General features: G+C 43.0%; 12 protein-coding genes across 16 annotated transcripts in view; 4 read left to right on the plus strand and 8 right to left on the minus strand.

The window, feature by feature from the left end:
- The window catches only part of LOC306785423 (transmembrane protein 150A), a 17,821-nt gene extending 7,851 nt beyond the window's left edge, over positions 1 to 9,970 (minus strand). The window contains exons 1-5 of the mRNA XM_079279792.1: positions 9,797 to 9,970; positions 9,071 to 9,307; positions 5,639 to 5,686; positions 5,120 to 5,206; positions 3,934 to 4,001 (exon numbers count right to left, since the gene is read on the minus strand). Of these exons, the coding sequence (XP_079135918.1) occupies positions 3,934 to 4,001; positions 5,120 to 5,206; positions 5,639 to 5,686; positions 9,071 to 9,135 (268 nt within the window). The 5' untranslated portion in view covers positions 9,136 to 9,307; positions 9,797 to 9,970. The remainder of the gene's footprint in view (positions 1 to 3,933; positions 4,002 to 5,119; positions 5,207 to 5,638; positions 5,687 to 9,070; positions 9,308 to 9,796) is intronic.
- A 903-nt stretch (positions 9,971 to 10,873) lies between these two features.
- ftr14l (finTRIM family, member 14-like) lies at positions 10,874 to 14,094 on the minus strand (the record flags this gene model as incomplete). The annotated part of the gene is made up of 7 exons (XM_079279990.1): positions 10,874 to 11,515; positions 11,913 to 12,049; positions 12,572 to 12,715; positions 12,842 to 13,001; positions 13,099 to 13,332; positions 13,473 to 13,568; positions 13,696 to 14,094. The coding sequence occupies 7 exons, from the start codon at positions 14,092 to 14,094 to the stop codon at positions 11,135 to 11,137; spliced, it is 1,551 nt and encodes a 516-aa protein (XP_079136116.1). The 3' UTR covers positions 10,874 to 11,134.
- A 1,943-nt stretch (positions 14,095 to 16,037) lies between these two features.
- LOC306785605 (uncharacterized protein) lies at positions 16,038 to 22,014 on the plus strand. Of its 2 annotated transcripts, none has more exons than XM_079280036.1 (2): positions 16,038 to 16,195; positions 18,535 to 22,014. In XM_079280036.1, exon 2 carries the CDS (start codon positions 18,655 to 18,657, stop codon positions 20,302 to 20,304), a length of 1,650 nt encoding a protein of 549 aa, XP_079136162.1. In that variant the 5' UTR covers positions 16,038 to 16,195; positions 18,535 to 18,654; the 3' UTR covers positions 20,305 to 22,014. The 2 variants fall into 2 exon arrangements, with proteins under 2 accessions (XP_079136162.1, XP_079136163.1); XM_079280037.1 differs by lacking the exon at positions 16,038 to 16,195 and adding an exon at positions 16,609 to 16,980.
- Positions 22,015 to 23,273: 1,259 nt separating this feature from the next.
- On the minus strand, positions 23,274 to 41,967 carry stox1 (storkhead box 1; the record flags this gene model as incomplete). The annotated part of the gene is made up of 4 exons (XM_079280030.1): positions 23,274 to 23,636; positions 24,328 to 27,016; positions 27,263 to 27,415; positions 41,637 to 41,967. The coding sequence occupies 4 exons, from the start codon at positions 41,965 to 41,967 to the stop codon at positions 23,483 to 23,485; spliced, it is 3,327 nt and encodes a 1,108-aa protein (XP_079136156.1). The 3' UTR covers positions 23,274 to 23,482.
- Positions 41,968 to 51,645: 9,678 nt separating this feature from the next.
- Positions 51,646 to 66,400, minus strand: ccar1 (cell division cycle and apoptosis regulator 1). Of its 2 annotated transcripts, none has more exons than XM_079279716.1 (26): positions 66,384 to 66,400; positions 65,034 to 65,195; positions 64,673 to 64,848; positions 64,404 to 64,547; positions 63,516 to 63,548; positions 62,896 to 63,092; positions 62,574 to 62,700; positions 62,314 to 62,427; positions 61,501 to 61,690; positions 61,212 to 61,356; positions 60,951 to 61,106; positions 60,591 to 60,816; positions 60,168 to 60,281; positions 59,720 to 59,886; positions 58,630 to 58,840; positions 57,362 to 57,445; positions 57,005 to 57,193; positions 56,723 to 56,914; positions 56,347 to 56,568; positions 56,124 to 56,253; positions 55,736 to 55,824; positions 54,938 to 55,078; positions 54,708 to 54,828; positions 54,362 to 54,544; positions 53,691 to 53,896; positions 51,646 to 52,637 (listed from the first exon to the last, which is right to left on the minus strand). In XM_079279716.1, the coding sequence occupies exons 2-26, from the start codon at positions 65,143 to 65,145 to the stop codon at positions 52,557 to 52,559; spliced, it is 3,750 nt and encodes a 1,249-aa protein (XP_079135842.1). In that variant the 5' UTR covers positions 65,146 to 65,195; positions 66,384 to 66,400; the 3' UTR covers positions 51,646 to 52,556. The 2 variants fall into 2 exon arrangements, with proteins under 2 accessions (XP_079135842.1, XP_079135841.1); XM_079279715.1 differs by having other exon boundaries at positions 60,951 to 61,130.
- Positions 66,401 to 66,726: 326 nt separating this feature from the next.
- On the minus strand, positions 66,727 to 71,019 carry LOC306785918 (NFU1 iron-sulfur cluster scaffold homolog, mitochondrial; the record flags this gene model as incomplete). Its single annotated transcript, XM_079280492.1, has 8 exons — positions 66,727 to 67,373; positions 67,675 to 67,849; positions 68,872 to 68,935; positions 69,024 to 69,135; positions 69,229 to 69,295; positions 70,019 to 70,154; positions 70,290 to 70,390; positions 70,910 to 71,019. The coding sequence occupies 8 exons, from the start codon at positions 71,017 to 71,019 to the stop codon at positions 67,305 to 67,307; spliced, it is 834 nt and encodes a 277-aa protein (XP_079136618.1). The 3' UTR covers positions 66,727 to 67,304.
- Positions 71,020 to 71,813: 794 nt separating this feature from the next.
- LOC306786218 (transmembrane protein 150A) lies at positions 71,814 to 75,661 on the plus strand. Its single transcript, XM_079280917.1, has 7 exons — positions 71,814 to 71,984; positions 73,128 to 73,175; positions 73,261 to 73,323; positions 73,406 to 73,473; positions 73,557 to 73,687; positions 74,321 to 74,498; positions 75,156 to 75,661. Exons 1-7 carry the CDS (start codon positions 71,920 to 71,922, stop codon positions 75,347 to 75,349), a joined length of 747 nt encoding a protein of 248 aa, XP_079137043.1. The 5' UTR covers positions 71,814 to 71,919; the 3' UTR covers positions 75,350 to 75,661.
- A 665-nt stretch (positions 75,662 to 76,326) lies between these two features.
- On the minus strand, positions 76,327 to 84,674 carry eif4e1c (eukaryotic translation initiation factor 4E family member 1c). Its single transcript, XM_079279912.1, has 7 exons — positions 84,647 to 84,674; positions 83,567 to 83,658; positions 78,615 to 78,710; positions 78,108 to 78,171; positions 77,858 to 77,971; positions 77,623 to 77,762; positions 76,327 to 77,498 (listed from the first exon to the last, which is right to left on the minus strand). The coding sequence occupies exons 1-7, from the start codon at positions 84,662 to 84,664 to the stop codon at positions 77,384 to 77,386; spliced, it is 639 nt and encodes a 212-aa protein (XP_079136038.1). The 5' UTR covers positions 84,665 to 84,674; the 3' UTR covers positions 76,327 to 77,383.
- Positions 84,675 to 86,581: 1,907 nt separating this feature from the next.
- Positions 86,582 to 111,374, minus strand: tet1 (tet methylcytosine dioxygenase 1; the record flags this gene model as incomplete). The annotated part of the gene is made up of 11 exons (XM_079280805.1): positions 86,582 to 89,878; positions 90,009 to 90,153; positions 90,323 to 90,499; positions 90,623 to 90,760; positions 90,910 to 90,999; positions 91,247 to 91,397; positions 91,489 to 91,697; positions 92,003 to 92,096; positions 92,535 to 92,625; positions 93,061 to 95,338; positions 109,416 to 111,374. The coding sequence occupies 11 exons, from the start codon at positions 111,372 to 111,374 to the stop codon at positions 88,830 to 88,832; spliced, it is 6,381 nt and encodes a 2,126-aa protein (XP_079136931.1). The 3' UTR covers positions 86,582 to 88,829.
- Positions 111,375 to 114,107: 2,733 nt separating this feature from the next.
- Positions 114,108 to 119,398, plus strand: slc25a16 (solute carrier family 25 member 16). The gene is made up of 10 exons (XM_079280903.1): positions 114,108 to 114,352; positions 114,557 to 114,685; positions 115,186 to 115,278; positions 115,376 to 115,509; positions 115,644 to 115,707; positions 116,137 to 116,258; positions 116,425 to 116,491; positions 116,623 to 116,785; positions 116,903 to 116,971; positions 118,104 to 119,398. The coding sequence occupies exons 2-10, from the start codon at positions 114,589 to 114,591 to the stop codon at positions 118,258 to 118,260; spliced, it is 966 nt and encodes a 321-aa protein (XP_079137029.1). The 5' UTR covers positions 114,108 to 114,352; positions 114,557 to 114,588; the 3' UTR covers positions 118,261 to 119,398.
- A 1,918-nt stretch (positions 119,399 to 121,316) lies between these two features.
- Positions 121,317 to 127,013, plus strand: alox5a (arachidonate 5-lipoxygenase a; the record flags this gene model as incomplete). Its single annotated transcript, XM_079280147.1, has 14 exons — positions 121,317 to 121,466; positions 122,430 to 122,628; positions 122,741 to 122,822; positions 122,910 to 123,032; positions 123,623 to 123,729; positions 123,860 to 124,032; positions 124,128 to 124,274; positions 124,364 to 124,567; positions 124,640 to 124,726; positions 124,988 to 125,166; positions 125,313 to 125,434; positions 125,712 to 125,812; positions 126,476 to 126,646; positions 126,778 to 127,013. 14 exons carry the CDS (start codon positions 121,317 to 121,319, stop codon positions 126,955 to 126,957), a joined length of 2,025 nt encoding a protein of 674 aa, XP_079136273.1. The 3' UTR covers positions 126,958 to 127,013.
- A 397-nt stretch (positions 127,014 to 127,410) lies between these two features.
- Positions 127,411 to 142,650, minus strand: part of marchf8 (membrane-associated ring finger (C3HC4) 8) — a 59,068-nt gene continuing 43,828 nt past the window's right edge. For all 3 annotated transcript variants that reach the window (XM_079280739.1, XM_079280740.1, XM_079280741.1), the window contains 4 exons: positions 140,495 to 140,574; positions 134,351 to 134,531; positions 133,376 to 133,511; positions 127,411 to 130,617 (listed from right to left, as the gene is read on the minus strand). In XM_079280739.1, coding sequence (XP_079136865.1) covers positions 130,313 to 130,617; positions 133,376 to 133,511; positions 134,351 to 134,531; positions 140,495 to 140,574 — 702 coding nt within the window. In that variant the 3' untranslated portion in view covers positions 127,411 to 130,312. The remainder of the gene's footprint in view (positions 130,618 to 133,375; positions 133,512 to 134,350; positions 134,532 to 140,494; positions 140,575 to 142,650) is intronic.

The raw sequence follows: 142,650 nt of genomic DNA on the forward strand, positions 1-142,650 counted from the left end.
CGCTAATTTGGTGGAGGGGGGGGGGTTGGTCTAAGTGCATAAGATTAAAAAAGGCAGAGGGAAACGAAGTACAGTGCATGGGACAGATGACTCCTGATGTGCTAATGGTCTGTGACTGGGGGTATTGTTGGTGCACCGCCGAGCTGACCCCCGCTTGGTTTCTCTTTGTTAGCTCCTCGCGGCTGGTGCTCGGCGAGGGCCGACTGGGCTCGGCGAAAGCGGAGCACAGGGGGCTGGTGGAAGCGAGGAGCCTGAGAGAATTAGAGGGGACGAGGAGCCCCCCGTGTCTCGACCCGAAGGAGATACAGTCTCACAGACTAAACTGTTGTCTTAAATCTGTCACCCTCTGTGCAAGAGACGGGCTTTAAGACCGTCTGTGCTGCCAAAAGAGAATATAAATAGAGGCCGTGGCCACGGAGAGGAAAGAAAAACGCCAGTGCCGAACTTAACAATGTCAGGCTTTGTCTCCACTAGTCAGGGTTTGGATACACTGCGGCCCGTCTGGCTCTGAGCCAGCGTCTCAATGAGGACACTGCTGTCACATGGTTAAATGTAAAATGTTGAGATGTGTTTTGAGTAGTTTCCTGTTTGTACAAAATGTTAAAGTTCATGACTTTCTTCTACTAACTGCCAAGAAGGGGCACTGGGTATAACTTGTATTATTAGTATTTAGTCAACTTTAACGACAATAAGTCTTACTGTAAGAATCATTAGCCTTTTTCATTGTGCTGTATTTTAGCATGGATGTTTGGAAAATAGTATTAATTGTGATCCCAGTACATTTTGCTGTGAATAAATCTAACATTTTGCAATTAATCAAGATTTAAAAAAATGACAACTCTAAATCTAATAGGGACCATACAAACATACAGATGTACTATACACAGGACGTGTATTCGATATCTTGTGAGTGAAAGCGCTCGTTTGTGTTTCTCTCGGTTCCCTCAGCACTAGAATCATGTTGGCAAAGAGATTTCAGTTACAATCATGGAAAAACAAACAGCCGCATCTCCAGGCTCAGAGACAATCTTGTCTTTCGTTTTTTTCCCTGTACCGGTATTCCTTTCTTTAAAATGGAGAACACACTGAAAGTCAACTCGTTTCATTCGATGATGGCATCTCGGGCTCCCTGCTGCAGACTGGCTGGCTGTGGGGTTTTCCCAATTTCAGTGAAATGACTCTCTCGTCATTACAAAAGAGCACTGAGCCTGCTGGCATTCAGCATGTTACACTGACATGATGTATGCTTAAAAACACGGAGGAACATTTCCAACCATTGCTCTCTATGAGGAAATCCTTCATGGTTAGCTTTGATGTTGTGCACTCTAAAAGGCACACGTGTGCTGCTTTCTGGCATATTTCTTTGAGGATGCATGTCATGCTGATGAGTCATAAAGGTTACATGTGACGGCCCGGAGGTTTAGCCCAGAGTTCTGGTTCAAACACACCAATGTGGCTCCTCCATGGAAGCCAGCTTGCAACTGTGGAAGCTAAGTCTGCTCCACAGCGAGGTAGGCCAGAGCACATGGCCCGCTGCTGATCACAGTGGACACGCTGCAATAATAAATCTACCAAAACTGGTTTACAATTAAAAGGAATTTAATCCCACTGATACAAGTACGATTACAGTGAAGTACACTACTTCTATGAAATATTACTTTGGACTGAAAACTCTTCCCTGATCCCAGGAGACACGTCTGTCCTAGGATCGTACGCTAACGAGAAGAGAAAAACACTTCCTATCCCCGCCCTCATATCCGTTCGAAACTCCTCCCCTTCTGTCTATCCCAATTCCTATTGGCTAACTTCCAGGAGTGTATTCTCCTGTCTGTCTCTCTGTCCCTGAGTTCTCCAACACATTCAATGACTGTCAGTTATTGCTTAATCCCTTCTATGATAAACATTCCATATAATAGATAAGACTTTGCAACTTTTGGCAAAAGCTACATGTCTCAAATTCTACTTCTAGCTACTAATCGTAAAACACTTTATGCTTATCTTAATTATGCATTTCCAAAACACTTATGATTATGACTAAATATGAATTCTTAATTATGAATCATTAAACACTTATTATAACTTCTAAACACAGTTCTACGCTCAAATTTCTTACACAACAACGTGGACAAACTGTAACGGATGTACAGCCCTGCTGTCACAAGCACAGGCTTGCTTTTTGCCTTCACACAGACGTGAGCGAACGGTGTTGAGTGCATTTTCCCACAAAAAGTCCCATCAGCCACACCACACCTCGCAGTTAAATAAACTGTTCTGTCCCCACAAGGAGATATGTTTCAACCCAAACACACTGGCTGCATTCTCTCCCACAGGAGGTATGCCGAGAAAGAATACAAGCTTTGTGTTTGAAACATTTTGTGTGTGTACACTGGCAGAGAGGTGGGAACTGGGATAGAAACGAGAAGTGCAATTATGAGGCAATATACAGTTCACTGAGACCATGTTATCCCTGAGCCAACTGTAGCAGGCACAAAGTGAGACATAAATCAATAGGCTAAGAAGCTAAGCACCGGCTATTTACAACAGCCCGTTGTATAGCTACATGCCACGTCTGCTTAACTTTTGTACAGCCATAACAACTAACAGGTATTAAACAAGCGCTGTGTTCAGACTACTTGGATGGTGAAGAACAAATAGACACCGACAAGGATGCAACAAATGCACGATTAAAGAAGAAGATTGAAGCCCTCGAACCACCTGCGGTGGTGGTCAAAGATCTATTCAGCCGAAGAGTTACAACAGGTTTACACCTAAATCAAGCCACACATGAACCGTCCTCCTGGTTGAGCAATGGAGTCAACAGTGGAGACAAGTAATCTCCAATATTGCGTTGCTTTTGTTTAGCTGTAACACCTGAGATGTCATAATGTTTGACAGCCACATTGTTCGGTTGCCACATAACGTCTCCTGAATTGATTTGTCTGCCGTTCAGCATGCTTAACTGTACAACCACAGTGCAGCGCTTAGCCGACATCGCTCTCTCAGACAAACACTTAAATGTACGCGAGGTCGACGGTCTGACCTGCTTTTATATTACGCGTGTTTTCCTTGTGCCTATGAAAATACACACTCACCATGTGCTCGAACATTTGTGTATAATTCTATATGAAACCATTTTTCCTCCCCTTTCGTTCCACACGTGAGCTTTTCACTGGCTCTTGGATGGTGTAGTTGTAGGTTTTTTCACGGGACAACAAAACTAACTGGAGTCTAAAGTTTTAACATCAGCAAGAGAGTAAAACACATTTAGTACCAGCTACAAATGAAACTAATATCTCCTGCTGATGTAGTTTGAGAAACAAACTTTGTTATAATTCATACCTTATGAAAGAAATTTAAAGTGACGCTTCCTTTATTTTTCATCAATGCTATTTTACTTCCTACACTGCTTTTTAATGTTTCAATGAATGTTTTTAAATCTTCTTTTGCCTTATGTTTTGATGCTTTTAATGGTTTTATGTGACGTTTTGTTGAAATGTGCGATACAAATAAACTTGCCTTGCTTATGTATTAATTTAAAGCATTTATTTGACAACAGTATTTTATATATTATATAGAACTGAAACAGAAGATTCATCAGCAAATATTCTGGTAGTTGATTAATATATTTATACAATATTTGCTCGTTTTCTTAAATTTTATAGACAAATTGATGAACAGAGAAAATAATCAGCAGATTAAAGGAAAATGAAAACAATAGTTAGTTGAAGTGCTAAACCTGTGACTTCTTAACTTAGATAAAAAATAAGTGAGATGGTGACATAGCTAGTGTGTGTTACAAAAACATACAAAACAACACTATGATTGGTCTTCACTAGAACATTCAGCACAATGTTAAACATCTACCGTATACAGGAATCAGCGCTGTATTTATTGAGGCTTCCACATCATTCAAACCTGTTTTTAATGTCTTACCCATGAACGAGCCTGTGCTGCAGATGAGGCTGAAGAAGCAGCTTTCTGGAGGAAGAGTCCCACATTTACTGAAACAAAGAGTACACAAAAACATGAATCAGAAAAACATTGTGAATACAGCAACAGCACCACTAATTCGCCTCCTACGTTGTGCAACATATCATTTCTGCTCATACAGTAAGGAAGTGTGGGGGGGGGAGCCACGTGTCCTTACATCCCATCATCGAGTCTTTGACTTTTCACCCACAGCGTACTCTCTTCTAGGAATGGGAAATGTTTGTAGGAGAGGAAGGCAGGAGACAGTCGACACAAGCCGTCTGTGCCTGAGCTTCTGCTGCCTACAAAGCCAAAGCCGCATCAGCTGACTGCAGTCACGGACACGCACATTCTTCAGCACATTGACGGAAATGTAGATAACTCTTTGATGTATTTAATATTTTTGATGGATGGTTATGTACATTTAGTCAGATATCAGTATTTATATGTTTGAATATACAGTAATATAGCTGAAGAATGTGCATCTCTTCGACCATCGCCACTGAACTGTAGATCAACAGCGGCACTGCATTGGTGAAGATTACCTTTGAAACATTTAGACATTTCTATTTCTGTTGAAGTTGCACAAATAGTTTGAGGGCTACTTAATATGTCTTATACGAACCCTGGGATTAACAACACACAACTGGCCTTTGATGTTCGGTGCTCAGTGGGAGTAAAAGCTCAACAAAAGAGCGGGAGTGTCTTGATTTCCTCCCAAATGTAAGCCGACGCCCCTCTCACTCTCTCTGTGTGTTTACATGGTGAAGTGCAGACCCATGCTTTGCCTCTGAACTGCCACGGTGGCAGGCAGGATATTTCAGCCCCAAGTTATTTTCAGCGTGTGTTATTTTCAGCGCACATGCGCGCGCGCACACACACACACACACACACACACACACACACACACACACACACACACACACACACACACACACACACACACACACACACACACACACACACACACACGCGCACACACGCGCACACGCGCGCACACGCGCGAGAACCGTCTCCTTCAAGCTCACTCGCTTTTTATCAACAATGTGCCGACAGAGGTCAAGTAAAACAATGCCGCAGTGTTCCTGTTGTTAATCTCCAGACACAAAGAGACAGAACAGAGAGGTAGGGCTGGGCGTTTCTCACTGACCTGATGAGAGGTACATTGTCTAGTGTGCAGCACAAGGTTGGCCCGCTCTGCAAAAACAGATCTTCTTCACATGACTGGTTATATAACCTGGAACATCAAACATGCACGCACACAAACAAACGTTAAGTTAATGTTAAAAGACACACACAGAGCAAAATCACATTTATTCTATGTTCAATCCTGCTGGGAAATCTCCAATTGCCAAAGTTTGGTTCAAAACCAAAACAAACCAACAGACATATTGCTGGTTATTATTATCACATGTGTTCTCAGAATGTCTGGGATAAATAACGAAATAGTAATATAATGTAAATGTCTAGGCAATGTATAGTCATAGAAATAGTTGGTTACTCATTGACGGGGCATGATTTAAGAACAATGATTGATGTTAAATCCCACTTTCGATCTCTGCTAATGCGCTGCAGTTTAGCGTTTGGTTTGTAGTGCAAGAGTTTGTGAGTGTGCACAGGAATCAACAGAGGCATCATACAGCAAAATGCAGGATGAATAGCAACATACCAGTTATCCACGGGGCAGACATGCTGATTGTAGAGCGCCATGGCATACCTGCAAGAGAGAGAGAGCAGGATGAGCCACACGGTTCATGTGATTTTAGGATTACAGTGTCATACAAAGAGACCTGATGAGTAATAATTCAGAATGATAACTGATTTTTAAATTACCACAATTGAAAATGCAGTTAACTCTCTATGTGCGGAGCTGGTTTTGAATTGGCCACTTAAATACCATCTGTTCATATGTCCTGCCGGTCTGACCTGCCGCGGAGTTGTACCTGTTTTGTTTTTTTGTCAGGTGACCTGACATTTGAATGTTTCTTCTCACTCTAAACACTCAGGACACAAAAGACCGGTTTGTGCCGGTCAAATTGGATTGTTACTGCGGTGCATTTGGTCGGGTCACTGACCAGCTTCATCCACAGAGAGGTCAATGACCAGAGGACCAACAGATCAGATACTGTATTCTGACAGCTCAAGACCCTTATTGTACTTCAGATGAAGACTTAGATACTCCTTTTATAGTCAACATGCTCCACAGCAACCATATAGAATTATGCATGATAGTTTTAGCACTAATTCTGGTTGGACATCTCCGGGGGGGGGGGGGGGGGAGCAAAGATAAACTCTGCAGGGAAAAGCTATTGTCATGTTATCCCCTCGTTGTTCACACAGAGAGTAAAGGCTGATCAAAGTAATACTTTTAACTGACAGAGAAAGATGAAGTCAGACACAGAGAGTATCTGTCCTGATTCGTGAAAGCAGCCGGAGTTCAGCGGGAGGTTAAGTACCAATTAGGAATGTTTTCCCGGGCCGATGGTATCCTCCTCACAAACTGGTCTTTAAAGGACAGAGACGTATAATAAACACACACACAGCTATCCAGGCGGCACTAACAAGCACAGACACGCGTGTCAATGCACGCATACAGGATTCATGATCAATCGGTAAGAATTTAAAGCTGAACATCCTAATTTGAGTTCACATCAGTGTGATAAAAATACAATATAGCACAGCTGTATAGAGTTATATCATCTCTGCGTGCTTCATACTAACTGGAAAAAAATCAGGGCAGGAAGTCACTTTCAATAATAATAACAATCCAATAAATATTGCAAATATGCGTTGACTGTTTCATAGCAAAGCTGCACAGTTTCAGACGCATGTTCAGCTCTGGTTGAAGGCAGCATCAAAGGAACAGGTGAGACAACATCCACTGAACGCTTTGGCTCAACTTAAAATGTTTTAATCCATTAAATACACAGATGCTTGCCATCAGTCATAGCTCGTGTTTAATATTCAATTTTGTGGTCTCATAAAATGTTATCTGGATGTATTGTATTGTTCACCACGAGGGATCTACCCCCAAAATGCTCATCTTCAAACGTGTGAGCCAGCAGGTTCCTTGCCCAACGCCACATGTGACTGGTGAAATGCATGTGTATTTACCGACTGCAGCAGACGTTTGGTTGACTGGTTGGCATTCGGGTGTGTGAATCCCCACGTGAGAGTCCTATGAACCAGATGGCAGACATGTAAAGAGCACTGCTTGTGCATAATGCAGGGAGGAAACCCACTGGGGTGAGGGGAATATGGCCGTCAGGTAGAAAGCTGCCAGAGCGCCGACACCAACATGACAAAAACATGTTGCTTAAAGCAACTGTAGAGAATAACCATGGGACTTCATCAGACTAAATACAGGAACAGAAACCGTGGCCAGATAAAGTTGTAATTTTCTACAACTCTTGAGGCCCATTTTTTTTTTTTTATATTTGGTCAGCTTCCAAAGCTAAATAGCAGCAGTGCAGCTCCGGGACATTTCTACATAAAGAGGTATTTTTTAGCAGTGTGTGAAACTAGACTAGTGCATTCTGTGCTTGGAGGAGTATATACGTCAGTAATAATAGGTCTGTTTACATAATTAGACCTCTATCAAAGCTCAGCAGTGGTTGTAAACTGTAATTGCATGCCTGAGGGCAATATAACGGTGGAACAGACCATATATATATATATATGTTTTTTTGTATTTAGGATTGAACAATGTGCATGACGGCCACCAGATGCTGAGGGAAAGATCTGCTGTCGTTCTCTATTACACCTCCCGATATTTACCTTACTCCCAGCCACTCACCCACAGTGAGAGAGGGAGTTACGCAACATGTCACATCCTTTGACATTCCACTAGTCTAGAAACAAGGCGCCCTTGTCAAGGTAACGGGAAGGAAATGTGTTTAAAGGGACCGAGAGAGTGAGCAGCATTCGGCATCTTAACTTTCTACCGCAGATACAAACGTCAAAATGAGGAAGAAATGTGCAACACCAGCACAAAATGTTCACGTGCACATTCTACAACACAAGCGTAGGTCTGAAGCAACATTAACAGCTAAGCCCTGAACACCTGAACTCCTGGTCGGACTGTGAAGCGGCCATGTTGACGAGCACTGATTGGTCGGCACAGTCTCAGCTTTGGCATCCAATTAAGACAGCGTACTCCCCACGGTACTGAGCATAGAGGTAGACTACCGCAATCTGGAAGTGGGCCATCTGTCTGTCTCCCCTTGGGGTTAGCATTCCTCCTCCCGCAGTAATAAAGCAGAGAGCTGTCAGCCCAAACATAGCCAGGAGGTAGTTACTCTTTCTGCTCCGGTACAGCTGCTCAGATACCATGCAGCAGATAATTAAGAGACTCTGTGAACCTGCACATCTCTCTTTTAAAAGTGATAATCCCGTATCCTTCCTGGAGAACGTTAATCCACATGCAAGCGCCATGGCTGCCAGGAATTCTGGGTAAATATGCAGTGTGCAACAGAGGCTCAGGTGTCAAAAGGATTTTTGACAGAATTTGTAAGAATGTGGCCTGGTTATCACTGTGTGTGTTCTACGTGAAAGAACATTTGCATAATATTGATATTGTCTGCTATGTGCATGGTGATATCTGATAATAACATACAGATGTTAGATTTGAATTGTATTCAAAACAAATTGGTCAATGGCTTTGCAGGCAGAACAAGTGTGTGAAATCCATTTTTATGGTTCTATTACGCAGTAAAAATGGATTTTATGGAGTACCCTAGAGGGGATTTGCTTCATCGTTGCAGCATTGCACATTGTTATGTCGACGTGGAGTTATAAATTGCTTTTGTTTGTACATGCAAAATGTAAAAAAATCGGCCGGGGATCAGGGGATTTCTTTGTTTCTGTGGAAAATAATGTTTCTTTCACTTTTGACAGACGGTTACTGGATTGGCTGGAAGAATTACTCTGGCGTCACAAAATCTTACATCATAAGCTACGCATCATCCTTGACGTAAAAGGAAACTTGCACTGAGAACCACCCACTACCAACGCAGCAGTCTCACGTCGCTTGAAGAGGTACTTAGAGCTTAAAACATGGATTTAACTTTCTTTTTACTGCCAAATAAATGTAAACACTTACACCACCCATATCCCAGTGATGGTCAGAACCGGGAGGCTGACGGGCAGTATCATCCAGAGAGACATCTTCCAACACCTGGAGCAGCCACTTTCTTCTTTTTCCTCTTCGGCCAGCAGAGCAATATCTGCTCGAGTAGTACTAACATTTAACTGAGTGTGGCTGACATCTGCATCGCCATCGACTGATTCATCTTCTTGAAGATGGAGGATAAGTAGATGGACCGATGTGTCCTTTGAGCTGGTGAAGGAGAGGAGTGAGTTAGGATCATTCGTCCACTCATCAGAGAGCAATCATCAAGCCAGTTAAAGTAATCTAGTTCTGACACGTTGTGGTCAGGGTTTGTGTGATGCTCACGTCACTTTCATGTACACAGATGAGTGTACTGTAGGGGTTACATCACTAACATACGCACCTGCTCTACAGAGACCCAATAGACTACAATATCAACTCAATACTACTTCAGTGAAGCGTTGATGTTCTATTCTTCTTCAGTCAAGATGTTATATTGGACTGACTGGACCTGAGCTGGTAGTTTTTGTTATTTCAACTTTTAACAAGTTGTTTATTTAATTAACACAATAAATGACTTTCCTTGATAATAAGTAATATAATCACGTAGTTGTACTCACATTTCTATTTACAACTATTGTTTTGTAGGCTACATGCTAACAGCTACTCACCTTCACGTCCCACGCTAGCATCAAAAGCACATCTAACGTTACTCACCTTATTCCTGCCTGTTAGCGAGCAACTTTTTGATGTTTTTTGGTAACTTTCAGGACGCGGACCTGTCCTCAACACCTCTGGTAGCACAACACTATTCCACACCGGACTCGCGGGACACGAAGGAGTCTTATTTTTTGTATTTAATCCTGTCTTGTCTTTCCCGAACGAATGATATCCCGTTAGCTTGTTTTTCGCTTTGAATTGAAGAGGGGGAGGCTCGCTCTCACGCGCATTTGGACTCGTTGCATCGCAGCCACGAGACACTCTGGAGGAGCCAGCTGTTTGACTCCGCCCACAAACCTGTAGTGGCGGTGTGCGTTGGGTTTGTGTTTGGTGGCAGACCGAGTGAGCGGGTCGGCGGGGTCGAAAACCACATAACGACTAAAAATCTGTTTCATTACACTGTGTATCGTCTTTTTACAGTATAATTATGCGGACACATCATTTCACAGTTGACATTTTGAACGTGTCGAAGTTCGGTCACTGAGAGAAGTAAACCCAGCAGTTTCCCAGCAAGCAATTCAGATGAAGGAGGAACGATACTCATTTCCTTATAAATTCCTTGTAGGCTTTATCAAAGTCAATTTGATGTGCCTCTTACAAAATAACAACTTATTTTGTATCTTGTTTGTTGATGGATCGTTTGCTTATCTCAGTCTATAACCAACTACATCTGTATGTAATTTAAAACCACATCTGTTAAAAAAAGGATAAGACAATCGGAATATGTTTATCCTAAAAGTGTGTGTTTGTGTGTGTGATGCTACCAACAACATGTGTTCTGCTGCCCTCTGGAGCTTTAATTTGTTAATGTCTGTATATACCTGTATCCCCCAATGAGGGCCGGATGATGTGGGCCTGATGTCTGGTAATTATTGATCAGATATACTCTCAATATTATTGGACCTCCTGTTGATTTTCATGCTTTGAACACATTGATTACATTTGTCACTTCAAGCATACAAAAGATAGCTAAGAGACTGAAATGTTTGTGTGAAAGAAAACAGCAACTCCAGTTACAGATACATCAGTAAAACTTTAATTAAATGTATTATATATCAGTATCGCATGCTTTAACATAGTGTAGAAAATATATGGAGCATTATATGGAGCATAAACTAACATCAAAATCAATTATTGCATATTTTTCCTACTTACAACTGACACATTTGGTGATCAAAAGACTAGAAACAGAAAAATTCATATAATTCATACATAATGAAAATATATAACGTTTAGCAATAAAAATAATTAATCAAACCCTGTCTCAAATGTCTCAAACTAAATTGAGAATATTGTGTGATTGTAATGCTAATTACTAGCACTATAGCAACTCTCCTACAGTTTTATAGTCGTACCAAAGCCCCACACACTGAATGCCGGGTAGAGAGGCTGAGTGAATGTGGTCTGGACTCTGTGCAGAAGCTGCATGCCATCAGAAACACTGTAAAATGCGAGTGTTCCTGCTGCATAATCCAGGTAGATGCCGACACGAGAGGAGACTGGAACTGGAAGATCTTTGCTCTTATTGTTGTGCACAAAGGAGAATTTGGAGTCAGAGCAGTACAGACTCCAGGACTTGTCGTTCCAGCCCAGGCTGCATTCATTGCTGTTTCCTTTACGGCGGATTCCCTTGTAGGTAACGGCCATGTCTATCTCTGTTCCCCTCCAGTCCACCTCCCAGTAACAGCGACCAGTCAAGCTCTCCCTGCACAACACCTGCAACGGAATGGATGAAATGAGAGATGAAAAGACAAAGCCTGTGCATGGTTTATAACAGCTGTCAAAATGAGAGTTTGCTCAACTTATGCTGAGACATCACTCACTGCAAGTACACAACTGACAGCACTTTCATCATAACAATAACTTCAAAGACTTATTCTAAAAGCTTGATTTTGATAGCAATGTTCAATGAATTCCAGGAAGAAACTGAGCAGCTTCAAGAGGTCGAATCAAAGATAAAGTTCCTGGAAAGGGAAGTCTCCTTGAGACTATTCAGGAAGACGTATGCCCCCTTCTCTTCATCATGTTGGCTCTGTACCATTCACAACATATTAACTCCCCCCTCATGTTTGCAGGCATCAAAATGAGATCCTGGGGGTCAGTAAATGCTCACCTGCTGCCAGTGGTCGAATCGATCTGGGTGGTCAGGGTAGTTCTTAGGCTCACTCTTCATTGTAGCTGATCGGTTACCCTCGGAGAGGTAAAGGCTACGATGGATACTGTTGACATCCAGAATCAACTGGGAAGAGTCTACACAATGCAGGACACGGCCATTATTAATCCCTTTTCGTCAAAATTTTTAATTCTTGTGTTTTGCATTGTGTTGCACACAAACCACCAACAGTAACTAAATACTTGGGACAGTAATATGTTTAGGAATGACAAAGTTAGGGCACTAAAACATTTGATGAATAACTCAAAATAACTCTGATTCATCAGCTTGTTAAAATGCTTTCGACAGGTGGAGTGCCAGTAGGGAACGGCTGTTTGTTTAAGTGATACTGGACTGTAAAGTTTGGTTTCTTACATTTCACCAAACCAGTTCTGCAAGTAGCATAGCTTCCGTAACACTCCGTTCAGTCATGCTTTTGTTAGGGGTGGAGACGCTCCTGCTATATGTCACCATGACTGTCATTTTTTTAAACATTCCTAGGAACCCTGGAATATGAGTGGCGTTTGATATAACTGCCGAGCAGCCTTGTAATGTTAGTGCTCAAAGTTTCACGACATGTTAAAGGAATCCTACATAAAAAAAGTAACCTAATAACTCACATTTCAGGAAGTCTTGTCTTGTCTTTGGTTCTTCCCTTGTCTTCGATTCTTCTCTTGTCTTCGGTTCATCTCTTGTCCTTGGTTCGTCCCTCACAATGGATTCCCTCTTTGTCTCACCTTCTTGCGTGATGTGGACATCCTTCACTATGAAGATGCAAATAAAAACACTTCATAAGCTTCAACAGCAGACTAAAACAACAACCACTCCCTGAATGGAACTGCAGAGACGTGTCGGTGCTTCTTGAGATGAAGAAAGGCAAATGTGTGCACCTGTTTCTGAGACATTGCTGATTTCGGTCTTGCTGACTTCTTCTACTTTTAATTTCAGTGCACCGATGGCTCTCTTGGTGGCGTCAAAGGAGTAATTGGGAGCAACACTAACGTTGTTGAGGTCTTCATATCCAGAGGGGCCTGATAGAGACTGATAGCTCTGGTAAAAAAAAGAGTGGAAGGTAGAGATGAGCCTAAACATTGCTGCTATTGTTTTCTAAGAACCAAACAAGGTCTTCAGTTCAGTATGATCTCACCTGCAGAAAGTGTATGTGATCGTCGGTGTGTGAGAGCTTATCCAGGTCACTGTGCTTCTTCCTGAGCAGAGTGATCTCTTCCTCCAAGCGGCTCAGCAGTATCTCGGCCCGTGTCACGGTGGTCTTCTCGTGGGAGCGGATCATCTCCTTGACTTCATTGTACTTCCTCTCGATGGAAAGCAGAAGCTCAGAGAAGATGCGGTCGTTCTCCTCTAGAGCAGTTTGAGCCGAGTGCTGATGAGATACATCCGAAAGAGAAGGAGAGAGTTGGTTCAAGTACGGATAAAAAGCTGTTATTTGTCAAACCAGAAAACCATAATGTCTTATTTTTTAGCATCGCCCTATGTTTAAAGTAGTGAACATCTTTTACTCACTTTAACTGATTCAACAGCATGTCGGAGATCCTGCCACTTTTTAACTCTCTGGTCAATCCTATGTTGAGATTTGTACAGTGTGGTACCAAGTTGTTTCTGTAGAGGGAATGGCATTAAAGTGTTCATGCCAGCTTTGTATCATAATAAAAAAACATTCAAATCTATCATGTTGTATCTTGATCAGTATCTTGATCAGTACAGATTGACAGGTTTCACCACTCACTTGTTTCTCGGTCCTCTCAGTTCCAGCCGGGACGATGTCGTGGTGTTTGTGTTCATCCATCATGCACAAAACACACACCAGAGTCTCATCAGAGCGACAATAAGCCTCCAGCAACTTGTCATGCTGGGCACAGATCTTCTCCCTCATCTGACCTGTAGCTTTGACCAGCTTGTGCTTCATCAGGGCAGGGTAGTCATAGTGAGTCTGGACATGAGTCTCGCAGTAAGATGCCAGGCACACCAAGCAGGACTTCTCTGCCTTCTGCTTCCTCGTTGTGCAGAAGTCACACAGCACGTCCCCGTGCTGGGCCTGGGACCTGGACTGGTTACGGCTGGTCGAGCGTCGGGATTTCTCCATGCTGCTGTATCTGTCTATATCCAGAGTGCTGGGGTGGGACATTGTTTTAAATAGACGTCCAGCAGATATGAGAACACAATTTAAATCCACAGGTGGTTTAGCTCGGCAGCGATTTGTTGACCTCTAAAGAAAATGTGATCAACAGCTGAAGAAAAGACTCCAAAAACAGGACGAGTTGTCCACAGAGAAAGATTCGTTTCTGAAGTTAACAGCTGCAGTGAAACTGTGTGACTGACGCTGTGTGCGGCAGAATGATAGCTATGTGGTCTACTTTCAACGTAAAACCTGTATTCCTGGTTGGGCATTTAATAGACAGGGAATGGGTGTTGCTACAAAGGTGCTGCCTAAAACAAACAGAGCTGAGATGAAGGAGAGGCATTCAAAAAGGAGCCATTATTGATCTACAGTACTTCATAATTAAATGTCATGACAGTATATGCTTTTATTCTTATTTGAGGATAAGGACAGCATGGATAGCTCAACAAACAACCCTTGCAGAGTGAATTATTTTTAGTGTTGATATAACCTGCTGTTACCTACAAGAATCATTAGCTCACTCTGATTGTATCTGTTGAGGAATGACCTTTACTTGGGTTTGTGTGTTTCAAGATCACATCATGTTTTGTCTATCTTTAGATTTCTGCTCTTGATATGTACAATATGTTCTGCACTTACTAACATCATCAAACACATTGGGAGAACAGCATCATCTTGTGGGATGAATTAATTACTACATGAAATAATATACCCCTCTGTGGAGCCTCTATAAAGAACTGTGTAGCATTTAAAACAGGGGTTGTCAAACTGTTTTATAAGAAGCTCCACTCTATTGCGCAAACACAACCATATATTTTGACAACGAATTGACGATAATTATAAAACCAGTTTGTTCTTTAGGCGGTGCTTTGTCGCGAGTGATCACTTCAACACATCCATCTTCCACGATGGATCAATTTCTTCCTTGTTCCTCTGCTTTCACAAGTTTGTGCCAGTGGCCTCACTTTCCCTGCTCTACTCGTGCGCTGCTTCATAAACCTGTATCTTTGCATTTTTACACTAATGTGGCCAGGACGCCATAGTTTTCATTTTTATATTTTCCCAACACATTAGGCTGTTTAGATGTTATCATTGTGGCATTTATTAATTGTTATTTGTGATAGACTACCTTACTTTGTTTCACGTGTTTCTACAGGTCAGCTAATGGAAAACACAAATACAAATTTAAATTCTTTAGAAAATAGTCTGCATGAACAGTAGTAGCTCTGTGGTAGAAGAAAGTATTAATATCAGTGTTCACTGTCCAAAGAAATATCACAGAGGTATTGTCAGCAAAATACACTGAGAGTAGGCCTATCGAAAGTAAAAGTACTTATCATGAGAGATGATTTGTTTCACAGTATTATGAACTCATATTATTTGAGGTTATGTACACACTAATATACATTATTATGAAATAAGGCATTCTGCATAATGACGGATTTTACTTTTAGTATATGTTGATGCGCATACTTTTACGAGGTTAAACATTTTAAAGCAAAAAAGAGTATTTCTGCTCTATTGCTATGTTTTACTTAAGATAGACAGACAGACAGACAGACAGACAGACAGACAGATAGACAGATAGATAGATAGATAGATAGATAGATAGATAGATAGATAGACAGACAGACAGACAGATAGATACTTTATAAAATTGTTCGCGATAGCAGCATCATGCTACAGGTAAGCAATCAAAGTAACAGAGTATAAAATTTAGTATAAAAATGCACAATATATACAATAAAAAAGAGTAGCGGTGAGATGAGAGTACTTCATCACAGTAGGACCGAGCACAGACCGGCGTGTGTCTGTGTGAGCTGCTGTTCGTCTCCCAGGCGGTAGGGGGTGATGTTGGTCTCTCTGCTCTATTGAAAACACAATAGCTGCTTTAGCTAAAGTGCGTCGCTCGTCCAACGTTGGCGCCAGATGAGCTGTGGCGCCAGCAACACACGCAGGCAGAAAGAGGAAGAAGCACACAGCAGTTTGACGAGCCTCACAACAGCTTGCAAAAAAAAAAAAGAGCCCTTCTCACCCAGAGTTTGAAGCATCTTAACGATTCTCCTTTTTCTCTCTCTTCAGCGATCAAAAGGCAAAAGTACAGCAGGTGGGTGTGCATGCAAGTACATTTAATATCGGTATGATCCATACTCGTGGCGATTATCCATCGTTTTAAATTAAACTTTCTTTATCGTTAATAAAACCGGCGTAAAGGCAGAGCGGGTGCTCTGTGTGACAGACTATAATCCTATGTATTTATTATGATGGTAGTCAACGCATTGTTTGTTTTGTGTCTCCAGTTATGATTGTACCGAACTTTGTAATGGAAAAACACAGGCCGTGACTCGCATTGGTTTATGCATTGTGTCCTGAGAGAGAAGCACCGGGACACAACGTTACTGGTACCAGGAACTATCTCATCTTTGACTCGTATCCAGGTTATTTAGAGACTTGTTCGTTTATAGAGTCGGCCCAGTCGTTTTATCTTCCATCTGACTCCAGTTTATCATTGCATGCGAAACCAAGCTCAACATGGTCGGATGGGCGGTTAAGGAAAGCTTCCGGTCTTAATGTTTTAAAAACACTGGTACTAAACGGGAGAACAGCATTTAGCCGTGCTAGCAAACTGGATTAGCTGGCTCGTTAGCTTGTAATCGTGGCTATGTAGCCAGCACGCTAATATCGTCTCGGCTGGATAGCCGCTAACACCAGCAAGGCCGCCATTGGAGTCGTGTGTGTCTGGAGCTGCCGCAGCAGAGGAGGGCTTTAGGTTTATTATTCACCGAGCCATCGCAAAGCTGTGGTGTATTTACTCGCCCTGTCGTCTTTTTGTTCGGTTACCGTTTTTCAATCAGTTTGCGGTGGAATTGGTGTCTTTGTGCGGATTCCTGTGTAAGTAAAACGCGTCCATTTCCCGGGCTTTTCGCTCTGCATTCACCGCCCGGACGGTTAGCCATCTTTGTTTCAGCTAGCCAGCTCCTGGCTAGAGTTACGGTTCGGCTCTTAGCTTGCTAACCTACTTACCATTAGCCTACAACGTCCTGTTCAGAACCACTGCACGTTAAACAATTTATTATTATTGTCGCCATATGTCCGTGTTGGCTGAGGGTTGCATGGTTTTGACTTTACTCGGAGATCGCTGCGGGGCCAGCTCTAATTCAGTATGTTATGAAGGGCGGAAGCTAACTCTGCTAACTAGCGGCAGCCATCTTAGGCGAGCATGTAATCTTGGCTAGCTGGAAGTGCTGGTGTGGCACAACAAGATGGCCCGTTAATACTCGCACAAGGACAATTTCCGCGTCGGTAGTTGTGTCATGAACTGCACGAATTTACGCATCTAGATTAATATTTTAGTGTACGTATTTCGCTGCCTTTTTAAGTATTTTCTACAATTACTCGCATGTATCTTTTGCTATGAAGCTAGTTAGCGGGCTAAATTGCGAACACATTAGCAGCTAACACAAAGCTGTTAACCAGTCCTCCCTCGACCATAGCCAGCTAACTAGCGGCTATGAAGGCTATTTGTAGCTGTTATTGTAGGCTAGCAACCAACGGTTCAATGTTTACTAACAAAGCGGTGCTGTTTAAATGACACTACACATTTAAATGTGCGTTTAATAGTAATGCACAGCGAACTGCGGCGATAAAAGAAACATGTAGGTCGTTCAGGTTTTGGAAGGCAGATTAAGTCAGAATTGGGAGCTTGATCGTGATGTGGTCCACTCTGATTTCATCAGTGTGAAGCTAGCAGATGTATCACGTAGCTTGATAAGTACTAACTTCATTTCAAGCCAATGATGAGATAGGATGCGTGTCCTAAAGGAAAATGCATATATTAATCTACAAGTTTATGCATCGCTCAGTTTGACTAAATTCAGTTTTTAGCATAATGCAGCAAACACTGAGAAGTTTTAGATGAAATGAACATAGTCCAATGGATAAACAATAGTACAGAGAACTCATCTAATATTTAGGGATTCCCTTTGTCACACTTGTGATCGCCTTTTGGGTTAACCAAACACACCATCTGCCTGCATGTGATTATAGGAGGATACTCTTTATAAAGCATGTGTCAAGAGTTGCAAACCTGAGATCTTTTCAGTCAGTTAAGTCAAAATGAATAACTTATATTTCAAATTCAGTAACAATTTAGCCAAAACACCACCTCTGATCTTTTCCGACATTTAAATTTTTTTATCAGAGGAACAAACAAACACAGCGGCGATGCTTCATTTGGACTTTTCTCAAAAGTGTATAGCTGCAACATTGTTGGGTTGTTATCAACATGTTGACAAACATACAATTGCATCATGTAAAATTAGAAAGAACATTTTTTTCCCTATTGTATTAACAACTTACACTCACTTGACTGGAACCCATTTTTAGGAATAGCTCTCCAGATAATTACTGGCAATGTTATTCTTTTGCTTTCTCCCTCTTTTGCAGGTCTCACTGACGAGAGCACCAGCGCGTCACCGACCAAAACCATCTATATCCCCCCGATTCTCTTAGTGTGTGTCATCGCCCGGCAGCAAAACGGAGGTCGTGGGGCTGGAGTGTGTTCTCATGGCCGAGTCAGAGACTGAATGTGACACACCCGGCCTTGACACACTTGGGTCGGAGTGTGTCATAGCCCACAGCCACGTCGACCTTCACTATGGAGCAGAGACTGAGATCATGACAGAAGAAAAGCGTGGACTAGAACTGGAGATCCACGGCTCAGACTTAAAGATCCAGGGACTGGGGACAGAGCTCGGTGCTGTAGCCTGTGTGGATGCAATTGTAGCGGAGTCGGACCATGATTACATAAAGGTTGAACACGGTGAGATGCACTGTTTCACGGCTGCAGAAATCAAGACGTCAGGAACCGAGACTCTGCTGGGCGAGGTGCTGCTCAAGGAAAGCGAGCATGTGGTGAAAGTAGAGTCTGACCATGGCGGGGAGTTGACAGTGGAGTCTGAGAATGGTGTAATCATACACGAAGCCCACGGCCTGCAGTGCAACGAGTGTGGGGAGATTTTTGGCAGCATAGCTGATCTTCACCAACACTTCGAGATCCATAAGGACCTCAACCCTTACATCTGTGTCCACTGTGGGGAGAGCTTTGCTGTGGAGGCCAGCCTCAAACAGCACATGAAGATTCATATGAAAGAAAAGCCCTATGTTCCCCCTGGAGTTGAGATTATGGGCAAAGATGTAATTGATGCCTTCAGCCTCAAGTCTCATCAGATGATTCATTTGCCAGACAAGCCCCACAGATGCTCCGAGTGCGGTAAGAGCTTTGCTGCTGCGATCACCTTGAGGGAACACATGAAGATGCATTCAGAAGACAAGCCTTACAAGTGCACCCAGTGTAGGAAGAGCTTTGTCCGTAGAAGGCACCTGAAAAAGCACCAGGAGGTTCACGCACGCGAGAAGCCATATACATGCGGCCAGTGTGGCAAAGGATTCGCCACAACTTCCAACCTGAAGCAGCACCAGAAGACTCACGCCGCGGTCGTGCTCGGAGACAAACCCCATCGATGTGCACAGTGTGGAAAGTGTTTTGCGGCTGCTGCCACTCTGAGAGAGCACCAGAGGATCCACTCGGGCGAGAAGCCGTACAAATGCAACATGTGCAGGAAGAGTTTTGTCCGCAAACGCCATCTGAAGAAGCATCAGCAAGTCCACGCCGGAGGGAAGCCCTACACCTGCAGACATTGCAACAAGGGCTTCAATCACTCCTCTTCTCTCTCACGCCACCACAAGACCCATCTGCAGAATCCAGTGTTTTCTCCACCTCAGCCTGGGAAAACCTTGTCCTACGGCACTCCCCCAAAGCAGAGGGTGCACCAGCAGGGAGACAAGCCCTACATGTGCCACCACTGTGATAAGGGCTTCAATCATTCCTCTTCCCTGTCCCGGCACCAAAGAGTCCACTCGGAGGGAAAGAGTTACACCTGCGCACACTGTGGCAAAAGATTCAATCACTCCTCCTCCCTTGCTCGGCACCAGAGGGTCCATTTGGAGAATAAACAGCAGCAGCAACCAGAGCCACCGCAGCCACCGCCGCAGCAGTACAGCCCCATGCCTACAGGGAAGGGATTCCCCAACAACGCCTTCCCAAAACAGCGCGCCCTGTCCGTTGAAAAACCATACAGGTGCTCCCAGTGTGGAAAGGGCTTTAACCATTCTTCTTCCCTCTCCAGACATCATAGGATCCATGTAGACCAGTGAGCTCCCATTCCCACCCTCGCATGCTGTCCCATGCCCCCCCCCCCCCCCCCCCCCCCCATTTTCTGTTCTAACAATGATCCCATCATTGACATCGCCATGTCGCAGGAAACATCAGGCCAACTTCTATAGACAACAGGGGTCAGGTCAGCACATTGTTGAGAAAGAAAGGACAGTAACACAAGTCTCCAGAGGAGGACGGGCCGAGTGACCTGTAATTCAGAGCAGAGTCTGGGACTTGTTGATCAATATATGGAGGGTATGATGGTAGATTGTGAAGGAGCTTCTATTCTTGTTGGTGATTGTGCTTCACTTGCTCCAGGACCTCCTTTTGAACACTTTTAATAAAAAAAATATGGAACATGAAATGTGATTTGGTGATTTAAAAAATATGCTTCTCCCCCTGGTTAGTCTTTTTGATAATTTATGTATCTTCAGGTGGACGCGTGCGCTTTTCAGCTGCAACTTTATCCAAGGCCAACAACACAATTGATAAACAAGAACTTATCTCAATTTAAATAATTTCCTTTTAACCAACATAACCCATGTGAAACAAACAGAAATCCAGTGTAAATAGTTATTGATTTTCTTTTATATATATATGTATAGGTGACTAGTGTGCTGTTCCAAAAGATAACATTTTTGATAGTAAGATCCATTTTGTCCCCACCCTTTTTTTTCCCTTTTTTTTTCCCCTTATGACTAATTTGTTTTAAGCGTTGGAGATAAACATGTTGCAGGTGTTCTCATGCCGCTTGTTGAATTTGGGCTCCGTCAGATTTGAGCAGTCTTGTATATTTATACGGTTGTTTTCTTGTATGTCTGCGATGGGTTAGCAACACTGCTGCATCGACTGTACAGAGAGCAATACTGGCTAACACCCTGATTATATTACGACATGCAATTTAGCCGTTAGGAAATGCATAATTGCAAATAAAAACCTACTGGGTAGCATATTACAACATGACCTGTGTCCTAATTATTTACTGTTTCCTCGTGTACACGAAATGCAACATCACACTTTGTTTATACCGTTGGAGACTAATTGACTTATGTGTAGACTATAGGGGACTCTTACTCATGTGGGTCTTCAAACTTGTCACAATTCTGATCTAAAAAAAAAGTGTATACTGAGACTATACCCGAGAATCTCACTTTTACAAGGCTTAAAAGAGTTTTCCCGAATTGCGCTCTATTTACTGTTCTGTGTAAAATATCTTTTACAAACTGATGTATTTTTTTAGACATGGCTTGGGTTATATGAAAGGGAATGAGAGTTTTATGGGAGTGAACATTACAGTGAGCAATATTTTACTTTTCCCTTTTTGTTAACAATTGTGCTTCAAACTGTAGCATAGGTCTCTTGTGTTAGGTAGGTGCCTTATTGCATGCTATGTAGAAATGTATGCCCAGCTGTTATTTGAGACGTTTTCAGAAGTCTTTTGTTCTTATTCATACTAACTTACCCTACATTTTAATTTGTCACTGATACCTATTGCTTTTTTTGCTTTCATGTATATTATTACAATGTGTTTACACTGTTACAACCATATTGTCTTTATTTTTTTCCCCTTCATTTTTTGTCAATGGCCTCATTGTAGAGAGAAAAATTGTAAATGATCCATATAGGCTTCTCTTAAGGGCAACTCCTGTAACACCTCTTCCCAGTTTCTGAGTGGCACATATATGGATAAATAAAGGTTGTTGACTCTCTTGTGGCGTTCAATCAATGGCGTATGATTTTGAAATGGGAGAAGCGTTCAACCTCACAGCTAAATAAAGATATTGGCACATATCAGTAACGGTGACACTAAATGAGATTAACTTAAGCTAGTTTACTTTCTACCAGTAAGTCATTTTTACAGACTAGGCAATGAAATAGTTGATGCACTTCCTAAATGTGTCCACATGGTGTCGCTCTACCACCGCAAGTGTTTTGAAAGACCAACACCAGTCACATCACTTCAACGGGGGAAGTTCCACAGGTTGGGTTTTCGATCACATTTTATGGGACCCGTGTCCTTCCTCGAGTCTCAAACTGGAATTTCACCAACACTGATCCAGGTGGAGCCGCCGTGTTAAAGGTGTGATTTGATCTATGTGGGGAAAGCTTCTGGGAATGGCCTGTGAACTGTAAAAACTAATATCAGGAAACTCCCCACACACTACACTGGTTTACATTCCTTCACAGCTGGAGGTCCGACTTCAGATGCCTGTGGAGGCAGACACGGTTGGGATTCACCGTCACTAACCTTCAGAAATAGGAGCTTCTCAGCCCTCTGGTTTACGTCACTGGTATTTACACGAGAGATAGCACTTTAACGCGCTTTCTTTAAGCCGATGCAACTACCAGGGATCTCTCACCAACTGATAGTCATTTAAATTGATGTTATTAATAGTTATTCTACACAGTTACTAAACTGGGTAAGCTTTACAAATATATTTATCTTCATGAAACTGGCAGTTGTATTCAGTGATATAATTAAACTAAAGTAAAACATTTGCTAAGTCAACAATTGGATAAAAGTATTATTGGGTAAACAACTATATTGCTTTCTGATAATAAATCTACGGTGGCCCTGAGAGCTCAAAGCACTGAAAGTTAAAACACATGAAATTGAAATTGAAAACAAAAATGCTAAATGCTGCGCATGTGTTGTCAAATAGGTGAAGATGTCTCTTCATTTGTTTAAGCTGAGTCTATTTGCACCGGCTTTCTTAATTTGCAGTGTCTAACTCTCATGGCCAACGTATAATCTTCAATCTTTTTAGCTTAAATCATTGCAGGTACTCCTCTTCTGTTGATATTAAATGTTTTATAGGGAGCAATAACATGACACAAGAGAAAACCTTTGGCGACATATACAATTTTATTTGTGATAATTGCTATATAACAAGAGAAGAAAAGGGAAACTAGGAGATGCTATTGCTGCTATGAACATTTTAACAAATGAGGCATGTAGAGGAGGAAAACTGTACATATGCAAAAGAAGATAACAAAATACACAATGCTGTCAATACACCATGCATTTAACGGCACATGCATAAAGGAAGTCCATGAATGGATAGATCATAGTGTATTACCTTTTGTATTATTTACAAAAAGAAATATATATATATACTGTACATCTGTACACAGACCCCTGTTTTAATAGGTGCCACACAAAGCTTCAGCAGCCTGCTACACGTTCATGACAGGAGTTAGCTGTAGCAGGGAGCTCTGCGGCCGAATGACGCTGCTCTTTGAATGCAGTTTCTCCAAGTTTTGTAAAAAGCCTCTCCTCTTGAGACCCTCCAGGATGACAGTGTTAGTGGAGGCCAGGCTGACGCGGGTCCTGCAGGGGGAGAAAGGGGGCACGAGGTTGATATCTTCTATAAATATGCTGTTTGAATTAGGTGACGTGTTCACGCGCCACATCTGTCCACACACATATCAGGGGCCACAGCGAGTTCAGTGAAAGAAAAGAAGTCTTTTCTTCCTCTTTGATTAGAACATGATCATTTAAGTGCTGCACAGCAATTACACATAATTATCAAAATGATTCCCTCCTGTCCAAATACTGGATGCTATGATTGGTCACAAGGTGTTTGTTCAGCTTACTTTAAAAGGAAAAAACACAAATTGGGAATAAGGCCAATCACAGACATGTAACCCAGAGGTTAACTAACCTCAGCACAGTGTTTATTTTGGAGTTAGCTCGAAAGCTCCTCCAGAATCTTATGGGATTGAGTCCGGTATGGGCTCACAGTCGGAGAGATAAGACCAGAGCTTAAGGTGTGAAAACTGATAAAAAAAAACACTGGCCTGAAGAGCATGTGGATCTGGGCTGCAGGATTTTGACTTTTTTTTTCTCTTCATAAAACCTTTTCATCAGTCTCTGTCTGTGTTAGCTGTCTACCTTTCAGTAAGTTCAATGGCTTTGAAAAGATACCCCCGGTCTCAAAGTAAGCGATAATGAAACGGAAACACAATATCACAGTATCTTATTGCAGCTAAAGTGAACAACTTTAAAAAGAGGCACTCACCGAGGAGAATCTATACCACTGTCCCCTGTGATGCTCTGGTTCTCTACCATTTCCACCGCTTCCCCAATCTCTGCCCCTCTGGCTCCACTGGGCATGCTCAGAACGCCCCTCTGGGTCTGAGGAACACCTGTCTCATCAAGCTCATCCGCCTGCACCACCTCCACCTCAGCGGCCCAGTGAGCAGATTCACCGTCGCCCTCATCGGCCGATTTACGGACAGTCTCTGTGTCAGACTCTATCTCGCTGGTCTGGCAGTAGTCAAAGATGCTACCGTCTGCCACTTCAGATCGTTCGGGACAATCCACGCGGCGTCTCTCCACCTGGATCAATGTGCCTCGTCGAGGGCTGGATTCACTTTGGGCCCCTGGCGATCTGGTTCTCTGACGGCGATGTCGGAGTCTCCAGCCGGTCTCTCCAGGTGTGGTGGGGCTGAGGGAAGCTTCCCTCTGGGTTGGTGGGGGCATGAGAGCTGTGAAAGTGCTGTCCCTTGAATCTTGTGTCGAAGCGACTTGTGTTTGGTGAAAGTTGGGATTATAATAGTGCCGGCGGGGGCCGTGATATTGCAAATCAGATTCATGGTCACGGTAAACCAACTGGTGGCCATGGTAGTCCGCTACACCTGTACGGTACGCATTTGCAGCATCGATGATCTCCTCCTCATTCAGACACAAGGAGCTGCAGGCATCCGCATCCTCCTGCTCTCCCGCTCTCTGATAGAGCCGATAGTCGTCTTCTGTAAAGCCGTCAGTGTCTGTTATTGAGGGAGGGCTGTCAGCTATCAGTTCTGGCCTTTCTCCCTCGCTCATGGTCCTTTGCTCTCCTTTACTAATAGCGACGGGTCTTATCTCCTGTTGTTCCTGGGTAGCTGCTGTAGTTTCACAGGCCTGCTGGTGTGAAGAGAACTCTGGCCTCTGAGTATCATCCCTTTGTGGGTTGGAGAGTCTGAGGGAGTGTTTCCGCTGTAAAGAGGGCTTGGGCCAGGGCGGAGTTGGCTCATAAGAGTGGTTTATGACAGTCTCATAGGAATGGGTAGGGAGAATGGTGTTAGTGTTGGAGTATTGTTGGATATTTGAAAGGCTGTCATCTATAGCTTGGCTGTGGTCTGGTACACCGTTGTATTCGGCCTCCTGAAAATGCCCATTTTCGCCTTCTCTCTCCCAGCTCTCCTTGGCGTTTCCCTCCCTCTGATGTCGGATCTTGTCGTCTATCCGAAGCGTACTGCTCTGTGGGTAGGCTGAGCTGTAGTCCGGGGGCAGCTCACTGTTGATCTTGATGTCTGCTTGGAGCAAATGGTCAGCAGTACGGTCCCTCTCATGGACACAGCTGTACCGGTCCTCAGATGTAGGGGATTTCCCTGCAGGCTCTCCATCTGCTGCGTTCACTTTGGCCCGATGGGGGTCCCAGGATTTGGAGCGGTGAGACGTTGGATCCTTCCTCCCTGGCCCTGAAACCTTGCCCTCTTTCACCTCTCGCCTTCTAAGCTCTTTGTTGCTGGAGGCAGGAATAATGGGCTCAGCTTCTTTGATTGGATGAGTCTGGAAAGGGTTTTCAATGCGTTTCTTGTAAAGAGATTTCCCCTCAACAGCTCCACCTTCTTCCACTTGATCTTGTTTATCAACAGGGATTTCCACTCTGAGCCGAGAAGGGATCAAATCCTCCCCCTCTGGATAATTATCCGCACATATGGGCGCCTTACTCTTAACCCTCTCCTTCTCCTTTTCCTTCTGCTTCTCTCTGGAGGAATGGGCCCTCCTTTTGCTGCGAGAGGTCTTCTGAGCAGATCTTTTTCCTGCCTTAGAGGAGTGATGATGCCGGGGTTTTGCTAGGATCTCAGTAGACATTCCCTTGTCTACTCCCTTATCGTCTTTATCCAGACCCCTGTCCAACACTCTGTCTGCCCCTCTATCCCTTCTCTCCTCCAGCTTCTTCATTAAGACCGTGTGACGTGTCAAGTTGTCCACAGTCAGTTCAGGGTTGATGCGTTTGATGATGGCATGCTCCAGGTCACGGGGCAAGTTGTTCAGGTCCTCCTCGTCTCTTACTGGCCACTCCTCTGGAGGGAACTGGGCTGAAAATGACATGTACTCCTTCTTTGGTTTCTCTTTCTTACCTCCATTCCTTCGGAACAAATTGAGACCAAACTTCCTGCCCGGTTTGCTGTCTTTTTCTTTGCGGCCAGTGGCGTTAGTAGTGGCTGTAGTTTTGCTGATCTCACTTGCGTGACAATCTGCAGCTGTGGACGTGGACTGATGCTGCACGGTGGGTTTGTGATCTAACGTTCGGGGCCACTTTAAGCTCTTGCCTGTACATTCACTGACAGAGAAAGAGACAGAATGCTGGTCTGGGACGGTGGAGGGAGGGACGGCGGCTGTTACAGCAGCGGAGGCGATATTGGTGGATGTTTGCAGAGGGCTGAAGCAGCTGCAAGACTTGCAGTGCGCCGCTGGCTGAGTTTGAGTGCTGTCAACACAAGCATCGTTGCTCAATAGGTAAGTAATGGGAGGAGGTGAGGGAGGGTCGTCTGCTGAACCAGAAGTCCACCAGCTCTTCTCTCGGACCATGTTGTTGGTGATGAAATAGGTCTGAGGCGTGACGATGAAGTAGCCCTCGCCTGTATGGTAAATTTTGCGATCCTTGATCAGATTGCCTAGAGCATTGTAGAGGATGTCCTGAGTCGGGATGGTTATCCCTGAGACACATAAAGAGAAAAGAGCGTCATGGACAACAGACAAGCAAAGGGACAAATCGTGTGTAACTTGAACGATATGTTATCGTGACGATATTTGAACTCTCCTTGCCCGTCTCCAGTCTTTTTACGAATCTAAGCAAACCAGCTGATGGCGATAGCTAACGAACAGATATAGGAGCAGCGCATTCACAAAAATGTCTAAACATCCCTTTAACGAGCAAGCTGAGGTGATATTTCATGGATTACCTGGGTGGGCTTTGCTCATGTAATTGATAAGTGCTTCCTGGTTGACGGTGATTTGAGAGGAGTTCATATCTGAGATGACTGAGCACAACACCTCAGCCAAGGGAATGAACTGGGACTGGGGGACAGGGGACATCTGCACCGGGGACAGGTCACCTGAAAAACACACACACACACACCAGCAGATTATTGAGTGAAACAGGTGGGCCTGCTGCAGTAAAGATACACAAACACACCTGGGTTTGAGAGGACTCCCTTTCGGACTTGTGCAGCCAGTGAAAACAACTCAAAGCACTGAAGTTGCCTTCCTCTCCTAACCACCTTCTAAATCATGACCGATGTGGTCTATTTATGCGAGTTATATGAACCATGCCCGACTGCTTTTGAAATTCCATCAGGACCGGGACAGACCACGGAATTCCATTACTCCCACAGAAATGACCACAGGTCTGACTGCCGGGCTGATCCGATATCACACGGCCCTACACGTCGAGAGGGTGCCCCGAGACAAACATGTTACTGGAAGCGAGAGAGACTCGGAAGAATGACACGGACAGCCTTGGAGACATTTGTCTTATGGCTATAAAAATATTATGAATCATTCTGTATATGCTGTAAATCCCACCAATCTGCACAACGCTGCAGACTGACGTTCCTCTGACACGCAAACTGTGGGAGTCCATTAAAGCCACAAGGCTTTCAAATCATAAAACTAAGCTGCTTTTAAAGACAACCAGACATTTTTAGAAACATTTCATTTCATATCAAAAACAATCAGCAGAGTTTCACACATGGAGAAACGTAATTGAAACAATATGCAGTGGTTAAGTTTCTTCGAGGAAATGTTTTTGTGTGTGTGTGTGTGTGTGTGTAAAGCCTATCGTGTAGAGAGCAGGAGGGTTAAGGTAGTAGTGCCATAAAGACTCGCTAACAGGATAGGACTTTAAAACTGAACGTGGACTTTAAAACAGTTGTATCCAAACAATTGGTTACCTTGAAAGTCTCTAATCATCAGTTATAGTCGTGATTTTGTTCAGAGAAAAGAGGAACTAATAGCACAATAAACAGAGTTCCTTCTTCTACAAGTGACAACTGACTTCTTCCGTTCAACCTGCATCACTGAAAGGAAAGAAGAAAAATGTCCGATAAACGGCGCAGTTACTGGCCCGCATAACATTAGAAATGTTTATTGTCAGATATAAGCCTTTAGGTGGTTAGTTTTAGTCCAAATGTTTGTGTTTAGGTTAAGATTAGATATGGTTGATGTTATGGTTAGGATAAGAATGTGAATGGGGGTTTTGTTTGCTGAGCATCAACAGTGGGATCCCCAGGAACGCATTACGAACCCCTGAGCGACAATGTAAAAGAGAAAATGAGAACATTTTGCCTTTAAGAAACAGTTAATTCATTTTACAAAGCGTGTTATGATTTGAAATACTGACACAGATGTCTGCCTTTTTTGACTAATTCTCTACAAAAACACACTACATACAGAACACAAAGAGTGATGTTTACCAATGAGAAGTGAGCTCAATGAAAGCGCCAAAGCAAACCAGATCCCCCTGCTGATGAATGATTAGCATCTGAGTTGGGTTGACACAAACTCCCTTCATATGACGAGCAGACACAAGGGCATGGACGTAACCTTACCCACGGGACTGGAAAATTGGTTTTGGTTAATCAGCGACACCTAAAGGAGCATAATGGGTGAAAGAAGGGAGATGACACAAACAGTCCTCGTCTGCCGTATTTTATTGACCATCAAGAGGATCTAATTCAACTTCAGTGCACGCACAAGGCAGAAAATGCCACACACGTAACTTGAACTCCACTATGTAGCCAGTTGGGACTCGAACTTGTTTTTGTTTCCCCAATGCGATTTCAGGTTTCCAGTTGTGCTGACAACAACACTTTGTGTATACATGTGTGAATTAGGCTTAAACATGAGGAGCGTGTGACTGCGAGTGATTCTCCCATCAACCCCCAGGGCATTCAACGAAAACACTGCCCAGCTCACGCTTGACGTAAACTAAACATTTACAACCCTCACACTTGAACCACTTATGTCCAAGGCAAGGGAAACAAACAACTGATCAAATATCTGCCACGGTAAAGAATGACAGAACACATACTGACCAAAACACATACAGCACTGCTTTGGTGCGGCACACACAGTGTTTCCAGATTTGACTCACAAAAAGTAAGTTGTAATCAACGAACTGTGATAAATATTTGATGAAAGCTAATTAGGGGAGAGGAGGGGCAAATATACTGGATTTTTTACCTGCACAATTAAATAAAAAGTCCAAATGAAGTGGTGCAGGAATTGTTGGTAAGATGCCTGAAGTAAGGTGTGTCGTTAAATTAAAGTTGAGACGTCACACCGACTCGTCCGCCTTCACAGCCTCGTTGTACTCGCGATCATGTAACCCAGCTGTAGTTAGCTTTTGACTTCTGCCGATTGCAGTTACACTCAACACTCATTAAAGTGGTGAAAGTTATCTTTCTGAAGAAAACGTACAAGTGTCATAAACGTTTGATTGCCAGAGAGATTATATTCTGAAATAATCCAAAATCCAATTGGCTTTTTGTTGAGGGAACCTGTGCGATGCACAGCAAATATTCTAATCAAGCTGCTACTCAATCAGTGTTTTACTTAAGTTGAGAAAGTTGTATCCTCAGTGAGGACTATGTCAAGCAAAGTCAGTAAAAAAACAATTATCGGCACAGTGAGCTCACTTAAGGCTCATAAGTCTCACAGACGGGGGTCTTTCTTTGTAAAACTGATCCTGTGGCACACGGTGGGACTGTAAAAAACAAGCCGTCTGGTATCCCCCGGCTCCGACAGAAGACGTTAATCGGACTGAACCTCAGAGCGGATATCTCAATAGCAGTCTCCCTGGGCAGTGAATTAGTGCTGCAGACTTAGCTACTCATTGTTGTTAACCTCCTATAGGAATGTCTGGCAGGCTGTCCACATAGCAACCGCTTACAACCACCGTCAACAGGACATGATAGGGTCAGAAGAGGGGGGGTCGATTATTAATCCCAGGGAATCAATGAAGTAATCACGACCTCTTTAAAGTGACTTCCTAGATATCTTTGCCCAGGTGCAGCTTGGGTAAACAGAGTGTTGTCCTCTCGGACTCTGTCCTGGTTCAGAGAAGGATATCCTGTCGGACACCTGCTAACATGACTTATACTCTAAATGGAGTTAATGGAGCAACAGCATGTTCCTCACATGCCCTTCAATGTATTATGGTCTGATAGCAGCACTGAGAACAGAAAAGTGAGACTGACAATGTAGGTGTGAGACAGAAGTTCAAAAATACACCTACAGCAGTTTCTTTGTGTAGGATGGGCCCGGCAGAGAACGAGTGTTTATTGAGTCTAAGATTAGCAGGCGTGACCACTCACCGTTGTAACTATCTTCTCTCCGCGGGGAACAGACCTCTGTTTTCCTGTAATCTAAGACCGGGCCACCGACATCACACTCATTGTCATACACAGCATGAATACCCTGCCGGTGGCCATGGCAACAAAACCCCGCTCGGCAGTCAAACATCAGACGAGACTGAACCAACTTAAAATGGGCAGCGGCTCAATGAAACCACTTAAAGGGCATTCCACCAGTTTTACACGTCACGGTCTACTCAGTCCTACTCAGCCTGTGAAAACAGTTGTGTCATGTCTTCCGTGGCTCTGGAGGAGACCAGGAGAATATGCACCTTTATCCCCCATATACAAACAATATTGCGTCTCCCCCTCTTTACAAACTAACAACGTCCCTCCCCTTACGGTGGACCAACATGGGATCTTATTTGGGAAAAAATGTGTACAGTAGTCAACGATGACAAATCGTTTTTTGATCCTGTTTGAATACACATGAGATGTCAATTTCAAACAGGATCAAAAAATGATTTGTCTCTCGACGTTGACGCTATATTACTTGCTAAATAAGGTCCAATAGGGAACACTGGTAGAGGAGGTACTTCTCCTCTCTATGATCAGCTTTTCACTCTGCCTTTGGGTTCCGACGTGGCCGACAACGCGTCAAACAAACTGGTTTTTTTCCGAGCATAACCTAACTGCAATGAAAGAGGCCGTTGCTTGCATTGTAGGATCTGATGTTTATGGAGCGTAACCCAGACTTGGGACTAAAAGTCAGGATTTCTCAGCCTCTGCCGAACAGATTGTTTCTTGCATGTCCCCAAATGTCATGAAAGCACGATACTAAACTGCTGGAGTAAAGAAATTCCTTGTGACCCACCATCACATTACAACTCAGAGAGGAAATATGTTTTTTCCCCATTCAGGGTTGTTTCATTTGAATCATCATATGAATGAGTACAGATATTATCCTTTATATCATTTTGTATCCCATATGTCATCCCATGACTTCCAAAATTCAATCCAAAGTATCTCAGTGAGAACAACTTGCATTTTCTTTCAATGTCGTATACTCGTGAGAATAACTTGCTGCCTGGGGGATGAAAATGAAAAACGCCTGAAGTTGACTGCTCAGATTGTGGAGATGAATGACAGAGACCTTCTCTCTTCGATCCCTTTGGCTGCTGGCACTGATCAATGCCACATGTGTTCACATGGCTCCGTTGTCAGCCGGCCACATGATTTCATACGTGATTGCATTACCTCCAGTCTCTTGGAAGAAAATACGAACACACCACACACCATACAGAACCCACTGTAGACCTTCCATTAGCTGCACCCTGCTGCTCTGAGCGGGAAGATCATTCCATGCGTCTACATATTGTGACAGACGTGATTTAAACTCATGCCTTGATGGGAGACCGGACGCAAAAGTGAGACAGAAGGTTGCACAACTTGTGACTGAATCTCATCCGTGACCTTTCACCTCCATGTTATCACAGGTAAAATCTAACTGAAACATCAGGCTCGTTGCCACAATCCCCCACTCCATGGCCTTTCCTGAAACACACACTCACAGACACACACCATCTTATCTCATCCTGGTATCGTCTAATCTTCGAGCCAGTTAGCAAACAGGCTAATCTTCTCTCTCCCTCATTAAGGACACACTGCACGGCATTCAACATGAACTTGAGGCCTGCCCAAACTGCAACCCCCCCCCCCCCCCCCGTCTCCCATCGACTGAGACCTTGTGAGGAACACGCTTCAGTGAATTTACAGTTAAGTCTCTGGTGAGACAATGTCAAACATTCATACAGTCAGATTTAGAGCAACGGGAAGAGATGCCAACTGTAATTTATGTGGTGACTGCCTCCCAGTCCCACGACCACTTTGCTTTGTTTCGGGTTTCTTGGTCTAACAGGCCTCCACATCCCCGCCCTCCCCTTCTCCAGTGTGTGTGCGTGTGTGTGCGTGTATCACACTTTTTAAAAGTGCTTTACGAGTTTGTGTCTCTCACTCCCATAGAAGACACAGAAGTGGGCGTTGCCGTTAAATGGCCCAATAAACTGAGTGAAAAGATCCCTTCAGAGTGCAATCACAGCCCGAACGTCCCAACAACCAAACCTCGCCCAGTCTAACAACACTGCTCTTTCCTGTGCTCTGAAAACACTCTATGGCCATCAACATGATATCAACATGTTTGCAATAAACATCTTCGGTACCGTTTAATTACTGGACATGACTTTCCTATAAATGTTGCGAACACGTCTGCCACCGTCCCACTTAAAAACACATCAATACCAGTAAAATGGACAGACTGAGCCACTGGTCATTTTTACAGCTTTATTTATTGATTCACAACAATAAAACCAGCTTTTCTGCCCAGACTTGCAGACATTAGGTCAATGTTCAATCTGACCCACTGACATTTCAGTATCTCATAGTACTTGTGCTTGAATATTAAGTGAAGCATTGAAGTAGGAGGAGGATAAGAGTACATTTGGACTGTGCCCTCTTTGAAATCAGTGTTTGAGAAAATGTCTTCAACTACAACCTAGAGAACCTTCGGCATTATTTAACCTAATTTAAACCTAGTTGTCGGGATGTTAATGCTAACTTTTAAAAGCTGCACCTAAAGTGAAGCGTGGTCATTATTCTGCAGAGAAACACACAGGACGAAAAGTCAAAACACCATAACTAAAGAGGATTCATGAGCTAAAGCTTTGAGCCATGAGGAGAAACACAGTCAGGCTTTGTGTTGACTCACATCCCCATAGAAACCTTTACTCTGGCAGCGACCTGCCACATGCAATACAAAGAAAAAGAAAAGGAAGAACCAGCAGCAGGAGTGTAATATGGGTTTCTATTATCCAGCTATACAGCCTTGGGACTCACTTTGCCAAACCAACCCTTTGCCAAACCAACAGAGCTTTAGTACGCTCACATAGTTGGTCACCACACATCTTGGATGAAAATCCCTGCAGCTGTAATGACATTAAATAATGTTCTTACCATCTGATTCCCGGTGAGACCGATTTGACGAGCAGCTCATGCCGAAAAAATGAAATACTGAACTAGTGTGCAAAAACCCTGTTATCATGTTCTTGTGAAAAAGGAAATGCACCTGAGCAGGTGTTTAACAGAAGGCCTGTATTTTATGGCACAGCCCAAAGTGCTCTGTGTAACATGTCCAACACATGGTCGTACCAGCAGACGGGATTTAAAGCACAACGCTTTCTTTTTCTATCTTTTTACGTCATCCCTCTTCAGACTTGATGGCTCACACCCCGACATATCTGGCTTTCGTCCGCTCGTGACCATGGACATCACCCCCCAGTCCGCCAGTGTCGTTGCTGCCAGAAGGCTGGAGAGTCCAAGCCCTACAAAAGTGCACCACATCACCTTTTCTTTGTTCTTCAACGTCCATGTTTTCCACATTTCTGTATAGAAACTATATCCACGTCCTCTGCCTCCCCTCGTGCCAGATTTGTCCCGATCTCCTGCGTAACTACTTCATCTCAGCTTGATTCTAGATATAATGGATTTGAGGCTGAGCCTAACACTTTTTAGTTTTAGGGATACTCCAGAGATTAGTGCGATGGGACTTGCAGAAAGATTAAAGACAAATGGTCAAAATGATTTCCACAGAGGTTGTGATATCCTGACTTTTAGTGCCTTGGATAAAAAATACCTTGCATGACATCACAAGGGTTACTCTCAGACTCTGAAGAGTTCGTTCAGAGCAATAGAAACGATTTAATTGTCGTTAAACAGATTTTCCAGTGTTTTTTGTTTTTGAACAAAAATATAGTTTATTGTAATTTAAGTCATTGTAATGAAAACTTTGAATGAATTTCTTTAAAATGATAATTTTAGCTCAAAAGCTGAATATTAATGTTATATTTTTCCTCCCTGGTGCTATTCTGGTATTCTGGTTCTTCCCTCTTTCAAAACTGAATCTATTATTCAGGGTGATCTTAATCCTGATTAGTTATTGATTAATGCAGACTTCTTTAACCAAAACGCATACCAATCTTAATTTACTACAGATGCTAATATACCATGACCACACTGTAGGACTTAAACCTGATTTGACTTTGGTATTATGATAATTACTCTAGTCCAAATAGAGACTTTAGTTTCGAAAAAAAATTCACTGTACAAGCTTTTCTGCTAAATGTGACAGATTGGAAGCATGGGTAAAACTGACATTAAATCACTTTGTAATTTATTTAAATTATATGAACAAGGCAAGAGAAAAGTCTGTGATTTGTCCAGATGTTATGCTGACCACTCTGACTGGCTTGCATTCAAAGTAAATACATTTCCTCAATGAGGAATTCTAAATCATAAGTGTAATTTATTACTCCTGCACAAACTGAATAAATTGTGTCAGGCCATAAATTCTACCAGGAAGCAAAGTGGCATTTTAATACCTAATTTAAATAGACAGATCAGTACATTGTTAAAATCATATTTTTTCCATTGAGGGGCATAGCTCATGTTCTCCAACTGCCCAAAGTAGCAAATAAAAGTTAAATCGAGAACTATCTACCCATCTCCAAAATAAATACCTAAAAGTCAACACAATGTTGTTCTGTTTCCTGATCCTCTACTAGAGGGTTTCAACTATCTTGCTGACTGATATGGGTATAAAAACATGTAGCTGTATTCAGTACCTGTGTGTACGGAAGTTGTTCCCGAAGGTTCAATATTCGGCCCCGTTTTGTTCACTATACTGTTAACAGTCACTTTCTGGCACTTTAGTTATGATTAAAACTAAATTATGCTCGAACATTTCATTCTACACTGTTGGGAACGTAAAGGAGCGTGTGAGTTACAGACAGTTTTGTAGAACAGTGGTTGAACCACAGGGGTCCTGGGGTCTCTTGGCCCTCGGCCAATGAGATTGCAGAGGTGCATTCAGGTGACTTCAGGAACCATAGTTTATTTTGGGGGGGGGGGGGGGAAATTCACACCCTAGTGTGAAATTCCTTCAGAGGAGGTTTGCTCTCATCAAACTACAAATCAGGATGAAACCTTTGCTTGAAAAAGGAAAGGCCTGATTCTCTTTGTCCACAGCACATGTTGAAGCCATATGGTCAGACCCCAACAACACTCAACACAGTAATAGGGAGGCGCCTCTAGTTTCCCCAGTTTTGTCTCAAAGATCCAGGTATTTTAACCCCACTCTACCCATGTGGCTTTTCCCCACTGACACACACACACACACACAATCTAAGAGGGTTTCCAGCAGTTCGACACCCGTTAAAATCAAGAGGGAAGGCAGTCCTTGGTTGCAGATGAAACCAATTTGCTCTTATTTAACCGAGCTCGAGGTGCAGCAGATTCCTGTGTTTGTTATCCCAGTATTTAGAGCAGAGCTCTCGTCCAGTGTCTGCCATTTGATCAATCGCTTTTTAATGGTCTGCAACTGGTCAGCACACAGCTCACTGAAAGTATCTTTCACTCCTGAAATACAAAAACACAGCTCTTTGCTATCAGAGGCCCTATGTTAGCATACCATTGCATTTATCAATGCTAAATGAAGCAAAGAAAACATCCCGTCAGGAAACTGAAGAGTAATAGTAATACCAAATGAGGTGCAATATGGCCTCACTTCTGTGTCGACTCATTTGTCTGACCAGAGAGTGAATGATGAGAAAATCCCACAAGGGAAACTCAAGCGGCCGCTGACAGGGTGTGTAAGCTGAGGGATACAGAGGAACTCCTCCACTGTTGTTGTTGGCTTCGCTCCACACCGCCGCTACGGGTGAGCCCAAAATCGGGGTCGATAAAGAGGCCGATATGCCTGATTCGCACCAGGGGTGAGCTTCCTGGCTCGATGGGAGAGGATGTAGCTGACAAATGATGTGCTGAGAGGCATGCTCGCACACGCTTCGTCTCACACATGTGTGGGCACTGAGAAAAGAGGTCAAAGTATCCTCATATAGGATCTCACATCTTTACTAAACCACCTTTTAAAAGTGCAGAAAATAGAAAGACTTTCTAGATGAATGCGGGGACATACTCTTAGCACTGGCACAGTGAAAGATAATACAAGTGATTCTTGTATTATAACACTGCAGCCTAATTGACTTATACCAACAATGCAATTTGAAAAGCAATTTAAAACCTCAACAAAGTTGCTTTTCTTTAAATTACATGAAGTCAAAACCTTTCATGTTATGGTTTAATTAATCTCCAGTCAACTGTTTATTCAGTATAAATTAGATGTTCTTTGATCGACCAATCAACAACAAGACAAGTCGTAGATTGGGTTTATGGTTTCCAAGAACATTTCACTTCTGTTCTTGCGGGAAAAAGATTGAACCAACCGCAGTCATAATACAGACTTTTCATCATTTTCAGCCTGAAAAACAGCAGCATATATTTTGTGTAACAGCTTAATGTCATACTATTAGTGTCGAGGGAGCCGGAGAGCGATTATCTTTAACCGTTATTATTATTACTGAGAGCAGCTCAGACGGTAATGTACCCCAGAGGGCACTCATACAGTTGCCACGGGGTACAAGGAAAGTTCAACGATCTCAACTAAAATACAGAAATTGCGACTTAATTAAAATATATCCCCATTTGAATGGATAGGAAAATAAACAGCCGAATGGTATTACAAACTGGTATCCCATTATTCTAAGAAAAGTGTATGAAAACAGTTGGCAAGTGAGCAGAGAAGTTCAAAGAAGTTACATTGGCTAAAATGAATGGATACATGACTGACAATGTTAAAAGTGAATAATGACAATAATAATTGAATGCTTAAAGTCGTTAATAAACAATTAAATTGTTAAAAATATTGAAAAAATACCCGCTTTTGTTGCTCTGGTATTGGAACCTAACCATTGACGATTCAATAGTGTGAACAAAATGACTGCAACAATATATATATATGTGAAAAAGGACAAGTCAGGCAAAGACAGTTTGGAACCATTGAAACCACGAACAGAAGCTGAACGGACCAGCGGGTGAAGAACACCTGGATGCTGTATCGATGTTTGTTTGCCTTCGAATAAACCCTCTGAAGCCGGCTGCCCTCAAGGTGGCTTGTTAGCGAGGAGGTTGTAACCTTTGACCTGTGCTGCTTAGTTAGGACATGGTGGGCCATTTAAAGCTGGTAAGGGGGTGTCATGGTGAATAAGGTAACATCTGGAAGAGTTATGACCATTAGTGAAGCGCTCTGAGACTGCATGAAAATAAAAACACTTTCAAGTGAGAAGCAAAGAGCAGAAATGAGGCTCTCGAGCCGACGAACTCAGGAAATGATCTCAAGAGTAAATGAAGCATTTCAGGAATGCTGCACCACCTCATAGTATGGTGGGTTAAATGAAACACACCATTTAAAAAGAAAACTTTGCTTAAATGTGCCGCATAGTCGTGCTTTAGTTCTGCTAAAATACACAGAGGAAGACGTGCAGTATGTTCTACAAAGGCCAAAACATGGCGAAAGTTAGAGGCTTGTCCTGAGGACTCATTCAAGTCCATGTCCCAAGAGGACGGGGACAGTTTACGGAGCTTCATGTAGTGAGGGATACAGGAGACCTCATCACACCACTGGCTGACTCTGTACGAATGTTACAGCTCATCCTGCTGCGGCGACAACAGCAGGACTAAATAATTTAGAACCGGCTAACAGTCGCTATGAAGCCTCTGGTTTCAACGGGAGAGTCTGGACAGTTGTTTCAGAACAAATTCAGTCGTTTAGGGAATTATGAGGGTTTTGTTTCCAAGACTGTTGATTTGTGTATTTTTATACACAATAACACTTCAGTTCAACATGAATAAAGGAATAGTTTTAAGATAGATAAGAAGATCAACAGCGCTCTCATGCGTCTGTTAACTATGGCGTTAGAGCCAACAGGCGATGAATCCAGTTGAACATAAAGACTGGACAGCGAGCCGTCCTGGCTCTTGCCAAAGCTAAAACACCAGCACCGCTAAATTTAAGGAATTAACATGTTTCATCTTGTTTGTTTCCTGCCTCCAGTCTCTATGCTAAACTATCTCATCATAGCTGACGCTTAGACATGAGACTGGTACAAATCTTTTAACGCTCGACGAGATAGTGAACAAGCTCAATATAAGCCCAAAACACAGAACACTTCCTTTAAAGCAATATGCTGATTATTGCAACACGAAAACCATCTCAACTGGATAAGTTTATTGAAACAAAGCCGTCGTAAATTTGACCCATTTGACAGAACTGGATTACTCGTCAATCATTTTGATCAATGTGGCATCTAGACTGTGTGGGTTGATTTCTATCGGTGCAGTAAAAAAAGCAGTGAGCTGGATGAAATGTATTGCGTCTGTGAGCAAACAAGCAGCACCACGAACTGTGGTGAAAGGTTTCATTTAGTTACATTTATTATTCAGGCACAACACCAACAAACTATTTTCTCCCATTTTCCGTGTCATGTTGTGTGTCACCTGCAGGATATAACATCCTGTATATATATATACAGGATATATATATATATATATATATATATATACATATACTCTTAGCAAGAAAAAAGAAAACTCTACTCATCGATGATGAAATGACTTTGTGGTGGAACACCGGTGTTATTCTGTAAACAGCTGTTCAAAGGAAGAAAATGGATGAAGAGATAATTGAAAGTAAAGAATGAGAAACACGTTGAGTTGAAAGCGGAGGTCAACACCAGTACCAGTGGGGCCCATTCCCACAAGGATAACAACGGAGCCTGTTCATGCTAACTCCTCACCCTGTTTACCTCACCACCATCCCCTCCCTCCATCAACCCTCCCCACCTCCTCCCACACACCACCTTTTCTGCACATCCCCCCCTCAGCAGAGGCCCCGAAGGACAATCTGTCTTCACTCAAGCCATTATTAGCCCTGATAACCAGAGAGGATCAACGAGGAAGAAGCTCAAATCAATCGAAGTGTATTGTGTCTGTTTGCCTGGAAGCTTTGTGTCACTTCAATGTCTCTCTATTTAAAAGCAACTTAAGACATCCGGTTCATTTTAGCTGAACATCTTCTAAACTAGCTCCTTGACTTCCCTTTAAAAAAAAACTGCTCACGTCAGTAAAGTCACGTCTCATGGCTCTGACCTGGGAAAGGAACCTAGGGCAGTTAGAAATTCAATGTCGCTCGCCTATAACTCATAACACTTCTGTTTTCTTCCTGACATATTTATATCAGGACAATGTCATGGCGTCAAGTCCATGCCTGACATCAATCTAGGACTCTGACTTCCACAGTCTCTCACTGACCATGAAACGAAGGGACATTAATCAGAGTAACAGAGAAGCAGCGGTGGTCGGCAGCCAGTCGCACAGTGATTCACTGCTGACCAATTCTCAGGGAGGAGGCAGTAAAGCAGACTCTGACAGCCAGCCAGCGCTAATTTCCATACAAATTGCTGCAGTGTGAGGCGAAGGATTTGTTAAGGAGGAGTAGGAGGTAACATGTCCACACACAGACGTGTTTGCGTACAGGTTTCTGGCGTGAAACTCAAACAAGAGTAGTCTTTTGAGGTATCAACGCCTGCCTTTGCATCCGACTGTGAGCTCATGCATGTCTGTGTGCAGCTTTGTGCTGACGCTGTGCAAAGCAATAAGCTCGGCGTTACCTTTGGCTCATACGGTGTTTGTTTGTGAAAGTGTCCCACAGCAGGATGGTATGTCGGCCTTCACCTCCCCCTCCTCTGCCGCTTCACGCCCTCCCGGGTCTCCCCCTTGTGTGGTCTCTTCCTCCCCTTCACTTCACATTCCTCCCTCTACTTGTCCCGTGCACTGCTCAATCTGGCAGAGCTGACGTATTGACGCAAAGTCAGCAGGTAGACATCGGCATCCAGACAAAGTAATACCCAAACACAGACACACATTATTGGAAAGACAGACCCTGAAACAGAGGCAAAGACAGCTGGAACAAATGGGGAGCCAATGGGTGTGCTGTGTTTCAAAAACCAAAAGGAACCTGCTGCAGCTCAACTGTCCTCCCAACATTTGGAAAACCTCCCTCTGACACTGTTTTTGGAGTGGTCAAATGTTTCCATTCACTGTTTTTGTGCAGCTATATGCTGCACAAAAACACATCCGAGGACAGGAGCCCAAAGAAGGGGGGCAATTAGAAGTAATTATGTGGTAAACAGAGCTTTGTTAACAAGCGTTGGCAAATATATCACTGTGTCGACAACAATGGGAGGCTGATTAGTAGCGCAATCCTCTCAAACCCACCAGACTATTGAGAGAGAGATAAGAGATGTAAGGAGTGTCATCTCTCAGGTAATAAACACCTGCGGTGTTGAAAATGATTTGCACTGCTCATTGCAGCAAAATGCAGTCTTTTCAAATGATGCCCACAAGGAGTTTTGCATGAGAAGAATGGAGAAAGAATCCAGTAGGCTGTGCCAGCGATGTAAATATGAGGGGGGAAAGATATAATTCTTTGTTTTGAGAGGGAGTTTGTTGCCTCTGCACATTAAAACATCCAAGAAACAAGTGACACAATGAGGGTCATAGTGTCCAAACCTTCAGTGAGAGACCAGACACACGAATAATGTAACTACTGTTGACACCATGAACAGAACAACTTTTGGGTTCATACTTTTGACATCAGACTGGACGGAGTTTAGAGGCCAGTCTTGAAATCTCTGGAAATCCAGAGCAGGAAAGGTGTTGAACCCTGCGGGCTCCATGTTGTTCAGACTTTATGGCTTTCACACATTTCCCTCTCTGTGGTAAACAACTGTTGCTGGTTGTGTGACTCAGTGTCCCCTAACAGAAAAAAACATTCTGCTCTTGCATGACTGCGGTACCTGTTCACCGTGGTGTTTTTATTTCCACCTGTAATGCTGCTGTTTGCTTATATTTGCGGCCTGCTTCATAACTTTCTGGACTTCAGATGCATATGGACAGTTATGTTGCTGTCAGTGTTTGTTTCACGCTATATTATCTTTGGTGAGAGTTCAGTGACAGGATCGATGTTACATACCGACAGCTTTAATGATAAATCCCTTCGGTGACCTCAGAGCTCTGCGCATCCAAGCTTCTCTCAGCACCTCCAAGTTGTTTGCGTTCCCTTGAACGAAAAGCACCAAGTTTTCCATCCATCCCTGGAAGTGCACTTCAGCTATGGCCTTAACGAGTCTCTTATTCCAGGAACTGCGTAAATTTTGCGATTTAAAGTCCGCAAAAACCTCCTGTCCACTCGTAATATTGGCATTGAGTTTCCCTCCGCCGGCGCGCAAACTCTCCTCGTCCGGACCGAAGACTACGGCGAGCGAAGCGGCGGAGAGCTGGACAAGCCGCTGCTGCTGAGACATTTCTAACGCCTTTTACCGGCTCCCGCGGGAAGCTCTCATGCTAGAAATGACGACGCGCTTCTTAAAAGAGAGTTCTCCTCTTTCAAAATGCAAACAAACGCCGTGTTTTGCCACGCATTCCTCCCGCGAGCGTCTGAATCCTGCAGCGCGTGAACGGGACACGCAGTGGACGTCCGGCTGGTTTCTCTCGGCTTCCAGGGAAACCAATGACGGCGGCAGAGAGGAGGAGCGCTGATCAGCCTGCTGGGTCACACAGGTAGACCAGACCTCCCACTGACTGCTCACCGGCGTGTGTGTGTGTGTGTGTGTGTGTGTGTGTGTGTGTGTGCGTGTGTGTGTGTGTGTGTGTGTGTGTGTGTGTGTGTGTGTGTGTGTGTGTGTGTGTGTGTGTGTGTGTGTGTGTGTGTGTGTGTGTTGCTCTGTTATTCTGGAACCTGCCGGACAGGTGCTGTTTCGATAATGGCATGTTTTGATTTTGAATGTCCTTATTTTGTGTTTTTGTTGTTGTTGTTTTTTTTTTTTTTGCTTATTGCTGTGATCCGATCTCTTGGCGATCATCATTTGCCATAAAGATATCTCACTAAACTAAAAGTGATGCTTCTAATAACGGGGCATAATGATACAAGTATACAGGAAAGTCGCCTGTAAGTTGCAACACAGCAACAAATGTCCATAAAAAGAGGAAAGGTCTAAATTAGGACCAGAAACATGGGGGGGGGGGGGGGCTTGTAAGATACTTACTGCACAGAAAATGTTCTATGAATCACCATCAAAGGAGACCCTTTGACTGAGATGCCAGCAGAGCTTGAAAGTATCTTTTGGTGGGTGATTTTGAATGAATTCATCTGATGTGTTTATTTCCTTCTCTCGTCTCCTCGTGGTGAGTTGCTGCCACACATCCATCATCCAACACAGACACCAGAGACAATTGCTTTGCCTTGTAAAGAGGGATCTCGTGAGAAATGTGAAACTTGAAATATTGCATTTCACAACAATGACTTAAAGGAAAATGGTGTTCAGTCAAAGTTCTTGATCCTCGGGAACATATTTATCACTTAAATGAGAAGCAGTCTCCCGCTCTCAAAAGAGGGACCCCATTAGTCCCCGCTTTTACTGACACTGTACCAGGCAGAGTCTGAAGCACAGACAGACACCTCATATATCACAGTCTCTCAGAGAGCCTGTGGCTTTAGTTTCAGGAGCACTCAGGCCCCTGAGAGGCCGGGGGCCAGTCTGCCTCAGTGTGGTATTAGAGCCCGTGCAGCAACAGGATATTGAGCTTCCGCTGTACGTGAAAAGAATACATCACCTCAGCCTACACAGGATGAATTATGTGCAGTCCGTCCCAGGGGGGGGGGGGGGGGAGCAGAGTCGAGTGAAGTTAGAGGGCAAAAGAGAAAAGATTCTGTGTGGGATAAAAAGATTTAAGTCTTTTGAGTTGAAGAAATTCTTTGTGGCTTGTGACATTTAAAGCTTTTGATAATAACTTTAAACATTGTCAGTTTCACAGTCCTTAGACGCTGCACAGCCACACTTTCTTAAAACCCGCAGGACTTTATTTCTATTCTCGGGGAGATCCCAAAGTTTCCAAACATACTAAATGTGTCAGCCTCAATTTGGGTAATGTGTATAAATCGATATTTCCATTTAATGGAACCGTGCAACCATAAAAGTCTTTGGTTTAAATAGTTCCCTCGGTGTAAACATCAGATTTAAGATACAGAATATATATGATACTGTCAGACTGTGTGAAATAAGAGGATTTCTTTCCAACCCTAAAGGTAGCCTGTGGAGTTTTTTAGCTCTGGCAACACCATGGAGCTTTAATATTATTTTGAACAATAAGTGAGTCCCTGCTTTATTTGTGTCATGCACACGAGGACGCAGATTTGTTATTTATCAGTTTCGAGGTGATTGTGTACTCTCACCTTTATTCATCCCAGTTCACTGGCCTCCACACAGATGCTCGCGGTGCTCCGGGCATCAACGAGAGATGGTTCTGTTTTGGAGCCTTTTATTTTATTGGTGAGTGGACAGTATAGAGAGCTGAGAGGAAATGAGTGGAGCGAGATGGAGGATGCAAGAAACGTCCCCAGCCGGACTCAAACAGTGGAAATTGTGATTACACAGTCTGCACCTTAAACCCATCGGACACCAGAACGAAAGAAATAGAAATAGGAAACAAAATGGGAAACGGCTTGCTAAAGGGATCACCTTAACTACAATAAAAGCTTTAAACTTTTGTATTTGCTTTGCAGATTTCTTTTACAAAAAATACAGTGAATTGTGGCATGTGTGGTATTATACACATGCAAACACAGAAAAACATTTTTGCCGTCGTTTGAGTTACATGGAAGTTTGCAGAAATGCTCCCATTGTTTGATTCCGTTTACTTCCTCCAGATAAAAACATTGGCGCAGACTTTGTTTCGTGTGAACATGGACAATGGGACTTGACCCACCGGCCTGTCTGAGGGCTCTTGCTTCAAAATGTTTCGTCTGCTGGTGGGACTGATTATCAAGAAGTTCAGCAAGTTACCATAATTACATATGAAATCCTGCTCCGGCCCCTGATTTTCAATTAGCATACGTATACCTCCCTCTTGCTGAGCATGAAGCAATTTTAAAGTAGTATCAGGTGTCTCTGAAGGCCTTGACGTGATCGCTGTGTATATTTGAATATGATCATTTCAATGAACCACAATCCTGAATCTAACGTTTGAGTCTCTACATACAAACTAAAACATCTGGTCCTGCCATAAGATTTTGGCCCTCAGGACATTTTCTGGCTGAAACACCCCCAGAAGGCTTCCCCTGACCTCCATGCCAAGAATAAATATGATCCAAATCATCCCTTCAACAGAATTCCTGCACATGAGCCAGTAGGGATACGGTTTAACTTCTGAATCAATAAAACCTTCATTTTTTTAAAGTCTCACATGTGCTTTCGAGGGTGTATCACATCTTTGTTCGGGTTAGGATGGCACTGAGGAATTTAAAATCGGAGTCGTAACTCAGACGGTCAGTCCTGCCTCATATGGTGGAGGTCAGAGGTCATTAGAGGGTCAGGTGTAGGCCATTTGTTTAGTAAGCTGACAAAATGTTTCTCCAGAAGGGACCATAGGATTTAAACATGTAGGAGAAACATGGCTACACAGCTATGGTTGATATTGTGTCTTTAGCTCGACATGCTACACGTATTTGCTTGCTTAAACCACTATTAATACATCCATTATTAAATATCACTCATTCGTGACATCTTGTTTGTTTAATCTGTACAACCAAAAAGCAGAAACATGTCGGGATTTGACCGGGGTTATACTCACACACACCAGACTCGCTGCTTCCCCGTATGCAGTCTTTATGCTGAGCTCGGCGAACTGGTGGCTTGCTGTAGCCTCACATATTCATTTCAGTTTTGTATGGAAGAATGCATTAAAGGGAGTTGAAGACATGAAAAGAGCAATACCCAGCTCATGTCTCCGTGTTTACTGGAGCGAGAGCTGGGATGCAATTAGCTTAGCTTAGCATAAACATTGGAAGCAGAGGGGACCAGATAGCCTGGCTCCTTCCACATGACACAAACAAGAAACATTTGACTCAAAGTCCAACCCAGTCACGAGAGTGGTGTTCTTATTGAACTCTGCAAGAAAGCAAATAACATAGGATTCACTTTCATGGATCCCAAAACGGGAAATTCAGATGTGACAGCAGCATGAAAACAGAAATAAGTCAAATGAAAAATAAGAATAGCCCTAAAAAGATAAGTTATATACAGCTAGTGTAAGAAACACGACACAAACGACACAAAATAATGAGTGAAACAAGAGCCTTTAAAGACAAAGTTAGACGGTAAGTGACAAGTTAATACATCTGTAAGCACATCTGTCAAAAGATGAAACTATTCCTTCAAGATGCAGAGCCGAGGAAGCTGATCCAAAATATAATTCAATCATCAACCCTGCTTGTTGAGATCTTTTTTTGTATCCATGTTACAGTCTTTTTTTAAGCTTTGTGTCTGAGTGAACATGTCCCGGCGTCTGCCCTGGTCCTCTATTATTACGGTTTCATTATATTTCTGCACTTTGCCATCGCATGAGATCAAAGGAAGCTACCAGGCTGGTTAGGGTTCACTCGCTGCAGTATTGACATTCAAGACAGCAAATGCACGCTCCGGCGCTCCAGAGCACAAATCAATGCACGTCTTAAGTGAAACCTGCAGGAGCGACTCACTTCAGTCAGTTGGGAGCCAGACAAACATAATGATAGTGGTTTTGCCATAAAACATGATGACTTAAGTCTGGATTATAATTGGCTCATGTTGTTTTAATAAGTCTAGGACAGAGAGGGAATCCAGCAAAGCACTTAGTTCTGAGAGGAAGAGGTTTGCTTTTATACTCCGAGCGTTTTTTGAAGACATTTTTACCAGGAGCAACAGAGAAAAGAACGAGATTTAGAGCTGCTTTGAGCACTGTAGTGCGTTAAGGTGGTGAGTGATGGTTTCCACCCACACAAACAAAAGAGCCTGCGGACATGCTGAAGATCACAGCCGCGCGAGAGACGTCTACAGCTGCACTTTGAGGTGGTGGGAGAGAGCACGAGGGTCGCTTGGTTCCGTCTCCTCTTTCTTCACGTTTGTGCACGATTCATGTGCACATGGCCGAGTTCACAGGTGCAACCGACTCTCGTCAAACACGACCCCCGTAAAGCAGGAACAGTCTCTCTTTGTCTGTGTTCCCGTGTGATCGATTTCTCACTGCGCAGAGATAGAAGGTTGGTTTATCTTTCAGACTGAAACCATTGTTTGTTATTTCATTTGACGTTAAATAGTAGTGCTAAAACAATTACAATTCATTGAAGGTCGGCACAGTGACAATGTTAACATGCTGATTTTAGACTGAGTGAATTGTGATGGGCATTTTGCACTAGTTTCTTACATTTAAGGTACTTTCAATCCCATCACGTTGTAGTATTCTCACATTTTAAAATGAAGTAAAAGACAAATCAATCATTTATGTTTCATTTCATGGACAACTTCGCCATTGTTGATTGATATGAACTTCATGAGGAATATCAGTGGAAGATATTTGTCTTTTCCCTGAAATGCATTGCATGTTTGTACCTCATGAAACAACATTGTTTTGCACTCTGTTCATGTGCACCAGTCTCTTTGGATCTTTTCTCTAAATGCAGCTTAAATCAGACGCCATCAGCTGATTGGCAGACTTCACCAACATCAAGGCTTACTCCAGGTCTGTGATGTGTCACCTGTCACCAAATTAACATCCAGGCTGCCACTATAACTAAATGAAACCAGCATCTAAATGACCAGAGCTTTGAACTGAAGAAGCAGAGCCTGAACGCCTCCGTGGTAATGTGACATCAAAGACGAGTGGCGTATATGAGCTTCATTAGAGGAGGAAAAAAAGAGCTTCTGTTCTTGAACCATGAAGGACACATGAAGTAACACGTGCTCTTATTATAACGCAGAGAAATCCAAAACGTGCAGGAACACACAGAGGACAGTGTTGGTAGGAAGAGCATGGCTCCACTGTTCACTGCTTCACGTGATGCGAGGCACGCAGGAAACGCTTCATGTTGACTTCCCGGGTTGCTTTAGAGCTTTGAGAGAGAAAGAAGTTGAGGAAGCAGAGGAGGAAGAAACAAGGGATGTCAAAGACAGTAACTGACAGTAACTTGCTGACAGTACTAAGAACATGTTGCGTCTTATTCAAAGGGGCACATGTTTCTCTAAGGAGTTGGTGGAGACCAAAATCAGAGCTAAAAAGAGAATGAACGTGGTGACTCTTTGCACCAAGCCCATTTGTTCACACTGAAGACGAAAACCTTCAAAACAGATCACAAATATATCCTTTAATAAAAAAACTAAAAAAGACGAAATACTTTTCTAAAACAGCTGATCACGGTAGTATTTAGAAAACTGTGCTTAACAGGAATACCTAGTGAGTAGGCTATTCATAGCAGAACGTTATGTAGGATTGACTAAAATGACTGAATCATGATGGTGTTTTTGATTGATTTTGGGCAATAACATAAGCAATACGATACATTAGGATTTGACTACACTGTTCATACTAGTTGGTTGGGATCAGTTCATTAGTTAGTTTAGTGGGATTTGTTGAAAATAAGAAAAACACGAAATAGTATTTGACTCATCCTTTTTAAAGTATTAAATCATGCAAAAGGTTTGTCACACTCATCTAACATACTGTCTATGTAAGTGTTAACATGTTCAGCAGACAAATGATCGACTCAGATGATCTAAAGCAACTCAGAGTCAATCAGATCAGAACATGTTGTCCTGAGATCAATTAAAATGAATATCGAAATAATTAAGTTGGTTTGAGTTCTTGGCCTCCATGCACACCTGCAGCCTTTCCACCGACTTGCAGTTACTCTACCAGCTGGCCCGACCTATGTTTACCACACACACACACACACACACACACACACACACACACTCACACTCACTCACACACACACACACACACTCTCACACACACACACACAGTTGCTCCACAGATGTTTTGACCCATGTTTGCATGCACTGTGTCAAAACCAGCTTTGCAAATTTTACAATGGAAATGTTTTGTTTCTCCATATAGCAAGCTGGCAAATGTTGGGTTCCCACTGTATGATTATCTTATTGAGTGACATACTTTCCTTCAGGGCAGCATGCAGTGGACAATTAGGGACGATCTGCTTTTCCCACAAAGTGTAGACGCTAAGCCCGGATGAATGCTGCGCTTTGTGTTACTATTGTTAACTGGGGAAATGTGAAACTTGCTTCAAATTGATGTGAAGCGGTGTAAAGTTGCATTTATGGGCCACCTGGTTTGGTAGCCATCTAAGCGCGCTGTCGTTCATATTTACACTGCACTTGAGGAGGAGACTGTAGCAGTGGACTGTGGATGCTCTGCTGGTCTTCATGGTCTTGGGGCGGCGGTCCGCACTGCACAGAGCGGAGGTGTTCCTGCTTTCCCGCCGGCAGACGCCCCAGAGACACGCTGTCAAACACAACCGTGGAAGTTTCTCACACTGTAACCCAGTATTCCCAGGGAAAGGCCTTTGAGAGGGGGATCGTTTCCTCAACAACTACACCACTTTGCTGCGCCGCTCCCGAGGAAACAGTGTCCCTGCAGCTCCAGCTGAACAGGGGCCCCCCTCTCTCTCGCTCTACTCCACCCGGGGCCCGTGCAGCCTGCTGGGGAGACAAGCAAATGCTCAATAGAGCCTCTCATGTATCAGTTACCTAAAATAACAAACAGCACGTAAGAGGGTGGTTGACTTGTTTGTTTGACTTTGGTGGTCAGAAAGATTTCTGGCAAAACTCAGAGATGTGCAAATAGTGAGAATAAGTGTATTTACCCCATAGGATGTGCGAGGGAAGCTGGGTCACTTGTCGTCTGGATGACTTATCTCCATCGCAGTTCATCACCCAGGAAATTCAACTCTGTGCTGCACAATGCAGTCAGATGATGAAAAGAGCAAAGAATAAATCTTGTTCAGCTCCAGAGGTGAAAGAAAGTTCAGCAAAGACAGAGCTTTGGTGCTGCTGTGATAAAGGACTCAGTCGGGGTTCCGTTACTTTAGATTCTGAGGTTAAAAGTAGCCTTTTTTGGCACAAAAACACGAACATACTTTATTTTGTTTGGGCTGAGATCTGCATTTGTGCCTTATTGTGTCACCGTCACCGGCAGGATTGTCCAGAAACAATGCAGAGAGCAAACAAACCCTGACAGGCTGTGAAAAGCCGACCCGTTGGGACTCTATAGGCTGTGTGAGGCAGAGGGAGCTGCCTTTGTCACGACGACGACGACTCTGAACTTTTGACATGCACGTCGGATGGAGGGTGTTAATGGAAATGAGTGATCTGCCAATGTGCTGACGAGGGAGTGAAGAGGATTTAAACAAATCCGCGAGCCTATGCAGAGGTGAGACCCTGTTAAACTAACAATGAGACCAGTGTCACGTCATACTATACATACATGCTCCACAACCGCACCCAGCGACTTCAGAGGTCTGATTTACATGAAAAGCGAGGGAGGGGGTGAAAATGGCAACGTGATCAGTGACAAAAACAAACTCCCTTATGGCGAACCCTGTCTGCTCCCACTGCTGGAAACTGCGACGCAGCAGTGAAACGGCCTGATTGTCAGCAGACCGGTCTGTGAGTGCAGCAGCTCTTTGATACCAGGAATGGGTGAGGGGTGAGGGGTGAGGGGGGGGGGGGGGGGGGGGGGTTAAAGAGGAGGGGCGGGGAGGGGGCCACAAAAGCCTTCTGTTTCAGCCTGGGAGTGGGGTTACCTGCTCTGCTCTCTGCGGTGGGGTCCAATTTCACACATATCATGTGCATGCATATGCATGCTTATCCTAGTGCAAAACCACTTTCTCACACACACACACACACGCACACAATCACACATGCACACAGCTGCTGCAGGAGTTTGAGTGTGCATGTGGTTCCTCGGGGGACAAATGAGGTTTGTTTGTCAAGCATTCAGAGCACGACACCAGGACAAAAGCAGCCACATAACCAAAGTACTGGGTGACAGACAGTCATTGTTCTGTAGGAAATGACAGACAAGCTGCTGGGAGATGTTTCCTGCTAAGTAAGGTGTTTTTTTATGTGAACTAGGTCTCATTCTTGGTGGGAATACATTTAGCAGGCAGTATCACAGCTGCAGCACCTGAAATAAACCCTGAAATACTGAAACATGGGCAGTGAATTTAAATGGACAGGGGTACAAACACTAGAATAACTATACTATTAAAGAAATCAAGACACATTTTATGTGCAGTGAGCTACATCAGAAGATCTGGATGGTAGTTTTGACTGTTTTACCATGTTTTCAGAAATCTATGAAAGAAAAAGAGGTAATTGAATGACTAATCACTGGTAGATTAATAATAAACTCGTATAATAGCGTGCAGAAGGGAGTGGGAGAGGAAACAAATGTAGCACTACATTTTACACAAAGGTCCAGTGGCTAGAAGACATGAGACATCTGAGGAAACAAAAGCTTCAAAGGTAAATGATCTACAAGAGGTTGTGAAGCAGGACCCTCCCTGTTCCTCAGACAAACCCAACGACAATAATGTTCATCATTAATAACAAAGGTCCAAACTGTGTCTGGCTACACCCATACTGTCTCCAGCCACAGGGACACTGTTTCTGATAGATGTAATGATAAACTATTGTAAACATTATGTTCTCATAGGAAGTACAACACAGTAAATCTAATACATAAATACAGAGTAAAGTGTTGTAACAGTAATTCAACAGTTGCTAACAACTACATTACACTAAATCACAAAACAAATGTAAAATGAGCATCTCTGCTCCAACACATCTGGGGAGAAGGTAAGATGTATGCTTTAGAACTGTGCCATGGCAGAATACTTAACACTATAATTAGCCTCGTAAATATCTTCAACTTCTGTAAAACTTATTTAATTGTAAAACAACTATTTCCAGGATATGACCCAAATGTCCTCACAAGTGGCTTTTTCAATCAATCGAAATATGCTAATTTTTCATTGTGCTTTTCAGTTTTTTTGGTTCATTAATACACCGTGTTGGCAGCAGCTATTCTATCACAGCAGGAAAAGCAGGTCATAATATTACAGAAAAATGCAGACACAGTGTAGTGTTAAAATGGACCACTTTACTCTTTCACAACACATCCATAGAGCACATTTTCAATATCAAAAATAAAATTGCCTTCTTTGGAGCACATTCCATCGTAATTGCGTCTCTTTTCTAGAACAACCCAAACCAACGCACACGAGTTCAGAGATGGATTTGAAGACGTTTCATGTCTTTACAGCAAAGACTCCTTCAACAGAACACACATTGGTTGAGCTAATCTTTTGGCTCGTGTGTGGTTCTCTTTTCCAGACAACAAGACGGATGCTCGTCACCGTAAAACATGAAACAGTGCAGCAGTCGGTGGGTACAGTCAGGAGTTGCAGACAGCGAAAAAGGCCCAAGAGAAGCAGGAACCATGCATAGCCATGTGTGAAAAACCCCCAGCAGAGCCGGTTAAATCAGCCAAATAGAAGAACTACAAACTGAATGTGGTTATTGAACACAGTTGTGGTTTAATAGCGGATGTTACCCTTTTCCATCCAAAATTAGTGTCTTTTAAATATATATTTTCAATGAATTCTCTTGCACATAAATAGCCTCATTATTGCTCATTCGAAAAACAAACGTTTATGAAAAGTATAACTCACACAAACTGGCATTTAAGTCTATGACAAAGCGTTTTATCGGCCATAATGAAGCTAAAGCAACGGCAAAAAGAAATGTTAGCAACTGAACTTAACCGACTAGAATCTGAAGCTTTGCCGGAGTTCAAATGATTCTAGGTAAGAAAGGTAACTTCTCAGAAACAAATCTATTGCACACAGAAACAGAGTTCAAATCAACACTAGTTCATTAATGAACATGTACGTGGAAAACAGTAAATCCCCAAAAGAAAACAGTCAAATTATGCTTGTTTAGTGAATATTTACAGTTTTTAAGATAGTCAGTATTACAGCTTCATCCATCTTAAATGTCACTCATTCATTGGCGCCGTTTGTTTGAGATGTCCGGATGTGATCGCCGGTAACTTCATCACCAGACTCGTCTACTTCTTGATCCTGAGAAAGAAACGACAACGATCAGTGAACACGTCTCCTTTCTCACCTTCACGTTCGTCTGATGGCAGCAGAACTCGTCGCTCTCACGTCTGAATAACAACCGCTCACACTTCTCCATATCACTTTTAACACGGCACAAGTCGGAATTTAGAGGACTGCGGCAGTAGAGAGGTGAGCCATGCAGAGATGGAGTCTGAATGTCTTGCACCACTAAGACAGTGACGGCGTCCATCGCGTGTTCATCGGCAGGTTTCTGTAGCGGTCCCGGTAATATATCAAATGTTTGAGACCAAGAATATGACCACGAATACTGATGGATTGAATGTCTTTTAACTATTTCATTCAACTGGCAAAATATTATCAACACAAAAGGTAGATCTCCTGTTTAAGCATTTAAAATTAAGTTAAAAACAATTGAATTTCTAGTAATTCCCTCTCACACACTTTCAAAAGACACTTTATAAGACACATCCTTTTACTTCCGAATTTCAATTATGTGCTTTTATCAGTCCGCCTGTTTGTGGCAGTTCTCTTCTCAGATGTGCTGTATTCTAACGGATATGCTCTACAGATATGTTCGTATAAGTTGTTCAAACAGCGTTTGTAACGCGTCTGTTGTCATTTTTGAGCTAGTTTATAGTTTAACATCATGTGTTGAAAGCAGTTCTGACCCTGCAGACAGCTGCTGCACTGCACTGCAGAATTGTACACCAGAGCCCTCTGCTGGACAAACTCCGTCATTACAACAGTTTAAAAACGCCCCAAGCAGCTATTTCAGTCGTTATATAAACCAATACTCATATATCTGTGATCGGCTAATATTGGCCAATAAAAATATCTAATATTTCAATCATCATCTCTTCTGCGCAATATCAAATTGCATGAACTAGGCAACGCTGAAAAAGAGCGGGAGAGCAGAAAACACTCCTCTTCCGTGGAACCACCATTTCATAACTATCCGCTGTCGTCCCTCTTGCGCATAAACATCACACACAGCTGCTTCTGTAAACGTCTGCATAACGCCACACAGAGCTTGAACTTTCAATGCCGCACCTTTTTCATCACTGCCAGCAGCTCTTTGACGGTGGACGTCAAGGTGTCGGAGGTCTTGCTAATCTGGTCGAGGTAGATGTTCTTCTGCTTGTCGGCGGACTTTAGAGTCTGCTCCGTGTGGCTCAGAGTGCCCTTCACCTCCTCCAGCTCCTTGGACAAGGCCTTGTTGCTTTGCTCCACCTGAGCTTTGACCTTCGCGTCTTCATCTGGATTGAGACACAACACAGTTAGAACGACGACGGGTCAACGATTAAACTTAGGAATCTCACATTTATACATTCAATGTGAAAATAAATGTTTAAGTAAAGCCGGCCAGAGATGATTCCTTTCAGAAACCAAAAGGTTTAGTCAGAATGTCCCGTGTGTGTCGGCCTCACAGAAAGCCTCCTTATGTTTATCATCACAACCTGCTATTGTAACCAGACTACCACAGACAAGTTGACGAGGATTACAATCAAACCGGTCTGAGCTGGTATTTTGTATGTGGCATTTGTGAGTCATGTGCCAGTCCACATTTCAGAATTCACAGAAGGAAGAAGACTGAAGGAAGTGAGACTGGGCGTCTTTGTAGCAAAGCTCAAATTGACTAGATCATTGTCCAGAGGGACTTCTGACAGAGTGTAGCCTGCAACTCATTTCCATACACAGTAGAATACAATTCCAAATCATACCCATTTTGGCATCCTGCACCATGAGCTTCTGTTCGATTTCCTCTCTTGCTTTCTCGCTCTTCTCCAGTTTCTGCATGATGCTGCCAATGTCCACCATGGCTCCGTTATACACGATCAGATTTCCAGACTCGCTGGCCTCAGACGGCGCACAAGCTTTAGGAGCAGGAAGTAGTCCTCGGTTACCTGACAGACGGAGAAGAGAACTTCATAAAAAGGAAAGAGCTCTCCACAGCAGCCCTTCACTGTAGGGTAAGCTGTAGCTTAATGTTATGACACGCTCAATGTCTTTATAGCTTTCAAAATTCAGCATATTTAATGGTATTAAAACAGTGATAGACGCACTCACCTGTGAGGTTTTCAATCTGAGCTTCATTAAAGAAAGGAATCGGTTCATCCTTCCCTCGGTCTGTCAGTTTACGGTAGTAACACGACTCTCTGACCACCGGCTTGTTCAACAGCTTCTTTATCTGCAAACGGATGCGACAGGCAGTCAGTGGATGAGACTAGAGATGAAGTATCAGCGATGCACAGATCCAGAAACAGAGCGTAACAGCAGTCATGTCTGTGTGAGATCACCTGAGCACGAGAAAGGTGCAGTCCCAGTGTGTACAGGATCTCCTCCAGGTCTCTCTCCAGCAAGTAGCCACAGTGGCTCTGGTCAAAGTAGACAAACGCCATCAGCAGCTCCCTGTTGTGTGTGACCATCTGCTTCTTCTCCTGATGGAACGACGACAACATTTATACCAACAAGCATGACTACGCTACATCAACGTCTTTCTCATATGCCTAAATCAAAAGATATGTTCATAATTAACCATTTAACCGGATTTAGGAATTTTGACAGATTAATGCTCTCAGTTAAAGAGTGAAAAGAAAGCAGAGCAAACCTCAGAGGAGTGGCAGCCCACCGTAAGTGAGCCTGAGACCACAGACTGAATACGAGAAACATTTAAATATCCAAAGTAAGAAAGCTATGTTTTTCTCCTCTTCAGGCCTCAGAAACTGTGGAAGCGTTATCCATCACAGGTTCAGCGTGGTGCATGATTCATCATTGGCCACCTGGTATTAAGTGAGACATGTGGGGTCATTTTCTCACAGACTTCCATACAACCAGAGGAGTCTGGCTGCATGCGTTCACGACAATGCACGCAACAGACAAATGAACCATGGAACCAGTTTCCTGTTTTACACATAAACTGCAGCTGGCAATAAATGATGGATTTAACCTTTTTGTGCATCCGGTTATTGTTGCAACCACAGCACCCCTGCATGCAAGGCACAAACTAATCCTAAACCGTTCATGAAGGGTCAGCCATCGGCCAAAAATAAAAAGATGAACTTGCATCCATATACAACATTAACCAACAGACCAACCTTGTCTTTAGAGGACCTCTCTTTTGACGACTTGCGGTCGTCCTTACGGTCTTTCCTGTCTCGGTCATTGGAGTCGTCGTCATCCTTGTCTGAGGAATTCCAAGAGAAATCTCAAGTTGGAAAGTGGTTCAACGACGTTGAACAAGCGGCAATACAACTTGTGATTTACTGTTACGCTGTGTGTTTAAGAAGTGTGGCTGTGAATACAAGAAACATTGAAATGTCCAAAATAAGAAAGCTACGTTTTTCTCCGCTTACGGCCTCAGAAAATGTGGAAGCGTTATCCATCACAGGTTCAGCGTGGTGCATGAATCATCATTGGCCACCTCATATTGTGGGAAACTTTTAAATGATTGATTGAGTTGTGTTTAAAGACATTGAGCAGTACCATCGTCATCGTCATCCTCTGCATCTTCAGCCTCCATGGGGTCGTACTCTTCAGCATTGGCCGTGCTGCAATCATCTTCGTTCTCCTCTTCATCTCGAGACGACTCCTTCTTCACAGCCTTTTCATCGCACTGAAAACACAAGTCGTACAACTGCATTAAAACTCACATCGTCTGTGGGGCAAATGACAGGCCGAGAAGACCAGATAGGTTTGAGAGGCTTGCCTTCTTCTTCTCCTCCTCATCCTCTTTAGTCTTCTTCACGGCTGGTTCTTCAGTCTCCTCCTCTTTTTCCTTCTTTATTTCACGCTTCTCCATCTCCTTCTTGACTTTCTTCTCCTTCTCCTTCTTATCCTCTTTGGTAGGAAAAGCAGCCAGGACTTTATATATGCGGAAGCCAAAATCTCTCTGAAGCATCTCGTTAAACAGCTCCGCGAATAAGGACACCTGGACAGAAACAGAGGGCAGTTTATGATCAACCGTAGGAGAAAAAAGGTCACATTCAGCAGGTTTTCACACATCTTTATCTATTGCACACGTACACTATCGACTTCTTTCATCGTCTCGAACACAGCATGAACATGTGACCAGTAATTCTCACCTCAAAAGAGTGCTCCTTGTTGTCTTCCAGTCTGTAGTCTAACAGCACACTCAGGGACATCACACTGCAATCAAACTTGCCGTTCTTGGCGGCCCAGTTTGGGTGCACGATGATGGTGGGCTCATCGGGGAGGACGTAGCGCCTTTCTCTCCGCTGGCGCTCGAGCTCCTCCAGCCTCTTCTTCTCCTCCTCCTAACAGAGAAGAACACTCCAGTTAGAAGAGCGCTTCAAACTTATTTTAGACAGCCAAAAATATAAGTTATCAAATATAATCCGATGTACCTCTCTGTCTTCCTCGGTGCGGGATGGCTGCTCTTCCTCAGCAGCCTTTACCTCCGGTTTTTCTGGCTCCTTGGACTCCTCCACCTGCTCCTCCACCTTCAGCTGCTTGGTGAGACGGGCGATCAGCTGCGACTTTAACCCCTTAGAGCTCAGAGAGCGACAATCAAGCTCTTTGCGCAGGTCATTTACCTACAAGGGGAGAAATCAAGGACATGGGAGGTGCACGTTTAACCTCGGGAGCAGAAGTAATCACAACATGCACAATATATAAGAATTAGCATTTGCAAAAAAGGTCCAAAGATAGTTCTAATAAGTTCATTCCGCTGTCAGTGCTGAGGCTTTCTCCTTGAATCTTACCTTCATTGATTTCGGGTCAAGTTTAGCCCAGTGAGTGGGAACACTAACGTTCTTTGATTCTTCGTCATACTTCTCCTCTTCCTCCTGGACGGGAAATCATAAAGATAGACAGGCAGAGAGACAGAAGGAGGTGGGAGAGCAAAGCGTCAGTACACTGCTTGTGGCCTGAGTGAGCTTTAAAGTTGATCCGTGCAAGAATCAAGGTCACATCTGTCTCTCATTGTCTCGTCCTAGTGAGCTCTCGACTGTGTTTAAGACCACTGCTACTGAAGCGTACACAGGGAAGCCCTCTAGCGCTTATAAAAACAAACAGAAATGCCCTCCAGCAGCCAATCAATCAATCTGTGGAACACAAAAAAAGGTAAAAAATCAATGAGAGGCGTGTCCAAAAGGAGTGTCGGTACATCAGGTGAACTGAAGCTGGCCTCCAAACGGAGTGAGGATAGGGCGGCCCTACCATGGTCTATGACTGGGGTACTGGTCGTTTATGGGGTTTATACACCTACGTCAGATAGGAGCCATCTGTCCAACCAACTGCCCTGGAAAAACCAAAGTCTACATATAGTCCAAATGAGAAAAGCCAACAAGAACAGACAGAACAGGACTTTAGGGAGGTTCTCTTTTCCAAGTCAGACAATATCAAATTGATGTAGAAAATCATATTAAAAAAAACACACATTTCTACAACAAACACGATATTTACACACAACTGACTCCACAGATTCCAGCGTAGAGAAACATTTTAGATCCCAGCGTCAGAAAATCATAACTGGCTCAAATTTGAGGAACTATTTCAGGATGATTGCTAAACCAATTTGGCAAACACCCACATTCAAAGCAGGTTACGCAAATATTGTTTTGAATAATGCACAACTAAATTACCAGTAGCATGGAGGATTATACCCAGATCAGCACCCAATTATGGAGGCGTTTGAGAAGCTGGAAGCTGTTTTATCAGTTGTGATCGGGGGCCTACACAACACGACCTAGTCTCACTGCTTCCACTGTATGTGTCTGCTGGATGTGAGGGAAGGTGGATGTGCTGATGGAGGAATGGAGGAGTTGGAGCAGAGGAGAAGGGACAGGTGGAGGAGTAAACAGAAGACGCCTAGGTGAGGTTTGGTGGAACAATAATCTGCCTGTGCGTGTCTGCGTGAATGGTGAGGTGTGCATTGTGTCTGATGTGTAATCTGTTTTAGTTTTTTTGTAATTCCTGTGCCTTCCTGTGAGAAGCGAAAATGAGAAGAGAGGGATTAGCGGTTCAGTGCCTGTTCTCCATCCGCCTCCTTTCGCTCGGCCGACAGCTTCTCAGCCAGCTGCTCCCGAAGTCGCCGGGACAGCACCTCCCACTCTGAGCGGGTAGGAAGACAATGCCAAACATCCGGAAGAAACAAAACCACTGTCTCCACATGAGCAGGGACTGTCCGCCCCTTGTGTGTCTCCTCCGGCCGATGATAGCGAATCTCTGCAAAGCGATACCTGTCGCAAAGGAAGAAGGTGCATTGGAAAGAAACATTTTGGTCAGGGCACAGTATAAAAGGCAAGCCTTGCTACGGCGAGCCTTCTACAGCTACTCCCTCCCATGAGCTCACTGAATGATTGTACACATCATTACAGCGCGCCGTCTCCCACACAACACAGTACAGACACATGGACCCAGTCTGCAGCGCTCCAACTCTTGTCACAGGTTACGGCAGCCATTTTGAGAAAGTTGACAGACAATCACATGAAATAAATCACACCCCCCCCCCCCCCCCAAAAATTCATCCCAATTATAGCTTCAGCCAATTATGGATGAGTTCTGAATTTAACCTTGGATACACTTAACGCACTACATTAGGGCGGTGCAAAGAGAGACAGAATCAACAGGACAGTGAAAGCCAGTTAAATATGTAAGATATTTAACAGGAAGAACAGAAAAATTAATTTAAAAATGAGACGGCGTAATGGTAGTGTCTTCTGGTCCAGGCTACTGCTTCCAGCCACAGTCCATGCGTTTGGTTTTTCATCACAATGAAATATGCATTTACTGTATATGTGTAAAGAGTGAGACAGAGAGAGGGCCAAGATGACAACACACACAAAGCCAAAAGGAACACCGCACAACACAACAAATAATAAAGTAAATAATAAGCAGCAAATTAACAATACATTAATCATTAATATATAAAAAAAAAAGGAAACACAAAGATATCACAGCATCAACATGTCCAGGATGACATTTTGTATAGAAGTAGTCAAATTAAGCAGCATATTATAGTTACTCAATTTGGGGTTTTAGTACCGGTTGTTAGGTTTAAACAGAAACAATCAATGAGAAAAACAAATATTGATATAATATAGAATAACGGCTCTTACCACTGAGTGCACAGACTAAGATCTATGCCTGTGAGCGCCTTGCAACAGCGTATGGCTGTCTTTATAAGAACCGAGGGATCCTTCTCTGGGTCCGCTCCGTCCAGAGAGGGAGACCAGTGACCGCCGATGGCCATGGCCTCGTCTTTACCTCTCATTCCCACCAAAAACTAAAGGAGAAAGACAGATGGGCACAAAGGAGAGCCACACAGTAGAATCGGTTAGATGGAAATAGGGAATGACAGTATGGATGACGGGTGTGGTGGTTGGAAATAGCAAAAAAAAGGGTCAGCGGCATGTCCAAATAATCACACCTCTGAGGATCCACAACCAACAACAACACATACGGGAGCCAACGTCAGTTAGGACGCGTCCACATTCTGAGTACTCGGCATTGGAAAGGGTCATTACATCATGTGCCTGGCACAAGCATGGAACATGTGTGCTGTACCTTGACGAGTCTAGCAGGATGTTGGAAGGAATCTTTGACTTCCTGGGTGTCCTCTGCCAGAGCACAGGACTTGTGATAGAGCTCCTCTAGACTGGGGTTAGCCAGCAGCATCACCTGCATTATGAAGAGACCACATTAGTTATTATGAAATCAAACCCTATTTTGATTACATTTTTCCCCCCCAATCGCCATTCAGTGTAATCTTTACACTGTATCGTATCAGAGCTGTAGAATCGGTATGCAACATTTTTTCCTACAGATTGTTCATTAAAAAAAGTGACACGATACACATAGCACGGTGATCTGTCTCAGATCAATCAATTGGCGTGAAAACACTGATGGCAACAGTCCCACTGGCCTCCGCATCTTACCGAATATGAAACACACACACTGGTGCCATGTGTTTGTCATTGGCAGCCATACCTTAGCACTGTAGGTGTGGTTGGCATCAGGAGGGTCCAGCACAGCTGTATTCTTGACTAGAGGATCCACCTCCTTGTGTAAGATGTGGAAGTTGCAGGCGTTGTTTAACTGGAAGGGTCTCGTCAGAGGGAAGGCATCCACCCAGGTGAAGACGGCATTAAAGAAGTCGCTGGGAATGTAGAGGCTCTGATAGCGCCTTCTCAGCTCCATCATGTCACAGCTAGAGCTGGAGAACCCACAGAGAACCGTTAGGACCAGTGGACTATCACACCACTGACGTGTTGACATCTGGTACAACACTTCAGTGATCAATTTCAGAGAAAAACTGACAGCATGAAACACTGAAAAGATTACGCTCACCCATCTAAGCTGAACTTGGAGAACTGGACGGTGTAGCGAGGAACCACCCTGCGAGGCCGCCGAGGTGAGCGGTCCCGTCTGGGAGAGCGGTCTCTGGATCGTTTGCGTGTGGGCGAGCGTTCTCTTGACCGTCTGCGCTCACGGTCTCTGTCCCGACTGAAGAATTGATGAGTAAACACACTAAGATGAATAACTTATGCTGAAGGCATATTTTAGAGACAAATATTTGATTATCTGAAGTGATATCGATCAGCATCTCACCTGCGTTCCTCTTTAGTCCTAAGGATGAGCTCTGGTCCTCGGTCATTGCGACTGGGGAAGCGAGGCGGAGGCTCGATTCGTCGTACAGGCTGCGGCTGTGGCATGAGCCTCACTGGGGGCTGAAGCAGACCCCCTGGAAACACATCTAGAGACCAGGAGATAACGCTGGTTTAATCACTTTCCATAGCTTTGATTAGCTGTGCCAAAACAGTTGCAAAGACACTGCCGTTTGACTGACTGCTTCATATCCAATACTAGATCAATTCTATCTTCCTGAAGAGTATTTCACCTTTGGGTGGAGGCTGTGGTAGCAGAGGCTGAGGAGGGTTTTGGAGGAGAGGGACCAGAGAGGCAGCAGACAGCTGGGCCTGCAGGAGGGAAGGAGGGGGAGGCTGGTTTGGAACACTGAATGTTGGGGGAGGTAGCGACTGCATCATGGGGGGTGCTACCTTCATCATGTTAGGAGGCTGAGGCTGGCTCTAGAAAAAGGAGACAAGAAAAAAAAAAGGAGAGGTGAGCAGAAGTCAGACGCAAAACAATTTTCACTTAAAGTGCCAATGACAACAAATACTGTAGAAAATGTTCACTGGCTGCTTGAAAGAAAATAATTCAGATATGGAATCAGGCACTCTGGCTGAAGAACTGGTGGAACCAAAAGGCCACACTGCCCCCACATTCATAAATATTAACTCAAATACCATGACAATTACATATTTCACACTGATTCAATTGGTACTGATTTGAGGGGTACTTCAAACCAAAACTCTATCCAAAGATTACTATAATCCAACACAACCTCTTAATATATATTTTTCTGTCATCCGCATTATCCCCTGTCAGATTTACTGATTTAAACATTAAGAAGTATGAGCTGTGAGGTGACTTAATGTTCCTTAGAATAAAGAAATGTATTGTTAAACCACTACAAAATTGTGGTTCTATCCGTTTGGCAATGACAGCAAACTAAAAGAAGAAGAAGCAAAAACTGCAGTTAAGAATAGATGCAACTATAGTTTAACAGGAACAGGTTAAGCAAGTCAAAGACAGACACCGAGTACGGAGAAGGACCAACAAAGTGTGTGATTCAGGGATAGGCGGTTACATTTAGTCTGTTGTCCAAAGCGGAGTGCATGTCTGAGTAGCGCAGCTGCATCCCTGGCTCAGCGTAAAGGCTGCCAAGCTGTGGAGGAGCTTGAGGTAAAGGCTGCTGCTGATGCTAGGAGGGGTTGAGAACACAACAGTCAATTAAAAACAGACAGGTACATATATATTACATATAAACACATAAACACATATATTCAGACCATCTTCACACTAAGCCCGATGAATCAAGAATCAAGTTCAACCTCTGAGTTCTCTCACCGACTGGTTCGATAGCTGAGGTAAGGTCTGGATGCGCTGGGCGTTCCACTTGAAGGGCATGTTGGGGTTGTACACAGCTTCCACTAGGACCCTGTCACCCACCTGAGGAGTCTTCCCCTTTACAGCACTAAAAAGACACAAAAACAAAGCATTACGACATCTCTATAAGTCAAACCACCTCAGAGTCAAAGGAGGCGTGGGTATCTTTAGAAACGGTCTGCCAAATAACAGGTATTGACAAAGGCATAAGAAAAAGGCAGTGTCAAAGTAATGCGTACAATAAAGAAAGGCATTTAATATATCGTTCCACCAACACTCTTACCTGAGCTGAAAGAAGACATCTTCATCTACAAAGCCAAATGTGTCATGGAGCTTGTTGACGACGCCAGTGAAGACTCGCTGCTTCTGTGGCTGCGTCTGCTGTTGATGACTTGAGCGTGGTGTTGGGTAGGACACGGTGATCTGGGCGGTCTGCTGGGGGTTGGACAAACTTAGGCTGGTAGGCAAGGAGATGGGGGGCTGAGGTAAAAGACAGAAGGAACCAAAAAAAACTGCTGCTATGAATGCACTTTGGTTGCATGTGAATCAGTAAATACCGTGACAGACATTTTGATAGCAAATCAAAACCATGAAGAAAACTGCAAGATAATCATCACGATTCAAAAAAGCTAAAATGCTTTGATCTGGTCTGCTGTGGAGATGTTTAAAATGCCCGAGATGTAAACAGATTTTAAACTAATCTCGGTGTGTTGTTTTTATCTTCTACACTTTCCCTATCGCTCAATGCATGCTGGGATAGACTTCATTCCCATGATATGTATGTATAAATGGATATACAAATATATATCGATGAGATCGAGATATATATATATATATATATATATATATATATATATATATATATATATATATATATATGGCAAATGTGTTTTTGCACATTACCTGAGAAAGAAGTGCCTGTTGAGGCTGGGGAAGCTGTGAATAAAAAGAAAACACCAAGAGTAAACATTTTGTTGACTTGATATTATAGATTTTCCCACATTGTAATAGCACAGTCTCATCACAGTTCTGTATAGCCCATGGTTGATGTGGACATGATATATTAAGTGCTATGTATACGCAGTCGTTTCAAATGATCCAGCACATTCCCATGATCTGCCTCAGGATGACTGGCTATGTTAAGAAATCTGAAGAATAAAATGAAGGGATCTCATAGACTACTCAGACGTATACTGTTGCCTCTTATTCAAACACGCGCGCAAACACACACCTCCCCCCCCCCACGTAACTCAATCTAATTGTAATCTAAACTCCCGGACTCTTATTTCATTACCTACGTCCCTGTAACGCTTTATGTTATTGCCTGTATGTCTGTCTTTGTGTCTGTTTTCCATGTTTATGTCACTATATGTATTTATTTTTTTGTCACATTGATTCACCAATAAAAAAGCAATATAAAGAAATAAAGCTCAAGGAAAAGATAGATTCCAGAAGTCAATTTAAAGAAGTGCAAAGGGATTTTACCTACAGACAGATCAAAGCTTAGGGCATTTTTTATTGACTGCTCTATGACCTAACCTGCAATTATTTCCCCAACACTTAAATGACCAGTGTGTAGAATTTAGCAGCATCTTGTGGTGAGGTTTCAAATTGCAACCAAATTAATTCCACTTCGCTCATACCTCCTTTTCAACTACGACGGCCATGTAAAAAAATGTCCATGTCATTTATGTTGTCTCGTCTAAACCAACCAACATATATTATCCAAGGCAAGTATGAGCAGAGGAATTTCCAAAATGAAACAAAGCAAAATCAGCCCATTTTTTTCACCTGATGAGGTACATTGTACAGTTGCTGTGGAGGGGGTTGCTGCTGTTGCTGCTGCTGTTGTTGTTGCTGTTGTTGTTGTTGTTGTTGTTGTTGTTGTTGCTGCTGCTGCTGCTGATACTGCTGGAGGGCTGTATTGAGCTGAGACTATATACGTTACAAAGAACATTGGACAGATAATGGTTTATTACAATGAAGAACAGCTTTAGATGTGACCACGGCCTGGAGCATAGATTGCTGAGTGTGCATAGGACTGCATCGCTGTGACTGACCTGCTGTAGTGCGGCTGCGGCAGCTGCTGCAGCCTGCTGCTGCAAGGCAGCAGTTTGCTGAGACAGCTGATAGTTTGCAGCAGATTGGTTACTGAGAGAGGCTGCAGCCATGGCTGACTGTTGAGAGTAAACAGATGGGGATGCACCCAGAAGAGATGGCTGCTGCACACCAAGAGCTGCAAACAGGTAAAACAAGTCCCTAGATTCAGAGAGGTGTGGAAAATCACAATGAATGGGCAAGGTTGGTGTAGAAATTAGATGGGGCAAATAACTACATATAATCAAAAGATGACATTAAATATTTGTATAACCGTGAGGGAGGGGATTAAACTGCCCAGACCCTCTGGTTTGCTACACTCACAATGCAGGCTATTGAGGTCAAGGGACGGTCCTGAGTGGCCCGGCTGGGACACCACTGTGGCAGCAAATTGAGTCGCCCACGGCGGGTTCTTCTGTCCCCCGAACTGGGCCATGACTCACTCACGTTAAGGGCAGTCTCTCTTCACCAGGCCAATGCTTGTCACTAGAACCATAACCAAGAAAGAAAAAAAAACATAAAATTAGGCACATTAGCAGGAAGACAAATAGATAACATGGGTAAAAGGAATCTTGATGTTTGTGTGAACCCAAATGAAAGTAATACAGTGAAATACATTTGGGGTATCAAAGATGACACGGTTGTGTTTAATTGACAAACTTGAAACTGTATCCCCATTAATCAGTGCAAAATTAAAAGTACATGAATCCCAAGCAGCTAATTTGGATTGCCCATAAACTGCCACAGTTTACTTTGCAATGCAGTAACTTGTTGTACAGAGAGACGTGTGCATTAGCAGACAAAGAAGACAGCAAAGCAACAATGGGCTCGAAAACAACGTTCAATGTAGTACCATAGCTTGATGAGAAGCGTTGGACAAAAACATAACATGTTCCATTACGTATGAACGAAACGTCTATTGTGTTGTTTACGCCGACTGGACGAGCCACAACATCTAACTAACGTTATAGATGGTCTTTAGTAAAGGTCATTACGGTACCCGTTAGAGTATTGAGTCCCTATGATTGTTCAACAATATGTTAACGATATTAGCATGACACGAAATAAGCAATTAAAAGGGAGCGATGTGACGTTGTTCGTATCCCGAGAAGACAAATTATTTATTCGAAGCACACGTACTATCAAAACATGTTAACGGTAAGCTTGATTTCAGCAATGCTCCGTAGATTAGTAACTGCTTACTCAGCAACATCGACAGGCTCAACAGCAGTGTGGCTAACGTTAGCAGCTTTAACTGACAGTGGGCTAGCTCAGGCAGCTAGCAAGTTAACATATGCGTCTGTCTACCGGCCATTGTAGTTACTGTTGTGGTAAACTAATTCGCCTTTTATCTAAGGTAACGTGTATTTATTATGACTTGGTCAACATATTTGCATTAAAGCGCTGTACGACAGATAAAACACTGGTAGCTATACATAGCTTGCTAACGCTTAGCATTAGGACGTTGTTAGCGTTGTTGCTAGATTAGCCTCGTGCTGGATTTGTTTTCCAAAGCGAGGCCCGAAGTAACGTTCGCCGTCTGTCAGTGTTTTAAAAACAATTAAGAAAATACAGCAAATATATTAAACTCTATCAAAAATTGTACTTTAAATGTCCACAATAACTAACGTATTAAAGTTTTTTATTAAAACATTGTCAACAGAGCTTGCTTACCGCTGTCCTGGCCAATGTAGACGTGAAGTGCGCATGCGCGGGGTAGATAAACTACTGTTCTCGACTGCGAGATTTAGTTCGTTTGTATAGTCGAGATTTAATGTATAGTACTTAGTTTGTATTGTCAAATAAATTGTTTCTGTCCCTATGTGCCCGTGCCTCGAGATCATGAGTAAAAAAAGATAATCGTTAAGTATGAAGTCTCAATTTAGCTTTCTTTCCTGTAACAACGGTATGTGAGTAATTCCTTTTTTCTCTGACCACGTGCGACATGTCAGGAGTCATAACTGGAGGAACAATAACTAATAAATGAAAAAAGGGAATCAACAAATAATTGCTTTCAGAATGTTAACTTTGTTTGAAACAGTGATACAGTAAATCTGAAGAATGGAGAACAAAGCACATGTATATCATACAGGTTTTGTAGGCAGTTACACAGCAAATTCCCACTTGATGAATAATTGAAGCCCAAATAATATTTTATTTAGTGTCTAGATGATGTATTAACAAGCAAAACGTTATGTTTCATAAAGTATATGGCAGCAACAGCTGAAATACCTCATAAAATCTTCATTCTGCATGGCTATAACCAAAAACGTTCACAATATTTCCATCATATGAAAATATTCTTTCAAAATATATATACTTTTAAAGAAATTAAAACATCACAACATTCACAGTCATCACAGCAGAACATTTTGACTGGCAAGAAGAATGACTGTATATTCCTTTGACTACAGGTATATTACTGTATCCCCTTCTCTTGGTAACGTGGCATACAGTATGTACACATTACAGCATGAACTCTTAACAGTATTCACACAAAATAGCAGGTCTCTCGTCTCTTTCTCATGAATGTACAATGGTATTTAGTGGAAATAATGCATGGCTGTGTTTTTACACAGTAGCATATATTTGTCTTCATTTTTGTAATTTGCGTTCCAGCTCTGAGAAAACCTTGGTATTGATTTCATCCACTTCATCTTCCACCTGGGCAAGAAGGACAATGGACAGAATGTTAAATGTGACATAAATGTTCGTAAAGACATATTTTACCAACCTTTTAATCATGCAAGTAAGTAATTGAACATTTACTGTCTAGCTTCTTTGCTCAGTTTTTAATTAAAATAAGATCACAGCACAATTTCCTGCATTTGATCATCTAAATATCAAGACAGAAACTTCTGGAAACAATCCTGTAATGAAACTATCGTGATTCTTGTCTCTCAAAATAAAATCTCTGCTCATCTACAATAACAAATCCTGCTAGAAGACTGATCTGGTTAGTCACCTGTTCCACGTTGTTTACTTCTGGGATATAAAACTGCAACATGTTCTGAATGCCGCTCTTAAGGGTAACGGTAGAACTGGGACACCCTGTACAGGAACCAACCAGCTTCAGCTGGACTGTGCCTCCCTCGAACCCCTTAAAGATGACATCGCCTCCATCCTCCTGCACTGTCGGTCTTGTGAGTGAAAGAGACCATATGAATTTGTTCAGAACAAAGCAGCCAAAAGGACAAACAGATTAACACTGTTATCTCAGCATGACTGTCATTTACTACACTGTGAAACATCATTGTGAGGAGTACTCAGCAAAGAAATATCAGAAAGGAAACATTTCATCAGGATTGAAATAACGCAATGAGATCCGATTGCTCCGACCACATTCGGAGGTGGTTTGCGACACATATTGCCAAATTATTTTAGCAGTGTGTACATGAACGTGTACTAGGCCACATTGAATGACTGCTTACTCAACTGACGTGTGTGGGTGTGTTACTCGAGAGGGTGATCCATATCAGCTTGTGTAGCTGAGGGTTACGTTGCGCCTATACATTATGAAAAGAAAACATAACAGCTTCACTCCTTCCATTCCAACCTTTCACAATAAAAGCCAGAGACATACAGGCCAAACACTTAATCAAGAGGCAACTCATCAAAATAGATTAATATATCGTGTTATAGCTTCGATCTGTCTGTGTTTTTGTTAACGGACACCTGCCTACCCATTACATTACATTACAGTCATTTAGCAGACGCTTTTATCCAAAGCGACTTACAATACCCTCAGCCCCGGCTCTGCATCTTTGCCAGGTGGCGGTGTCAGCAGTACAGTAGACAACACCCTCATGTTTTTAGTTTCATAAAATGTATCCAAATTCACGAATATGTAGGATATTACTCCTCCTTTCTCCCGAAGGTTAAAAACAACAGCGCATTCGGCCTTTGCAAACCGAAATGAAACATTTCCATTTACACTCCTATTTGGATATAGAGAACAATAAATAAAAATAAGAATAAATAAAGTAAGAGGTATAAATAACTAGAATAAGAATGGAAGTAAACATATGAACTATAAAAGAGAAGTTAGCAGGCTGTTCAGAGTGATTTCTGCTGCAGCTGCACAGTTGATTGGCAGTGGGCACAACTTATTGTCTGAAGCACTCAGTTCTGCTAAATGGACTCCTGGTTATTAGTTTTGTACCTGATTCTAGTGTCCAGAAGCTCCTTTATCATAGACACAACTTCATCATCATCTTCAGAAAAACCTACAAAAAAGAGAGGATATTTACACGGTATACAGTCAAACAGCTGTGTAACTCCAAGATGCCTACTATGGGGACTTTGCATACTCACTGCTTTCATGGTGCACTGCCCCCGTTGTTATCGGGTTGCCACTCTCAAAGAACTTAGTAATGGCCTCCAAAGCATAACGCTTAATGTCTGTCCATTCCACATCCTCATCTGTCTGATAGGAAAACAAAGTTTGCACGTGTTGATTGCCCACAAAGATGTCATAGGAACAGAAGAGACAAGCTGTACGAGGACATTTAATACTTACTTTAGTGACTGTGATGAAGTCAGGGCCATAGAACACACTTCTTACTCCTTCAATTTCAAACAGGTCCCTGAAAGAGACATGTTATCATGTTATTGTTCAACCAACATACAAAGCATACAGATGACAGCATGAAGTCATCCATGCGAGTTCATTTGGTGATAAGGTCTTCCACTTGTGCTGGCTTTTATCGACAGTGTCACTGATGATTGCACAGCTTTTTATGAAGTTGTCGTTTACGTCAAGACAAGACAAAATGTATCAGCCAACAAAAAATATATCTACACAATTCTTTCATGCAGTCAGAAACCCTGGAGCATCACATCCTGTAGTTTGCACATTATGCATTTGTCACATCTACTGTATGTTCTCTTCTACCAAACAACTCCATCACTGTCAAGAAACAACCATGAATAGCTCAATGAAGGTACTATCCATAGTTAAACTATTTTTAAAGAGAATGGAAAAGCCACACACACACATACCTCTTAAGCATATATTTCAACTTATAAACATTTTAGTTTACCAAAACATTCGAGTTATTTTGCTGAAACAATCTTTTATGAATGTGCAGCTTCTTTTTAAATAATATCTGCCTGCCTAGGGAGAATAAGTGTGCCTTTTCCATAAGTTTTTTGTTTTCTACACTATGCTTTCTTAACATGAGACACACACATTCATTCTGGTCCTGGTGCTACAGTCCAAAACTGTGATTTCTCTCTTTTAAAATGTCTATTTTATCAAATCAGAAACAGTACAATGTCAAAGTACAACCGTAAGCTTGGCCCACAACCTGGCTAAAGATGAACATCCAGCTGAGGTTGAAGTGGGAAAGTCAAGCGTCCCACTTCCTAGGACAGGTTTACCGGGGAGAAACTTCAAGCTTCTGGGGTTCGGAGTGTCTTGAGTCTGGATGGACAGCTGTCTTACTGAAAGATAGTATAAAAACAATTCCTTTGTTAAGTTTTGTATGTTTTTTCCCCTCCTTGTCTTCATTGAGCAATATGTTAGCAAAAAGATGAGTGAGTGGGTTGTATTTAGGTGTCCACACAATGGTTCCTCACTTGAGAAGTGAGAGGTTCCTGTCGCGGGCTGAGGCTGAGCTGTGCCGAAGATCTGGATCGAGCACTGTGATTGGTATGAGCTTCTGGTCGTCACTGAACACCTTGACACGTGAAAGGACATGTGTCTGTTAGTCAACATAATACTTAAACTAATTCAGTGTCTTGAAGAAGGATTGAATAGTTAGGTGGCAGTGATGGTTGAAAGCCACGTCAGTTTCTTTCGCGGTTATCTTTTGATGTAACGTTACAAGTCTACAAACTGGTGACTGGTGACATTCAAGTTTACAGTCCAAGCTAGCTAACGTTAGCAGCTAACTTATATGCTTGTGATCTGGAAAGACATAAAGACACGTGTGAAATCAAACACGACAAAAACTGAACATAACCAGACCAGCTGTGCCGATATCTCCACCTTTAACGTCAAATGATATAGATTACAGTGACAACCCGTTAACATAACCTATGTCGCAGTTTGCTACTTATCCTTAGCTTAGCTAGCTAAAAGTATTATCTCAACCACACGTCGCATGGCGTTTATATGTAATACAATCATTGCAACGTATCATATCAACAGTACAAAGTGTGTACGAACGATATGTCACAGCGGTTAAGGTTCAAACCTAAAGTTAGGCGTATTTCTTGTCCGTAACAACTGCCGAAGTGCCCATTGCATGTGCGCCGCCATTTTGTTTGTTTTGAAGATGAGGACCTCCTGTGGCGGAAAGCACATAATGCTGATCAGCGCTTTTATTTAGATATCTGTTTCTGATATTGAGCTTTCTTCAGTTAATGTCGTCAATTATACAAATTAAAATAATTTATTGGTATCAAGAGACAAACATAAGTCGAAGAAATAATACATTTTCTTAATTGTATTGTCTTTGCTCATATATTTATACTTACAGAAAAAAAATAAAAGCACGAGCCACGACAGCAGTGGTGGAAGACGTTATATATTATTTCTAGATTCTCATTATATGTATGTATATATATATAGAATGCACCTTTTGATATATATATATATATATATATATATATATATATATATATATATATATATATATATATATATATTATATCAAAAATATAGTGGAGTAGAAATAAAAATAGCATAAAATAGTAATAGTCACATATATGACTGTATATACAACTGTACTTACTGGAGTAAATGTACCTAATTACTTTCCAGCACTGGATGACAGGACAACAAAGCATTTCACATATTCAAGGCATTCCTTACACAACAAAGTAATCTGGTAGTGCGTACCAGTGGCTGACTTAATATGGAGCAATTGTTTTGAATGAAACAAACAATGTGACAGCATCAAGAAGGCCAATCCCATGTTTCCCAACATTTGTTCTGACAGGGCAAGGTGGTGCTCCAAAGGAGTGGCAGAGAAAGAGAGACTCCCATAAAAGCAAGACTGTGCTCTGAATGGTGGAAGAGCAGTGCAACTGTGTGCTTGAAGAACCTGAACGGCTGGGTTTAGTCTTTATTTTTGGTTTCAGTAGGTATGAGTCTGACTCCACGAGCAACCCCTCAAGAGGTCTACCACTGAGTGTTTTGAAGACACCTCGATTTAAGGAAACACTTTTGTAATTTGTTACTTGCCTTCTTCCCCACCAAGACATGGTGCTCTGGATTATTTTCCCAATCTCCCTCTCGCTGGTGTCCTTCCTTGGAACATGGACTGTGTAAGTTTACTAGAAATTCACACTTTCTGATTTGTCTTTAAACTGTTGAAACTATTAGAACATATGTTTTTACAAGATCAGCTGTTTTATTCTGCCACTGTCTGTGTGCTGCCAAAGCCAAGTTTAGTCTTCAACCTTGTGAACCGTCTTAAGTAAATGAATCAGTTCATCAGTATTATTCACATTTGAAAGCCTGTACTTTAAAGCTGACCATGAAGCTGTACGTGTAAGGTTTCATGACAATGTGACTCCTGATTAGCACTGTTTAACTACTTCAGGATTATCAAGATTTTGTATTTGAAATGTATATTCCTGGCTAAGGACATTGAGATTCCAGTATTGATAACACTTGGCCTTCCTTAAACAGGAAATGATGAGATGGCAGATGTGTGTTTTCCATGCTTTTATTGTACTATTTTAACTTTACGTAGGTCTTTGCTGTCTTTGAAAAGCGTATCTGTAAAAGTACAGTGAAAGCTCAGCTGGTGTTTTGAAACGGCACTCTTAAAATATGTGATCCGACTTGTTTCTCTGTCGAAAGTCGAGGACACCAGACTTTCAAGATTTGCCAGTCGGCAAACTGACGAATTCCTTCTTAATCTGCAGTATGCACATTTGTACATGTACCTGTATTCATCTTAATAATCATTTAGCTCTGTTAGCTATTAGTGAATACCTATACAGTGAGGTTTTTTCCTCATTCTGCTTTGTAATTCACTTTATTTAGAATCAATTGTTTTACCAATTGCAGGAGCTCGTTATTCAGACTCGAGTCAGATGTTCTTTCTTTTTCAGTGTCAGAGAAACATTTGGGATGGTATATATTGATGAATCAGTGTGAGTTGTATAGTGATGAATGAACACCACAAGTTAGATGCATGGTCAAAATGTCAGTGGTGCAATAAAATCATCGGAGCTTGAGGAGCAGTCAACCTCTGTTCTAACTGCGGCCATTTATTGCCACACAAGATTTTGAAGAGTTTGAAAATATATATTTAACTTCCCAGAAATCCTCATAAATTAATTGATTCAGAAAAACCAGAAAATGTTGCTTTTTTATGTTGAATTACAACACATCAATTAATTCTAACACACCAAGAGCCCGAATATTAAAAGGTCTGTCATTCTGTTTCATATTTTCAGATATGGCATGGCCTTAGCTGACAATCATGTGTGCTCTCTCAGTGACTGGTGAGTTGTCTCATTATTGTTTATAGTTGACCATCATTTTTTTGAATGTGACAGATTCTCCAGAACCTCATTCATGTGTTTTCAGGGGGAATAACCACTACTGCCAAGTGAATCTGACCGCTAGTTGTTGCTATGCTCCCACTATAAGGTGAGAATGCACCTTTTGATTGTCTTTACCAATAGAATCAAATAGGGAGGTGTAATTAATCAAACATAATATGTAATTCCAGCTCAAGTGGAAAAAACGCACCAGAAAATTCACTTTTTACAGCCACGATCAACGCTGGATCCTTTCTGTGTGAGTTGACCTGCTAAACATCGAACACATTATATCCATGATGTGAGCGATATTTGTTCTAACCATTGTGATCTCCTCTTTAGTTCTGCTGTTCTGTATCTTCCACCATGCCCATATTATGGAAAGACACACATGTCACTCCATGCTGAGCAAGTTTGCGCTTGTCTTTGGTGTGGTGGCAGCTTTGGGGGCATTCACAGCTGGAAACTGCAATGTAAGTATTGCACGTCCTGCTGAATGTGTTTGAATAAGTTTAATTGGCAGCTTTAAATTGCTATCAGAGGGCCCTTATAACCTGTGAGAGAAATTCACCTCACAGAACAGTAAGCATACTATCGTAAAATACGAACAATAAAGCTGAATAGCTTCGGTTTGCACCTGTGCTGCAACAGCAAACAAAGGTGGGTAATATTTGTTTTAGGTCACCTGTAATGATTAATTAGAGCGCAAGCACAGGCTTCTACAGCTCTTCTGCAGTTTTTAACACGATTTTCAGTAAACTGTACCATTTTTATTTGACTCATAACAAAAGTGTATCAAAGACCTAATATCAACATTTAATTGACTGATGTTAAGTAGACTATTAAACAGGAGGGAATGGGACCAGTTACCATTCACCACCCAAATGCTGAGCCAATTAAAAATAGCAATTTATCAGGTGACATAGTTGTTTTGTCTCACTCCAACTGCATGGGGTTGTTTTAATCAATAGTACAGACATTCAACACGCACATCTATCAATGTTGATCACTATATATATATATATATATATATATATATATATATATATATATATATATATATATATATATATATATATATATAACTATTCATCTGTCCACCACAGCCAGGTTACCTGGCACTGCCTCACTACCTCGGAGCTGCCCTGAGTTTCCTGTGCATCTGCTTCTACACCGTCCTGCTCACTTCGCTGACCGCAAAGTGTGTGCTGTCCGGATATGAGAAGGTGCTCTACCCGTTCCGAGTCACCTCCACTGTGGTTCAAACCATTGTCACCATCTGCTGTATCCTTTCATACATCTTGAAGCTGAAGTAATTATTTGTATTTTACACAATTCTTCCTGTTGAAGGCAGTTAGGATGAAAGGCGTTCAGTGACTTGTGAACAGACTTCGGCAGTGTAACTCTCCAGCTGTTCTATCGCACTAGTACATTCCCTTTGTGCCCTATTTGGATCCAATCTGCTGCTCTTGTTTACAATGTGGGACAGGCCACAACAATCTATGACAGAAGTAGATAAGAATCAATGGAATTTTAATCTTTCATCACTGTGTTCCTGTAACACTCAGCTTCCTACTTACATCTAGACGTCACAGTGAAACAACATGAGTGCTCCAAACTGGAGCAGGTTAGAGTTTAATGTCAAGTTTAACGGCACCCTGTCATTAGTAGGTGATATATCTCAGAATTTGGCCCCCGGTTTGAAGTGGCTCAAGACAAAATGTAGTGCATTATCTAAACACTAGACCAGGTGTGCAAGAACATTTTGTATTACAGGATAATAACATGCTTCCTTGTACTTTGTATGAAGTATTTAGGCTGTTCCTCAATGCTCCTGAACAGATCTCTCCTTGGTTCAGAAACAATTTATAAACGACAGGTTCTTACAAGTGACTAACCACAACTAACTGTTTCATACATCCTTGACCTGAAACCCTTCAGATACTGTTTTGTTTGCCCAGAATGAGTACTATTACGTTCACTTGTCGGCTGTATTTGAGTGGATGCTCAGCGCCAACCTGGAGCTGTTTGAGCTCAGCTTCGTCGTGGAGTTTTGGTTCTTCTCGTCCTTCATGCTCTCAAATCTGTTGAGCAGACGAGAGGAAGAAAAGCCTTTGATGATGACGATGTCCTGATATGAGGCTGGCCAGGGTCCAGGTGAAGCACGTGAGCTGTGACGATGGACTGAATGAGACATCTGGAAAGACACCTGTGGCTGGAGGACCAATAATTTGTTTCAGTTATTCTGCTGGAATGGATTTAAAGCTATTTATGGATCATGACCACTTTCATGCTCCCCTTTTGCCTAACTTTTCCTTATTCCAAACAGTAGTACTTATTTATTGAAACAAGCTTGTACAGCAAATGATCAAACCATACCAGTTGTATTACGCTTTTGTGAAAGCCATGTCGATGCTCTGCCAACAGAACAACTACCCTGTGTCTTACTCCCCGTTTGTTATTCGTTTCTTTGTTAGGATTCATCAGATTTTAATACAATCAACAATGAAGATTTCATTAGGTACACTAAATATGAGTCATGAAAATCTCACTGTTTGCTTCACATTAAAGTTCTTTAAGCACATGCGTAGAGCTTTGGCACTTTAAATCATGACCACCGTAAACAGAACTTGTTACGCCGTTTCGGTGCACACAAGCGGATATGTTCCCTATGATGTCAAAATATCTGGTTTGGCTGGATGACTGAGTGACAGTCAAACAAAGTAGTGACTTCACAGACGTAACAAAACCACATTTTTAGGTGTGGCACTGCTCCTCAAGCTCCGATCATTTTATTACACTGACATTTTAACCAGCATCTAACTTGTGGTGTTCATCACACTACAACTCACACTGATTCATTAATATATACCATCCCAAGTGTGCGAGTCAGAGAACAAACTAGAGTGAGGATCTCTGAAATCAATTCACCCTTAAAGTAACAAAGGACATGAAAATTGACTTCTTTTCTCAAACGAATAAATACAATATTTCGTCGCAAATTGAGACGGTTGCTGGATGTAGCTAGCGGGCTAAAGTCATATTTTTCCACATTACAGTGCTGCACTTCGGACACTGTGAAACCATAAACATCCACAAAATGAGACAATGTCGATCTGATTTTAATGCAAAGCACTTAACCTTTACTCGAAAGAAGGTAATATACATCCTGGAATTACAGATAATAAAGATACATTATGAGCAAAATCATTTCACAATGAATATCATCTTTCCTTTGCATCAACCAAGAGAGGAGTGCGACATTATCTACAGTTTTTGTTAGGAAGAAAACAGTGAAAAGCACACCTAATTCTGTCAGCATCTTTACTTTATGGTACACTGTAGAAAATGTCATCTATATGCAGAAGTCCACATGATTGACGGTAATAACAAAAAGAAAAAACAATTTGAAAAAAAAACACATTTCATTGTCTCAACGAAGTAAGTCATCTGCAATGCATACATTATAAATAAATGTAAGGGGAAGAAAAAAAAGTTAAAAAAAACTACTAAAAGCAATATTCCACAATTCCAGCATGGCTGAAACAATAAGTGGCCTTAAATCCAAACCCTATACTTTGGAGTGTGACTACAGCTTTTACAAGCCTTTAAGATACTGTAGATTCTTCAAGCTGCTGTGTCTAAAAAGCACAACTCATGCTTAACACTTCTGGATAAATCAAGTTCAAATTTGTTCTGTGAAGGGATAAGTTGCCGACCGTCTTTACCTGCGAGGCGAGAAACAGTTTTTGTAAGGAGTGAGAAGTTCAGCATGAGAAAAACACAAGGCTGTACAGTCAAGAAAGTTTTGTTGTTTTTGCGACTTCAAGCCATTTAGTACTGAAAAAAAAGCGAGGGGAGGTCACTGGTATTAATCACAGAACTCAACTCTAAAAAAGGAAATCATTTGTGTTCTCGAGTTAATGTGTGACATTTAGAGAACAAATACTCCTTTCGGGCCTCCTTCCTATTCATAACCATCATCCCACTGGTTTATCACGTTGGGGGAAGCTCCAACTGTACACACTTTAAACAATTCTCTTTTCAATAAAAAGGAAAAGACAATACAGTAGTTGACAACTCAAAAAAAAAAAAAAGATTATTGTGATGATGCGGTTTGGGAATGGTTTAAATCTACAGCAAGTTGAAATTGGGGTTGGAGGAGTGTTTCAAACGGAATACATGTTCTTGGTGGTGGATCCGCTCTTGCTGGATGTGTCGTCGTGTGACTGGTAGCCGATCAGGGCTTTCAGGGGGATGCTCAGGCGCTCTTTATAATTTTGCCTGTGGAAAGACAAGAAGAAGAGTGCTGTGTGAAGACAATGCAACACCAAGTGTCTCCATCTAGTGATCGGCTACAGTACTTTCCATCACTTGTGCATTACTCCCTACAGACGAGGTGACTTACCCTATCGTCATGATGGCGTCCCTGTTTTGGCATTGGCTCGTCCAGATGGCTATTTTGTCACCTTTTGGTCTGACGTTGACCACAGCTCCACACACGTCTTCACTTGCCTCATCAAACGACTCACCGACTAAACACAAGAGCTGCAAAGTACACGACACGTAACATGAATCATACTGTTGTTTTTTTTCATAAATCCCAACCGTTCAGAAGATAAAGGTTCATCGGGTCGTCTTACCGTCTCCATCCAGTAGCGGTCAAGATCATTGTGTCTCTGTTGCTTATTGAGAGTCATCAGCCATCGACCCCCGAGCTTGTTCCTGTCGTCCTCCCACATCGGCTTGATCCCATCCTGACACACAAAGTCAAAGGTTCAATACTTTAGTGAGCCATCTCTAATGCTCAAACAACTCAACAGTTTTACATGCTGCAAACACCCCACAGGTTGAAAAGGGAAGCTGTATTTTAAAAAAAAAAAAAGGCCTTACCTTAAATAAACAATAATCGCAGCCAAAGCCAAGTTTGCTTGGTTGCTGTATGTGGTTGTATAATCTGTAAGAAACACAGAATAGTGTTAAAAGCATTCCAACATGTTGACTGAAGTGATCTGCCATCATTGAGATTGATGGTACACTGAAGAGTGGATACATTTCTACACAAGCACCTCAAACTAGAAATGCTCATGCACATTTTCTATCTTAGCCAGTATTTTTAAATACTACAGATGCACATACAATGAGTGAGGTGCAGACAACAGAGGGACATGTAAACATAAAGAGTTGATGCACACTCGAGCTGCCTTCATCTGTGCTAGAAATTATTTAATGACGGATAACTTATAAAAATTCAAGAAATCCCTTCATGTATTCATGCTCATCACCATGCAAGGAAGACACCCATTTTCAAAAATACCATTCATATGAAACTCTTCACTTACACACCTATAAGTCACAAAATCATAATCACATTACAGGATTAGTAGAAAAAACACTTACGCCCAAAAGTCTTCCACTGTGTCGAATTTGGAAATGAGACGCAGGTTCTCTGTCCAGCTTTTGCTCTTGTCATTTTTAAAATACCACAGGGCCCATCTGAGAGAGGAAAAGACCAGAATCAAAACACACTCGGTATTTATAGGACTGTGGCAAAATGACTCAAGTACAATGGCAGAAAATCACAATAATTATTCTCATACAGAGGAACAGAGGAAGCCGGCCATCATCAGCACTACAAGTGCAGCCTTTGTTTGTGACGGGTGCCGTTATTCTTTCATCTATTCCCAGGAGGGAAGGGGCTAGCAGGGGAGGGATGAGGGCAAAGAGAAGACACTACCACATGTACGACTACAAAACAGCCATTAACCCCACCCACGTGTCACAAACACAGCACTGGGTTAAGAGGTCGTCTGGGAACCGGAAGGTCTACGGTTCGATCCCCGACTGGGACGTGTCACGTGTCGAAGTGTACCTGAGCAATACAATGAACCCCCGGCTCCCCGGGCGCCTGTCATTGGCAGCCCACTGCTCCCTATATACAGGGATGGGTCAAATGCAGAGAACAATTTCCCCCTTAAAGGGATAAAGATAGTATACATTCTATTCTACTCATGCCATGTAGCAACTCCACTGACACACATTGTTACACAACACAGGTGTATCATTAGTGGAAACAGAGACGAGACAGCACACAGGCGTGTGAACCCAGCAGTTTGTTTACCCGCATGTCGCGGCATGACATGGCAGACAGTAGGTCAAGTCACTGATGGATTTATTAAGGAATCATAATCCCTTCGGCGTGGGTGGCAGATGGTTTTGCCAAACACAAGTGTAGCTATTAGGGGCAGTATGACCTAAATCTCACAGTATTTCTGGGCGCTAAATCCAACCTGCACTGCATTATCAATACAATTTACAGGCAAGCCGAGGAAACATGAAGGAAAACAAATTAGTTGGTTTTAAAGAAAACTAAAACTGAACTAACATGGCATATTTTGAATTTGATGACAAAAGAAGAAAAGTTAAGTTGAATGGTTGCTGTGAGAAATAAAAACACAATGAGTCAGTTGTCCTCGAGGAGGATGAACCGATCGGGTAGCGACAGCCGCTTCTCTCTCGGCTTCTTCTTCTTCTGTGTTTATTAGCAGTTAAAACGACACGTTAGAGGTAGATTACCACCAACAAGTGGACCGAAGTCGCAGTTTATGTTTTATGTTTGTAAAATACAATTGGCTGACAGATTGCTATTGGATTTTGTAATAACTCCTAAATATTGACATCAGTATTTGCCTTAAAATTCTGTATCAGTCAGTCTTTACGTGTCAGAGTAACTGTAGGTCAACCGTTAAAACACCAGAGGATGTTGCCATTTCCTCTAAAAAACAGCCATTTCATCCATTCTCTATCTCTAAAGTAAGGAACAGCCATGTCTGGAAATAAAACCACCGGAGCATCAGCGCCATAGATATTGGTGGTTTGCTGTTGTTAGCCCATTTAATAGAATGCATATTAAAGCAGAATATTTTCCACAGCATACTGCAGGTTTTATGAAACCGAATGTGCTTATCCGACCTTCCTGCAACGGTTGGTTTCCCTTTATTTTAGTACCATATGAAAATGTTGCATGACTTGAAACTTGAAAGCGATCATCATGTCTAGTTGTGTTACAGCTCAGCAATAGAGAAGTGCAGCCGGTTCAAAGCCATCTGTAGATTCAATTTCACAAAAATAAAAGCAGATGTCACATTAATATTGCTGCATTGTCTTAAGTTTCAAGTATCTGCAAGTTGATGCTTATTAAAATGGCCGGTATGACACTGCAGTGATGGTTTGAGTTCACCGAGTTGTTTTTACTTTTAACAAGTAAGGCTACTTTATATTCTTGCTTTGAGGTAAGCAAATGTTTTTACAATCTTTCACCGGATTTATCCATCAAGCTGCAGAGTACAAACAGCAACAAGACAAGACATGTTACAACAACGTGCACTTCGTTGAGTTTATTAGGTACACCTAGCCAAAACTAATAGTCTAATACAACAGTCTTAAAATAAATCCTACCTTCATGATGGTTACAATGTTTTGGTTGAAAATGTTATGAGAGATGTTGAGTCACCTTTATCATCAGTCGGAGGCTGTAGTTTGTGAAGCTGTTGGATTGTATTTCTATCATTTTGTCTAGACCAGGGGTTCTTAACCTTTTTGACCTCGGGGCCCAACTTTTCATGTACAAAGTGTCCCGGGGCCCGTTCAAATATTAACACTACGAGTTTAACTAATTGATCTCACTCTTGGTTTGATTTGTATTCAATAACTATATTGTTACCTGTTCAACTCCACCCCTATTTTGGAGCAAAACTGCCTAAAATGACACCCAAATTAAAATGGCTGTAGCTTCTGAACCACTGACTATATGCATCAAAAGTGTCAGAAAACCTGCAGGTCATACAGAAAGAGAGCAGTGGGCCTTTGGAGTCAGTCAAAATTTAAGATTTTTGTCCGCATAAAATAAAAAAGTATCTTTCAGTATAAATAACTGCCGGTGGCTGTATCTGTACAGGTAAAGGACAGTATAGGGCTGTAACTACACTATCAGTGAACAACTGCCTCACATTTGAAGAAGATTAGACAAAGTATGACCATTCTACAGTGTTTCTTCATGAAGAGATCCAGGCGGAGCTCTAAAAGGATATTTGGAGACCCAAATGGACACATGGTACTATACATGTGTTTGCTCTGTTACTACAGGAGACATGGTCAGCATTGGAAAAGAGTTGCTCAGTCTACTCGATGAGCTTTAGGTCACCCTCCACATAGTCCAAGGAGGAGCGCGTGACGTCACAGAAAGGGGTTATGGCTTTAATGGCATCGCCCAAGGCAGCCGGCGTTTGCGGCGGGAAGGGTGGGTCAGAAAAACATTAATTTAGGGCAGATTAATCAATTTATAGGGATTTCTGTTACTTACCAACAGATTCTATGTACTTTTTGCTACAAGATACAGTGAAATCGATTTTCTGAAAGTGATGATAGACGCATGATTTTGCTAACTGAAAGCTCAAAACTGAAAGTCAACAAACTTCTCGTGTACTTAGAAATTTCGTTGACCCACCTGCATGGAGCTGCGATCGTCTGCTTCAATCGTGACTACTCGGCTGTTCCAAATAAGGTTCGGTAACAACCGTAAATGGTTTTGCGCACCCGCTCAAGTCGCGTCATTGCCGGAAACTCCGTGCCGTGCAGCGAGGCGGCGGTGGAACCCCCGTTACTCGCCTTCTCGGGCTAGTTCGTCACAATGTATGCGAGCAATGAATACAGATGTTTTGATATTATTAATCTACATTTTATAACCTTTCCATAGATACAAACCGTTTTGTTCTAGCCCGAAAAATAAATTCACAGCAGCAGAGTTACCGCGCCAGGATAGTGTGTACGCTGATATTCTACACGGATCCACTCTGGATCTGATGTCCCTATCAATACAGGTAAGACAACTAGCTCCGTCCGTAGCGCTCCTAGCGGTGAACAATATATATATATATATATATATATATATATATATAACAGAAGTTGTTTCGGCTGTGCACTGGTATGACTGTATATGAAAAATTCATATCGTATGGGAAATTGAAACCGCCCAGCCCTAGCTCTTTGGATAGTAGAGGTTGCCGACCCATGGTCCAGACCATCAATCAGGGTAGGCAACCTAACAGTAGCATCTCTGTACAATGCAGCACTGTATTAGAAAGCATTAGTTTTAGATGGGTGTACTTGAAACTGAGCATATACTTTTAAGTAATATTTCACAACACACCAGTCTTACAAAAATTCTAATCAATTCAACAAGCCTGTGCTTCCTCATCGTGAAGACCCGTTGTGAGGAAAGATAAGAAGCAACGACACCCAGCCTTCTTACCGAGACGTCCACCATTAAGCATGTTACAGTGAAAGCATCCGAATACAATTATCCCACCACAGTATGTTTAAATCAAATCTGTGCGCCTAAAACCAGAGCGGCTAAAGCGGCAGATGTGAACAACTTTCACCTCCGAAGCTGAACAAGCAGAATGGCCTAGAAGTGACTTACTCAGACAACTATTCAGCATTTCCTAACCCGACTGTACAATGCTCCTGAATAGGTCGTCACCACCACAGAACTATGACAACATTTCTAAAAGTACAATAGTGAACAACAATTACAACACCAACATGCAGAGTAGGAAGCAGAATCCTTCATCCTCTGCTTTTCATTTGAACCTCAAAACAGTTCATAGAATTGAACTGTAAATGACTTACTATCATAATGTTCTTGTCTTTGCCATGGCATCGTCAACATAACAAAAATATCCACCAGATGTCACAACATTCATTTTAATTAGGCTTAATATGGTGCTCCAAATCATTTTACTGAAAATGTATAGTTTAAAAACCTATAAATACAAAACATAAGTTACGAGGCATTTAACAGTCAACACACATCCTCAAGAGTCACTATGGAGAAGCAATGTGAATCATTTCCATCATAAAATCCAGCAGTACCCAAACATTGTGAGGAGTAAGTCTAACCACTTTAAGTTGTAATAACATTCAAACTCAGTAAATACCCATCCCCCAAAACAACAAGACTTAATGTGCTCTTCAGACTACTAACCTTATGCTCAACAGAGAAAGTAAACAGTACTAACTATTCAGTTTCACTGACTTTGACTTGCTACAGGGTATACATGGCCTTCTTTTAGACTGAAGAGCCCTCCTCCATGTTGTGTTACATTATTAGTTTCCTTCTAGAAATTAGCACCAGTCCCATCATTTATTTAAACATGTTATCGAGCAGATAGGTTACAGTATTTGTTGCAAATTTCCATTAAATCTCCATTGATGTGAAAGCTGCTGTCTGTGCGAGCACATGCACCTTGCGGTTGCAATATCCCATCAAACAGCAGCTGGTTTATTCTCACTTGTTTTGCAAGGGGTGCTTGATATACTGCTCAGGATCCACAACGACGACTGGGCTGTCAGTTTGTGGTTGTTCTTCAGGTTCAGGTGCTTTCTGCGGAGAGAAACACAAACAGCATATACTTTATTTCCATACAAAAAAATATATTAATTAAAAATCTCTCATCCCTGTATGTCTACCGATCACCACCATGAAAGCGCAGAGTTTGTACAGGTTATATGCAAAGCTGAGATGTATTTATATTTTACCTGTGATAGGAGGCTGGATGTGGCCTTGCAGTTACAGTTATGTCACAATGCAGCTTAAATATTGTCTTCTTCTGATCTAGAAGTAATTATTACATTAAATTACAGTTTTGTGAACCTGTATACCTGGTCCAGCTGAATTAATAACTTGTCATTTGCAAGAACCTTCATTATTTGAGGTGTTAATTGAAACAAATGTCATTTTATACTATTTTAGTGTATAAACTATTCGTAAAACCATCCACCTGGTAGGCCATCACATCCACGTTACAGTTATAGGGTTTTCCTCAGAGACCATAGCGCTATCACACACACACTATTAATTAAGAAGCATTCATATACACACACATCCGGTACTTTCAGTTAGGCAAGTTAACATCGCTAGCATTAGTTTTAGCAGACGTGCTAAGCTAGCTACAAGCTAGATACACACGTGTCAAGAGTATCAGACATTTAATGAATAATCGCGTGGTATGAGTATTTAAAGGTGCTGATGGTTGAATATAATCACCAAGACATTGACCCCAATATCGAAGAAGATTAAAACAAATCATCGATTGAAGTTTGAATGAACGACGTCCAGTCAGTCCCTCCCTGATAACAAAGTCAGGCACTGCCTTTCACATCCCATGCTAACAGCTAACCGCTAACGTGAACTGGGATCCACGGGAACTGACACATCTGTGAGCAGAAACACAACAATTCCCCCAATTTAATAGGTGGCGTTTTGAGGAAGCAAACTTTTATAAGAAAGTCGTTGGAATCGGTGAAGGTGTGGCTAGTCCTCTCATGCACATTAGTCGGTTTTTTTTCATCTATCTCTTTGCCTCTCTTACCGGCTCGGATGTCGCCATCTTGACTGTAGAAATGTTCTGCCCTTTCAGCGCTTCTGCGTCACACTCCAGCCACTCACTCAACTACGGAAGCCGCCGAAGTACAGTTTACCCGCGAAATGAAATGACACATCACACTCAATAAATATATTTTAAATCTAGATTGATGTAGAATGAACAAATAATGTAGAATTAAAACATGAAAGTAGGCCCAGAATCACAGGGTCGAACACAATATTCGCTGACATGGGATTCTTGTTGGCTCTTACAAATCCACCATCTGTACATAACTATATGAGAGGCACAAGACGTGTACAAGGGTCCCATATTACTGTTTGTATATGAGCAGCCTTACTGCACCCATTAATGAAAGTGACTGGAACAAGGTGCGGGGGCTTGATCTGGTTTCCAATGTCACAATCAATGCATCAGTTCCGGGAAAAGGAACCTCGTGTTTTATTTGTGTAAGATTGTCATGGCGAATGAAAGCCAACAGCTCATCCTGGTGTAATGTCAAATCAAGGCTGGTATGACAGCACATGTGATTAAAATGTACATGTGATCCCTGATTTTCCTGTTTTGTTCCTCATCATTAACCTTTCAAGGAATTTACTATAAAGAGTAAAGTGATAACTCTCTTAGATTCTTCAGATTGTGTCCATGGTGTCATCATTCAAAGCGTAGCTAAATCTAATTTCAGTATTCGAGGCCTACACTGCCCAGAACTGTGTGTGAAGACAACCACTGTGTCACTCCCTCCCTATTCATAATAGCTTACTTTGTAATGTAATTATAATTATTATATATTATATAATTGTTATCATCATTATGTTCATTATTTTGTGCCATCATTAACAGGAAACTATACTGTGCGTGTATTTTACAGTGACAATCTAGACACTCAACTCACTTCTTTGTCAATGTAATTATAAAATCGGAAGTTGCAGTACTTTACTTGAGCTTTTCCATTTGCTGCTACTTAATATGTATACCTATAGTATATCATGTATACTATGTAATTTAGCAGCTATTATTGCAATTATACTCAACTACATATATTTGATCATTATACTTACCAATTACTTCACAGATTCTTATTACTAATACATAATATAATTAGCAAAGCAATTATGATATATTAAGTGAAGAATTTATTGGTGGAAATTCACAAACTACTCAGCAGTAAATAAAGAAATCCAATATGTTTAGTGGTCCATTCAGCATTGGGACATCCAAGTATATTTTGATGCTTATATTTATGTACTTATGCACTGAAGTTTAGACTGCATGACTTTTACTTCTAATAGAGCATTTTTACACTGATACTTCTACTGATGTAAAATATCTGTGTACTTCTTGCCTTCATTCATGTTATCTAATGTAAAAAACACACCAATAAGTTACACGCCGTGCGGTACACAGATGTTAAAAGTGGGAAAAAGACAGCGCTGGTATTGGTACCCTGAGTTGAAGAATCAGAATCAGCATCAGTTGAGAAAAAGTTGGATGGATGCAACTAACAACTCTTGTCAAACTACACTTATGTAAAAAGACAGAATTGTAAAACTGCTTCTAAAAAGAAAACGTTGATTGATTCAGTATGATAGAGGGAATTCAACTTGGAATTAATCTATAGTAGAAATATAGACAAAACACTTCTCCTTCATTCTTTTCCTCCACTTATTTCTCAATATGCTTGGGTTGTGTGGTAATGGTAATACTTATGATTCGGATTTTCTTTAGATAACTTAACTCCTAAAGCCCTCTTGTGTTCATTGAAAAAAATTAATTTTTGAATAAGAAATAACTCCTAAAATAAGTTGTGTTTGTCTTGCTAAACACAGATCAGCTTGAACAAATCAGGACAAAGGAAATCATGTTCAGGTCCAAAATATAAATATGACTTTATTTCACAATCCCAAAAAGAGATTAGCCATCCACATAAGTAATGCTAAATTTAGTCTCTCCTCAAGTCTAAACTGGATATACTTTGAGCAACATACACTAATGCAGTTTCAAAATAAGCAAGATCATCCATTGTCTAAACACCATTAACAGTACAGTAAAAACAATATGGTTCACATACATATTTACACATTTTCTACAAATAAAAGTTTTTTTTTTCATTTTTGAATGCTGGTGCTAGTTCGTAGTTCCTCGTTGATACAAACACTTTCATCGTGGACTGAGTACGTCCCCCAAAGTAAATCAAAAGACTTTTTTTTTTCTACAACTTTAACTTTGTCATGTCATGTGTTCAAAAATGTTCTTTATCAAGTGACTTAAAAACGGTTTACATTCATTTCATTTTGTGAGCATGATGTGTGTTTTGATAATTGTTACACAGTTTGGTTATCCGTGGAAGACATTTTTTAAAACTCTAGATGGACATCTGCACAACAATTCGCTTTTTTACTGGTACTTGAAAAACATCATGATCAATGGTGGGAGATACCAAAGCATCTCAATCTGTTAGCCAGCAACTATCCACAGAAATTATAAAATTACCTTTGCACTGAAGCATACACCAGATCAGTGTGCATTGTATAAAAGCACCATGCCATCACTGTTCAGTATATAACCCAGTCAAGTCAATGCATGCACCTTGACATCTTGTCCTATTAGCACCAAAAGGAAGTCAAAGTGTGTGAAAGACCAAAATGTTTCTCACAGGAAACATTATACCACCAGTGTTAGTGTGAATATCAGTGATGTCGGTTGTGCTGAAATTTCATTGATGAGTTCTTGATACAAAGAGCCTCTCTTTCATGGGTAATACAAAATAAAGATCCTGATTCACCAGGAGTTCACACCAACCTCCTTATTTAGACCCTGTAAATAAAAAGCTATAATCTGTAAACAAAGTGTTCACGAGAGTCGAGCACCTGAAATCGTCTTCGGCAATTGTCTGAGTGGGATTTCATGTTTGAGTGGTTTTTCAACAAAAGCAGAGAGGAGGATATAGAAGAAATAACTATTCAGCATCGGCGGACACATTTTTGTATTCAAATCCAGAGTATGGACATAAAAACTGCTAATATGCTGTTGACATACGTGACACTTTGTGATTTCTGGGAAAGACGGAGGTCTTATTAGCACCATCAACATTTTTTCTGAAATCCTATAATCACACTTGTGCCCTATGAAATCATTTTTGAATTCCTTTTCCAGAAGGTGAACATAAGTTAAGTGCCAAAAATGATAAGCACTTCATTGTTGTAGCATTTCATGATTCCTCATTATGTTACATTTTGAATTCCATTAGATATGTATGCCATTTTCAATCAAATGGATGAAAACCAAATAAATGCAGAAATACTGTAAAAATAAAAACATGTTCATGCTAAACTGTCATATACTGTATATCTCTATCTGTACATACATAATCAGGCCTACGGATTGGGACCTTTTTCAAGTTAAGTTTAGGAAAATAAAAAAGTGCTTCTTACTGTAATATGCCATACATATCTGTGGATAAAAGACAAACCATCAGGACATAGAGAAATAAAAACAAAAAAAACAAGTGTGTTTCTTTCATCGGCTGCCAACAGAAGTCGGAGGCAGTAGGAGAAGAAGCACAATGCTACATGTGACAATCTGTAGTAAATATATGCACAATATTAGTCTTGCTTTCTACATTATGTGATGTAATGATGTCTAACAGAGAGGTTACAGTAAGAATGGCACCGACGTAAAAGCCAATGAGATGCATCTCATGAAAAGCAAACTATTGGCTGAAATAAAGAGAACAGTCCTACTGTACAACATAAATTCTGAGCATCAACACATAATGCAGGTTATCATAGAAATCTTGCAGTAAACAGGCTTACACCAGGAATTAAATAGAAATCGTTATGATCAGAATAAATAATCACCTTTTTTGTTCTTAATCATGTGTATAAAACCAGATTAAAAACATTTTAAAAAATGCTTCAAAGCACCATCTGTTTACAATAAAAACACAGAAACTCACAGTTAAAAAGCCAACACAACTTTGGTCTTCCTCATCACTTTGAAAGCAGAGATGAAGAAGGGCAAAGCCAACAAACAGAATCTAAAAAAGCACAATGAAAACGATGTAAAAATGAGAGTAGCAGTTTGAAGTTGACTGAGGTAAGGCAGAAGCACAGGGTGTAGGAGTTTTCTCTCTCCGTGTGTGTGTGTGTGTGTGTGTAAAACATGTTGACTAAGTCCATCGGTTGTAGGGGCCCGTCACCTGGGTAAGAGCATAAGGGGATACGGTGATGACACCGTCCCTCTGGAGAGTCCACGCTTGCCGTGTGGGGACATTCATGATCCTCCTCGTCTCCTCCGCCTCCTCCCCCGTTTCTCCCTGTAGCTCCCCACCTCCAGCTCCGTTGTTCCCCCCACATTTGCCCAGGCAGTCCTCCATCCTTAACCTCTCAGCCTCCTCCTCCCGTTCCCGTTCCCGCTTGGCCATTTTGGCGTCCCACATAGCCATCCCGTGACCTGGTTCATTTAGAGACTTGTGCTGGTAGAAGACCAGGGAGATGCGGGTGGGGTGGCTGCGGTTTGGCCTGAGGATAGGGGTGGTGGCGTGGAGCTCCCGCCGTGCACACTCTATCAGGATGGAACCGTGTGACGGGGCCACGGCGACTCCGCCTATGTTTCGGTCAAGGAAGTTGTGCTCGCTGTCTGACCACACCTCTTCCTGCTTCAGTTCCTCTGGTTCAAGCGGGGGAGTTTGTGGGGGAAGGGGGCGAGATGAGAGCGGAGGAAGGCCATGACCCCTGACCTCTGACGCGACATCTTCTGCAGCCCTGTGGAGTCCGTTGAGCCTGCTGAAGAGGCCCTCAGAGGTAGGTCTGGGGGAGAAGGAGGAGCGAGGAGGAGCACTCCCACTGGGGGAGGGTCTGAGCAGAGGAGAGCAGTGCACCTCGTTGGGCTCAGTTTTAAAAGTATGAGGGTAGTCACTAAGGGCATTATGTGGAGATCTACGAACACTCTGGTCACCAGATGTTGGAGAATAACCATTCATGCCGTCACTCATTGTCTTATAATTAAGAGCTGAGCCATTCTGTCCAAACTGGAGGCCAGGCAGGCCGTGGTGGTTGGGGGAGATGACCTCCTTCTGTGGGGTGACCTCTGCACCCAGAGTGGGGTAGCTGCTGGTGCTCTGGTTGTAAGTGCTGGGTTGATTCCCCTGAGGAGGGTACCGTCCAATGCTGGCAGGTCTGGGTGGAAGTCTGTATGAGCTGTAGAAGCCCTGTGGCTCTGTTTTGGCATAGAAAATACACGTATTTCTAAAACGCTGATGACAACAAGAAACATTTATGCTTTCTGACCTCCACGTATTACTGATTATAATAGATTAATAACAGGACAAGAGACTTGGATTTACTACCTTTTTTGGGGGTTTCGCTTTTCACTTTCCCAGGAGTGAGAGGAGTCAGCCCAAGCTTCTTCTCCAGTTTCTCTGCTTGAGCCTTCAGATGAGCTTCTTGCCTTATCTTCCGGGCTGATTTCACTGGCTCGGCCAGTAGACGCACCTGACAGATACAAAAAAAAGAAAATCAATGGTTGAAAACATGACACATGTTTTAATGTTGTTATACATCAACTTTTGCAGCAAAGGACTCAAACCACGGATGGTGCAGTCAGAAAGAAAAGAAAAACAACATTGAAAAAATAAATAAGCGCTGCTTGCTGCTCACTCACCTCTCGGGGAAAAGCAGACAGAACTTGCAGAGCACCACTTCGGATTTTGGCCCACTGGGTGCCAACCTGACCAAACTCATCCCTCTCAGACATCCTGTAAAGTGGCAGAACATGGAGCTGCTCATCTTCTGGTATGTTACGCACTGCACGGTTATCTTCCTTGGTTAAAGTGCAAACCTGGAAAAAGGACAAAGACAAAAGGCAAGTTGTTCAACGTAACAGTCGGCCGATCAATACCTTCAGAGATGGACACATGGAATACAAGTATAAGGCATAGCGTCACACTTGTAGCTTGCTTACCACAGTGCTGCCGTTATTCATGTTGTGAGTGTCCTTGTGCGCGTGGGCACAGAAATCCACACAGGCTGTAACCCCAGAAAAAGGACGTCCCTCCCTCACGCCCAGCCGGCAGTCATTCCCTGCCGCCTCATTTTCCACCTATTAGAGACACAAGAACAACTTGGTTTGTGTAATTTGAGAACAATGAGAGGACAATAAACATCATTTATATTGGAACTACATTAATAATAGCCCAAAGACAGCTATGGATCATCAGGTAAGTGTGGCAGCTGTTTAATGTTCCATACCTGGTTTTGGAAGGCCTCAGGAGCCAGTCGTTTGTAGAGCGGTGCGAGGTCAGTGGCAAGATTCTGAAGGTTGCTCTCTATCTTCTCCTCCTAAAAGTAATGGGCAGATTCAACAGTTTTGGGGTGAGCATCTTATTAAAAAAACATACAGGTGAGATTGTCATAGCCAACATAAGCCACTCGGCTGAATTCTGCCTTTATCCCAGATAAATAGCAAGCACACTGATTACACACAACATTTCCTCTCACATCACTATAAAAACAACGGAAAGAAATAGAAGAGATTGTAATAGATGATCTCCTCTAGGATTTTTTTTGAAGATGACCACTCCCTCACCTCCTCCCGGTCGTCTCCATGCAGGCGGAACTTGCGGGGCACTTTGCTGCGGGCAAACTTACAGCCATTGAAGTACATACTCCAGGAGCATCCAAAGGAAAATGAAGCTCCGCATGTGTCTTGGTCCAAACCCTGGCATGCACACGTACGACTGCGGAGATGGAGTGGCGGGAGGAAGATAAAGAAACAAACAAAGCTGGGAGGAAAAATGATTATTGCAAAACAAAGGAAGAAGTACTCACTCTTCATTCAGGGCACAGCGACGGCTGGTGGGGGAGCCGTGTTTAAAGAGGGTCTGTGTGAGCTCCTGGTACAGATTATCTGCCACCGGTCGAGGGATCCCCTCCCACGCCAGAATGAGGATCACCAACACGGCAGTGTCACAGTAGTGCCCTGGCCTCCGGCGGACCAGACACAGCAGCTTCTCCTGTTCACCGCCGCGCCGGATCACCTGTCAGACGATTGTCACACACAAAACAAACAGATGAACGTTAGCGCTGTAACAAGCATTGTTTTCATACAATATCACAAAATGATGGATACCTACGGGGTAAAGGGTTCGAAGCACTGTGATTCTAGAGAATAGTTGGAAAATATGTGTTGGTTTTTAAGGTTTTGGTGAGGGTAAGAATCTGGGAGTGACTTTCATATCTCTGCCCCTAAATATACTGTGGTGGGATCCACAAGAACACTTCAATGTACAGAGGACATATTCAGGACATTTAGGGTGAACTACCATGAACACCAGCTACCTACCCATTTAGCTATCGGACACCCCTGGGAGCTCTTTCCTTCTTTCCCAGTGTAAACAACAACTTCCAGCCTTACTGCAGTTCCTTTGGCACCATATCTGTAACACACGTAAGTTTATAACTATCAGCGCTATTGATCACAGAGCACATACCAGTAACAACACATATTTTAACTTTACATTGCTACCCATACCTGAGGGCAGTTGACAATACATACATCCATTTGATCAAATTACTGACTAAAAAGACATTTGTCATTGAAACGCTCAATGACTGCAGAATGACACTTTTTCAGTTTTGTGTGGTTGCGGACAGACTGCGATGGATCTCAAGATGTTTTAAAAAGGCTGTCATCTTGTCTCAGCTCAAAGGGTTTCCTGTTTCAACATGTGTGCTTCCTTTTATCGACAGACTCTTTGGCTGTGACTCAGCCCCATTCCACCGAGCCCGAGGTCGACTAGTAGCCTCTCAGCATATGTGGTAGAAAACACACCCACATATACACGGTGTAAACAGAGTGGAAGTAGTCACTCTACCTGTCCTCCATCAGCTCCCTCACTGCAGGAACACTAGGTCCTGCCCCAAGGTGGGTGTAGTAAGGGCCTTCCTCCTTCTCAATGATCTGGTCTGTGGGGGGAAAAAAGGAACATCTATTGGATATCATAGCAACTTGTGTAGAACTTTTTCTTCAAAAACTGATGTGATGCTGGCATATTTTGGATTAAAAACTGATGCTCTTGATAAATCAGATTAACGTAAATGTCATATACACAGTAAATGTAGCTGGATCTCAGTTCAGGGCTTAACAAAGCATCCCAAAGCCTCCTCCAAATATGGCAGAGAAACGTGGCCTCCTTTTGCTTGAATTGGCCCTTGAATTAGGACACAGCTTGTGTGTGTGTGTGTGTGTGTGTGTGAGTGTGTTTGCATCAGACAGAGAGAAACAGAAAATATCAGTTTGAGGACTTCCACGCTGGATTTAGTCACAATGTGGATAATGGCACATGTGATACCAATGCAGACGCTACACACCTAAACAAATCTTAAGTAGCACCAACTCACCCACACATTCACAGGATGGAAGATCAGCCAGTTTTTTGGAAGGCGTGTTGAGCAAGTTCTTGATCGGGGTATCCAGAAAACTCATAGGAGACTCCAGAAAGCTGTTGACGCTGTTCTTGGATGGAGTTGATTCTGCAGAGCGGCCCAGATCCCCATCAGCAGCTGTGGACAGGACAGTGACAGGTCCTGTTCTCTCCAGCTTGTAGTAGCCCTGCTGGCTTGGAGGAGGGGACTGATGACCCCCTGAGAAGCCATTAGCCAGGCTGTGGTGACCAGCGGTGTGGCTGAGGAAAGCGGTATTAGCTGGGTTGGTTTTAGGGTCAGCACCGTGCTGCAGCCCACCACAGGGCTGCGCTACCTGAGTTAACAAACGCCTTTCACACTCCTGCCCCGGTCCTGCAGCATGGCCATTGCATTGATTGTGTTGGTGGAGTGGACCATTCGAAAGGGACCATGGAGGGTGTTCTTGACCGAGAGTGTGGTTGATCCTTGTGAGAGTGTTGTAGTTCTGAGTCTGCGGCCCTAAGAGGGCGGCGCTGTGAGCGTTACTGTGATGGATGAGTTGTCTCCTTTCCTCCTGAGCCTCAGCCAAGTATCTCTTCAGGTCAATTTGAGCTTGAGGCAGAAACAGGTTCCTCTTGTGGTGAAGGCCTGATTTCCCCTGCGGTTGAACCTTCTGGCCTCTGCTCCTGTGGGCCGTCTCTCCATTTGGCGTGCGTTTTGAGAGGGGGGTCCTGCAGTTGACCCCCTCATTAGGTCCATCACTTTTCTTCTTCCTGGGCTTGGCGGGCGTCGCCCTTGTTTTTTTCACAGGGGGCTTTTTCTTACTGGTTGTTAGCTGGGAGTTGTAGTTGTATTTAATGGCCGACACAGGTGTTCCTTTTGGAGGGTTGTTCTCTGACTGCTGGCTGTGTCGAGACTGGATGATGAAGGCCAGGTCTGCCAGCTGAGCTGCCACCTCCTCCTCCTCTCTGTTTCTCCTCGCTTTACCAATAACCCTGTCTCTGTCCTCCCCAAACAAGCGCTCATGATCTTTACTGAACTTCATGTCACTGGGATATTTATAGCTGCATTCCGACTTGATGACATGAGAACTTAAGCCCGGCTCTGTCCTCCTGCAGGGTGCTTTATCACTGTTTGAGCTGGCTTCTAAGAGGTCCTGCAGCGACAGCTTCGTGTTAGAGCTTGACCCCTGGGAGCGCTGGATGACGTTCCCTTGCCTGGCCACAGGGGGGCGTATGACTGACGTCTGGTGCAGTGGTGAGCTGATGACTGAGACTTTGTTGTAGCGGATGGCTGCTGTGGGTTTGGCTTCTTGCAGGCTTGTATTTGCATTGGAAGTTGAAAATGGGGCAGGAGTAGAAATGGGATGTTCACACTTACTTTCAACTTTAATGGACCCTGGGGTGCTCTGAGGTATAGCTGCCAGTTGAGTCAAGGCCTCAATAGCAATAGCCTGATCAAAACTAAGATTTCTTCTCTCTGCCAAGGACTGCACGCTTGGTTGAAAAACGCTTGGAGGAGGTTCACTTTTGATAGGCTGGGGAGTCCTTTGCAGGCTCACAGGAGTGCTTTTCTGACACGAGTCATTCTTTAAGTCCTCCGGCTCTTTTTTGACAAAGTAAAAATCTGGCGGCTCTGTTTTGATGGAGCACAGAATGGAAGAACGTGAGCTGAAAAGTTTCTCTTCCAGGCCCTGCCTCTCTGTGACAGAGAGGCACACCACGGCGGCCAGCGTGGACAACGGGTCTTCGCAGACCTCCTCTTCATCACTCAGCTGTGTGGTGGCCTGTTCAGTGATCCACATCCACGGCTCCTCCAGTTTGATCTTCTTCAGTGGAACTGACATGTCGTCCGGAGGAGTCTTGGGTCCATTCTCAGGGCAGTCTTTAGGGATTGCAGCGATGATACTCCTTTGAGGCTCCGATGCAATCGTTGTCCTTTTATATGCAGACTTCAGATCAGAGTGTGACCCAGTGGTCATATTAGCACCGTTAGGTTTTGTTAGGTTCTCAGCAGAACCATTCGGAAAAGTCACAGAAGAGCATACGTGTTGGTGAAGTGCAATGCTGGTCACCTCCAGCCCGGGCTCTCTTTTAACAAGTGCCGGCCGTCCGCCTTGGTCCATGGCCAGGTTGTGGGTGAGCGAGTGGGTAATTGTGGGAGCTTGTGTGTGAGGTATGTGGCCTTCCTCCCCCTCATCTTCCTCCACTGCCGTGTGGGTGTCATCCATCTGCGCTTTGCCTTTGCCATTTACCGACCCACTTTCAGGAACCACCTGAGACACAGAAACAGAGAGAAAGAGAGGAACAAAAGGAGAGAAGTGACTCAACAAGCTCTGGCAGTATACAGTGATTCGGCTTGTTCCTAAACAGTCACGGCTAACAGCACAACAGATTGCCTCCCAGCATGGCATGAGCATCTGCTGCAGCCACTATCGAGTCTGTGGAAAATAGTATTGCCTGTGAAAACAAAGAATCTGCTTTCTATAAATCGCGTCCGAAACCAATCTGGAAACAGAGCAAACTAAAAGTTAAATTGTGTGAGTTCACAGTCGAGGGTTCAATCGGGACCAAATTCCTGCATGAGCTGTGGAGTGTTGACAGCCACGGACCCACAGGTAGCCGAGAGCCAACGAGTGAACATTTGCAGTCACGGACTGTTTTTGATTACGCCACTGCCAGTGGGTCACTGAGGGCATGTGTGCAGCGCGTATGCACATGTTGTGTGTGTGTGTGTGCCGGGTTTGTAGCCGTGTTTCTGGACATGCGTGCGTGCATGTGTATGCAAGCACATGGGATTATTAACACACACACCCTGCCATGTTAACCAATAGGCATTGTTGAGTGAGTGATTAACCCACCCAGGGTCTTATCTAGACACAGTGCAGCTTGACCCTTTGGCTAATAAGGATTCCGACTGCCAGCAGAGCTACGACCATCCAAAGGTCCACAGTATTGACATATTGACTGCCTCCAAAAGCCATGTTGTAAACACACTCACACAGACTTTCTTAAGTGCAGACAGTCATAACTCCATGAATAGGAATACAATCCATTGATTTGGGGAGAAAATGAAGTTAAGGCAGTTTATTTTGATATTTTAAATCTGGCATATATTAGTAAAAGCCTTCTTTATTCTTTATCATCTCGAGTGAGCATATGATCAACTGAAGTCAAGTACAGCTGCTTCTTATTTTAGGAGTTAACCCCGCATCACATTCAGAATAGAAGCCCTCAGCAGTGGAAGACTGATTAAAATGTTGCAGCGTGACAAAGATTAAAAAAACACTGCATCATGTGCCCAGACTCAGCAAAAGGATCTTAAACTTGTTTGCAGGAGCTGGAGGATACTTGTGCATTTATGTGAGCTGTGTGTACTGTTGATATTAATGTGTGTGTCTGTGTGTGTGTGTGTGTGTGTGTGTGTGAGGACTCCCATTTTCCTACTAATTAACGAGCGCAACTGCAGAACAGCTGGAGATTTGTTCTTTATCACTGTTTACTTGGCATAAACAGCCATTAAACTCCATCATTGCCTCTGTTTTGATGCATTTTACAGCGGGAGATGTGCACTTCAAGTTGACAAAAGTAAGCAGCAACGGCGCTTCAATAGAAACCAGACTCCTGTGAACCCACAGACCAAACTGAAAACATTTCATCAGTTTCATGTGCTCCATTCAACTGTTCTCTTTATTTCTGTCAGACATGGGTGCTGGGCTCGGTCCAGCTTCTGAGACGTCACGGATAAAATGGTAACAGTGTGTCTGACTTTCACGTATTTACAGTGAAAACAGAATCGAGCCTTGTGACATCCCACATGTGATGGCTGCTGAGAAAGAGCATGATCAGTCATTCATGAGTGAGAAGGCAGTGACAAATAGGAGACGAAGCAGTCTTCCAGAGCTAAACGCATTCAATTAAAAATGGAAAATAAAAGGTGTCAAAGGCAGCTCTGAGTTCTAAGAGGGTCGACACTGAGCAATCTCCTGCATCGGGTGTTTGAAGACGCTTGTTAGTTGCCTTAAGAAGGTCTGTTGCTGTTGCTGTGTTTTCATGGTAAAGGAAAGAGAGTGAAGAGAGCAAAAAAGCAGCAAGTGTTCAATCTGTTTCAGACAATTTAAGCCAATGTCAATCGAAAAATGTCATTATCTTCATCGTCTGCAATGATTTCCGGTCTTTTTTCTGACAATCTATAAAATCTGCAGATGAAAGCCCTTCTTTGACGATGTGAGATTGGCACTGGTGAGCCTGGTGTTTACCCCTTGATGGCTGAGATAGATGGAAATGTTTCTCATATTTCATGTTTCTAATATTTCAGCATGGCACCACTTTGTGTATGCTCTTGGCCAGTTGTCCACAGGAATGCAAAGCACATTGCCAAAAGCTGTTCCTTAAAACAATGTTAAAGAGGTGTAGGGAGGATTTAACATTAGGCAGAGGTTCAACTGCAGTGACCATCGAGCTGTTCATGGTTAATAATATAATGGGATTAGACATGATTAGTACGGTGCACCCAATGTATCACCGAGTCATTGCACTGATGTGATATTCGCGATCCCTCTCTGATTCCTCCCCAGTCCACCATCTGTCAGGGCTGTGCCGTATTACTAGAAACACGCTGCTGATGCAACAGATAGCTGGAGCTCAGGCTGAGGCAATACTGAAGATGCCAATGCAACAGGAGGAAGATAGCCGCTCCACACAGCCTGTGGAAACAGACAACCGCGATGTTCAAATGAACGAGTGGGAGGAAGAGTGAAAAAGATGGGGAGCAGGGAGCAGGGAGAGGGAGAGGGAGAGGGAGAGGGAGAGGGAGAGGGAGAGGGAGAGGGAGAGGGGCGGGGAAAAGGCAGTGTGTGTCTGTCACAATAAACTGCTTTCAATGACAAAGCAGCTCTGGACAGCTTCCAGCACTGCACCAGGCACACGCGTGTCTCTCTGCATGCATTTGCATGTGTGCAAATGTGCAGCTCCTTTGTGCATCCAAGTCTTCACGATACGAAGCTGACCTCAAAGAACAGCCCCTGTTTTTAGTCATGTTACATTTTGAAAACAAAAAGCCTAATGCGGGATGTACATGCAGAGTCATGTGCTCTCATTTAGCCTGGGTCTGTGATGTGTTCGGGGCTGCGCGTCTTTGTGTTGTGAGTTTGTTGTGTCTTCGTAAAATCACTCACACAGCGCTGTGCTTATAGTTTTAAACGCAAACACAGTTTTCTTCTTTTAGACAAACCCGTATTACATTATATTACATTACAGTATCCAACGGCTGAGCTCTGAACATCAACAAAACACATGTTAGAGTAGCCGTAGCCAAGGGCGAGTGCTTTACACACAAACAGGCGTTCAGAGACCTGCCCTGGCAACAGAAGTGTAACCGTCGCTTGAACTCTCTCTCTGGATCTCCAAGGAAGCTCAAAGGAGTGTGTATCTACTCTTCCCGCAACAACACAGACATACAAACACACTCGCACACACACATAAACATGTCTAGTCCAATAAAGAGAGTGCTCGGAATTCATCAAATAAATTTGGAGCGATTCAGAGTAACCTTCAGCTGCTGTTCGCTTTCATGGCTGTGCAGAAATATTACGCCGCTAGGATCCTCACCTCACAACACTCTCAGAAACGATACACAGAGAGAAGCATGCTTCCTTCCTGGCTGAGGGTGTAAGTAGTGGTTTAGGTATGTTTCTCTATACACGTGAGAATTTCCTTCATTCATTGAGTGAGCGTTTCCTGTCTGCGCTGAGCTCAATGTCACATAGTGAACACAGAAAACACACTACATTAAACAGAGAACAAGAACTTATAGGTGGCAATAAAACAAATACACTTGAAAGACCTGTCTCCCAGTACACCAGTATGAATTAGAGCTTAATTAACGGTAAAATGAGACGGATTAAGACAGTAACAGAGGGATCTTTCCTCCAAACCACACAATAATATCCTCGCTAGTGCAGTCCAACTAGTAAAGCCTGCCAAACTACAAGTTACGACCCACGGCTCACAAGCACTCCACTTCTCTGCTAAGCAGTCAGCAAACAGCAGGTGCAGAAATATGGCTGTCCAAAGCCCTGCACCAAAGAAAAGGGGAAGCAAAGGGGGCTCTTCATACGGCATAAGAGCTCAAAAAGACATGCGACAGGGAGAGAGAAGAGCGATGGCTGTTACCGTGGAAACTGACCTCTTTATTGCTGACTTTGTTGTCACATCCTTTAAACCCACCTGGAAAAGACAAGCCAAACACTCACATACAGAAGCCCCGGGTCCTCGGTGACTGAGTAGGAACAATAACAACACCAGCTTCCAAAATAAAGCACTCCAATCAGCTAAATCCAGCGTGGCACAGAGAGAGAGAGAGAGAGAGAGAGGCAACGGAGGACAACGTCTAGATGAGCGCCACTGTAGCTCAGCCATCTGCAGCGAGACAATAGACCCCGGGGCTGCCTTTACCTTGTCTGTCCTCGGAGGAAGCCCCTCCGGTTTAGGCAGCATATCCCTAAAAGGTATTGGTGGCCATCTTGCTTTGCCTTCCTTCAGCCTCAAAAGAAAAACGCTGGCTACAGTAGCCGTGCGCAGGGCGAGCTCCTGGGTGTCATGACTGGTGCGACTGTGAGTCGCTGTAGCAAAGTGCTGCTACAGCAGACATGCACACACGCAGACATTTAGACACACACACACACACACACATGGGATGCCTTTTGCAGACGCAGACAGAGCCTCATCAGCCAATGGCGTGAGGACCTTTGTGGCTTGTAAATTATCTTCCATGCCTAGACTCTCCTAAACAAAGGATCCCCTATGTGGGCTTTTTACTCCAGCCCTACACACATGGATTGGTGGCAAGCTGTGGAACGGATACTGCACACATGCTGGATCTGGATCACAGGAAAACAATTCCATCACCGCTGAGATATTAACCCCTGAAGCAGCTCACCACACTGCTGTTGGGCTCTTGGTGATTTTCAGTCACGTGACCTATTATCTATTATACTGAATATTTTTGCAGCGCATCTAATTTCTAGACGATCTAGATTCTAGACGTTTTGGAATACTGTGGCAGGAAAGAGGATGTTGACAACATCCACACGGTCTCAACAACCCTTTCCCCTCATTCTCGCTCATCCAACCCAAAGCGTTTTTTCTCCTTCGAAGCAATTCCCTGAGAATAAGCCGTGGCTGGAGAAAAAAAACAAGGCGACAGAAAGCAAAAGACAAAGAGAGAAAAATGTTATGAGAGAGTAAAGCACCCCCCCCCCCCCCCCCTTTTAAAGGCAACCATGTGGCCAAGACGCCGAGGTCATACTGGGACAAGGAAACATGAAGGCAGCCTGAGCCGGTGCCTGTCGGCAACACTCTAGTAAACCCACCTCAGAAGAGTGTTTGATAATGGGAGCAGAGAGTGTGCGGCTTAATCCATACACAACAATGAGAGCTACATCAACGTAGGCTTCATGCAATAAGCATGCAAATATCAGGATGAATGAATAGACAAACAAGTCATGGTGGAAGATGAAGTCATTATTAAGGGATTCAACAATAAGCCACGTCTAAAGGTATTCATAAGCACGTTACACGCAATATGCCTTGTGGTCGCCAATATAGCACATGATCACATGCATTTCTAAAGCCAATAGGTTGAGTCCTCTGTGACAACATTAACATACTTAATTCATGAATATGTATATTTCCACACCATATTAACATTTAACTACAATGTTTTAATGCTTAGATTTGGATGTTTGTATCTGTTACTATCCCACTGCAGAGTTCAACAGTCAGTCAGTTAGACGCTCATGACTTATCATAGTCACACTCCTGCACGCTGTGGCGTCACGTATCTGTAGCCTCACATTATCTTGATTTAGAACTCCAAACAGGCTGTGTTCAGATTTGATATCGTTTGCTCAGTGTTAGCAGTAAGCTCATGCTTTAGTGTACATCTACGGTTAGCATCAGAAACAAGTAATATTCAACAGAAGTCATGTACTCCAACAGTAATAATCACATGTGTCCTGACACACTGTAAAACAAACACTGATGCAGACTAAATACTTGAAATATACACAAGGCATGTGTGTGGTGTGCTGGAGCAAACTTCATCAACCACAAAATAATCTTTCCCAAGCACTGTGAGTAACAGAAAACCTCAGTCCACATGACAAAAACATATTCTCAGCTTTAAAAAAAATCCCAATGGGGATCAGTGCCTGCAGATTGAGCATTTATATGACCAACCCATGTGGACATACGCTAGCTTTTACTGTCGTTTAACCCTGAACTGGACAGAATAAATGTATATGGACACCTGTCAAATCAATGTGTAAATATAAGAGCATTTCACTACCATTTACATGTGCCAAAATATGCATCATTTAGAATAATGAGTCACGCTTACCAAATTGAGGAGAGCCATATCTGGGTTAAATTAGATATTGTCAGATACATCGTGGCAGTTACAGTTGAGCTCTCCTCTGAATTGGAATGGCTCAGGTAGTCTGACAGGTTTGACACTTGTGGCAAAGTCTACCAACTGTCAAACAGGTTATACCAACCTCAACAATAAAGCAAGCCTGTATAAGATACACCTCAACCACTAGCATGACCTAGTAACATAAATAAGTTGCACTGTGCGTCTCTGTCTTCACAACAGTCCTTCTCCTGCAGCCACTCCGTTCCTGCGTCCAAAAAATACTCCGCAACTACTTACAATATTGCACCGCACCCTTCATTTTCAGCTCTTTAAGTGTCCCACGTGTTTTTTTCCCCTTTAATAAGCTACCCAGCTCTCGTTAGGAACAAGTAGTCTGGACATTAATCATCCTAAGCTACAGCAAGTGAGGTAAAGAAAGTTGCTCTGCACCACAGTCGTAAACTGTCTCTGACACATCTGGAGTCTGACCCGTTGGAGACCGGCCCGGTGATGGAGCTGTGCCAAGCGCGATTATTGCCAATAAGTTGTCATTACGGCCATTACCGCTGACGCTAATATAAACTTGTCTCTCATTAGCATGGAAAAGTGACACGTCTTTGATGAAAGGCAGTAGTTTGGGAGTTTCTCGTCTTCTTTGTGTAAGTTGTGACTTTCTACCGTCAGTGAAAGATAACGGAGGTCATCGTGGTAACAACCGTAGGGGAAAACATAGCTCTGCGCTTGTACTCGTCCCCATGTTGCTCATCTAGTCCACTCGTGCACAATCTCTCACACAATCACACAGATTCAAACTCGCGATGCATCGATACCGAAATCAGTCCGACACTGACTCAAGTACCTGGAGCGGGTACCAGTGAAAACAGGGGCGACTTAAGACTGCGACTAAATGTCTGCACAACAGCTTTCTGCACACGGCATGTTCTCTGCTTCCTCAACAAACACACATGAATACAAATGCAGGTTTGTAGCTTTCACACTTCCTGTATTGACAGTTTGTAACCCTTGGGGGGGGGGGGGGGGGGGGATTACAGACCCCCAACACCACACCCTAAACCCACACGGACTGGATGGTCAGCATGAGGGGAAGACACCTCAGCATAGGCCAGGAGAGGAGGGAGGGATTTCAAAACCCGTATATGCATCGACCTAATGTCCTATTTAGTCTTGTGTGTGTACTATCCATGTCTTTACCTGCTGATTTTGTTCAGCATAAGACAATAATCTGTACAAACACACACTGAAGTATTAACTCTTATCATAGCTCTGTGGTTTTGAGTTTGGGACGAGCTTAGCTGTGGCTAAATATGTGTTTCACCTTGAGAAGGACACGAGGAGGAAGGGGAGCGGGTCCATCGGTTTTAGTAAACACTGACACAAACCGTCACTGACCCAAATACACACACACACACACACACACACACACACACACACACACACACACACACACACACACACACACACACACACACACACACACACACAAACACTATGCAGGCAGAGCAGCATGGGGGCCCCAGATCCTCTCACAATGAGACAGGAAAGGGCTTACTTAAGGTTGCGCTATAAAACATGCTGAGTAGGCATGTTGGCCATATGACTGCACGTGTGTGCATGCTCTCACACACACACACACACACACACAAATATGTGTGCAGACAGATGAATGCAAGCTCCAGTGGTGCATTAAAGAGCGACTGCACTCACTGTACAGCGACAGAGAGTGCTGAGAGGATAATGAATGATGAACAAAGGGAATTATGGACAAGGCAAAGGGATGAGCATCATCACAACTCAGTGGATGGCTGTCTGGGGTAGAGACATAATGACAGGAGGGAGCGAGAAGAATTTATACCCCTGTCAGGTGTGTGAGATATATTCTAAGGTAGACAGGTCTGGTTGATGCATGAATACGCTCTGGTTTCTTCAGAAGGAGGCCATTGTGTACCCTTGGTAGGATTTGAGTGGCATTTCTTTTGGGGGGAAAAGTGGGAATTTCTTTTCACCCGGAGAAACCAAGTGGCGCGACTTCAAAGCGCATCCAGGGACTTATAGCCTTACAACAGCCAGGACACGGTACAAACTCACAGATGCAACGGACCTAAGAGGGCTCAGGAGAGGAGCATCAGTCGTATCAATGTTGAACTCAAATCTCTTGCTGAATTATAAACATTATAGTTATGTAGTTATACTTACAATCTTTGCATTGTTGTCGTTGAACAAAAAGAATTGCTGCTGAGCTGCTACAGCTGAATGTATATTAAAGCAAACTGAGTGGAATCCTTCCTTAAAGTCATTAAATCAATGTCTCTGGTTGGATGTAAGCCTTCAACTTGGCACCGCCTGGTCCATACATCTGCTCTGATGCATAGTGGGGCTCAGGCCAAATAACTCAGCCCCAAATCAAATAAAACAGACATTTCCCCTTGTCCACGGAGCCCTTTTCTGGGCCACTACCCAAGCCCTGCAGCTATTACAGATAACTACCTCACAAGGTTGTTTTAAATTTAATTGGCTCGGACCCAGTTGACAGAAAATACAAAGCAGCCCGAATCTTAACCAAGCTCATGGAATAAAACGTGTGCATTTGCAGCGGTAGAAGAAGTCAGAGGAGAGAGAGAGAGAGTAGGCTGAAGCACAACGCAATCTGCATGGTCATAATGAGTTGGCCCTGTTAAAATGTTGGCAGTTTCTCTGACATTTCACAAAGCATCACTACCTCATCACTACTTCTGTCCCACGCATTTACATAATGTGACGGAAAAAGTGTGAATGTGCATCTTTCCTCCAGCTCATTGCCAGAGTGCCCACATGCACATGTGGGAGAAACTGTACCTGTTTTAATGAAAGGAGAGTGACACACCAAACTCTATAGTGGCTTCGAAAATAAATTTGTTACAACAAACAAAACTCACAATTTTCTACAAGGTTCTTTTCCTTAAAGGCAGCCAGTTGTTCCATTTCACTTCAGTACAACAATCGACTTATCTGAGATGGATAATGCATCACAGTGAACATGTTTACTTTAACAATTGTAGATGTTACTGTATGGTAATGTAAACCAAATTTATCCGTACTTGTAATTGCATATATTTCTTACTCTTACGCTTTATGTTGTCATTGAAATATATCAAGCTGCTGACCCACTATGAGCAGGACAATCTGAGGAGTTTAACCTAATTACCTGGATGTAGGTTACCGAGGGCACAGCCTTAAAACCCACAGTGCGTGTCTGCTGGTTATCTCCACTAATCCCCCTTAGGACCCTGAGAATACTCCATCAGACAACCGTGGCGGGTCAAAGGTGAGCGCCAGACAATGAGGTCGCCATGGCAACCGTCAGCGCTGAAGACTTCCAATGCTCTGTGTGTGTGTGTGTGTGTGTGAGAGAGAGGGGGAAGAGGAGCCCAGACCCGACACAAGCGTCTGCTGGGACAAATCACTCTTACTTCACATTAAGCTGGTTCCATTTGAGAACAATGAGGGGGTTTGCTGCACACAAAACTGAACTGCAAGCTGTAAAAACCTTCATGCACATGCACACACACATCCCAATTTGACATTAAAATACAGGTAATAATCACTGTGTGTGTCCACACACAGCTTTGAACATCAGTTGCAAAGCAAACAGTCACCATTGGGTGCTGCAGGCTGCCTGTCCTCCCCACCAGAGTGCTGTCTGAGGGGTCGGCAAGTGTCTTTCAAATACACGTGTTGCCTTAGCTGGGCCACTCCTCTGGCAAATGCATTGCAGCAGAGAAAAAGAGGAGTGCGGGAGATAAATTAGTTTGCAGAAGGAACTGGGGCTGAGCTGGCTAGCTGACTGGAAGCAGGCCAACTACTATTTGTCTAAAGTATAGTCTGCCTGCAGCTGTATTGTGCTGATCTCAATACTCCCTTAGCTGTGTAATTATGGTGCACCTCAAACTCACCCAAAGTCTACCTCACCAGGTGCACGGTCTTGATAAATGCAGTGACAGAAGGAGGCAGATAATAGTTAATACTATCTGTGAGTGCTGCTTTTTGTCTAAGGGAAATCACATGCAGATATTACACAACTAGAGCTTGGCAATAATTCAATCCCTCGTCTTTTGATGGAATCATATCTGGAGATATCAGAGAGACAGCACTCAGTGCTTTTTATTCGTCATGTATTAAATTCACTCAGGAGTATATTGAATTTCCGGAAAATATGCTTTGTTGGGATATATATAACGTTTAAAAAAATATGAAATTACCTATATCGGGATAGAAGATTTTGGAAATATTGCCATGCCCTAGTTATACCATATGCTGGAAACGAAATAAAAACGACGGGTCAGCGTTCAGACAACCTCCCACCGCAGATTGAGACTTTGAAAAATATATTTATTGGAAGTCCGGCCCCCACATTGTCTGCTTAGAAACATTCTGGCCCTTGGACAACTGTAGTTGATGACCCCTGCTTTAGATGAACCCAGGTTTCCAGTTTGATCGATCGTGTCAAAAGCAGCATTCGAATCTAAAGGCATTCGGACTGAGCAGTCACCTCTGTCACCTGAGACCTTCACAAGGTCGTGTCCGTGACATGGAGAGCTCTGAAACCTGACTGAAAGCAGTTACAATACACTGTTATTCAGTCCTATTAATAATTAATAACATACAAAAACACAGGCAGGTATATGTATCTGTGCATATATACACTGAAATATGAAATACTGTATCAGCTGGCAACAATGGAAATGATCAGAACTGCAAAAATATCGACATCTTGCATCCATTTATGAATTTAATTATGTATTTAAGAGCTCGTGCTAATGAGCTACAAGCACTGACTGACTGAGGGGCAACTGTTTACACAATAAGTGAAGGATGATTTGATGACAGCTGTGTGTTCTAATCTCATTTGTTTGTACGATTGTGCAGAAATGTGAAAGTTTAAAACATTATCTATGAGTGCTGACATCTGCCTCGTCAGCCACAATAACAGTGCGTCAGTTCTGCAGCCTGGAGCTCTAAACATGTCGGGACTGTTAAATTAACTCTGTAAATACTGGAGGCTACGCACTCTATGAGCTGTCGTATTTTGTTTCTGGTGTGTACGCGTTAGCGTGTGTGTGTGTTGGTGTGTTCAGGGTAAGGTGAGACCAGGCAGGGAGACCTGTCCTCACTGCATAATACAAAGCGAGGCCACGAGGGGGCCATCAAGCTTGAAAAAGGCTCACTTTGTCTCTTATTACCATGGACTTTCCTTATTTGAAACAGTTTTGAGTGTTTTTGTTCGTCTTCATATTCATAAGCCTGATACTGTTCAATCTGTGGTCTGTTTTGTGTGCATTTTTAAGTATGTAATGTTTTATGACACAGTAAAACCAAACCACAGTAGCTCACCATGGAAAAACCAGAAACAGAATTCACATGCCACTACATGATCTCCTATTTGGCCTCCGTCCCTTTTCTCACAATCTCCTGCCGTTAGAAACTTGAAAGGGTGTGTGAGCTTGATCAGCAGGACTGGCCAGCAAGCGTCTTACCGTATTACTCAGACTATAAGCACACAAAAAGTAAACCCTCATACACTTTCTTCAATTATATATTTTAATAAAAGACAAGAGGTAAAGTTACTGTTCACCTGTTCTGCATCTAGAATTAAGTAAAGGTTCGTGATCAGCACCTGGTGCCGGCTCCACCGCCGCAGTTGTATAGAATCAAACAAATACCCGTTCCCAAACCCCAAACACAGGCATTGCATGTATGTCAATGGGATGTCAGTGAAGAGAACAACTGAGAGAGGATCTGCGGTTCTGTCATTCAATCTTTGTCTGCTGTCCAACAGCGTGCACGCACCACGCAAATATGTATAACATGTAATGTCAAAAGTAACAACCACATATACCGTGAATGTGTAGTTTACTCGCACACACACCCACTGACCCACATTTCCTTCTATTCCAAATGACATGTTCAGAAATCTCTTCCTGGCCTGATATTTGTCTCCTCACACCCTCTTACACTTTCACAGAAATAGAGCACAAAGGTCATGACTACAAGAGTATAGGAGAGAAAATATTTTACCCGGGGCATTTTGTTGGGTTTTTTTGGGCCATTTCTATACACAATATATCCCACACTTTAATTTATCCCCCTTGATCGTGTTTTAAAATTCAGATACCTTGAATTGAAGGTAAATTGCCCTTTGATCACTCCTCATACCGCAGGTATATCTGCCAATGCTACAACCCGGAGGGCTCTTCCAGTGCATGCATGCACGCTTGTAGGCAACAGCCACATGGACCCTCACTCACAGTTGTTCACACAGAGCCCTCCCCCAGCCACTGAACTGTGTACATGGTTCTGTGGCTCTGGTAGCCAGCTGCTCTGAGGAACTCTTATTCCCACTTACCAAAATTATTGAGAATATGTCTATTAGCCATCTGTCCCTACATACAGCATGTTGTTGATAAAAACACAACATATTTAGATTTGCTTTTAGCTGAGACCTCATCTGAATCAGTTTAACATTACTTTACAAAGTTCCATGCACAAACAAGTAAACAGTTTAATCCTGCATTCATCATTTTGGCCACTATGTGGTAGAATAACTCCAATACAAGCTGACAACCACACAGCGCTGACAAAACGTTGGTACTGCTAAAGTTAGCAAATAGTTGCCTTCGGACACATGCTGCATACACAGAGCAATACTATAACCTCATTGCAGTTGTGTTTCTGGACACTTAACTCCACCACTCAATAACGTTTTTGCTCTGTTTTTGGTCTCAACCTGAGAAAATATGAACAAATATAATTTTGGAGTTGAATGTAAGTCCAATAATCACTCTCTTTTAGCTTTGTCTTTGGTCTCCACCAACTCCTGAGGGACAAAAGTGTCCCTTTAGTTGCTACATGTTCTACTATGTTCACCAGCTAGTCGCTAACTGTCTCTGTCTGCTAGGTAACGCAGTGTTTGTCCACTAAAAACAGCTGCCTGCTGTGCAGAAAATGACATTGTGAGTAGAGTCTGAATCAAAACATTTACGTTGCTGACAGAACAGCTAAACAGTTAGCTTAAACCTGCTACAGAGCTCTGTAAAGCTAAAGGGAGCTGTATAGTCAAGGGATAAGTCTCCGTAAGTTCATCACTACAAGCGAGATTATAGCTGTTTTAAAATCGACTGGGAAAAATTCCTCTCTTAACAAACTTCCTGGGTGTTCATTGGTTGTCTTAATGGTTCTAAAATATGCCTTCACAATGCCATTCAGTGGCACTGTGCAAAAACATCCGGCTCAAATTGGCCTGAATTACAGACTCATCTCCAAACACAAACATGCACATACACAGTCACCATGTGCAACTCACAAAATAGCTTATTCTCTGGCTTTCTCCATGACACACACACACACACACACACTGACGAAGAAAAACAGACACATACTCACGCACGTGTTAAGCTGCTGGTCATGTGATAGCTCCTTCCCCTCTTAACACGGGTCATCACCAACACTGAATCGCATGCATTCATACCATCTCTGTTCTCGACACACACATTCACCCACCAGCAGTTCCCCTTTTATCACTCAACACATTCCCCAACATTTAAACAGGAAGACACCATGAAGTTAAGTGTGCGGCATCTGTTGAAACCGAAAAATGTGGAACACAATGCGAAAGTGAATCGTTCTGTTTTAACTGTTTGGCTCTTTCAACCCCGTGATCATTGCTGCTATAGTGCTATAACCTCGGAGATCAAAAGCAATGCTGTCATAGAACAGTAACAACTCTCTCTAGATGCAAAAGGAATTTCAAGTATGTTCCCACTGAAATCATTGACTAAACGGACCTCCTTGTGAGAATGAGCTGAAGACCTGACTGCAATGAAACCAACTAAAATGTGTTCAAATGTAATTAAATGAACTGTACGGCGTAACTTAAATCTCACCTGTGCAGCAGAGAGAGTGAGCAGAGATGAAGGTCTTCTCCTCCTCAGGTCCACGCACTTTCGCATCTTACAGATCTGGTGGCCAGTGCTGCGGTTGAGGCAGCAACTGCACCGGCCGCAGCTGATCTTCCTCTGGCATGGCTCACATGTTCCACACCTGCTCCTCTTCTTCTTCTCCTTCCTCAGTGGTTTGGGAGCGGTCCAGGAGGGCAAGCAGGCCCCTTCTGGCCCAAAGGATCCCGGTAGAGTAGAGGGACTGGACTCCCCATACCCTGTCTCCGATTCAGTGTCGAAAGAAAAAGAGGATCGAGTGCTTTCTGAGCTGCAGGAGAAGGTGAAGCTGCTGTCCAGAGAAGGAGTCGAGATCTTTGGCACTGGGTCCGGCTCGGCGACCGCAATGCTGTCATTGCCGAGGTTTGGTTGACACTCAGCTGTCAGGGCATCTGTGCTCAAGGGAGGAACGAGCGACGATGACAGCGAAGGGGTGTCCTTCTGGCTGTGGCGCTCCAATGGCTCCCGATTAGATTCACTATCTTTGGTCTGAGTCTCTGCTGGTGTGCAAGCTTGTTTCTCTCCCGGAGGAGAATGGGTCGTTAGGCTTTGCGGGTGGTGTGGTTCCCCATGGCTTGAATCCTTCAAGCACCTGGGTTTGAAGGAGTCACTACGGATAATAACCGGCGTATGTCTTTTTACGAGAACAGTCTGCACCATCAGGGCGGTTTCAGCGGCAACTGATGACCCTGTGAATTGAGGTTTAGCACCATGAAGGGTTGGTTGCGTGTCTGTCTTACCCTGGCTCAGAAAGTCTGGCTCAACTGCCTCTGAGGTGGAGGGGGCTTTGGTGGGATTTGAGGTAGCTGCGTTGGAGACAAATAGCCCGCGTACAGGTGATTCTGACTGTGGTGTTAGTCCATCGTTAGAGTGAGGTGGGTCTGGAGGTTGAGAGGCTGGAGCGCTGGGTCGGGAGTCAGCAGGATTGATGGAAACAGTCTCCTTTATGTTTCCCCCTCTCTTACAACTACCTAGCTTCTCAGCAATCTCCTCCATCTCTTCCACGGTCTCCTTTTGTCCCTCAACTGGTTTCTCTTCCTCTAAACTCTCTTCTCTCTCATGATTTCTCTTTTCTTTTCTCTCAGTGACAATTATCACTCTTCTATCCGTCCTGTTTTCTTTTAGGTCCAACGTGTTATCGTCCTCTTGGTGGACAGCACACACATCATCTTGCTTACCATCACTGGCAAGATGATCAGGCTTATTTCTAAGGACAGATGAAGTGTCGTTTCCCTCACAGCCGCCCTGCCCTGCTTTAAAAAGGCTTCCCTCTTGAGCATTGTTGACTCCTAAACCCTGATCTTTGATTCTGGAAGGAACTTCAAAATCTGTTTTTAGAGCGACTGGGAGTATTTCTTCTGCATCACAGGTGTCCAGATTCTCATTTTCCTCATTGAGAGTTGAATCGTTGATGCTGGTGCTTGAGGGCTTGTTTCTTGTGTTTCCTTGTTGTGATGCTGCTCGTCTCCCCGCCACCCCCCTGTTGTTTCTCCCCCCTCTGCGAGGTTTAGGAGGCTCGCAGGGAGTAACAGGCACCTGTGCACCACGCAGGGACTTCCTTCGCCCCAGGGGGTCTTGTAACTCGCCACAGTGGTCAGGCAGATTGCTCGACCGTCTAAGCCTTGCCGATCCTGTTACATTTACAGTATGGTTAACTCTGCCAGCGGACCTCCCGGGGCCCTGACTAGCAGGCCCACTCACGCCTCTTCCACGGGGGCTTCGGCCTGACGGTGCCTGGGCCCTGGTCGTTGACTTTTTCGGTTCTGCAGGTGTTTTTTGGGGCCTCTCTGTGGCTCTTCCCCTGGGTTTGTTTGAGTTACAGGTTTGCCTCTTGGTGCTAATCACCTTCTGGACATTTTTTCTCTGAGCAGGTGTCCGTCTCCGGGTGCGTTTGGTAGTAGCAGGCATGGCTGAGGGAGTGGAGGGGAGGATTTCTTGCAGCCAGCATGGGAGCCAGGTGAAGTTTTATCTTTCGCTGCGGGCAATTATTTGTTAAAAATGTTCCTCTTCTGTGGTTTTATTTCTTGAACTAGAAATTACGATACTGTCATTATTGTGTATTTGCAGTGCATGACCTATAAAGAGAGTAAATAGAAGGAAAATCAAAACACAAATCGTCTTTAAATGTATTTTCAGTGTTGTAAAGACAGACTGGGCACAAAATAAACTATCTCAAAGACATCAAGTACTATATAATATGCTAAATCTACGCAATTGTTCTTTACTTTGTCTGCTGGAAATGACACTTTTGCCCCGCCTGAAATATCTACTTGGACGAGCAAGTGCTGTTAAGGCTGACGTCAATAACGAAAATCCAATGCACTTATACACAATACCATATTTTGAATAAATATATCAAATCTGAAGAAATATCCAAAAAAACAAACAAATAGTAGCTTCAGGAATGGACCAACATGGCTGAAACGGTTTAAAGGGCAGCGCGTTGAGGAGTGGGCTCGTGCTGGAGGTCGGATCCTGTTTTCGCCTCGCTGACTGGCGGAAGAGGGTTTTATTACCGTGTAAAAACGCCTTCAGCGTCGCTGTTTATTGTTATTATTTTACACTTGACCGCTGTCATGAAACGCGCCGTGTAGATACGGGTTGTTTACTTGCCCGTGAGGTTTTTATTTACTCGTTTACGGCTGAAATGCTTTACATACCACAAAGCGACAGTTGCACTGTCTGAACTGCTAATAATACTCCGCTCCAGCGAGACAGCGAGACCTTGCATTGGTTTCCCTCCTCGGCAAATATAGACTGCTGGCAAGTTCAATCCTCTGTCGACGATGACACATGGACTCATGATAAAAGCACCGACCCGAACATGCATCGAGCGGGATTAGTCGTTTCTCAACGTGCGCAGTGTATTCTTTCCGGAGCACGACACCCTTTAAAACGTTAAATCCCTCTAATGTGAGTCCATCCAGGGCAGCCCCGCTCACTCTCCCTCCACCACACGTAACCTACGGGCTCCTCGGGCCAAAAAAACGCGTCGTCGGCACTGGAGGGAAGAGTGGAGGAGAAAACCTGGGATGGAGCGACGTTACAAACCAAGCGGCGGTTTGTCAGAGAGCTCCCAGCTCTGTGTGGTTCAGCAAGCGGACGCAGGGGTGTGCTAAAACCGATCGTAACGATCACCACAGCGGTTGATAGTTAATACTTTATTGTAACATTATATTAATGATAGCTAGCTTTTCCAAATAAAGTCTAACCCTCTATGGCATTACTTTTTATTTTGGGGAGGGGTAAAACAATATTTCACTCCATTTTTGGCGAGCTTTGGGGTCCCTGATAATAAATAAATCATAGAATGTGTACACACCTGGCCAGATGTTGGTTTGTTGCCTCAACAATGTGCCGCAAGGAAGGATACTGAAACACCAAGATTGTATAAGAGGAATAAGGAAAACATCATTGTTTTTACTTTACCATCTACTAACAATTACAGAAATGGACACAGGAACACGTTATTAGCGTAACTTACAGGATCAGGAAGTTCGTGTCATTTTTATGACAATTAGGAGGTCAGGGGTCAGTCAGCAGAGTAACGTGTGTGTGTGTGTGTGTGTGTGTGTGTGTGTGTGTGTGTGTGTGTGTGTGTGTGTGTGTGTGTGTGTCACATCTGGAAAGACACTGACGTTCTGGGTAAGCATTGTAGAAAGCATTGTGGGGTGTTCTCCACCAGGATGTGGATGTCGGTGTCATTCAACTAGATGAGCATTCTCCTATAAGAAAGCAGGAAGCACACATTTTAATGAGGGTAAAGGGGTAAAAGAATGTCCAGTCCCTTACCCGTCAACTATGCCAAGCCTGGTTATAAATTATAACACACACACACACACACACACACACACTCACACACACACACACACACACACACGTTACTCTGCTGACTGACCCTTGACCTGACTGTCTCAAATTACCCTAACTGCCTGATCCTGTTCCTTGCTCCCATAATATGTTCCCGTGTCCATTTCTGTAATTATCAGTAAACTAAAAACAATGACTATGGTCGTGATTATCATCTCCACACTATAACAGCGTATATACTGAACATAAGTGGTCTAACTGCACAATGTTGCCCTGAGGCAAAGAAACAAAAAAAAACACAATTTTAGTATGTAAATAAAGACAAAAGAAGTGTTGAGACAATAAAACATACTTCTTTACATACTAATGTGCATGCATGCATTTTTATGTAAATATATTTTAATTTAAACATGTTAAAAAGCTTAAAAACAAGGCAGCTTTGTTTCTTGAAAAGATTGATTCACTTCCAAACAAAAGGTCACGCAAACTTCAGCCCCTCAGTTCATTGGACGCAGACATGTCTGGTGATGGTATTTGCTTTTGTCAAGTTAAAAACAATTAAAAGGCAGTTGTGAGGTCCATAAAGGTAGTTTGTAGCCTGAGGGCAACACTACACCACAGAGGGGATTACATAGAACACGCACAGAGACTTGTATACGTTATTATAACAATTATCAGGGACGTAATTTGGCGACAATATGATATCGTAAAACCAATACTGAAATTATAATATTATATCTATAATATATATTAAATCCCCCTCGCCCCTCCTCCCCTCTGTCGCCTTCACCCTGCGTCATCACAGCGCGACTGTTTTAGGTCAGATGTAGTCAGCCAGCAACGGGCAAAGGGCACGAATGCGTCACGTGAATCCTAAAAGTGCCTCAGCGTCAAGGCTTCAAGACATGTTGATTATCCGGCTTTCAACTGAAACAGCGAAGGACGAGTTTCTCGGTGCGGTAACAACCAGGATTATACCGAGGAAGTAACGTCAACGTCTAGGGACACGAGAGAAGCTGCGATTGTTTTGGACATACCCTCTCCACCTTTGTGCCAGTGACGGTTGTGATTACCTTGTGAGTATCATCTTGTTTCCTGGTTAAATCCACCTGCCTCTTGGCTCTTGTGTCCCATTGCAAAGCATGATTTATCATAATATCAGCAACCGTATACACCAAACTCACAGTCTGGTTTGCCCGTAAATATATGTGTCCGGGGGCTGATACACGCTGATAGTCACATGTGCATTTACAGTATTTGTTTCCCTCCAAATTGCACAGCCATGGATGTGTCAGATTCCTGAGCAGGAAGGATGACATCGGAGGCTGCGGTCTCCACAGCTCCTGCCATCAGCAGCAGCAAACCTGTCAACAGGGACTACCACTTCCTTCGCTCTTTCGCAGCTGGAGGTAGGATCTGACATCAGATTACGGTCTGTGATGATTAGTAGAACACCAGGACACAGCTTCAAGGCGTTCAATGCGTCACTTCATCTTACTTCACATCCTCAACATCATTGTAAACGTAGCAACACATGTGCACTTCTATTTGATTGGAGAGTATGATTACTTCTTTCCAAATTGAATCATTAACATGGCAGTTAAGTAAGTTTGTGTGTCGCTGTTTGTGGTTCTTCCTCTTTTATTTTGAAACACACATTGCACTTGAACATCTGAGGGGTTGACTTACACTTGCTCCCCTTTTTTAATCTGACTGTTGGCTACTTTAAAACACTTGTAGGACGACCAACGCTACCCTTATAATAAACGGTTCACCTCTCTACAAATGATGGGCCTATTTCCAACCATTCTGCTGTGGTAACATGAAATGTTGCCATTAATACTAAATGTATTGATAAATTAATTTAATAATAAATGGGTTGACGCCGTGTTTCTCTGTTTTTGATTAGGTGTTGCAGGATGCTGTGCCAAGACTACCATTGCTCCTCTGGACAGAATCAAGATTCTTCTTCAAGCCCAGAACCCCCATTACAAACATCTAGGTATAGAAACATCAGCAGCCAAGCATGGAAAAGCCAATAAGTGCTTGTTTTCACACATCTGTGCCACATCAGTGAAACTCCCGTTCTTTCTTTGCAGGGGTGTTTGCCACTCTCAAAGCTGTGCCAAAGAAAGAAGGCTTCCTTGGCTTGTACAAGGGTAATGGGGCAATGATGGTCAGGATATTTCCATACGGAGCCATCCAGTTCATGGCCTTTGACAAGTATAAAAAGGTGCAGTGCGTACTTTAGTTTGGAATAACACTTTCAAATGGCAATGTTTTTCACTATAATGACATTTTGCTTCAGCTGATGACTGGATCGTTTTTGTTGGTGAAACTGTTGACCTTTGTTTCCTTCCTTTGCAGCTTCTCAGTAAACGGATCGGGATCTCTGGACACATCCACCGCCTCATGGCGGGATCTATGGCAGGTCATTTACCGTCGTCACTGAGAAGAATTGCCTTTTCAGTCTGTGCCAGTTGAATATCATGTACTGGCATTGGAATTGTGCCTTTTTAACTTTTTCTTCCTATTATTATTGTTGAATATTGACATTATTTGAATCAAAGACTGGTTACATTTGTCACCTCAGTACAGACTTTCTCATAATGTGACAAATACTGCATCACCACAATGCAAGTGAGCGTCACGCATTGTTATTGTGCGTCAATAGATATTTTTAAAAAGATATTAAACTGGTCCGGCCCGCAGTTGGTTTGCATCAGTATAAAGACACTAAGAGAGAGAGAGAGAGAGGAAAGTCTGTCACATTAAATTCAATACAGCTCCATTGTGTGAGTGCTTAATCTCAGTAAATCCTGTTGAAGCACAACCATATTCTTAAAATGTGTGTTTTTAGGGATGACTGCGGTGATATGCACCTACCCTCTGGATGTGATCCGAGCTAGACTGGCCTTCCAGGTGACAGGAGAGCATCGCTACACTGGCATAGCCAATGCCTTCCACACCATCTACCTCAAGGTAGTGTGCCAGGGCTCAAGTTCTCCAACAAGCAACACAGTCTTCACAAACATTGGAGCCTTTTATCAAAGATGCATGGAAGTCTAAGTGTTCTTGTTGATATTGTTGATAATTTATACTGTATATACCTCATGCACTTACACCTGTTTTTCTTTTTTTTGTCAAGGAGGGGGGCGTCTCCGGCTTCTATAGGGGACTTGTTCCGACACTTATTGGGATGGCTCCTTATGCAGGTAATTAATGAGATTATTTTGCAAATATTGATACCAGCCTGTGGCTATGATCCAAGATGGTTGAGCAGAACTACACGATGTCCTCCCATTAGCTTGACTCTTCATCTCCCGTCCCTGCTTTCATCCCCCAGGTTTCTCATTCTTCACCTTTGGCACCCTGAAGAGCCTCGGCTTGAAACATTTCCCGGAGCTGGTGGGACGACCCTCCTCAGACAACCCCGATGTCCTCATTCTGAAAACGCACGTTAACCTGCTCTGTGGAGGGGTCGCCGGTGCCATCGCTCAGGCAATATCGTAAGTGCTGTCGGCAGGCAGCCAACGAGCTTCGGGCTGACAAAGCGTCTTGAGTTTGCTGTCAATCACACTGATCAATTGATGTTTGACGTGTCACATTGGGCCTTTTCTCACTAGGTACCCCTTGGATGTGGCGAGGAGAAGAATGCAGTTAGGAACCGTGCTTCCTGACTCTGACAAATGTGTGTAAGTATCACCAATGTTCCCACTCTCCATAAACTGTTGTGCCACGATGTGCTGCTGCAGATTGTACCCGTCAGTGCACTTCATAACATCGTCGTGAGACAAATCACTGAAGAATATTGTTGTGAAAAAAAACTTCAACCAAAGAAACAAATGGTTGGTTTGTGTTCTCATGTGGTCTGATTCGATTTGGGAGTTTTGCAGTGAAACTATAATCTTATGCGTGAACCTTTTTAAAAGATAAATGAAGGAGAACTAACTGTCGGAGTCGACTGATACTGAGGGGAATGATGGAGATGAAAGCTGCTCATACAACACGGTGCTGATGAACTTCTCATAGGCAGTAGGTTCAGTGCTCATCTAGCTAGAGGATTGATTGGCAGTAAAGAAGTCGTTCCTGAGTGTCTAATTGGTGGAGTTTCCTCAGGCGACTTGTCCTGCACTCTCTGTAATATGGGCTCCTTAATAAACAGTGTTTGGTCCTCGTTTCTTGATGTAAAATCAATGTTTTGAATTCAAGTGTGTTGGACATTAATTGAGGCCGTTCCCTTATTAAAACAGTTGATTCCACATTTGGTTTTATAAGCAGACTTTGAGGATGAGGTGCGTGCTTACAGCTTGAGAGAGAATTCCAGAGGGTCGGTGGGCAGTTTGCATTGGATAAAATGTTAAAGCCCAAAGCTTCAAGCAGCAGAATAGCAACTGAGCTGTAAAACTACAGCAACATACCGTTCATACCTGTTCAAGTTCACACAATGCCGGTCCAAACGCTGCTCGTTTTTCTTGCATTCTGTGCTTTTCCTTGATATCTAAGATCCGTCGGTGCCCTAGAAGGTCCTTTGTCTCCTCGTTTGTTTGTGTTAATATGGCGGCTCTTCATCACCAGGGTTTAGGTTGAGCACAGGCAAGCCTCAACAACAAACAACTTGATGAATCATGCCGGTAATGTCAATAATTAAAACCAATATGCAAGATTTAATACGTATCAGCTCAACAACAGGAATTTGCTGAGCTCATAAAAAAACAAAAACAACCTCAAGACGTAAAATGACCGCAACGCGACAAAAACATAAACAGTAGATTTCTCTTGTTTTTCTGTCATTCTAAAAAGTGTTTGATTTCTTTGTCTGAACAGATCATTGAGCAAGACCCTGAAGTACGTGTATAACAAGTACGGGATCAAGAAGGGATTGTACCGAGGCCTTTCTCTCAACTTCATCCGCTGCATCCCCTCCCAGGCCGTCGCCTTCACCACCTACGAGTTCATGAGGCAGACCCTCCACCTCAACTAGTCGCTGATTTTATACCTTCCGAGTTGCACCTGTGCCGGTCCGCTCCGAGTCATTAAGCAGATCAACCTCAACGCTTCCATCGTAGAGAGATCGGAGGCGCACTCGCTACGTCTTAAACTCTTCGGTGTGGGAATCGCCTTTTCCTTGAGTTCACTGAAGGCACCAGGGAGGTCAGTTAACGCTGACAAAAGGAAAATGGGATATCAGGCAGTAAGGGACTCCACGTCTGTCCTATTTCATTATTTCATTATTAAATGTAGGGTGCAGGTTTTGGGTGCAATCTCTTTAGAAGAAGTTTGTTTGTGTGTCTTTCCCTTCGTCCTCTACACCAATCTAAAATTAATATAAATAACCTGAAGTTTAAAAAAAAATAAAGAAAATGATGCCGTGTCTGAGGTGGCACAGTTTAAGACAATTTAACATTTTATTGCCAAACCCTGAATTTGAGCACTTTCTGCACGTGAAAACCTTTTTTTGTTTTATGCACTCAGCTTATTTTAGTTTATGTAATAATCTAAATTGATTGTACATTGTTTCTCAGCTGTGATCTGAAAGATATTTTGAGGTTACGGTGTTTTTAACCATGATATGGACGTAGGTCTGACCTGTCTGGAGGGCCGTGAAGGGATTCAGGAGTACATTGCACTTCATCACAGCAGCTTCTTCTTCATGTATTTATTGATTAAAGTGACCTGTTGCCACTGGGTGGCAGCATTGAATATGATGTGTATTGTTTACCGGCAGAGCTGGACACAACATTCATACATGTCTCATACATCTCTCCACAAAGCAAGTCGCCACATAGTGAGTATGATATATGCAGTGTTTTTAACCCAGGTCAGCTGAAACTGGTCGTGAGAGCTTCTGTATGGCTCTTTGGGAGTTATTGCCCCAGAAATGCTCATCGCTGATGAATGAAATAGTTGTTTAACGACTTTCGATCTCAAGTGCACCGCTGGCCTTCGTGTTCACGTGAACCTCGTCATCTTCCGCCTTCATTCAGCCTCTCGCCTTCCTCTGCATACGATGTCTTACTTCACCGGAGTGATGAATGTGTTTTATTTGAATGCATGGTTTCAGTTGATGCCTCTGCTTTTAGATCGCTGTATATGAATAAAGGGGGGAGGACTATTGCAAAGAGCGGAACCTTTTTTTTTGATTTGTGTAAAATGAAGCATGTGTATGTACGACCACTCATCACAGTTTGCTCATAGCTGCCAGAGTCATTTGTTTCCTCTTTAAACTTCTCCGATTGTTTCATTTGAATAATTGCTGGAGGCCCAAAGAGGTAAAATGTACCCAATATTTCACAAAAAAAGCTAAAATTATAGGGAAAAATCTGTCAAGAATTCTTGCATGCGCTGGGACACCACACTCGAGCATTACGAGGTGACGTCACATTCATTCTTTTACTATATCTAAATGTACGAGGAGTTCACTTGGACCGCTGAACACTTTAAAAGACATTCACTGTTGGAGGAAGTGGGGTGTGGAAAAGTCTCAGCAGCTCCTCAGTTGGATGTTTGCCACCCATCAACTAGAACAACAAAAAAAAACCGCTGACACAGTTAGATTGCGAACCAGATCGTTCACAGGGGAACCAAAATGTTTCTTGTTGGAAATCACGTGTGTGTGTGTGTGTGTGTGTGTGTGTGTGTGTGTGTGTGTGTGTGTGTGTGTGTGTGTGTGTGTGTGTGTGTGTGTGTGTGTGTGTGTGTGTGTGTGTGTGTGTGTGTGTGTGTGTGTGTGTGTGTGAACAGAAGTTGAATCTCACAACATATAATTATCCCAAATCGCCTCGGAAAGTGCGAGTAAATGAGACTCCTCTATGTACATTACCAAGTGTATGTAACAGTATATGAGCCACAGTATCCAACGGGCTTCAGACTACAATCACTCTCACTGGTGATGAGTGACAGCTGCCATTTAAGAAACAAAATATAGTTTTCAGCAACATTTCTGCGTTTTACGTGCCACTCATTCTTCCACAGTACTGCTGTGCTTTCATCCGCTGCTCTTTGGATTCAAATACATGATCTTTCACTGTTATTGCTCTTTCTTTCTTTTTACGGCCACAAAGTCCATCAATCATTCAAGAAGAGATCTGTTCCCGCTGCTCACTGTACCAGATGATTACGTAATAGGAAGGTATTTATATATGTTATATATGTAAATCCCTGTAATATTCTGCTGTATTACTTATCAAGCTACGTTAGATGTGACAAAAAGAAATGTATACTTTTGAGAATGTCTTTCTTTTGTTTGTCAGTTCTTTTCTCTATTTGTACCAACGCTTGTTTTGTCTGTTGGTGTGAACATTTAAAGGGTCTTGCCCAATACAAGGAGCAGTAGCTGATTCAGATGTGTTGTAATTCTTTTAGAGAGTTTTCTTCATCAAACTTGTGAAGAAGGAAGAAGTTAATTCCGTCTCCCACTTTGAGTTTCACACAGACGGACACACACAGACACACAGACCCTTGTTGATGTTAATGTCAATGTTACAGTTGCAGCTGTACCACAGATGCATTTGCATCGACTTCACCGAAGCTGGAAAACACTACCCGTTGTTGTCCAGTGTCACATACTGATTTGACTGGTAAATGTGAAGCGTAAAAGATGTGTATGTTCACGTGTTGCTTTCATTTCCACATCTTCAGTTCAACACAGTAAAACTGCTCAAATTTAAAACTCTTATTCATTCTGTTATACTTTTGCAAAACACCGTCCTGTTGTTTGCAGACAAAGACTGTGAATTTGATACCAGCCCTCCGGTCCCTGCGGCCACATTCATGTCTGCACATTTGAAATCACCACTGATAACACATCTAGGAAGGACGGTCGTATTGTATTCTGACCTCATTAATAGTAAGAGGGCGGAGGTACGTGTCCCGCAACTCCCTCTGCTGCCTGATTACACATTGTCTTCATTTTGCAAGAGAAATGAGAAGCGTAAACTTGACTTTCCTAGAATCTTGGGGCGAACATTGTCGTGGGTGGTTGTAGGCTTTCTGCAGGTTTCTTCATCTTCAGAGGGCGCTTGGACCGGTGTGGCCGCCATGCCTTCTTACACAGTGACTGTTTCCACAGGGAGCCAGTGGTTCGCAGGGACGGATGATTATGTCTACGTTACTCTGGTGGGCACGGAGGGATGCAGCGAGAGAACGCTGCTGGACAAAGCTCTGTACAATGACTTTGAGAGGGGGGCGGTAAGTGACGTTACACTGGGCTGTGAGGATGACTGTGTGACAAACACATTAAACAACTAGACACAAATGCTGGGTGAGATTGTTGACATGCTGACCTGAAAGAGGAAGACGTTACAACTAAGATGTAACTTGAAGTTGACTGTTTGAAAAAAAAACAAAATTAACTTTTATTTTGGAGGGGGAAGCAAAAATGAGTAGAAAGAAGAAATATAAGAAAATATTTGCTGTTCTGAACGTGAAGCAGATTTGAATGGAAAATATTTAAAATCTTTTAAAAATGTTTTCTTGCCTTTTGCATTATACTGCACACTGTTCGGTGTTTTAAAATGAACACATTGGAGGTCTTTCCACAATGCCACTGAAATATATCTTTGAATAAATAAACTGTTACAAATATAGACCAAAGATGAGATACAAGTAGTTTGTTATTAGGTCAAAACACATAGTGTTTCAGTATAAAGACATAAAATAAAGACAATGTAAAGGTAATAAATATACCAGAGATTAAAATAAATAAAAGTAAACAAAAGCAATACTAAAGAGGCGGGGCTTGTTAAAGGTGGGATGAGGCATTAAAGTTCAAATTTAGCATCAACTTAGCATTCTTCATACAGTTTTTAAATAAAACACTTTTTGCTCTGTTGCCCCTTGCAAAGCTGTAATTTAAGTTGAAAATATATATTTCATGCACCTAAATAATGTTTATATGATATAAAATACTAAAGTCACATATGTTCGCTTCCTACACCTTTCTCTGCATGTGTGAACATGATATTACCTGTGAAATTCATGCTTCTTACAGAAAGCAAATGTGACATTGATGTTTTCTCATGGTGACACGTGACATGTGTTTTTTACCCTTTTTCCTTAAAAAGAACAACACAAAACTAACAATACAAACCGGATTCACTAAGTTACTCTATTCTTTAAAGCGTATTCATTTAGCCGCTGACTAAATTGCAGGTGGACTCTTATTGCGTGAGGGTCGGGGAGAACCTGGGAGAGATTCTGTTGGTGAAGATTGAGAAGAAGAAGTACTGGGTGCAAGATGACTGGTACTGCAAGTACGTCACAGTCAAGACCCCGTCTGGAGACTACCTGGAGTTCCCCTGCTTCCGCTGGCTGGTGGATGACAAGGAAGTGGTGCTGCGGGATGGAAGAGGTACATCAATTCCCTTTGTTCAGTTTGAATAACAGACCGCCTGCCTCCTCGCTGTCACCAGTCAGAGTCTGCAGTAACGAGCTCCGTCCCTCATGTCTTGTGTCTGTTGCAGCACATCTGCCTCAGGATGATAAGACCGGCCTGGTCAAGCAGCACAGACAAAAAGAGCTGGACATGAGGAGGAAAACCTACAAGCAAGTTCACTCTGCACATGCAGTGTGTGTGGTTGTGTGTTACAGAAGGCTGAGGCGGCTCACTGACAACTCTGCTGTCCTCTGCAGATGGAAGGAGTGGCAGCCAGGCTTTCCTATGAGCATAGATGCTGACAGACACAAGGACTTGCCCCGGGACAACCAGTTTGACAGTGAGAAGGGAGTGGACTTCGTACTGAACTACAGTAAGGCGTACGTGCTCCCTCAAACAGGCCGCTGTAGTAGATCTTTAAAAGAGTTGTTGTGACAACTGACACCCCCTCAATACAGAACAGAGTGATTCAGTGGAGCTTTAACCTCTGAAATGTTTTTCATCTTTCATGACTCCACGGTCACATGCTGAGCTCCAGGTATTTTCTGTACGCATGATGTCCTGGAGAAACAGAAGGGTCATTGTGTGTTTATTACCAGGGACATTTGCATTGCGCCTTCATGCGGGCGTGAGAGCTTGCACATAGACACGATACCAAAACGAATCCCAAACTGTTTGCTTCATGCAGTACTTCTGCTAAACATTGCAAAAATGTCAACGCTTTGACAATGATAATGCTTTGTGGACTGGAGAGGAAGGTGAGCACAGTGAGCTTCAAGGTGTTGACCGAAATGCTGCATCTTTGTTGACAGATCTTAAGGTGTAAATACATTTATTTAGCTTGTAATCATCATGACTGCATACAGTATAACACATTTAGAGTTTAATTGACGAAAATGCGTGTGATTTTTGAAAATACTGTGACCTTTTTGACACGAATATGGTGACGAATGTGATAATGACTTTCCAGAATAGAGAACCTGTTTGTGAACCAGTTCATGCACATGTTCCAGTCCTCCTGGAGCGATTTCGCTGACTTTGAGAAGATCTTTGTGAGAATCAAAAACACAATCTCAGGTCAGCCTCACATATATGATATGATATGATATGATATGATGTTATGTTATGTTATGTTATGTTATGTTATGTTATGTTATGTTATGTTATGTTATGTTATGTTATATTATTTATATTATCTTACATCCAGAGTATGTGATGCAACACTGGAAGGAGGACTTCATGTTTGGGTACCAATTTCTAAACGGCTGCAACCCCGTCATGATCCGAAAGTGCACCAAACTTCCTGACAAGTTTCCTGTCACTGATGAGATGGTTTCTGTCAGCCTGGAGAGGGAGCTGACTCTGAAGCAGGAAATAGAGGTAGATGGTGTCTGTTTCTGTGAACCTATTCAGTTATTATGTCTCACTTAAATTGCCACACTGACGTACTGTGTGAATGAACGTTCCGGCTCCAGGCAGGTAACATCTACATAGTGGACTACGAGGTGTTGGAAGGCATCAGTCCTAACCGCACAGATCCGTGCACGCTGCAGTACCTGGCAGCTCCGATCTGTCTGCTCTACAAGAACACTCGGAACAAGATCCTGCCCATAGCCATACAGGTACAGAGATGGTGAGCAGCAAATGGCGGAAACATTCCAGTATAAATCAATTTCTTCCTGCCTGTCTCTTGTCCTCCGTGTTTTCCCAGCTTGGGCAGACTCCAGGGAAAGACCAGCCGATCTTCCTGCCCACTGATGGTCAGCACGACTGGCTGCTGGCTAAGATCTGGGTCCGCTCAGCCGACTTCCAGTACCACCAGACCATCACACACCTGCTCAGGACTCATCTGATAACAGAGGTGTTTGCTGTTGCCGTGCACAGGCAGCTCCCTGCTGTTCACCCCGTGTATAAGGTAAAACTCTGACTGGTCAACTGACTGATTGATTCATTTGATTGATTGATTGATTGGTGTTCCTTCTTCCAGCTACTTATGCCACACATTCGTTTTACCATGGCTATCAACACCAAGGCCAGAGAGCAGCTCATCTGTGAGAGCGGCATCTTTGACAAGGTGAGTTTGCGGATACAAAATACAGAAAAACGTATTGCTCTCAACAGATTTTTGAGTTAAAATTACCCAAAAAAGGGAGGAAAATAACCCCAAAAGGCCGTTTACCTTCCTCGAATGAAACATGTCAAAGTTATATGTAGACTCATCGGATGTCTTTGCTTAAAATGGGTCATAGTGCATTCAGTATTGGACTCTCAAAAGCACCACGAATAGCTGCAAGAGTAGTGAGGGTGATGCTGTATCTTCTCCATCCTCGTCAAGGCAAACGCAACAGGTGGAGGCGGCCACGTCCAGATGATTCAAAAGGCCATGAAGTCTCTGACGTTCAGGTCTCTGTGCTTCCCGGATATTATCAAGGCCCGCGGTGTGGACGACAAGAAGGAGCTGCCCACCTACTTCTACAGAGACGACGGCTACAAGGTGTGGGAGGCCACCAAGAGGTGAAGAACAACTCCTTGTAGGAGTTTTTATAGACGGCACTGAAGAATAGTTTGTGTGTTTGAGGGACAGAAAACAGCCATAACAACAGATTATTATCAAGTTATTTTCTCTATACCTGACCGCTTTCTTCTTTTCTTTCTGGCAGTTTTGTGTCTGATGTGGTGCATATTTACTACACCAGCGATGAGACGGTGCAGGAAGATGAAGAAATCCAGGCCTTCATTAAAGACGTGTGCAGCTTCGGTATGCAGGACTTCGATGACTGTGGTGGGTGCACATTACCGACTTCCTGCTCATTTTTCTGAAAATGTAGCAACTAACCAACATTTAAAGTTTATGTGGGTTTTCTGGAGAAGACAGTTATGTCTGTTGTCTGTTCTGTTATTGACGAATAGTTTCAGGGTGAAGACAGGAAGCCACAGGATGGTGATGGTGTCACTGTTGCTGTGTTGTAAAACCCTTCTGGCATTTCTCCATCACCTGCATTGTGCAAGGATATTTCACACAGACTTGAGCTCACTTTGTCAATCTTATATGTGCACAGAATTTCCCAAGTCCCTGAAAACATGTGAGGAGCTGACAGAGTATCTGACCGTCATTGTGTTCACTGCTTCGGCCCAGCATGCATCGGTCAACTTTGGACAGGTGAGTAATAGATAACCAGGAACCTAATATTCAATTTCTTCAATGTATAAGACTGATGGGAAGGGAGTTCTGAAGGTCCTCTGACTGAGTGTGTGGGGGAGGAAGGACTCATACCCTGGACTTCAGTAAAACTACCAGAACAGCATAAAAATACTCCATTCATTCAAACTCCTATTTAAGTAAAAAAGTACAATATTATCAGCAAAATGTACTGAATATATCAAAAGTAACATTGCTTGTTCTGAAGAAAAATGGCCCAAGCGACTGATATATTCCAGTAGATTATATTATTGGATTTCTAATGCTGATGCATGCTGTTTTAACTACTACTATAAACAGCAAGGTAGTTTATTCCAGTGATCAGCGGATCACAAGATACATCTGAGGGGCCATGAGATGATTAATGGGGCAAGAAAGGAGAACATTTTCTTTTTTGTGTCTTTTTCTCAGATGTTTGAGCTCAAGCTAGACACAGCTTTCTGAGTAAGGTCATCAGAAAAAAATGTGAATTTTCACTGGTTTATTATTTAACAATGCGTAGTATTTTCTGTAATGTAGCTAGTAATCACAGCTGTCAGATAAATGTGTGGAGTAAAAGGTACAATACTTGAGTAAAAATGACTGCATTCACATTCTGTATCTTTGTGTACATTGTGTGTATAGTATGACTGGTATTCCTGGATCCCCAACGCTCCATCTACCATGAGAAGGCCCCCGCCCAACAAGAAGGGCCTGGCGAATGTGAACTTTATCATCGAGAGCCTTCCTGATCGCGGACGTTCCAGCTGGCACCTGGGGGCCGTCTGGGCCCTCAGCCAGTACCAGGAGGGAGAGGTACGGATAGGGCACCCAGTGTCCAGACACACAGGCCATCATTCTTACGCACACGTCTCGGTACAGTACAGACTTGTTTTAAGGACCAGTGTGCCTCCTGGCTGAATGACCCGTCTCCCCTCTCCTTGCAGCTGTACCTGGGCATGTATCCTGATGAGCACTTCATCGAGAAGCCAGCGAAGGCGGCCATGGAGACGTTCAGGAAGCAGCTGGCAGAGATAAGCAGCTCCATCAAGAAGAGGAACGACGGAAAGAAGCTGCCGTACTACAACATGTCCCCCGACAAAATCCCAAACAGTGTCGCTGTTTGAGGAATCAAATCATGCGTCTGCGAAATATTTTGCCAACAGCACATCGAAGTTCTGCTGATATCACTGAGACGTTGAAAAACTGTGTCACCCGAGCGTGTTCCTGCGATACTTCTGTATATTAAAATGTGCTGACAAAAAAAAAAAAAGAGCCTCAACTCGACTTGTTTTTTGTCTGCTCCTTCTTCGGTAGTGTGAATCAGAAGATGTTAAACTGCTTCACATCTGATGACACTGAAATATTAACCTTTTCCACTAACAAATCCTGTTACCACAAGATTTAAATTCAAAACACATGGCTTACATTGAAAGACACAACGCGTTAAAAGTAACTTAATTTTTATTTGGTTGTTCTTTTTAATTCTACATACTTTGTTCAATAATGGGAAATTAAACTGAAAACACATCAATATTTATTTTAAAAACAAAAGTACGTTTACAAATTTTTTACAGTTACTATTCCAAAGTAAATTCACAGACAAACTTGTGGAATGATATCATAAGACAGGGGAACAGTCATATATGTTCAAGTCCAGTCAGTAGTAAACAAATGTAGCTTTATGCACGTTACACTATTCCCAGACATGATCAAACGTAAGCGACAGGGTCAAGACAATGTGCTTAATAGGATTATAAAATGGAGAAATCACTTCATCATGAGAGGGGCACGAAGAAAGAAAGCAAAAAATAAAAAGCTGCTCTCAGAGAGGAACACGTCCGCTTATAAAAGCGTCCCAAAGTGGCCTCAAATCTTCCATCTCAGACTTCATGAAAGGAGCCAGCTCCTATGACTAGAAAGTAAAAAAAAAAAGAGCAGATATTCACAATCAAGCTTTTTACATCTCTGATATCTGAACCGCAAAACAGAGATGTTCAGGAATTCATGCCTGGGAAAAATGAAGTGTAAGTTGCATAAAATTACTCATGAAAGTTTTTTTGTTTTGTAAATGAACAAATTGTACTCAGTTTTCTTTTAAAAATAAATACAACACAAAATGAAGAAATAATCATTTTATACCCAGTGGACACCCTGGACATTAAACACCATTACATAACTATAGAATAGAATATCAACAAAAGGGTAATTGCACTTTTTATCTGTATTTGCACTGAGCCTCGTGGGTATCAAGGTTTCAGAGACGCTTCTCATTACTTGGTCTTAATCCAACTTGACACAATAACTCCCTCGGCTCATATTATGTATTAAAATTATATTAGACTCCAGATCTCAAGTCACTGTGGGGCATATACACAAGTACAGTATGAATTGTTGCAAAAAACAAAGCACGGATTTCAGTTATTGCTGCTGCTGAGCAGTAATTGTCACACATGTTGTTGGACCATCGTTGTTCACAGACAGTACACTGGTATCAAAGACACTTTCTTTTTGTGTGTGTGTGTGTGTGTTGCTGGAATGGCTGTGAGGCTCAACATGAGCCTGGCATCACTGTGCTCCCACATACACAATGACTGTAAGCCCCAAAACACATCGCCCTGAGAAATCAACCGCTGCCTCCATCAGACGCACCTTCAGCTCCTCGCCAGCAGATGGCTCTCCAGTCAGCTCATCGATGAGAGATGACTTTCACTGTACTGTATATCTGTCTGTCACAGGCAGCAAATGTATGTGTGCATGCATTGCATCCAATCGTTCATGCTGAAAGAATGCAGTGACAGTATTTAACTTGTGCTTCCTTTTAGAAATGAAAAGAAAAAAAAGGTGTTGGAGCAATTAGTCTCATTTGAGCGACATGAGGCCAGATGTGAGATAAAGTTAACGCTCCAATGATTGGGAGGCAACATGCTGGCAGTCTTGTGATTAAATACTAAAATAGACACTCTACCATGTGATAAGAGTCTGTTAAAAAGAAAAGAGAAACTTTCGCTGTAACAGAGACGTCTGCTTGTCTGAAACGCTCAATAACAATCATATCTTTCACCTTATTCTCGTGCGTAAACATAACTCAAGGGATGGGTTGTAAATTTGTGGGTCCTGCAGAGCAGAAACCGATTCAGCAGTCAAATACACACAGTTACAGTTTAATCAAAACTATCTATGCGGGATCAATCAACGCACGGCCTGAGCGGTGGGAGGACAGACTGAAAATAGGCAGCTGTGAATTTCCCAGGGCGTATCCCGGGACTAAGCAAACAAATCAGCATGTTAAAAACTGCACATGGAATATCGCACTGTAAATACAGTGTCATTCGCATGATAGAAAAACATGAGCAGTGCCGTTTATGCCCAAAGGCTCTCGCAATGTTGTCAAGACATGGAAATTATCTCGCAATTTCATGTGACCAGTAAAAAAAAAAAAAATCTTGCTTTTCTTTTTTTAAATATTTTTAAATTTTTATTTATTTATTTTTTTAAAGTTTACATTCTCAAAGCCTTCAGAAAGATCATGTTGGGGTACAGGAGTCGTGTGACTGGATTTTCCATTATCTGCATTAGAACTTTGAGTCTGACGTCATAATTCTTTTGTATTTTGACTAAAACACTCTTTCAGCAGGATTTCATTTCTTGAAACCGCCAATTCCTTTTTTGTCATCCACAGGAGGCTTAATATACATGTATACGTGTGTATGAAGAAATAAAACAGGAGTTTGAAGTTCGAATGTGCTCTCCTGCATGTACAACATATACAGTAAGACTTAACTCACATCAAAGAAAAAAAAGGGCAAGAGGAAGGGAGGGGACTTGTTGTGGGAACTAAAAAACAAAAAGTGCTTCAATGCATGTCCAGATCATGGTCTCCGGGCTGACAGACCACAGCAAAAGAGATTGCAGTCGCTGGAATGTTCCAGAGATCCGATGCGTGGCGCTACATACTGACCCACGGCAGTTTAGCCCGAGACTCACAGGAAGTAAAAACGAACAAATCGAACAAACCCACAAGCAAAGAAACCACGCATCAGAAATGTGTCGACCTCCGGGGCTGTTTGTGAGTCCGTTTGTCTCAGTCCTGCTCTCCCAGAGGTGTACAACCAAGAGCGCGTGTGTGTGTGTGTGTGTGTGTGTGTGTGTGTGTAAAGTGGTATGCTCCAGGCCTCTTCAGACATTTATAGAAGTCAGTAAAAACAGTCCGAGGAAAGGAGAGAGAGACGTGGATTCAGGGTGCAGGTGGAGGAAGGGATGAATGTGGATAGAAGAAGATGGTCATTGTCTGTCCGTCTCTGTGGACGAAGTGTTGGGAATATAAGACGTCCAGAAGAGGACAGCGGGTCAGTCTGAGATCAGAGGAAGAGGAGTGTGTGCTCGTTCCTCAGTCAGCGAGCATTTCCACAGCGGCTGCTCTTCACTGTGGGCCTGTCTGTGTGTGAAGTATGAGTAGTAGGACAACCATGGACGGAGTGGTCAGACATGGAGCACCTCCATACTGTAGTCCTCCGTCTCTGTGTACTGGGAGGAGTTTGTGTCCGACAGGGTTGGCGCCAGAGGTTCCTTGTTCTCCAGACTTGGCTCCATGAGGGGCGGCTTCTCCAGTACCAGCTTTTTACACGTTTCTGGCCGGTTCTGGACGTATATGACCCGGTTGTAAGCCTTGAGTCTCTTCCATAGATGGATGTAGACTTTGCACTGGACGTACATGAACACCAGTCCACCCGTAAAGCCGATGGCCACCACCACCAGTTTGGTCCAGAAAGGCCATTCCAGGAGTCCTGAGGAACAGAGAGCAGACAAAAAAGAAACATGTGCACCAGTCAAACATAGACCAGAAAGGAAATAATGCAAAACTAATTCAAACCAGTTGGGAAATAATTGCATTTTAGTATTACTGTTGCATGAATGTGAGACAATTTCATGATTTCTCAGATATTTCTTTCACTGAATTAGAGACTATTTCTAGATTGATTTTCCAGAAAACTGCATCACACAACACATAATCCACAATGTGACATAAAACTACACATACCGTGATAGGAGGATTAAGGACAGTCTACACCTACAACTAAATGAAAAAAACGACCATAAATAAATGCTCATTGTGTAATCATTGATAAATGTAATCAACATGAATAAAACAAATGGGGGGGCTTCCTAGTGGCCCCTCATTTCCTGCCATCTCTCCAATGTTTCTGTCCATTTACGGCATCAAATGCCCCCCCCAAAACAATTGCATATAACAAAAATAAGCAAACGATTGCTTGAAAAGCGAGAACACCGCTAAAAAATTAAAATTAAATTAAAGCAGGCTTTAAAAATGGTGATTTGTAGTAAATTTGCTAAACTGTGCGAAGACATTTCTATGCCTCCCGAGGCAGCTGCAGCATTTCTGCAAATTGCAAAAACGCCGAAGCCATAAAGCTCCAAGTAAGAGGTAAAAAATGTTAAAATTATGTGGGTGTAAATATTTCTAACAAGCTGCAATGCAAAGAGGCATAACAGAGATCTTCAAAAACAACAAGGAGAAAACTAAAATAATCTTTTAAAGATGGCTATAATATTTCAGGTAGTTTGAGATATTAAGGAGGTCCACAATCGAATTACTAAATCCTACCCGTTGATGATAGAATAAATATATGGAATGAAATAAAAAATGCTTCATATAATGGGAAGAATACAGAGTACAATCAATCATGTATTAATTATGCGTATATAACTTTATGAGGAGAGATTAACATGTTGTTTGTTGTGTGAGAATATGTCAGTGAGGTTTCTTCTAATTAAGCCACAAAGGATAACACAGAAAATATATCACAGCATGTCCCTCGACTCAGTGTCTCTCTGCATTCATTAGGTTGGAACATTCAGTGAGGTGGTGAGAATATATATATTCAGCTTTAAGGGTGAAGAAACATTCTTTTTATCCTGAAATCAAGGCAGACACGGGAAGGAAAGGGAAGGAAAGGAAAGGAAAGGAAAGGAAAGGAAAGGAAAGGAAAGGAAAGGAAAGGAAAGGAAAGGAAAGGAAAGTGCAGTTGGAAAAGAACCAGACACAGCTGACAGAAAAGCTGACGGGGAAAACACAATTTGAAAGCCAAAGGGCCAAAGTTGAACTGTTTACCTGGGATTCTTCCGGCTGCATGAGTAAAGAAAGTGTAAGTATCATGTTTTACCAAAGACACACAAACAGATTGATAGAAATGCGCAGAAATTGAAAGAAAAGTCAAGTATTACAGATGGCTGTAACTCATCATGCAATCATAAACAAATCAAAGAAGACAATGGAAAACATTTCAAGGCATATTATATCTTAATTTAAAGATTATAATCTTTGCAAGCAAATTGGGAGAAAAAACATAAAACATAACCTGGTCTCTGTGTGACTTGGCAGAGGACAAACAGGACTGGGGAGGAGCTATTTGGCACCACCATGGTGACTGAACCTGACAGCCCACTGGGACTCCAACAAGTCTGAATCATCAGGTCGGGCCAAACAGGCACAGCCTGCTCTTCCATCTGTACGCTGTCTCAGAAGCACCAAATATGCCAAAGAGGAGTGAGCGGCAGCAGACGCGCTGCCAGCGGATGATAAAACAGCTCATCGTTAAAGCGGTCGTCTCCATTTTTAGCCCCGGTAAGGAGAGCACGGCGCTCCGTCAATCAATCGGTCCGTAACTCAGTGCCGCTGACCACTTTGGTGGAGATGGAAATAAGGAGCAGCCCGGGCTCTAAGGGCTGCCGAAGGGACTATTTAACTGAACTCCTAGTCACGCTTTCCTCTTACTTTGACGTTTTAAAAAGACCATAACGCCCTACCGACCACTTGCTTAAACCATCTCCAGTCAGCAGCCGGTCAGCTCACTATTTGACATGTTAAATCCCATTTCTTCAATCTGGCACACCTGTCCAGAGTAACATTCTGTTCCCTTGTGACAGAGCCAGCCTAGACGCCTCCAGTCTGCATCCTAACTAAAGATTCAGACTGTAGCTTCAAACACAGTATAAACACACGAGAGAGGGACTAATCACCGAAGATACTTTCAACTTGCAATTTGAATCCACATCACGCACACAACACCTGATTTAACTCCCTTGAAGAAGCTAAGGATGAACCAAAACCTTATAACGACGGCTGTAAAGATCTACTTTTAAAATGTCTTTTCTTTTATCTCTGAACTTTTATGGACCACAGGTCTGAAATCAAAGCGAACTGAATTGAAGTGAAATTCCAAAATACAGACGGAAGATAATCTCTGAAAGAACCTCAGCACACTCGTCCACACATTTGTTCGTGCCTTTGATGCCCACGGAGCTTCTGCAAGTGAATTACGCCGACATATATTCCAGTCTTAGGGAACATTTCACACTATTTGAACTCAAGACTCGCACTGCTGAAATAACACCACAGTTATGCAGATTCGTCATTAAATACTGAACATGGATGACATTCCAGGATGGATGACATCTAACCGCATCCAACAACAACGTTGCGTCAATGTATGTGTGTGTGTGTGCGTCCCGGTCTGCACTGACCTTGTTTGATTTCCTCCGCTGTCCTGTCGATGAGGACGTACAGCGACCACACCACGCAGGTGATGGCGATGACGTGGAAGGTGACCGAGCAAATGATCTTCCTTCTCTCGCTCGCCGTCATCTGTAGCTTCTCCCACTGCAGACAGAGAGCAGGAGAGGACAAAGAAAAAAGAGCATTTGAGGAGGTCAACAATACATTCACACGCAAAGACCGGAGCTTTCAAACACACACGCAACGCTTAAAGCGATACAACTGTTGACTAGCAGCTCAAGAGTGCGAGCGAAACATTTGATGGAGAGCGTTCGGCTTCTGTGATCAAGATCCAATGCGACGTAACGTTTCTTGGCGAGTACAACAGAGAAGAAACAGCCCACAGGTCATTGGCGTCACAATACATCATCAGGAACTGAGCCCAGCGTCACAAAGAAAACACAGAATTCAATGCCGGCACCATCAGGTCAGTTCTGCAAATAAACTGTATCGCCTCTCAACATCCAAAATGCATTCCTTTGATTGCAGGGGTCATTTTGAAGAGAAGCGGGAGTTGCAGTGCGAGATGAAACCAAGCACCCTTTGATAGACACGAGACCGACGTCCTCGTCTCATCTTTGAACAACTTTGATGTTCACCAGTGCCATTCAGAAGCTATTAACAGCCGAGCGTTCGTTTGAAGCCCTTTGTGCAGCGAATGAAGGGTGGAGGAATTTGAATTAGTGTCCCGCTATCTCCGGGCCACAGCGATTGATAAGAGCCGTTAATGAGAGTGCGCCATCTCTCGACTCCACTTCTGAAAACCTCTTAAAAAGTCGGTGTCACGCTTGCGTTATTCCGCGTGACAGATTTGGAGGCAGCTTTTGACATTTTCCGCCTCACATCGTCGGAGTGACGTGAGCTAAGTTCGGACACTTGGAGCTGCAATGAGGCTGAACTAATGAACGAGTGCAGTAATTGACTTGAGCCAAACTACGTCTTACCTTGCGCAGTGGTTTGAGCTTGGTCTCCATGATGAACTGGTATTTACAGAGCTCACAGCAGCGAGTGTCGGAGCTCTTGATCCACTGCTGTAGACAGGACTGGTGGACGAAGCGCAGGCTTCCCGTGCAGTGGCACGGTGTGATCAGAGGACTCTCCTCATCCCCTTCACAGTGACAGATCCTACAGGAGCCAAAGAAAACAGTCAACACTAAGCTAGGAGGCAAGGCAGCTGTACTAGGAGGAAGACAAGGAAAGAGCATTCTCTATAGTAACAGGACAACATGCTCATTAATTCCACACTTGCCACCGATATAGGAAGGCAAGACAGGTGGAAACTTTATTTCCCAAATATTGAGACGCTGAACGCAGAAGACAACACATGTCCCACGTGAATAAACTCAATCAAGTCGAACTCATTTCATTCAAAGCACTTCATTTGCAAATCAAAATGACATTTTCAGAAAATAACCTCCTGTGTTCTCACAACGTCGCAGCACAAAATAGATCAAAGCAATTTGAATCTCAGATCCTCTGCAGTTGCAGCAGCAATCTTAAGTCTCAATGTTGGAAGAATTGATAAAAGTTGCCTGTAATGATTTGTTCCTATGAACAGATTATAAATTGGATTTTAATCACTATTAACTATATAAAAGTGATTATTGATACACTATTTTTTCACATTCTCAATGTTTCGGTTGCTTTGATCCAGTTTGCATTTGTACTACAACCACCAATACTATTTCAGCCTTTTATACATTACTTATGTATAAACTATTTATTTGTCATGTCGTTTTCACGGACTCATTTGAAGCACGCGGTGTTCAGGTTTTTTGATGGTCTATGATTCCATTTCAAGACTATCTGAGCCAGTTGTGGAGAAAGCTATTGGATGTTATAGTTTTTGGTGAATAACTCTGTATGTCTACACATACAGTACCAACCTTTGATAACTAGAAATATCATCTGGGGTAGAAATACCTCTGGTCAATGTAATACAACTTTTTTTCTGGTAATTGTTGAAATGCTACTGCATCTAATTGCATTAAATTGAACAGGTGTCCGGTGTAACATGTTTCTCTCAGTAAGAAAAACCAATCATATTTTAACATCAGACCAAAGGAACCCTTGCTCCTCTTAAAGTTCACAGATCGGACACTGACAGGGCTGGAGCTATTAGTCACACACACATGAAGGAGGTGTGCATTCGTCTGACGCAGAGATAGATGTGAGAATCCAGACTTTGTATGTACGACACAGTTCCACCAGTAGGCCAGGTACCGTCTGCCAAAGCAGTAAGTTTCAGTTTGTTACCGCACAAAATGAGCGGTTGGAAAGGGTCGTTAGAGCAACCTCCTACCTCGTCAAGTCAATATCATAAGTATACACACAACTTCCAGGAAGCACAAACTAACGTCATTATGATCTCAGAATTGAACGTCAGGACATTGGCCTGTTCAGACCAGGGCCTCCAGGGAAAATCTGCTGTTGCACCTTCAAACACAACACAACTACAACAAGCTGCACAAGGGAAGGCGCAAGCAGTTCTTTGAAACCTTAACTTCAAGTCCACCCTTTCTACCGATCTCTAGCAGCAGATGCATAAACGAGGAAAGGAGTCGGCTGTGTCCCCCCCCCCCCCCCGGAGTGAGACGAAGAGAACAGTGACTCCTCTCTCTGGGAGAACAAGTAAACAAAGGCATTGAAAGAAGGTGGAGAAGAGAAGAGGTTGTTCAAAGGGGTTTGTCGTCATCGCAGTTAAGGGGAGGATAAGAACACATGATGAAGACACGCACCCACACATGTTGAGAAAGTGAGCGAGCAAGGTCACGTCTATTTGCAGACTACACTGATCTGGCCAAAGCGTTACAAGATTTAAAAGACAAAGTGAAGAAAAAATGGATAAAAATAGGTCAAATCAACGGGTTTCTCAACAGACGAGGTGGCGGGAGTGGAATGAGGAGCGAAGGATTACGGGATAGAGGAGGCACAATTAACATCTCTGGAAGAGTGTTTTTTCTATTGGTTGTGGCTGAGCTGCTTTGTTTGTGTGATTGTATGGATCACAAGATGATGAACTGCAGATTCTCTTCCCACGCATACTGTTGTGTACTCCTCTACAAAAACAAACTAAAACCAGCCTGAGGACCTGGACTATCTGGCTGCTCATATCAAGGGCTGGCACTTGCTGAAGTGGATTTGATGAATGATTCTAATGTTACTGTGTTGTTGTTTTTTAAAACATAGGAGGGTATAACAGAAGAATCCCACCTCCACATGGCGTCGTGGTGGAAATAAAGTGATGAGTAAACAACACGAGTGGAGGAGGACTCCAGGGGTCTCGAGCTGAGAAATGTAGGTTTCATGCTAGATGTCTGCTAGATTGTCTGTAAACTGCTGCAAAAGACACTTTAAAGATGGAGATCTCACAAATGGAGCAAACACAACTCAGCCATTCAAAGGGGCGTGTGCTTCATCAGCTTAACGGAATAATCCCAAACAGCTAAATTTACTGTATCGGTGTCGGCAGCAGCACATTCCGAGCACCGTTAGGCACGGGAGGGAAGTTCAAATTGAATTTGCATCACTTCAGCAGCCAGAATATGCTCCCTTTTCTGCTCCCTCCACTGCTCCCTATATACAGGGATGGGTCAAATGCAGTCGTCAAATTTCGTGTATATGTATATGACAATAAAAATGGGTTCTTCTTCCTCTTCTTCTTCTTCAGAACACACCCTGTTTAGCAGTGATTTGAGGATGACAGAGGCGCCATTACAGTATGTCACCATTAAAATATGTGAAGCAAAACAGAATCGGGAAATCACAAGCAGCACAAGCTGAGAGGAAACAAGCTCGGCACTTTCTTCCTGTTCACTCTTGTCCGTTTCCTCATACTTCTCCTGTGGCAATTATCTGACCTTTGCACTCTTCACTACCTCAATGTGCTGCTTTCAGATCCCCTCCCTCCAGCTGGTCATTGCTCTGCCCTGAACCAGAAACAATTATTCATATATTTTCAAATGAATATTTCGACACCATCTGTTTTTATTTCTGCGCAACATATTTCCATGGGGGAGGCATGGGGCAGAGAGTGACATCTGAGGCGTTGTGTTCTCTCCTGTTTAAAGTCTACTGTGCACTATATCAGAGACACGCTGATCAGAGAAAAACACATTTCAATGTATGGCAGCGCCGCTGGAAGCCATATTCCTTTTGACTTCTTTCCCCTCTCTGCACGCCTCAAGAAGTTACTTGTCTCCATTTCTGTGGCCGTGGCTTGCCTTAAAAGAGAATATTAAATTTGCTCAGAAACTACATGAATAACAGACTCTAGCGGTTGATATTAGAAGACGTGAAAGCTTAAAAGTACTCTGATTAATTTGAAGACCAGCAGGTTTATGGAATTATGTTTTTGACCCCGTTCTGTTTGTATCTGGTGCTCTACTATACGTGCACGAGGACCACAGAGGACGCGGAGCATGCACGCCTTAAAACACCGAGAAGAAGGAAAGAGGCGAAGCAAGATGCAAGAACTGGAGAAGGTGAAAAGGCAGCTACGGAATAAATATAAGCCTGACTGCAATAATGATCGTTTACTTCAAAGGTTGGCCATGTTTATCAAATGACAGAGGGTTAAATGACACCCGGTTTATGCCTCCGAGCTCACACTCCAAGCCACCTGACAGAAAGCTCCCGCGATGCGTTTGTTTGTGTGCGCTGAGACTACGGAGGCTATTTGAAGCCAATAATCTGTCTCCCGATCTCTGAACTGGTCACTTTGCCAATTCTAAGCTCATGTTTCTCCCTCAGCCCACAGCTGACGTACTGTATAAGACGTATAATCTGAAACGGACTACACGCACAGACCACAGCTGAGGGGCCAAAAAAACAAGACGGACACATAAATGACATTCCTTTGTCCTTAAGACTTAACCACCATCAATCCAGTGACCAGCTTCCAGGCGGAGTATTGACAGACGGATACTGTAACCCAGAAGTTCTCTGCGTGATCTATGTAGGGCTCAAATTGTATTTCTTGGCGACTTAGAAAGATCTGCTGTTACCCAGCCTGATCTGCAGTCGTGACCTGGTCTGTAATTAAATATTTCTTACAATCTGTCCTTCCTAACAGACTGGCTCAGCCTATCAGATTGCACACAGGCTGCCATGTGAAAAAGATGACGGCCCAATAAGACAGACGCTGGTTCAAAGTCTATTATTCTGCTTCTGTTGCACAATGTTTGAGACGAACACACACTTCATTCCCAAATACTATTACATGTCCTACCCTGACCTCTGCCCTTCTATCTTTTCCTTAACGTTGCCATTGCCCCCCCGAGTCCTGCCTCTACTGCGAAGATGAAAGCTGACAGACAAAATAAATCACCACTTTTCGCAGCATAAGACACGTTAATGCCTCATCGAGCTGCAGCAACACTGAAAAATTATTCTAAAAAACCCAGCCCGACAGCACTGCGAAAAACATGGCACACCCTTGAGATAACTTTAAAGTGAAATGAAATGGCATGAAATGAAATGAAGGTACGTATATTTCTGTTCTAGACGCATGAGGGGTTGAATCAGTACAGTTCATGGTGTTGCATCTATGTGTAAATTTCTCCGAAGCAACAGCTCTACTCCGAGCAGGGGTTTTGAGGACAAATGTTTCTGGAGGTGTACGATATTTGCTCGGTAGTTACACGACAGGATGAGAAGCTCCCACTACTCCACAGGGCTCTGGGGTTTACTGCCACTAACGGCACACGGATGGTCTACCAAGTCACAGGGTGGTGACTTGGTAGACCACCCGAGTCATACCATCCAGACAGTCACCCACCTGCACCAGTCTCCAGATAGTGAGTAGGGTGACAGTGGCTCTGTTTTCTCTGACAAAGGGGAGGGGCAGCAGTCCAGGTCCATAAAGCACAGGGGGGCTAAAAGATCTCCGGTCCCAGCCACTGTGACTGTTTTTTGGGTGGCCAGCTGGCCCGTTCTCCTTGGAGCTGTACTGAGTCGGTCCTCCTCGAACGCGTCGTCATCTCCCAGTAGATCCTCGACGGGGAACCCTGACTCACTGCCTTCCAGCAGGACGCTAGAGGACTTGGGGATGTGGAGGTTGGAGGCGTAGCTGCCCAGCTCAGAGCACTGCAGGCTGGCCGAGGTTGAGGATCGAGAGAAGGGGAGGAGGAGACGGAGGAAGTTGGCGCTCGGAGAGGGATGAGGATGGAGGAGTGTTGGAAAGAGGAGGAGGAGGGGCAATGATAGCAGGGGCAGATGGGAGATCATTTGCGGGGGGGATGCCCAACATGTATTTGTAGTTGTTGGTGAAGGCAGGGACGAGGTGGGGGTGGGTGCATGTTGAGAAGGTTGGATCTGGTGTGTGGGTGCTGCAGCCAGTTTGCAGTCGAGTGTGTGCGGCCTTCGATCCGAGCCGGTTGGCTGAGCGGGCCCGGGCTTCAGCTCCAGCTCTCCCTCAGAGCAGGTGCGGTCTATAAAGTGCAGACCGCGACAAAGACTGTCCACGCGTTGGCCCACGTCATTTAGAGACACAGAAAACCTGAGCGCCCCGCTGGGGTGGATGTTGACGGAGGAGGGGCGCAGCGGGGAGAGCCAGTCTCGTTGTTTGGAGGCTGGTAGGGCGTCCGTGCAGAGGGTGGTGACTGAAATCCCTCCTGAACCGTGACAGGTGTTACCGTTTGAATTCAACAGAACCACTGCAGTCTGCTTCGGATAGTCCTGAACCTGACTGCTGGAGTGTAAGTGTTTGTGCATGTGTGTATACGAAAGAGGAATGTGATTGAAGACTGTGGTACGGGACAGCAGGAGACGGAATGAGAAAAGACAAAAAAAAAAAGAGAAATGGAAAACAACATCATGCATTTGAAAACAAAGGAACTTGACAAAAGGAGCTAAAATATTTTGGGTGTTCAGTTTTGCCTCTGCATGGAAATAGCAAACAATGGTTGACCCATGCTACTATAAAATCACATTTTACAGCAGGTAACAGGCAACTTTACACAGTGACAGTGTATTGCACAATAGTGAACTTCACCCACAGATTAGGTTCTCCAGCAGTAAAGGACAAAGAAACTGATGAAATGTATTGTCCTCAGGTGTTCATATCAGGGAAATGAGGGGGTTTGTACCTGCAGATGTCCTGGCTAGAGGGGGAGACTGACGTCCTGGAGAAACTGCATGGAGCGTTGACTGAAGTCGGGCTCCCCGCCTGAGGAACAAAACAAAGATATAACTGTGTAAATAACTCGTGTATTTTTTAACAGACAGAATTAAATCATATTCCTTGTGTTGCCAGGAAAGGTCCTATGTGTGGTGAGAATCATCAGTGCCTGAATCTGATCTTTATAGAAAGAGTAAACGCATGTCACGCACCGATACACTGGATGATAAAAAGGAATAAAACACAATGCTGGCAGCTAATCTGTCTGATTAAAGTAGTGGCAGGAAAACTCTGTCTCTGTGCGTCACAGAGCAGGTGAAACGGCATGCTGCCACGGACCGAAGCACTCAGGAGACGGACTGCGAGACAGAGGGAGAGTGATGAAGAATGAGGCGCTGAGAGAGGCACAGCTGGAGGACGTGAGGCTGTAGACTTGTTCAGCCTCCGCAGAGAATACTGAACAGATGCACCGGCAGGTACAAGGATGATGACTTCAGCGTTATCTACCTCTTTCCTTTTCTCCAGCCATGGTCACAACAGCTGAAGGCCAAGCTTTTCCAGGATAGCGTGTTTCTTTTCCTTGGATGCAGCGAGGCTAGCCGGCCCCCCCCCGTAGCGTTATGCTAACATAACGCTACGGGGGGGGGGGCCTGGTCATTTCGATAAGAAACTAATTACCTATTGATTTCATTTCTAACTAAGGGGAAATTTATGGCTCATGGCCCGACACCAATCAATACAAAATTCAATATCTAGCTTTGCCCTTTGGTCTGTGTTTCTGAACAGCACAGCTTCTCCTTTCACAAACATGCCGTGTCTCTCTCTTTTCTATTGCCCTCCTTTTATAATTCATCCAAGGTTGCTTTTAATGTCTCTTTAAAATGAGATTTAATCTTCTGCTTCTAATATGCAAGGCTGCTGTTTGGGGCTCCTGCAGGCGTCTAGAATTTAAGAAGTAAAATGAACAGACGGCTGTGAGAAGTGTGCGAGATACAAAAAGATCAAATCAAAGCAACAACACATTATTATAGCACCCATCACCATATTTAACTTCATGCTGACTCAGCGCTTCACTTCAACAATAGCTAAAAAGAAGAAACATGCTGAGCTAAAGAATCATGTGAAATCTGGAAACGGACAAAAAGTGGTCGGCTAGGTGATGTTTCCACTAATCATTAATGACACTGGACGGTGTCTTTGTTCCTTATTTTATTCCTCAACATAATGTTCCAGTGCCGTCTCTGTTAATCATTCACGTCGTCATCTTTGGGAGTTGGCCGATAGATGACTAACTCTGTCTCTGAGCAGATGCAAACAGCGGTGGGATGATAACAGAGTCCAGATAGCAATGATTTGATTAACTTCCTAACGGCCTGTATGAGTCTTCAGACATCTGCTCTCTCATAACTGCCCTCTTTTATGACGAGGACCGTTGAGCAAATGAGTATAGAGCCTCTCATTTTCTAACGACAGGGGGAAATTAATTTGAAACTTTTGTTGTCTCATGTTTCTCTGGAAACCTTAATGTTAAAGTGCTTCATAGATTATCTGGTAATTCATTCGACAGAAAACTAAAAAGCCACCATTTAGCAAATAAGTTGAATTCATTTTTAAAGCAATCTTTCAAGCAAAACACTTTCTTGTTGCACATTCTCCAATGTGAGGAGATAGCCCTAAATAGCTGCCAACCAGATGTTTGGCTGACTATCAACAGCAGCCCACGGAGCAGTCGGTCGCTGCTTTGTGTCTTCATGAGGACTGCAACAGTTGAATTCCTTCCCAAACGGTGTAAGAGGCATCGCACAGCTCCCTGGCACTATGCTAAAAAGATTTAAAGACATTTAACAGAAATGCTGATTATTTGCCCTCAACTACACCTTTCTTCCACAAATCTCCAGACAGGAATAGCTGGATAAGAGACACCGTCAATGAACAAATTAAATCCCAGCAGGTGAGACATAATTAGTTTTTGGCTTCGGATGCACGCATACGTGCATATCTAAGACTATACACCTCATACATACAAATCATCCAGACTGTATTGTTGTGGCAAGCTGGAGATGTTATGAAATATTCCTCTCAGGCTGATGCTGTGGTTATTTATGTCGAGCGATATCTTTTTAA

Source organism: Melanostigma gelatinosum, assembly GCF_949748355.1.
Source record: "Melanostigma gelatinosum genome assembly, chromosome: 12".
Classification (NCBI taxonomy): domain Eukaryota; kingdom Metazoa; phylum Chordata; class Actinopteri; order Perciformes; family Zoarcidae; genus Melanostigma; species Melanostigma gelatinosum.

Coding starts and splice junctions, on each gene's coding strand:
- LOC306785605 (XM_079280036.1), top strand. CDS start 18,655: ATGGCCGAGTCAGAGACTGAATGTGACACACCCGGCCTTGACACACTT.
- LOC306786218 (XM_079280917.1), top strand. CDS start 71,920: ATGGTGCTCTGGATTATTTTCCCAATCTCCCTCTCGCTGGTGTCCTTC. Junction 71,985..73,127: donor TTCCTTGGAACATGGACTGT/GTAAGTTTACTA, acceptor TCATATTTTCAG/ATATGGCATGGCCTTAGCTG. Junction 73,176..73,260: donor GTGTGCTCTCTCAGTGACTG/GTGAGTTGTCTC, acceptor ATGTGTTTTCAG/GGGGAATAACCACTACTGCC.
- ccar1 (XM_079279715.1), bottom strand. CDS start 65,145: ATGGCCCAGTTCGGGGGACAGAAGAACCCGCCGTGGGCGACTCAATTT. Junction 57,446..58,629: donor AGGAGGCGGATGGAGAACAG/GCACTGAACCGC, acceptor TTTCCCGTCCAG/GAGGAAGAGGAGAAGTATGA. Junction 55,825..56,123: donor AGAGGATGACGATGACGATG/GTACTGCTCAAT, acceptor GGAATTCCTCAG/ACAAGGATGACGACGACTCC.
- eif4e1c (XM_079279912.1), bottom strand. Junction 78,172..78,614: donor ACAGTGGAAGACTTTTGGGC/GTAAGTGTTTTT, acceptor TGTTTCTTACAG/ATTATACAACCACATACAGC. Junction 77,972..78,107: donor GCGATTATTGTTTATTTAAG/GTAAGGCCTTTT, acceptor TTTGTGTGTCAG/GATGGGATCAAGCCGATGTG.
- slc25a16 (XM_079280903.1), top strand. CDS start 114,589: ATGACATCGGAGGCTGCGGTCTCCACAGCTCCTGCCATCAGCAGCAGC. Junction 115,708..116,136: donor CATGGCGGGATCTATGGCAG/GTCATTTACCGT, acceptor GTGTGTTTTTAG/GGATGACTGCGGTGATATGC. Junction 116,786..116,902: donor GCCATCGCTCAGGCAATATC/GTAAGTGCTGTC, acceptor TTTTCTCACTAG/GTACCCCTTGGATGTGGCGA.